At 47.7% G+C, this 121896-nt stretch overlaps 3 protein-coding genes across 3 annotated transcripts in view; 1 reads left to right on the top strand and 2 right to left on the bottom strand.

The window, feature by feature from the left end:
- Nucleotides 1-3304: 3304 nt before the first annotated feature.
- Nucleotides 3305-47815, bottom strand: LOC149372136 (vitamin D 25-hydroxylase-like). The gene is made up of 10 exons (XM_089585835.1): nt 47709-47815; nt 35342-35392; nt 20847-21082; nt 19997-20118; nt 15200-15306; nt 12703-13007; nt 10170-10285; nt 7653-7911; nt 7049-7239; nt 3305-6354 (listed from the first exon to the last, which is right to left on the bottom strand). Exons 1-10 carry the CDS (start codon nt 47709-47711, stop codon nt 6176-6178), a joined length of 1569 nt encoding a protein of 522 aa, XP_089441961.1. The 5' UTR covers nt 47712-47815; the 3' UTR covers nt 3305-6175.
- Nucleotides 47816-57099: 9284 nt separating this feature from the next.
- On the bottom strand, nt 57100-113765 carry LOC149372135 (sushi, von Willebrand factor type A, EGF and pentraxin domain-containing protein 1-like). Its single transcript, XM_089566512.1, has 34 exons — nt 113264-113765; nt 112364-112578; nt 109364-109528; nt 108057-108215; nt 107153-107383; nt 104592-104771; nt 103503-103596; nt 103066-103187; nt 100799-101062; nt 99007-99104; nt 98614-98758; nt 96432-96644; nt 94788-95167; nt 93856-94051; nt 91962-92120; nt 91484-91645; nt 89429-89590; nt 88323-88574; nt 86704-86858; nt 85067-85352; nt 83898-84162; nt 82354-82558; nt 81493-81643; nt 81324-81392; nt 81041-81175; nt 80507-80629; nt 77587-77624; nt 75796-75894; nt 75659-75710; nt 71976-72124; nt 70993-71328; nt 69691-69815; nt 68073-68260; nt 57100-57462 (listed from the first exon to the last, which is right to left on the bottom strand). The coding sequence occupies exons 1-34, from the start codon at nt 113689-113691 to the stop codon at nt 57233-57235; spliced, it is 6231 nt and encodes a 2076-aa protein (XP_089422638.1). The 5' UTR covers nt 113692-113765; the 3' UTR covers nt 57100-57232.
- A 3443-nt stretch (nt 113766-117208) lies between these two features.
- LOC149372134 (uncharacterized) overlaps nt 117209-121896 on the top strand; it is a 36068-nt gene continuing 31380 nt past the window's right edge. The window contains exons 1-3 of the mRNA XM_089581713.1: nt 117209-117347; nt 119790-119942; nt 121258-121355. Coding sequence (XP_089437839.1) covers nt 117281-117347; nt 119790-119942; nt 121258-121355 — 318 coding nt within the window. The 5' untranslated portion in view covers nt 117209-117280. The remainder of the gene's footprint in view (nt 117348-119789; nt 119943-121257; nt 121356-121896) is intronic.

Below are 121896 nucleotides of genomic sequence, written 5' to 3'. Positions count from 1 at the left end.
AAGGGCAACTGCCCCACTTTTTGAGAAGTACGCGATATTCAAGGGTTCAAATTGTGTAGTCTGTAGGCGAAGCATACCAAGTGTTTTTCCGCTAGCTTTAAAATAGTGGCATAATCGACCATTGAATTTTAAGCTTCTCAAAACAGTGAAGGCGTGCGGGAAAGCTCGTTGTGACGTCACGGAAAGTGAGATTTCAAATTTCTGCTGGCGTCCCAACCACACCCTTCCCTACCTTCCAGCATCACCTCCGACGCCGCGCCCGACTCGATGGCATCGAGTTCATGCCGAAGCGTGTACTATACAGACGTGAGTAAGCTTGTATCGGAGTGCTCGAGCGGTCCTCTGCACAGCAAACGCAACGAAGTTTCACAGCACCTACTGCGTTTCACGGCCAGCCCTCACGCTGAGCTACATTGAAATAAAGCAAGGAACGAACACACTGCCTTAACACGTCACTTGAGTGCTATGATTTGTTCCCCAGCAGAACACTCCATCGTTCTAAACAAGTCTCCTCACGAATATACATAAAGGGCGTTGCTTGCTTGACTGAAGTGATCGTAACATGTAACTCCTACTCGGGTTCAGCTGCCTGAATTGAAATCCAAGCACACGACGGTCGATAGCGAAACCATAGCGAACCATTCTAGCTTTCAGCGCTTTGAAATGATTTCGCGAAGCCCTGCTTGCCTTAACAGTAAACGCAGAGCCGTGCTTGCATTTTTCTGCCTTTCCCGTCGGGTAGGAACATTTAGCTCTGGCGATCGCGACACCGCTAAAAACGTTCCGGCGGGGGCAACGATCGTATGCGGTGCGGTTCAGCTTGCATGGCGGATGTTTGCCGACACAGGTCCACGATCTCCACTTTCTCATCATCGGTTCTGTGTATTACAACGACTATAGAAAGCGTTTAGCTAAACCTAGGCTCTAACCTTCAATGAAAAAAAAAAAAAAAAACGTGACTCAGTCGTGCAGTCAAGGAAACTTGTTTAGGCATCCAGGCTGATCACAGGTGGAGTCCTCTTTACGGCTGCCATCCTGTCTCGACTGCGGCCCCGCCTATAACTAGTGAAAGCCGCCAGTATACATGGTTTATGGGGGCTTAACGTCCCGAAGTGACTCAGGCTAGGAGGAACGCCGTAATGAAGGGCTCCAGGAATTCGGACCACCTGGGGTTCTTTAACGTACGCTGACATTGCACAGTACATGTGCCTGAAATTTTCCCTCCATCGGAATTCGACCGCCACGGCCAGGATCGAAGCATCGTCTTTCGGGTCAGCAGCCGAGCGCCAGCCATAATATATGACTACACCAAAGCCACATCACCTTTTGTTGTAAAGATAAAAACATACCCTTATGCTTTCCTTGGTTTCATTGTTTAGCAGGATGCGTTGTTGGGCAAGTTGGTTCATATTGATTTAGAAAGATGGGATGCGCACATGAGACAATCACAAGAAAGAGGACGGGACGGGCACACGTCCCGTCCTCTTTCTTGTGATTGTCTCATGTGCGCATCCCATCTTTCTAATTCATTGTTTGTTGGCTTGCTTCATGCTATGCCATGACGAGTACCTCATTTCCCTAGCCGCATCCCGTGGCGTGGCAAGAAATTTTGTTCGAGGGGGGTGGGGGGCTCATGTTGCAGCGTGGCCTCCTCATAGAATTTGTGGTGGGATCAAACGCAAGAATAATAACTGCATTGTCATTGACAATGCCATTGTGCAATATAGATAGCACTACGCACTGTCTAGACAAGTGAAATATATATATATATATATATATTTTAAATAAAAGAATGTATTAGTATGTCTGAAAAATCAAGGCAGACATACCTGATACGAATGCTTCCATGTTTTTGAGCATTTATTAAGTAAAGAAAATATCACACGAAGTCTAGAACTATGTCAGTCCGAAACCAGCAAAGCAATGCGTGCCGCTGATGTGAAAAACGCAAAGGTCATGAAATGAGCAAGTAGAGGACAAATAATTTAATGAATCTTTGTCGTTAAAGAACGTTTACATTTTTGCACAAGGAAAAATCTCAATGACGCTGTCCTTTGTTCCAGTGTACTACGTAGCAGCAGCCGTCACCTGCCGTGTGTTGCGAGTAACTGCACCGAAATTTTAGTCGCAACAGCGAGCACATGCATAAACGAGGAATTCTGCAAAATATACATTAGAAGTGCGAAGATAAAATGGATAATATTGCCTTCTGTGGCATGACGGCACAAATGAATCACTACAACGCTTCGTCTCATAGGGCCTCGCTGCGTGCATTGTCAACTTGTCGGATAGTGTATGGTCCGATGTACAGGATTAAAAAAAGTCAGTGCACCTTTGGCTCAAAAGTTTATAAGAATAATAAATTAATTTAAGTTCCCGATTTGAAACTGTAAAGCACGACTTTTGAAATGTCAGTGCAGTTTTCGCGTCAAAAGTTGATGGGAACTTTGTGCCCATTAAGTTTCGGAATTGAAATGCGTGGCTCCGTAGACCCCGCGGCCGCTGCCGCGAGATGCCCCGGCGAGACCGCTTGCCATCGATAGGCCCTTGAAAGTTTGTGCTAGGATGGGACTGCTTGCGTTACGTGACTCCAGGTGAGTGGGCGTTGCCACGAAATCCAATCCGAGTTAGCAATGTTCTCAATCTCAATCATTTTTATTCAAGACAATAATACAAAACTATTGTCTTGGGGTACGTGACAAAAGGCGGAAAAGTGCCTGGCGAGGTCACGCCACCCTGTGGCAAGCAGCGGTTTGACACTCATACAGAGTTTACAACAGTGTTAGGTCTTTGCAGAGAAATATCTGAGATGAAACTGTATCCCCCCATCCCCTTATTATATTTTTTTACAGCGGAAGAATATGTACAGGAACGGAATACAATAATAAGTGCACAACTTCTACTAGCAATGCATGTTTACAAAACACTCCCACACATAAAATACATGTACACTATCGAACTTGAAGCACATGAAACATAAATTGAAAACAAGAACAAAAACATGAAAACATGAAACACTAGTCCTTCTTTAAGAACAATCCCTTCATTGAGAACAATCTCCGCGCCAAAATGAATTTTCCAGTCTGAAAAATTCATTGTAGGTGACAAATTCCCGAATGACTTCCGACGTGGGCGGTTGTTTTGGTCAGCGGTGGGTGACAGTTCGAAAAAACTTCAGGGGGGGGGGGGGGGGGGCTGAAGCCCCATAAGCCCCCCTACGCCTGTCTGCTGCACAGAGCTTTGCCGTACAAACGCCATCGACACAGAATCACAAATTAAATAATATTTATTAGGTTTGGTTTGGTTTATGGGGTTTAACGTCCCAAAGCGGCTAAGGCTATGAGAGACGCCGTAGTGGAGGGCTCCGGAAATTTCAACCACCTGGGGTTCTTTAACGTGCACTGACATCGCACAGTACACGGGCCTCGAATTTCTCCTCCAAAGAAATTCAACCGCCGCGGCCGGGATCGAACCCGCGTCTTTCGGGACAGCAGCCGAGCACCATAGCCACTGAGCCACCGCGGCGGCTTATAATATTTATTAATTCGCGCCTTTCTCACACAAAGAGATTGACAGGAGAGCGTGCGACTTTCAGCCCTTTGGGGGTCATTCGGCGTGTAGATGGCTGCTCCGTGCAGCCACATATGCACAGATTATAGACTGCCACTAAAACAAGAAAAAGACTACGTGTAATTACGCACATTTATTGTGAGCCCTATAGCCCCAATAAAGGTTCCAGGAAGTGCAAGAAATTTTTCAACGAGGGGGTTTCTGAATTACCTGAAAAACGAGGAACACTGACATCGCAGAACCTCGTTACGCAGCGTGATAACCACCCTTGCAATGGGACGTGGTGATACGAAGCAATCAATGCGGACTATGTAGCTCCACGTCATATGCCATGCTCGCAGGCATGGCAATTCCGGACCCAATTCCTGACGCATTTTTGTGTGAGCTTCGAATGCATCACCTTTTTCTTTTTACTGTACAATATATCGAAAGGGAGGGTTAAGTTGTATTCACTAGGTCGCTCATTGTTGAACAGCGCTGCATTGCTGCAGGGGGAAAGCTTTACTTTTTGTTGCGAAAGGAACACTACGCTAATCGAACCATTTCGCGGAGCCGAGGAAAGGCCATACTGCGCATGCCGAGGAGCAGTGACGTCACACGGCACACAGCTGGCGCGCCACCGCCGTCGTTGCGCGCGTGACTCACAGGTGCCGCCGCCGCGCTCGCCAGTTGCGCATGCGCAGTAGCGGCGCATAGCTAGCGTGCCAAGGCCGCCGCCGCTGCCGCGCGCTCTCCATCACCTCTCTGTCCCTCTCCGATGTGCAGTAGCGGCGCACAGCTAGCGTGCCGGGGCCACCGGCACGTCAGCTGTGCGTAGTGACGTCACTTGCTGCTCGCGCATGCGCAGTATGACCCTGCAAGAGCGCGCGAAACGGCGAGACTGGACAATGTACCTCGAGCAACAATATGTGGCTACGCGCAGATGTTGTTTTCTCGATCCTCCAGGTTTAACCAGAGCTAAACCACAGCCAATTTTTTTAATTCGGAAGCAACGAGTGGGACGGTAGGTACATAAGGAAAATCAACGCTCGGCTGCACATCGGCAGGAGGGGGCAAGATATGAAAAAAAAAAGAAGAAGCGTGTCGCGCGCGTATAGGGTCATCACAGAGCAGTAAACGTTTAACGGGAGCACGAAAGCGTCCAACTTGCGTAATTATATTTCTCCGTGGGGTGCAATAAATTTTTACTGTCCCCGGCTGAAGTAAGCCACGCAGCTTTCGGGGTCGGCACTAGACGGTAATGCTCTTGAGAAAGAAGGCCAATCACAGCGCAGGCTCATTTGCGGCTGCCGCTTCGAATAGTATTGAATTTTTATTGTTATTTTTCTGGGCTGCTGCTGTGATCATTTTTTTTTTTACCCTGAACAGGAAATAAAGAAAAAAAAAGGCGCATGACAATACAGTAGCGGTGTGGAGTTGTTTTTGGTGAAACGTAGTCACGGCCACACAGCGTGGCTAAGGCTGAACCGTGTCTTGTCTTGGCCCTCCCACTCTCTGAGAGATACATGGTCTGTTCTGAAAGTAGTAGGACTCATTTTTTTAAACAAAATTTATTCAAGAGAATAGTACAAACGATTACAATTTTTCAAGGTAGCACCCTTCCGCACCTACACGCTGCTGCCAATGAGTTTTACAGTTTTCGTACGCCTCCAGGAACGCCTTGACCGGAATGCTGTTTAGCTCCCTCGTCACGGCCTGTTGAACCACCTCTACCGGTCCGTGATGTTACCCCTTGGGCGTCGATTTTATTCTCGGGAAGAGAAAAAAGTCTGGCGGGGCCAAGTCGAGGCTGTAGGGGGGCTGAGGCAGCGTTGCCGCCATGTGCTGGGTTAAAAATCAGGGTCCTCCTTCACATGATGAAGAAGATCCTACCGGTTGGCCTTTTGCTCCTCTGACAACACTCCCGGCACCAACTTCGCGCACGCTTTCCTAATGGGTAAGTTTTCTGTCACGATCTCAAAAACTTGAGTTTGAGGAATGCTCAAGTCATCAGCAATCATTCTGATACTCATTCTACGGTCACTGTTAAGTAAATGTTTCACTCGCTACACATTTTCGTTGGTCTTGCTGGTCGAAGGGCGTCTGGAGCGGTCGTCTTCCTCCACTCTTTCCTTACCTTCTCGGAACAGCTTTTGCCACTCAAAAAACATCTGATCTACCCATGGAAGCGTCACCGTAGGCCTCCTTAATCATGTTGTGAGTCTCTTTGCCCGTTTTACCAAGATTTACTCAAAATTTGATCGCGTATCGCTGATCCAGTAAACGCTCGGTGATTCTGCGTGACGAGACGTTTCGACAGGGGTTCACAGTACAAGCGACCTCCTCTCTTCAACGGCCGAGAGCCGACTGCCGATTTTACCCAGCATTCCCAATATCCCCCTTCAACGATCCTGCACGCGCAGACCACCTATCGTCCGCCCGTTCGCCCAGGAAAAAACCAGTCCTACTACTTTCAGAACAGACCCTGTATACTAGGTTCCGTTCCGAGATGTACTGAAAAATGGGAGGCGGTGGAGGCGTAAGATGCGACGAAGATATGTATGAGCCGCTTTTTTTTGGTGTGCAGTACAGTTCACTGTACTGTTCGCCGGCAATGCTAGCGTGGTCACCGCTTGAGAAAGCGCAGCTTCACACCAGCGAGATTGTTGGAGCGAGCACTTAGTGCGTCTATTTCTGCGAGGCTGTGACCTTCCTCGGGCAGGATGCGGAATTCGTGGAGCAGGTGGGTCACGTACAGGAAAATCTCGGTCAGGGCCAGTACCTCCCCGGGACAGCTCCTTTTGCCTGCAAGGAAAACGGACAGGGCAGGCATCTAAAGCATAGCAGGGACAAGCAACGCTCCCCCTGATACCCTCCCCCACCTTGTTAAAGCAATTTTCCCCAGTTGTTGATCGTGAAGGGAAAATTACCTCAAGGTTACAAGAATCAACATTTGCTGCTCTGTCAGGGAAGTTCCTCATTCCAATCCTGCGGATTTTCTCGGTGTCCTGCATTACGTGCTTTCGCTTCCTCATGTCGTTCCGTCGTCCAGCCGTTGTGCATGCACCAGTTGTACGACAAACATGACGTCACAATAACTCGCCGCGGTGGCGCAGCGGCTAAAGCGTTTTTCTACTAAGCACGAGGCCGCGAAATCGAATACCAGCCACAATGCGGCTGCCGGGACCGTGTGCTGCGTGATTATAGGGCACGTTAAAGAGCCCCAGGTGGCAGAAATTTGTGCCCTCCACTACGGCGTCTTTAACAACCGCGTTACAGCTCTAGGGCGTTAAAACTAACGTTCTCTCGTCACACAAGGGTTTTTCGGTACGCTGAATTGCAGCAAGAGGTCTTAAGAAGCGACGCCTGGCTTGTCGGAGAGTGGGTAGAGCAGAAACGCTACCGAGTCTTGTCCAATCTACGTGTAGTTGCAAATTCCATTACATTTTTTAAACGCAACAGGACTTCCGGACCAAAGCAGCCAATTTGGAGAGCTTACCCAGCGAAAAAGAAACCACGTTCTCAGGTCTCGACGTAGGCGCTGATCCGTCGGGTGCAATGAAGCGGTAAGGGTCAAACTTGGCGGGGTCCTTCCACGTTTTGAGATCCATGTGTACGGCCCACAGGTTCGCCAATACAGTGGTCTTCTTGGGAATGAACACGCCGTCGATGGTCACGTCCTCCGCAGCACTGCAACAATGGATACGCGAACTATGGCGTAGATGTCGACGCGGTCCATCGTCTGCTTGGACATTTCTTAATATTCGCAAGACCTCATTTACTCTTGCGTCGTGTTATCACAGCGCCGGAGATTATTTTCACTCGCGTGTGAACAGTTGTTGCCGAGTTCGGAGTTAGTGAAATGTCTCCGGCGTATGTGTTTGCCAGACCAGGGAAGAGAAAGCCACTTGATGCTCTGCGCTCAGCCGCAACACTGAGAGCATTTTTTTTGGTAGCGCGAATGCTCGAGAAAACGTCGCTGCTGCTACTTGCATATAACGGGACGCCGCATGAACCTGCGAAACTATACAAACTTTAAGTGATCGGCGTAAAAAAAATTGCTGAAGCAGCCCAGTCACCATCACGGCGCCTAAGTGGCTCACCCTCTGGGTATGCCCAAAGGCGTGACCGCCTTCCAGCGGAACACCTCCCATATGGTGGCCATGGTGAGGGGCAGGCGCGTGTGGTCTTCCCAGGCTGGTTTGCGGGCGCGGCCCACCACGGCGTCGATCTCGCGCTGCAGCTCGGTCTGCAGCGTGTCGGCCCGGGCGGCCAAGTTGAGCACGTGCCAGTGCAGGTACAACGTCAGGGCCGCCGTTCCACCAAGCAGGATATCGGTCACGTTGCCCACCAGACACGACACTGCACACCGATCCGAGAGCTTTGGCCTTCTTGAAATGTAACAGCGAATATTCTGTCTTAGTTGGCGGGTAAGTTGTATAATCATGAGCCAAACGAAGACACTAGCCCCTCCTCGCGTTTCGGACAGCCACTGTGTCGCTTATTTATTACAACGGATACTATTTTCGATAACTTAAGGAAACAGAGAAGGAACAAGCTGGCAAGACGCCTAAAGAGACGCAACGTCTGTATACTCTCTAGTGAGGAGATGGTTTGGTTTATAGGGTTTAACGTCCGAAAGCGACTCAGGCTATGAGAGATGCCGTAGTGAAGGGCTCCGGAAATTTCGACCATCTGGGGTTCTTTAACGTGCACTAACATTGCACAGTACACGGGCCTCTAGAATTTCTCCTCCATCGAAATTCAACCGCTGCGGCCGGGACCGAACCCGCGTTTTTCGAGTCAGCAGCCGAGCACCATAACCACTGAGCCACCGCGGCGGCGCCTAATGAGGAAATCTGAAAGAATGTAAAAGGGGTGCGAGAGATATAAGGCGCTACGGGACGAAACTCGGAATGCGTCAAGATATTTCAAACAAACTATAAAACCACGAAGTGCAGGACGAAGCGCGGTACCGGAAGAGAAAAATAAATTGTAGTACGCAGGCGTTGATGACACTGATTGCTTTGGTGCTTCCAGAATAATAAATCGGACAAAAAACTTATGCAGCGTTTAGGTTCAGTGCATATGTAGAGGCGCTGCCAAAATTAAATAGAAAGCAATATTAGCAAAAACTTAAATTTTATAGCCATCAATTTATAATCCTTGGAAAAATATGTACAGTTTAACCTTTGATTGCGTGGATTGCTGAGTATACCAATAAATCTCGACCATTACGCCTTGGATTGAAAGATTTTTTTTTTGTTCAAAATAGTTGCCTTTCATTTACTTCTGACGGCCGATGGGTTCGCAAATAGAGTTTTGATGGTGAGGGCATGCATTCTCTTGCTTTTGCTCAAGTTACACACTCTAAGTGCCCTTTTGACATTGAAAAATGAACAGGCGAAAATGCTTATGAACGAGAAACTTGAGATGCCAATAGTTAGATAAGTAGTAACCACAAGCGACCGACGTCGGGACGGGTGCAATCCCGCTGCGCTGTGCTGCGGTTCGCGAACACGCCGATAGCGACACTGCCGGGTCGTTTCGACGTTTGCAGCCAGGAGAGGTCGGCAGGAAGCAACCTTTGTTAACTGCCGTGGTGCCATTGTGCTGACTCAAGCGTTGACCGGCAGGAGCATGACTCTGCACATGACCTTTAATTTTAGGGCTGTAACCGTGAACAGTGATATCTCTATTCTTATTACTGTTTTATCGTGAGCAAGCCTTGTATAAAAAAATTAGAAAAAATAATTCTTCCCAGGCGATGACTGTCTAATGAGTGCGCCTTAGACGGAAGGGTAGGAACGGCCTCGAGGTAAAGCAACCGTCTTGGCTTTGGGAAGGTGGGTGGTTTCGGCTTCTACCGCTAGCCGGCTGCCCACTGGTTTCTTCCTAGGGGTACAAGTTATCCCCCGGCCCGGAGCTCGGCTTTCCAGGGTGGATGGCTTGGGAAAGGAGCCTGCGTCCTCAGTCTCGTCGAGCTTTAACAGGCACTTCTGATAAAAAGGTCTTTAACAGTCTTTACCGCACAAGGCGCATTTCTGCTGCGTGACGGCGGAACGAATCACCGACCAGTCAATGCAGCGATTTGGTACAAGAATATTTTCTTAAGCTTTTAAGCCTAAAAAGCCGAACACCACGCTAGGGGAAAGCTTGTACCCATTAGAAAACCGGTGGGCATCCGGTGACGCTGGGGATCGACCCAACACCTCCGGAATGCGAGGCTGTTGCTCAACCGGTGGCCTTGTGTCCTTGTGGCTATGCCAGTCTGCCCCTCCGGTGATTGGTCTTTCGTGCTAATCTTTTTGCTAACCACTCTAGAGTTTTGGTCAAAAGTTTTCGGGCCATATGGTCTCCTTTGAGCCGCGCAGCCTATAAAGTCTAGGGTAAGGGTTCTCGCCTTGGAGAAGTTTACTGCTAGGCACGGGCTTTGAATGCTTCATTACACGGCTCAAACGCAAACCTCGTGGCCTGGCAACTTTTTACAGGGCGCGCACATCTGCACCCCTACGCGAAAGGCAGTGAAGACGCAAAAAATTGGAAGCAGTCAGAAACCTTTGCGACTGTTAATCGACTTTTTAAAGCGTTTGAAGAGAGGTATTTCAAAGTTTTCTCACTTGTGAGAGAGCTGTCAGTGCCGGGTGCGTGCTTCTGCATCTCGCTGAGATATAAATCGATGAAGGATCGATGGCGGCTACCATTTTGGGTCTTCTGGGCGATTGTAACCTGCTCTCTGCAGTGGCATGTTGAAGACAAAAAAGAAAACGTAAGTGGTAGCTCTTCCGAATCCGCCTGTCTCGACGACTAATATATGTGTCTGATCTTGTGTTTCAGTTCCGCAGTGGCCGAATGCCCGTGCTTTTCACCTGCTGCAAGTTGCGCATAGTCTAGAACTTAAAATTGCCCCATGCTATAATGTAACTGACTGGCACCTGTTCGCTCCATGTAATTAAGAGCCATTTGTGAAAACTGGCGCCAAACTTCACAGATGTAGCACGTCTTGGCGCTGCACATCAGAGGTCGATGTAAAGCAAATGCTCCTTCCTTATAGTGATTCCAAAACTACAAAAATAAGGAGAGAGAGAGAAGGATGAACGGAAAGGCAAGGAGGTTAACTAGGTGACGCCCAGTATGCTACCCTACACGTGGGAAGGGGAACGGAGGGAGAGAAGGAAAGGGGAGATAGGAAAGGGCACTTTTCCACGTGTTCGTTGGCCATTACTTACAGGGCACACAGAGCACACACTGAAAGTTCACAACCTCGCGCTCAGTCCTGAGTCCTTCAAGAAATTGAAAAGTGTCTTCACAGCTGTCCTCTGCGATTGGAGGTTTCGTCCAAGGATCCAGAACTTTGGCTTCAGTAAGGGGCCGAGGATCTTTGCGGCGGAGTGTTGCAGCCAGGATGACAAGCTCGCGCTATTTGCAGCAGATAAGTAGGTAGAGCATTTCATTTTGTCTAGTGGCAATGCCAGTTCTCGCATAGGACATCGCAATATGGACTTTTAGCTCCAGCTATTGGAGCTTCCTGCTCATTAATGAATTTCCTGTCTTTTATAATAGCGGATAAGTATGAGCACCTGTAGATCTTTGACTTTCTCTTCTACACAGCTGTGTTTCTCCGTCCTTGCTTTGGTGCGAATGATTAGGGGAAGAAATTTCTCTTTGTCTCAGTCTGGTATGTTGCTGTGCTAATAATATGTGTGAATGATGTTAAAAAAATCTTCGAAACAGTTTGTTAGATGTTAAAGAAAACCATAAGAAAACATGGCCAGACGAAGTAAAAAGGTTCGAGGAACCGCAAAGTCCGAGATACATCTCAGGATTAAGTTAAACTGCGGTCACAGGCCAGGTCAAAAAATTAAAATGTCCTATCAGAACCCTTACGTATTCCGTCTTCGTATCCATGTGAGCAAGGAACCCTTGAAGGTTCTCAAGCGCCATTTTCATCTGGTTAGTCTGTAGTTTCTCTTATGGCCGCAAGTACAAACATGATTCTGAAACCTTGATAGGACAGCTTCTTGGCAATAAGCACGCAAACGTCAAACCACGAAGTGTTTCTTCGAGAACCTTCAGTGTATCGACGCTATTAAAGCTCTCCCCTTCTCTGTCGATCCACACACGATAAGTAACGGAGGCGTGAATGAAACCATTTAATGCAAGTCTCTTGATATCGCAATGTTCTGATAGGTCAACGGCACACTAGAAGCTGGGATCACCAGAAAGGCAGTGTTCATTTCAGATTTTAGATTCTATAATATGATCCAATATAAGGAAACAAATTGTTTGCCTGTAAAAGTCAGCATGGTCCTTGATTTTGTGGCGATCTTTAGTGTGCATATTTCTTTCTTTATTTTTTCATTATACAGTGGAAAAGGACCCAAGAAAAAAGCCATTCCTTGAACAAATAGAGTAATATGAACCAAAGATTGCACTTTTGGTTGCGCGTTTTCTTGTTAGTAATGATGCGTAAGACACTACTATACAAGTCCCCACTTGGTAATCGCCTGCGATTTCTTAATAATATACAATTGAATTTGTTCTCTCATTTTATTTAGGCTTCAGCAGCCCAGCGATGCCTGTGGCTTCACAGGTGAGTATACCTATATGTCACGTGAGGCATGAAAGACTGCTGTGTATCAAGGGTTTCTTCACTCGTTGTCACTCCGGCTCTTGAGGGAGGCCGGATTTAGGTTGCAGGGAATTATAACGACGAAGCAACGATTATACTTGTTTTTCTCATGTATCATGTGACTTTTGCTGACCTTTTAGGTCACAGCCATTGTAACTGAAACCGCTGTTAGGCTGTTCTAACTGAAACCGACACATCACAAGATAAAAAATGCTGTCAATTATTTAGCGGCGGCAGGTGAATTCCACTAAGTGTTCCATGTAAAAAAATGTCATACGCATCATTACAACGAGAAAAAAACACGCAACCAAAAGTTCGGTTCATATAATCCTTCAACATTCGTCAGTAAACAAGATTCAAACTTGCGCTTTGGAGTGAAATCTTTGGCTCATATTGCGCCATACTCTGAGTATCTTGTCGAATGGAAGACACAGAGCAGTAATGAAGACACACAGATCACTAAGAATGGAACCGTCGATTTGTCGGTACTCTATCTTCCACCCAGCTACGATTCGAGGTACCTGGAGAACTTGGTCACCTCCTCGCTGAAGCGTTGGACGTAGGCGCTGCGGCTGTCGGGCATCCAGCGCCCAGCCAGGCGCCTCAGCCACGTGGGCACAAACTCGACGGGCGCCGAGGCGCCAACCATGAAGAAGGCGTCCACCTGTCGGTCCATGGGCTTTCGCTGTGGGTCGTCCAGGTCGTAGCGCTGGCCGAACAAGTACAGCGCCACACAGTTGGCCACGCTTGCCGCCAGCAGGGGTCGCGCGGGCACCGGCGCATCGCCGCTTTCCGCCAGCTTGTCCACCAAGTGCTGCACCTCGGCCTGCGAAAGGTGCGGTCGACGATGAAGCACGGTCATGACATCTGCAGCCGTTCTGGTGCGTGCGGCGGGACCTGACAGCCCTACTTACAGCATGGTGCCATTCTTAATGTTACAGATTTAAGAGTAAAGAGCCGCATCCCTTTCCTGCAGTTAGACAGCACGTTGGCTGACATCCAACCAATGCGCCATCACTACAAGGTGATTCTCATGAGAAGAATAAAGGGGGGCTGGAAGGGGGCGGAGTGTTTGTGACTGCTTTCTTCAAGGAAGAAATTGTACATGGTAAGCCACATTGGTCCCCATGTTTTTTTTACTATTAAGCACGTAGGACCGTCCATCTACCTCCCTAGCTGTCCTCTTCAACACTTTCCAATAAATCCGTACGTGTTGGTTCTTCGCCATGGCTGAAGATATTTTAACATCGCGAAGTACGTCGACTCCGTGTAGGCCGCGAGAACTACAGTGGCAGAATCTGGAGTGTTTATCTCTTTACTTGAATACTACACCCGTACCTATGGGGCAATGCGTGCATTTAGTAATCGTTATGGGCAGTCAGTGGTGATGAGACAACAATGGGCAGCAGTGAAATGATCATGTACTTACGATTCATTAAAGAATATAACCACCCTGATGCTACATCGCTTGTAGAAACCCTAAAATAAAATAGTAAATTGCGGGATTTAAGGGGACACTGAGGAGAACTTAATCCAATAATTGTTCTCTGTTAAAGTTGATTCTTTGGATCTCACTGGAAATGTCAACACCTGTTCAGCGGCAACGAAGAGAAAACAACAATCATAGCTCAGAAAACCAAATGTAGAAATTTCTCCGCCATTATAATCAAACTCGCGGCGTCCGCACCGAGAAAGACTGGTCGCAGCGGTGTTGAAGTGAATGGCTGTGTAGAAAAACCTCTGGGATCCACGCCAAAAAATCCAGTGTCAACGCAGGCAGTTTACTTGCAACGTCTGCCGGTGATGGCGACACTTGTACTTTTTTTCTTGCTTTTTCTAGCTGATACAAGTTCCGGTTTAAATTAGAGTGGTCTCTTTGTCGTCAAAGTGCCGTAGCCTTTCGGTGCAGGCCAACTTCGATTTGTCCTCATTTTACCTCATAATGTCCCGAAGGGACACATGGGCTATGAGGGACGCTGTAGTGGAGGACACGGTATTAATTTAGACCACGACCGGCTTTATGAGATTAAGATCACTTGGAGTTCATATACACGCTCCAACATCGCACAGCTCACAGGTGTTTTTGCATTCCGCCTTCGTCGAAATTCGGTCACCGCAGCCGGGATTCACTCCCACGTCTATGGGATCGGCACGTGTATGCCAAAGACAATGAGCCACCGCGGCGGGTGTCTTACTAAAGATACAGTATGTTCTGGCAGTCAAAAAGTACGCTCAACGCAGCGGCTATTTCTCACATGTCTAGCTAGCACCAGGCTTTGAATTGAACGCGACCAATTCCTATACTATTCGGCACGGTTGAAAATTTGCAACCTACCTCAATGCCTATTAATTTGCTGCAGCGTTGCGTACGAGTGTAAACAATGGAAAACAGGCCTTCTTTCACCCAGGTTCGAAACAGGCCGCGATGGTCGCGTTTCGATGGAGGCGAAACGCAAAAGGCGCTGGCGTGCCGTGCGATGTCAGTGCACGTTAACTAACTTCAGGTGGTCGAAATTAATCCAGACGCCTGTACTACGGCACCAATTTCTTCCTTCCTTCTATCACTCCCTCCTTTACGCCTTCCCTTACGGCTCGGTTCAGGGGTCCACCGAGATGAGACATATACTGCGCCCTTTACTTTCTTCAAAATCCAATTTTCATTTTTTTTTCCATGAGCCTTTCTGGTGAAAGGTCGACTTCCTGCGTAATTCACTCACCATGCACACCGCCTATCCTAGCCAGCAACGCCGTGCACATATTTGTTTCGGGTCGGAATAAAAATGCTTGCGATACTGACACCTCTCTGCGCCCTTAACTGAAGCTTTAAAGCTCAATTTGAGCGGCAGCTGGGACATTTAAAGCCACTTGACTGACTAGACAAAAAGGCAGGGTTTGGTCAACGGTCGACTCTCACGAAATTAATGCTTTGCCTCAACAAACTCCGCCCTCAAGACGGCGCCCACGATGTCACAGACCCAGGGCCAAAGCGTGCGGTCCAATGAACCGGGGTTTGTGTACCTGCACTCGAGTACGCATCTCCTCCTTGCCAAATCCCAGCTCGGCCATCGCCTGCATGCACACTCGCCGGTTCTCCCTCCAGACCTTGCCATTTTGCGCGGATAAACCTGGAAGAAGCGAGCGAATCGCACTTGTAGCAAAAGATAACGAAACCAACCATTCGCACAGCCCAAGCTTCAATGGAAGCTTTCGAAACAGCTCATAAAAAGCGTGCCGAAAAAGGCCGAACCAGTCCTTTCAGATGCAGTACGCACTCGACTCTGGGCAGCTCTCCCCTACTTGCTAGCCGATAATTTGAAAAGGAAATTCTGCAAGGAACAACTACGTTTCATTTGTATATAGGTTTCTTTTGCACGGCACAGTCCCCGAGTAGCTGTCAGATGACGACATCTGCCTGCTGCTATCAACATTTAATTTTTCAATTTAGTTCTATTTTCTGGTTGGTTGCTTGTTATAACCATGTTCTACTTGCTTCTTTTTCCCACCCCAGTTATGTAACCCCCCTCACATAATACTCCAGTCGGAGCCCGTGAGGTATTTGAATAAATAAATAAATAAATAAATAAATAAATAAATAAATAAATAAATAAATAAATAAATAAATAAATAAATAAATAAATAAATAAATAAATAAATAAATAAATAAATAAATAAATAAATAAACATTATCATCTGCCAGGATGGACCGCTGTGCAAATGGATTTAATTTAAAACAGAATGCAGACGCCTGTCTGGATGGATGGTGCGCCGACAGGGCGGCCAAGAAGAGCATCACTTTATCTCGTTTGCTCACGAATCTTGAATTCGTTGCATACGTATCTCTGGACAGCATTGCTAAAAGTTTTAAACTTACTTGCAGAAATTTCGAATCCAATGGATGGAACAGAAGATGACTCTATCTATGAGGGTGGTGAGGAGACGGACCCGAGCGGCGGTGACATAAGTAGCGACGAAGAACTTTTCAGGTATCTGAAACTAGGCGCCAAATATAACGCCAAAATTTATGGTGCAGTAAAGTAATTTTCACGAAATATACGGGAAATTCAGCTGCAAAACGCCGCTTTAGCGTACGGGGAGCGTCATGCCGAAATCACTGAAAAAAGTGCGATCCTTAGTCGAGTGTATAGGGTGTATAACCGATCCCGGGTTTATCGAATTCCAAGTGGATAAAATTGAATCAAATCTCTATTTCCATCATGTACTCAACAGATGGGGACGAAGGTGAAAAAATTTCCACTAGGCGGCTTGATCAGTCCACATCCCCACGTAAAAAGCGGCGGTTATATATCAATAAACGAAAACAAAGAAAATAAACAGATAGAAACACTAAATCCGCGCAGAACAGCAGAAAACACGTCAGGCAGAAAAATGAACTCCAAAGTAGGTAAAATCATTGGCCTCTGTCCGTATACATGGCTTTCAATTTAGCGGTGGAAGAAATAAATAAGTACACATTCACTTTATTCCCAATTTTTCCTGGTACATAAAGAATGTGAGAGCGAGGACTAAAAGCCGCTAGTTAAGCAGCTTGACTAAGGCCCTTGCCCCCTTTGATGGCAGCGTAAAGCGGTTTCAAATCACACAAAAAATTACACACAATGTTTAGATTAGTTTCTGCAGAAGTTCTTGCAGTACAGCCCAAAATACGATCAAATAACATTCTATGCGCGTACACCACAAAGCATTATACTTAGTCAGCGCGCGCACGCACGCACGCGCACGCACGCGCACGCACGCGCACGCACGCGCACACGCGCACACGCGCACACACACACACGCGCACACACACACGCGCACACACACACACGCGCACACACACACACACGCGCACACACACGCGCACACACACACACGCGCACACGCGCACACACACGCACGCACGCGCACACACACACACACAGACACACACACGCACACGCGCGTACACACACACGCACGCACGCGCGCACACACGCACGCACACACGCACGCACACACACACACACGCACACACACGCACGCACACACACACACACACACACACACACACACACACACACACACACACACACACACACACACACATATATACATATATAAACTTTATTCACAATGCAAAAAAATTTATACAACATGTACATACTTCACAAATGAAATCTGAAACATGGACAAATGTATTTATACAGAAATGTTTCTTTAATTACAATATGGAATTCCAATCCTAAAAAATTTAACGAGTGCGGGTCTTGACGCTGTTCTTATGTACATGTCTGTGTCTTGAAGTGTGTTTTATAATACTGTCAAGCGATGTTCCAATCTACTAAAACCGTTATTTGTGCGCGAAAAGGGGACTAGCCAAATGCTTCTGTGTCTTATGTTGTAGGGAACATCTACAGTTCAAAATCAACTGGTTGTTAATTGTTTAAAAGTGATGGTAAGGAATAAAACGCGCGTTGCTCGGCTGAGTTCAGAGTGCACCAACTTTCGCGAGATCGTGAGGTAGTTCGATCTATCGATAATTCGATATATAAAATATGGCAGTAGATAAGCTTATCTGCAATCTCGAAGCAAGAATACGGCGCTCCTTCGCTAGCGGCACACTTCCTGCAGTGGCGTACTGCAAGATGTGCGCCGACGTACTGGCAGCGAGCCCAACGCTGTGTGACTTTAAAAGGAAGAAACAGCGCGAAGAAACACGGACACACGAAGAAACGACACACACACGACGCGGTGTGTCACTGTGTGTAGCTAGGCCTAATTGGCTTCGCATCTAAGTCGCAGTGGACGGTGGTTTGGAACCAGCCATCACCTATCATAACAGATTTAATCATGTTAGTGGTATGCTATAAACAGAATAATCTCTTATTAAAATGAAATTACAGTTGATTTGTTTGGTGCTTTCAGCAGCTTAGCGAATTAAACAGTCCCGGCGAGAACCGCCGCCAGCCTTCGGTCAGCTAGGATGGCCTCAACACACGACAAGCTATGCATTGAACGTCGGCTTCTTCGCATCACAGCAATGCTGCGTTGAAAGGAAGTACGACACACAGAAGGCTGTCCACAGCCACATCTTATATTCCCTTCGTCACGCGAGTTTACAGCGTTTTCATGTAGCTAGCGCTAACAGGCAACCGCTAACAGGTGTCCAAGGCTGCACTAGACTGCGCAAGGCTAGTCTAGTTTTTTTTTTATGGGGGGGGGGAGGAGGGGGGGGGGCACGAGCGCCTGTCAAGCTCATTTGAATTTTTTACTCTCGATGCTCCCTTTCATTGTTGAGTAAATAAGTCAACTTCAACTTCACTGCGCGGGAGTGCTCACGTAAGTGCCTTTAGGAGAGGCTCAACATGCTGGGGAGCGGCACGCCGTTCGATGTATGAAATGATCCGCTGAACGGGAGATCGATAAACACAAAAAATAGTGCTTCACTTTTGCATGGGATTTTCAAGGGGATCTTTCGATTGTTCAGTATAAACCATAATTCTATATATCCGGAACAGACTGCATACAAAGCGTCCTAAGCAACGTGTATATACGCTAACAACCGAGGGAACCAGTCACGCGCACACCGTGCACTTGGCTCTTTTCTCTATAACAAGTGTGGCTGTGAGGCGATGTTCGGTAACACGAGCATTACCACCAAAAAATGAAATTCATATCACTGACCACCTTGCGGAAGAATCTGCAACGTCACTTTAGGACAGCAGACTGTCCGCGTGTTGGAAGCATTCTTACGACTGAAGGAAAATACAAGGGAAATAGGAAAGTAGAATAAGACAACAAGGCTGCAAGAAACCGTACTATCAGCCCTGATATGTGCACCTGACACCAGGGAGCGCGGAGACTTCTGGGAGCGAGAATTGTTGAAGTTGGGTGCAAGGCCGCCCCTTGTCACTCATCCTTTGCCAGAGGATATGATACAATAGTCCGGTATTGCATGAATATAAAACTGTAGTTGGGACATTTCGCTGAATCCAGTTACTCCTTGCCGAATAGGCAGTCAGAAGCCAATAGATTACAACAAGTTTGGAGGAGATACAAAAATCTGCAGTGCGCGAAGGGACAGAATGGAAGATACGCCGGCGTAAACAATGTAAAAGGGACAATGAGGACAAACTGAAGTTGGTCTATATCAATATATTAGTGCATACAAATGAAAAAGATGCTGCTTTCGGTGAACTGGTGCTTTAATAAGCTGTACACGACCTAAAAATGAAATAAAGGAGGTGCCGCCTTCAACGGCCAATTTCGCAAGCAAGCTGCAGTGCTTTGATACAATCTTTTCGGCGTGGATCTCAGATGCTACGCTAATACGTCGTTCAAATCAAAACGATGATCACTGATTCCTTTTTAGTGCAGTCCCGGGTTTTGAACCAAGTACTGCGCAATTTTTCAAACGCGATTTTCTCACCAAAAATGCATTTGTTTTTCTGCCTAACAAATATCAGCTAAGCCAGAAAGGGGCATACGTAGAATCGATTTTTACCAAGAGCGAAAATTAGATGCAGTTGTCCCTATTGTATATTCATAATGTAGCACAGTGAATGCCTTAGTGAGCATGAGTAAAGAAAAAAGAAGAAAAAACAGAAAATGGCGTTAAAGCAGAATAGACAACGACGACTAAAGAAAAAAACCGTGTGAGTTTGCTAGCAACATTGAGCATGCACAGCTCAACCTATTAATATCAGTATATTTGATGCCTACTAATATAGTATAAGATCATAATGACTTTAGCTGTGGCAGCTGCCTTCAGCAAACATTTACCTGCACCTTCACCTTTACGTAACATAAGGAGCGACGATGGTAATCGGCGTGGCTTACCTTCTATCTCACTCTTGAGCGCCCACTTCCGAGAACGGTCCAGCAGCTCTTTCCTGGCGAAGAACTTCTTGATGGACTCGTAATCGTTGATTACCACCACCTTGACGCCAGCCAGGCTCATCCTGGCGAAGAGTGAGCAGACGCAGAGCTCTCAGGACACCGACGACCTCTTCAAAAGAGTAGTTTTCTTGGTACTGTATGTTTTCGCTCCCAGCGATGTTTCTTACCATCACGGGCGCATGTCGCTCGCGAATAAGGCGTTAAGAAAATTAGGGAGTTCCTTATTGAGCCATAGACGCAATAAAAAGCCGTTCTAAACGGATGGGGACTGATTATATACAGGAAAGTACTTCTTGAGTGTATAAGAAAGATAGCCTGCCTCACTATTTCACAGTATGAAGAAAGCCGTAGAAGAATAAGCGGAGCAACACGGGCGTAAAAAATTGGCAGCTCTGGTTAAACCTGGAGTATTGCGAAAGCAACGAGAAGTGAGAGGCGATGCAAAGCGCGCGGCAGCGGCGGCGGCCCCGGCACGCTAGCTATGCGCCGCTACTGCGCATGCGCAACTCGCGAGCGCGGCGGCGGCACCTCTGAGTCACCCGCGCAGCGACGGCGGCAGCGCGCCAGCTGTGTGCCGTGACGTCACTGATCCTCGCGCATGCGCAGTTATGGCCTTTCGTCAGCTCCGCGAAATGGCTCGCCGGCTCGCGTAGTGTTGCTTTCGCAACAAAATAACAGAATCAGCAGAGTGTCCTCCGTGTAGGGGCTAGGGGCTTCGAGGACACTATCTGCCCGTTCTGGACAAGTACGCACAGATGCGCGGGTGTGTATACAGTGATGGGATACTCACATGAAGATAGTTCCGTATTTCGCGGCCCACCGCGGACACTGGCCCAAGTGGAAGTTGCAGTTCACGGACAGTAGGTTTCCGAGCAGGGGCAGCCCTCGAGGGCCGGGGGGCAACGGCGGGTGGACCTTGCTGCTTCCGTCACCGTGGGACCACCACTTGAGCGCCAGCAGCGACGCCAGCACCACGGCGGCCAGCGACAGCAGTGCGCTGCACGAGAGGGCCACGACGCCCGACAACTGCGCAGCCGCCATTGGGCTGATCAGCAACGTCTGCTGGGTGCCCCAAATTACACGGCTACACTCTAAACACGAACTGCCCTGTGAGGGACTAAAAAGCGACGAAGGTGTCCTCCAGCGCACTACCTAATAGGGCAGGGTATGCTGCCCAAACCCTGGGGTACCGGGGAGGAGAGTGTTCGAACTTTGCGAAAAACATGTGCTTGTTCAGTGTCGAGTGACGGGTGAGAATGGCCGACGCTGAGTGAATGTCATCAGTTTTGTTTCTGCTTAGCTGCAGAGTCCGAGGAAGTAGCCGTTGCTCTAGCGGTGGCGGAGGGCTATAGAACCGGGCGGTCGCTAACAATACTCACGGACTCTCAAACAGCCTGCCGAAATTACATGAATGGCAGGATAGGTCATCACGCGCTCCGTATACTCTTCGCAGCGAGCGACAGAATTAAAAACCAGGAAGAACAGAACGACAAGATCCCATACAAAATTGTGTGGGTACCGGGGCACACGGGGGTGGCAGGAAACCAAGAGGCCGACAGGATATCTCGAGGATACATTACTTTCCAAGCATCCGACGAGACCGCGGAACTCGCGCCAGCACCCAGGGAATACTCGGCCATACTACAAAACGATAGAGGCAGAAGAATGCGATATCCCCCACCGCACAAATCTCCCAGCAGAGAGGAAGCTGTCACTTGGAGAGAATTACAAACAGGCTCTTTCCCAAACCTACATATACTGAACAAAATGCACCCTACGATACACGCGGACAAATGTCCCCTGGTGCGACGACAAACCTACTCTATTTCACATCACATGGGCCTGCCAAAACATAGACGTGGTCCCCAAAATACAAAACCCGAGTGCGGAGCAATGAGAGACTGCTGTCCAGCGACCGCTGTGAAGACCAACAAGGTCTGGTACAGCGAGCTCAACGGGCGGCAGTGCCCAGCGGAGCCCTGGACTGAGGGCGACCGACCATTAATTAGAGGCGGACGACTTCGACAAAGAAGGCTCCTGGGGGTAGAACCAAGACGTCTCTGAAGACGCCCCCAAACCGCTGGAATAAGCATTAGTGAAAATAAAGTTTTCCCTTCCTTCCTGCTTCATTCCTAAAACACGTCAAACACATTTCTACAGTCTTGGTTAACGCCGCGTGGTAGCTTTGTTACGGTGGTCTGCACTTTGCAGCATGCGCCAATCGGCGACGTCTGTCCGCCCTGATGCGTGACTCAGGATGAGTGGCTTACTAATGTAGGTACGTGATTTATGATACTGTAAATCACAACACAAAGTGAACAAGGGTTGAGCGGTAGCCTCGGTCCGCTAGCCAACTCTTCGATAGGAGCACCAGTCGGCTACAGAACGAAAGAAATGACGGGGGCGCTTAATTATCATTATGTTATGACGATGCGTTAGCATTAAGTCTCCTCGTTCCTTTTAATTGCTTTTTTTATACTTGTCTTCATAATTTTTTATATATGATTTTCACATATAAGAACTTTTCTTGTATGTATTATATTTTATGAGTCAGTATTAATTTTACAAAACAGAACTGGTACCGGCCACCTGCCACTCGAGGCAGTGACAAGTGCACACAACACTGCGCCGGACGGCGCCTTTTCTTCACGATGTGGTTCTAATGCTAACGCATCAAAAAGACAAGTCCTCTGGTAGAAACAGTGGCTAGCGGACTGAGGTTCCCCCTCAACCTTATTTTACTTTGTTTTGTGCTGTCAAGGATCCCATCTTACTGCTCTCTCTATCCGGGCACTGGGTACTGGGTGTCCCGATCATACCTGGACACCTGCCCTTGGTGCGGGGATCGTCCAACCCTTTATCACATAACACGCTTCTGCCAAATCATAACGGCAGTCCCTCACATACCAAACGCCATAACGGAGCAGTAAGAGTCAGTGCTGTTTGGCGATCACTTCGAGGATTCGACGTAGTCTGATCGACCATGCCTGTATCGCTGAAGCAGCTGCAGGGGCCCTTGACGACAGTCTCAACCCACCAAGCTCGCCAGGACCTCTATTGAATAGTGAAAATTATTCATTACTGTCATTCAGTTAGGCCTAAATATTTCCACGTTTGTGCTAGCCGTGCAGCAGCCAGGCGACCTCAGTAATGGATACTGCGGTATCTCATTCCTCGCTACCGTAATGACTACGAATCAGAGTCTTGAGCATGACCCCTACACCTATACTAACAAGCATAGGGTGACTGTCACTTGACGCTGAAATAACTAAGGCAATTATTTTTAGACATGCGACTGATTTATTGTGTGGGTTTGTATTTTCGAATATATCTGTCTTTGTTTAATTTTATATTACTCTTCATGTCTTGCGAGCCACCGGCTCAACAAAACAACCGTCGCATTAGTGACAACAAGAAATGGCAGGTATTGTCTATCGTAAATGTTACGCTGTCATGAGATGTGTATTTCAGTTGTCCACTTTTCCTTTCACTTTCCTTCTGTTCATTTGTTATCGAGGTTGTTTAACGTACGTCTTTGGTTATGCAAGCCCTGTCCCTGTGTTCACATTTATTACATTTATTTACATTTATAATTGTTCTAATTGGGTACTGCATAAATTGCTACTGTTCCTTAGAAGTGGAACCTCTCTATATTGAGTTGTGCTTTCTTTTGTGCTTCCTGAACTGAGCGTCAAAATTGCTGCTGTACATCAGGTGCATGAGCCTATACAAGTTGCAGTTAAGCACGTTTTTACCAAGGTGCCCATCAAAGGATTGTGTTAAGCATCTGCAAAAATAAAATTCAATTGCATTCAATGCAGTTCGGAAAGCAAGGTTGAGTTTTCTGGTGCAATTTTGCGACTTCCAGCTCTCTCTCTGATGCTCCTTTATCCTGGAGTTAAGACACAATGTACGAAGAAGCGCTCTTAGTAGTCTTTGTCATGAGCACCTAGTGATGTGACTTACAGTAAGGCCTTTTTTGGCCTAGAAAAATCCCGTAATTGACGATACATTAAAAGAAAGGTTGTCCTAGATTCAGGGCGGCATAAGTTTTCGTGGTTTTCTATGGTGATGCCATCGTTCCCTGTGCAGCGTATAGAAACATTCCTTGCGCCAGTGTGTTTCAGAAAAGCTGCCGTGCAGCTGAACTGTGACGGAGCAACCTAACAAGTTCTGTCAACTGTCACGTCTGTGGCAACACTTCCAAGGTCCTGGTGCAGGCGTGGGGTCGCACGACGACGCAGTGATGGATGCAACTTGTCGGGTTCTCCCCTGAAGCAATCAAGACGCTTACCCCATCGACATCTCAGGAGAGAATTAAGGCTGCTGCTTTGCCAGGAAAAACACTGGCCTAAGAGTTTTCGCGATATACAGCACGAACAGCTTCTTGCAGAAAGTAAAAAAAGATTTAAAAGGAAATAATTGATTTTATAGCGGGTGTTCTGCAAGAAATTCCGATCTTCACGGTCGTGCGACATGCGGTAGAATAAACTTGCATTGATAACAAGCCCAGACCCTCAGCGCGCGAAAATTTTTAATGTAGCAACATTACATGCAGAGTCGTTGTAACAGAAAGAGCCAGAAGGGAACGGGAGCCCCGGAGTGCCTCTGCAATACGTATACGTGTCAACGCGTTGCGACTGTCCGCAACATGTGTGGGATCATGTGCCGGCCTACATACAGGCGCTGAGGTGTAAAAGTAAACTCTGGAAGGGCATACGTGTGAACCTGATAAAAAAAATTTAAGAATAAAGATCATGCTTGCGCTCTGCGTATCATAACGTTGCAGCTGCGTGGCCCTAAAGTATAGTGGTGCGCGTGAATGATCAAAGTACTATGCGCGCCGGAGAACGCCTACGCCGTGTTGGAGCCTCAGTGGCACAGACGATGATCCCTTTTGTTAAATGGATCTGGTGTCCTTGGAGCGTTGCTTCCTTTCAATCGAATAAATAATGTCAATAAAAAAAGTGCCTGAGCCAGTACTTGTGCGTAGAGTAAGAAAAAAAATATGGCCCCACTATTTACAGGAGACTCCCTTACTGCTATGTGGGGCGAGTGTGTAGCAGCACTGCCCTCAAAAAGGCCCACATGCCCTCGTTAAAATTACTTTAGCAGCTGCAGACCGCAGAATTCCATGAAGTACGTCACACTCATGTTCAGTGATACAAAAAGTTGGCGCCAGTGAGTAAAGCTGAAGAAACGATAAACAATTCTTAGAGCTAAGCTTACCGGCTAAGCATGTATTCAGCAAAAGGTGGATGGAGTTAACGGCATTTCCAGCACGTAAGGTCGGCCTGGCGCATGAATGCAAAGAGGACGGCAGTGCTGGCATAAGCATATTTTACAGACCTTTTATGGATGCGACGACGATCCAACGTGACACACGAATGACTACTTGCTTTTGCTTTTATATTTCGCGCACGTTTAGCTATTTGGCATCTCCTCTTTTCAATCAATCAATCAATCAATCAATCAATCAATCAATCAATCAATCAATCAATCAATCAATCAATCAATCAATCAATCAACCAATCAACCAATCAATCAGCCAATTCCGCAAGAGAAACAAGAGAAAGAGGAGCGCTGGAAGAAAAGGTGGAAGTTTCCACTTGACGAGCTTCGAGCATGTTTGGATTCTTGGTTTTGGCCTGTTTGTTTCGAGCAGTTGAGCTTAGCTTAGCTTCTCTGTTTCGAACTCGTTTGGCCACTGGACTTCGCCGTTTTATAAGCCAGCACCAACGCTATCGGTGCCGGCTTGAATATTCAGCTCGGATATCAACCCTCTTCCGACTTTCCCGTCGGAATAGAGAATGTTCACTTCGGCCATTAGGGCGAATCTACGAACATCCCACGACAAGAACTTTACACGAACGTCCGTCGTGGACTCTTCTTCGCACCTCGTCAACGCACATTGTGCTCCGCGGCTGCGTCTTTTGAGCAAATGAAATGGCGCAGCAACTGTTTCATATCTCGCTGGACGCCATACGCACCCACAGCAGGCGTGGCAAGGAGGATATGGAGGAGATGAAAGACGCAAACAGAGCCGGGGGGGGGGGGGGGGGGGGTGGCGTCGATAATGTATCGTACATGATACGCATGCGCTGTGCGTGCCAGCCACATCCCGAACCGACCGCTGCCGTTGACGCGAACACGTGCCTACATCGACCTGCCCCTATAAAACCGAGCAGCTGCTATCAATAAACGTTTATTCTGTTCTTGCTTGACCTGGTCTTTACATGGTGTCAGAAGTGGGCCGACTGCCTGCCTCTCAAGCAGTGGCTTGAACAAGAAACGCAAGGGCGTCGCCTACAAGCCAGGAAAAATGGAACTACTCAAGCCGCCCGACCAGCTACTTCTGATCGGGAACATCGCAAAGAAGTGGGCGTTGTTTAAGCAGAAGTTCGAGCTCTTTTTGGAAGCAACAGCATCGACCAAGGAGCCAAGGACGGAAGCTGCTAAGACGGCGCTGCTGCTAAGTGTTGCCGGCGATGACGCTCTTGAGGTATTTAATAACTTCCCTTTTTCGGCGGAAGAAAGCAAGAATGACTATGCAACGGTTGTGAGCAAGTTTGAAGCGTACTGTCAGGAGCAGCAGAATGAGGTCTACGAGAGGTACGTGTGTCGCTCAAGGATTCAAGCGGAAGGCGAACCTTTTGAACAATTTCTGCGCGACCTGCGAAAGCTAGCCCAGAGTTGCAACTTCTCAACACTGAGCGACGCAATGATCCGTGACCAGATTGTGTTCGGCACAAATAATCCGAAACTACGTGAGAAACAGCTCAAAGTTAAAGACGCTGCTTAAAGGGATACTGAGGCGGTTTTCGAATCAGCTAACCTTCTAGGATTTAGAAGTACTGTCATTGCTGATCACGTCTGTGAAATTATTTTTTCGATTTTGGCTAAAACAGTGGCGCAATCACCAATTAAAAATGCGATGTTTAAATTTCCCGCGCCCCGCGCGAGCGCAGTAGAGGGGAACAGCGGAGAGGGAAACCTCGTCCATGTCGGCCAGCGTGACGTCATGTTGAGAAGCCGGGGATGCTTCGGCGCACCCGAGCGCGCTTTCAGCGCGCGTTGTTTCTCGTGCTGCATGCGTTGTTCCTCGTACTGCGTGTGTTGTGCCGACCTTGAGAATCAGATTCAACAGGTACTACTCTGCGTTCGTGTCCACGAACAACTACGGCTGCGACTGTGTCGTCTTCCACTGTTTTCCGCAAGATCACAAGCTCGCAGCGCAACCGCTCGCTGCTGTGACGAATTCAAGCCGACCAAAGCAAGCCTACTCTGCTCGAAACACTTTCGTAAGAGCGGCTGCAGGCTGAGCTTGTCCTAGTGTGATCTCTGGAGATTTCTGTCGAAAAGCCGCGGCTGAACCATGACACAGTTCCATTGATTTCCTCGTGCATAAGAGGCGTGTCACCATTCCGAAGAAGCGCCTCTTTTAAAAGTAGAAACATGCTCACTTAGCCCCTGAAGAAACCTTATCGAGGCTTAAGCATGCGTCGCTCTCCTCAGCTTAGGTGCGGCCAGACCACCTGAAACGTGCTCAGCAAGGCTCGGTTAGTGATTTTATACTCGGTTCGACGTGTCAAAGCAAGCAAGCAAGCGAGCAGAGCAAAGCACAATAAAGCAAAGCAAGCAAGCATCGAAGCTCTTCATATGCGGCATCTCGTTTAATCCTAGCTAAGCAATTAAAATGAAAGCGTTCGACGTTGATTTCGGAGGCAAATTTATGAGAGAAATGAATGCCAACCGAGTTTTTGCAAAAAAACACCGCAACCTTACTCGGTTTCTTCATCAAGTTGTGGCAGCGGGCGAGTTGCAGCTAGCTTGGCTTTTAAACACACATATAGTTGGCAACTACTTCACTGAACCTAAACTGCAAATCTAGGAATGGCGAACGTTTCCGAGGCAGCGATTAATATTTTCTGGCATCTGCTGAACGCGCCAGGAGTGAAGCGTATTTGTGCGCGTATTTGGCTTGGTTTCCAGCGCACCATGATCGCGTCACTATCTTGTGGTCACATGCCTCGCAGTGCTTGGCCACTGCGCTTCGCTAATTTTGACACCAACTTTGTGCTCCTTCATCGTTTCCTTGAAATACTTTCTTGCCCCAACCTGCAACGCCGGGTACTGAGAACAGGATTTTTTGTACACAGTGCTTTGGGCCTTTTCTTTAGGATGACGCTCTTCCGGGCGAGCCAGGAGGCGTCCGGTGGTGGTAATTGACTTGAGTATTGTTCGCACCCCTTCCTTTCCGAGAATACAAGCCGAGGTTGTGCTGGCACCTTTTACGCATGGTCTGCATCGCGTCTTTGACGCTGGCGTATGCTTGTGCTAGGCATGGAATTTTTTGCTTCTGTCTTTTTTGGTTTCAGGCGATACGTGGAATGAACAAACTGTAGTATCCTTTTCTTCGGTGGTCAGTAAAAAAAAAATACTCGCCGTATTCGCTTTTACAACGACAAGGAAAGCTGCGATCTGCCCTCAACGCAGCGCCGGATCTGCATCGGCAGCTTCTCCAGTCCTCAAAGTGACGTCACGACCTCTCGACCAATCACGGGCGGCGGCGCGCCGCGCTGCGTGCCCCGCGGCACAGGCCGCATATTTCGGCTAAAAAAGGCAATTCGCGCTTGTTTTTGCCTTATTTGGATGCGATATTTCAGAATACAGCATGAAAAACTATAGGATGCCGCTGCCAGCCCGATTTTCAGAAAAAGTGCTTCAGTCTCCCTTTAAAGCAGAACAGAGCTGCAAAGCTGCCGAAGTGTCGCTCACCAAAATGAGACCTGGGGTCAAATGGAAAGGCAAGTGGCGTCGGTAAAACGGCGTGAATGGTTAAAATGCAGTCGATGCAACCGATTGCACGAGCGGAACAAGTGTCCGGCGTTCGGGAAGACATGTTTTGCGTGCAAAAGGGCCAATCATTTCGCGACCTGCTGCCAGAAAGAGCCTGCAGTCAGTGCAGTCGTTCACGACGAGGACAACTTCGACATCCTCAATGTAAGGATGTGCACTGTCGAAAGGACAGCTGACTGGAATGTTGAAGCCAAAGTCTCGAACCAGAATGTTGTTTTGGAAGTAGACACTGGGTCCCAGGCAAACTTGCTGCCTTAGTCAGTCTTTCGCAAGTGCAAAGCTACGCCGTGCTTGACTCCAAGCGGCTCCGTTCTTCGGTCTTACAGTGGTGACGTAATTAAGCACTTCGGCGGGCGACCCTACCAGTGGTCATTAACGACAAGTCAGGTACCTTAACCTTCTTCATAGTGAAGAAAAGCAAAGAGGCGATACTTGGACTACATGCAACGGAGGCGCTGGGACTCGTAGTTCGTTCAGTCAATGCAGTGGATACGGAAGAGTCTGACAAAATACTGCAAGAATTCTCGCCGCTTTTTCAAGGTACCGGCTGTGTAGCCTGCCCATACCGGATGGTCCTGCGCGAAGACGCCATACCAGTGATACAGCCGGCGCGACGCGTCCCCTTGGCACTGCGAGAACCACTGCGAGAGGAGCTGCAGCGCATTGAAGAGGCCCATATCATTGAAAGGGTCAATGAACCAACAGAATTGGTGAGTCCGCTGGTCATTGTCAGGAAAAAGGATGGCAAACTTCTGGTCTGCATGGATCCTAGAAACATTAACGAATGCTTGAAGCGGGAGCACTATCAGATGCCTAAACGTGACGATATTAGAGAGTTTTAGCTGAGCGTTTTTACGGCCAGCGGCGCTGAGCGGCCCAGCGGATACACCAGCGGAGCGTCGAGCGAGAAAAGACTTTTAGCTCGGCGGGTCCGGAACCCGCCCGAGCGGAAAAGATCGGCGCGCTCTGTTGCGCCATCTCGTGGTCAGAATTGGAGCTAGCGTAATATGAATACGCGTCGCGCTTGTTTTTATTATGCTATAACTGCGGAATAAATGTAATTTTCTTTTGTTTTCTCTATATTAGTTTAAAATAGGGGTGTTTTGGATGCAGTAGAGGAATATTTGTGTTAGAAAAAATGTTTGCGACTGCGACGCTACGAAAATGAAGCCAAGTGCTAACCGCCAGGTCAGTTGTTCTTTCGCGCGCTTTTTTAGTTGCTTCTGCTCTGCTTATATCCGTTTCCAAGATGCCGAAAAGCATATTGCAAGATCCGCTACTCCTGTCGAGACTTAAATGGTCCGAGATAGAAGATCGCCGCGGTCGTAACCGACGAAACAGCGTTGCCAGCGGTCGTGCTGGCGGCCGCCATCTTGAATACCCATACACGCCCGCGCGCGCTTACGCACGCTCGCGCGCTCCGCTGAGGAAGGCCTCCCAGCGGGGCGCCGTAAACGCGCTCGCCGCCCCAGCGCACTGCGCATGCGCAGTGGCGTCCGCGCTCGTCCGCTCCGCTCCGCTCCGCTGGCCGTAAAAACGCTCAGCTAAAACTCTCTATTGAGGCAGAGCTGGCAGGCGCTAAATACTTATCGCGCTTAGATGCAAACTCTGGGTTTCATCAGATTCCATTGGATCAGGCCACATCAACCATTTTCACGTTCACGACAGCTTTTGGGCGTTATCGTTTTTTGAGACTGCCGTTTGGGATTGCGTCAGCGCCTGAAGTGTTTCAAAAAACGTTGAGCTCAATTTTTGATCGAGCACCAGGCGTGCGCGTGTATGTCGATGACGTCCTGATATGGGGTGCTACCCGGGAAGAACACGTCAAGCGCCTTCATAGAACGCTGGAACTAGCAAAGCAGGCTGGTTTGACGTTCAATGCAGTCAAATGCAAGTTCGCGTGCACCGAGGTTGAGTTCCTGGGCGACGTCATCAGCCAAGACGGGATAAAGCCGAATCTTTCAGCCGCCGCGGTGGCTCAATGGCTATGGTGCTCGGCTGCTGGCCCGAAAGACGTGGGTTCGATCCCGGCCGCGGCGGCTGAATTTCTTTGGAGGAGAAATTCGAGGCCCGTGTACTGTGCGATGTCAGTGCACGTTAAAGAACCCCAGGTGGTCGAAATTTCCGGAGCCCTCCACTACGGCGTCTCTCATAGCCTTAGTCGCTTTGGGACGTTAAACCCCATAAACCAAACCAAACCAAACCAAACCGAATCTTTCATTCAGTGCATCGATTGCTAAAATGCCTCAACCGGCTGATAAGACGGCGGTTCAGTGAATGCTTGGTGTGGCCAATTACTTTGGGAAGTATATCCCGCATCTTGCTGAAAAGACCAAGCTGTTACGAGGTCTTATCAAAAAAGAAACAGTCTTCGAGTGGACAGACAAGCATGCCGCTGAGTGGGAAGCGATTTGCGCACTTCTAAGCAACAGACCGGTGCTGGAAATTTTTGATCCAGCAAGAAAGACAAAACACAAAACTTAGCTCTAATGCCTCAAAAAATGGGCTAGGAGCTGCACTGTTGCAGCGACACGGAGATAGCTGGCGACCTGTCGCCTACGCATTACGCGTCATGGGTGAGACTGAGCAAAGGTACTCACAAATAGAGAAAGAAACAATGGGAATAACTTTTGGGTGTGAGACGGACCACCGCCCACTCCTAGCAATTGCGTCGAAAGGAATCTGCGATATGCCACCAAGGCTTCAACGGTTTTTCTTGAGCTTGTGCAAGTACGATTATTCCCTTCAATTCGTACCAGGGAAGGAGCTGCTGCTGGCCGATATGCTGTCAAGGGCGTCACCCAAGAAACCACTGGACATCACAGCCTCCCAAGACGAAGTAGAGGTTCATGCGGTTGGAGCGGTCACGGACGTGGTGAGCAGCAAAACACTAAATCGTCTTGTGGAGGCCACGGCAAACGATCCTGATCTACAGTCGGTTATACGGTACATAACAGCTGGCGGTAACCTGGGTGGCAGCATGAAACCATTTGCGGCCGAATTGTCCCTGATTGAAGGCATTGTGTTTAAAGGCATTACAGTAGTCATCCCAAAGTGTATGAGGGCGGAAATGCTTCAACGAATACATGAGGGACATTTGGGACTGAATAAGTGTAAAGCAAGAACTCGACAGCTAGTGTTCTGGCCCGGACTCAACTCCGATGTCGAAACAATGTTAAAAGGTTGTACTGTCTGCCGTAAATAGGCGTACCAACTACAACGCGAGCCATTTCTGATGCGCCCAACACCACATTATGCGTGGTACAGAGTCGGCGTCGACATCTTCCAGCACGGCGGTAGTTCCTACTTGTGCGTATATGATGCCCTATCGAACTTCCCAGAGGTTGAACGACTAAGCGACACAACAGCCCGCACTGTCATTGACAAATTGAGTGGGAGCTTTGCCCGCTACGGGATCCCTGTGGAAGTTTGCACCGACAAAGGTCCCAGTTCTCCTCTCACGAATTTGCCGTTTTTGCATCCAGGTACGAGTTCAAGCACATTACGTCGAGCCCTGCATTTCCACAGTCTAATGGACTTGCCGAGAAGGGTGTTCAAATCGTAAAGAAAATCCTGAAAAAAAAACGCAAGAGACACGGGAAGACTTCTGGCTTGGACTGCTTTCCTACCGTTCGACTCCGTTGGAGGACGGTCGTTCGCCGGGTGAGCTCCTGCAAGGCAGAAGACTGCGTACACGACTTCCCGACTTCAGCAAACAGCCAAAAACAAGTCTTCAAACGCAAGCCGCTGGACACCGGGGCAAAATCCCTACCGGCCCTCCGTAAAGAAGAAGAAATTAGGATTTGTCACAAACAGTGGACTCGCAAAGCGCAAGTACTGGGGCCGGTAGCGCCGCGGTCATACCGGGTGCTTACCGAAGATAACAAGCTGCTTCGCCGAAACCGCAAGCATCTAAATGCGACATTGGAACCCTTCGAGAGCAACGCACTCGGAAGTGACGAGTCCGAGAGTGAGTGCGAGCCCGTCGACGAGCAGGGGCCCAGTCCAAGAAGAGTAGCTGCGCCATCTACGGACGGACATTCTACACCAGCGGTGAGGCGGTCCTCCAGAAACAGGAGGCCGCCAAACAGGCTTTACTACGATCGCAACTTGAACCAAGTGAATTCGTGACGCATTCCCAAGAATCAATAAACAAGGGAAGATGTATCGTACATGATACGAATGCGCTGTGCGTGCCAGCCACATCCCGAACCGACCGCTGCCGTTGACGCGAACACGTGCCTACATCGACCTGCCCCAATAAAACCGAGCAGCTGCTATCGATAAACGTTCATTCTGTTCTTGCTTGACCTGGTCGTTGAAAACAAGCAGGTTCAAGTAAAAAAAAAATGGCAGTGGCTTAGCTCTGGTTAAGCCTGGATATACAAGCGAAAATCTGCAGTTGTGCTTTGTATGACGTCATGGCTATCGCAGCACCACGATAACGGTGTAGGCAAGCGCGTTATATAGCCCTCTTTCCGCATGCGTAGTAACTGTGGTAAACACGCGGCTGCAAGTAGCGTCGTACGAGGAAGCCGAGCGCGCTCCGATGCACACTCGGTAAACACGCGCAGAGCGCGCGAACGATGGCGAAGGTCGACCGGCGGACCACCTGCGCCTCTCCAGTGACGTCACGCGGCGAACTCGCGCATGTGCAGCTGTGGCTAAAATTGATCACGGCGCACGCCAGACCCGGTGTTGACTAGCCTAGTGAAGCTTTTCGCTCCAAAAAAAAAGAGGAAGAGGTGCCGCGGGTTGCTGATGCTCGGGCGGAGTGCTCCACTGCGGCACCTATTTCTCCCTTCCTTCTTTCACTCCCTCCTTAATCCTTTTCCTCATGGCGCGGTTCTGCGTTTTTTGAAACCTTCGTAGCTGCTTCCGGCTGATGTTTTTAGCACTTCAATCGGATAAGATGTCTTTCGTGTAACCTGCAGTGTCCTTGTTATAAGTGAGATTAAAATTGCGCGTAGTTGGCAAAACTAACTTCGGAGAAACGTGAACGGACGCTCAGAATAAACGGGAAGCTGCATTTTTAAAAACTCGTTTAAAGCTGCACTGAAGAGGAATCTGAACTCGTATTTTTACCGCTGAAACTCGTTCTATATGTTGCGAGCGTTCTTGGAAACTTCGAATTATTGCCCCGTGTGGCCGATTTCCCCGATTTAAATCGAATTAACGTCGGGCTCCTGCCTTTTTTTTTTAAAATTCCCCGCAAACGGTGGGAGGAGTCGACCAACCTTTCACCCAGTCCCGTGGTGGCTTGCCGCTCTGCCATCGGCGGAGTGATACATAGTGTTCAGCGAAAGCAGAGAGTCCACGCGTATTTTTATTTCCGTGGACCTAATTTGCAGCTATGCAGTCTCTGACTAGCCCTATTTATTCACGGAAACCTAAAACAAACAAAATAAAAGCGAAAGCAAAGTCTCCACGCGACTGCCTGAAAGGCACTCTATGCGTTGGTCGACTCCTCCCACCGTATGCGGGGAATTAAAAAAAAAACAAGAGGCGGGCGCCGGAAGTCAATTTGATTTAATTAGGGAAATCGGCCGCACAGGGCAATAAGTCGAAGTTTCTAAGAATGCTAGGGACGTGTAGATTGAGTTCCCGCGGCAAAAAGACGAGTTCAGATTCCTCTTCAGTCCACTTTTAAGCAACAGCCCGCGCATGTAGCGGTTCCAAGAGAAGAGCCCAGAGGCTTAGGAAGCTCGCCGCTGTGTGGAAGGCCCCTGCAAATGACGTAGTTTGCTTGTCTGGTGTACCATTGGGCTCCACCCGGCGTGGTGGCTCAGTGGTTAGCGCGCTCGGCTACTGAGCTGGGGCACCCGGGTTCGAACCTGACCGCGGCGGCCGTGTTTCGATGGGGGTGAAAGGCACCCGTGGCTTTCACTCGACGGGAGAGAACGAACGGAGGGAATGAGCCTGCGGTTAGTTTTGAGCAAGGTGTAATTTTAAGAGAGGAAACGTCGCACTAAGTGTCTAGCTTCACGGTGGACACCTCGATTGCAATAGCGTAACGCGTTACCGCCCCCGTTATACACTCCAAAAGGGCTTATATCAAGTAGCACACTGTCATTATTTTATTATAGCACCAACAGAACCAGTCTCATAAATTGTGCAAACATTCCAAGAACGAATACCTCTATCCCTTTTTTATTTCTATAATTTAAAGTGCTAGAGGAGCAATCAATTTTCTCAGCACATACTAATAATTTCCTCCAAAAGAAGCGTCATCGAAATTAGCGAGTTTTTCCTTATCACAAGAAAGTATTGGTTGAACCGTGGGGCATGTTTGTTTGCTTGTTTCAAAAAAAGAAATGAAACAAAACTGTGCGCGCACATTACCAGCTCACTGAACTTGCATGGGCTACATGCTTTTGGCGGTGTTTGAGTTCCGCGAAGACAGAAAGTTCCGAAGGTTGTACTCACAGGTTGTACCAGTGAAACCGTAGTTTCATAGAGCGCCGGCGTTACTTCTTCCTGTGTTATAAGAGAAAAGGAAAACCAGAATACGCAATTGTGCATGTTGTCCGAAGCAAGACATATGCTTCGGCGTGCATTAAAATGAACTAGCTCACCTCCAACTTCTTTGAGAGCACAGCCCTCGTAAGCGTTATATTACATTAACGAATAAAAACAGAGGGATACTGAAAACTCCCTGAGGACCATTCATCTGCTGATGAATGAGTGAAGAAATTTATTGGCAGATTACTTCGTTCTAATAAAAAAGTCCTGTTTAAAAAAAATGACGGAATCGCACCTTAATCTTTGTCGGTTTGTCGTAACGACAGGTTTTTCAGTAGTATAGAACTGTTTTTCTGTAGTTCTGTATTATTTCCTGTAGTACTTTTCTGTAACTCTGTCACTACCACAAAACGCAGCACTATACTTTAGAAACATTTGTTGTTACTGCAAGAATTTGGGCTGTTACTGCAAGCTTTTGGCCAAAAATACTATAAAAATTTTGACGTGATGGCAATTTTTTTTTTGTTTTTCGACTGGGAGGCGCTAGTTTTACTGAAGAGGAATTTTTGAGTTCAGAAGGCGCGACAATTCACCATGGATTGCCGTTTTCAGAAACGACTCCAGAGGCACTTCTATTCACTTCTTAACGGTGAGCGTGACGTCCTTGGTCTTGACTTCTTGAAATTGTGCAACATTAGAGTTTGCATTGTTGTCATGTAATACGATTCCGAGTAGGCTGGACGATCTTACCTTTAGTACCTGTTTGCTGAGTAGGGTGAGTTGTAACAGGGCGTTGGTTTTCTTTCGGTATTACGTTCCATTCACTGGGAGGAGTTCCGACTTTTCCGCTGAAGGTTGTTGGAGTCCGGCTTTGTGTAATTAAGTGATCCACTACCGTTTCTATGCCTTCCTGGGGGGTCGTTTCAACGACTCCGGGATATCCGATTTCGTACGACAGGATATTAGAGAGTTTTAGAATAGGGGGCCCCAAGGCTTGGGGGCCCCAAGGATACAGCGGGCCCCAGGGCTACGTGCGAGTGCGCCGGTGAGTTTTACAATAGGGGTCTCCCCTACGCAGCGGAGCCAGGCTTGCGTTCATCGATTGCTGCGCCACTATGGCAAACGAAAAAGATACTCCTAAAAAAGAGTTTAAAATATGCGTTCATTTCTTCGTCAGAAACTGTTATTATCGTAGACACACAATTTATGAGTAAAAATTATAAGTGTGTGTTTTTACTGAGTCGGGAAACTCCATTCGAACGTCCCACGAAGTCATCTCTACGGCGACCAAACAATGCGTACTCGCTAAGCCTAGCAGTTTTGTAAACAGAGAAGCAATCTGAAAATATGGCGCATTTCATCGCTAAAATTTTGTGGTGAGGGCACCATCAGACAAAGCGATAGCTTCGTGCGCCTTTCGTTTGCCATGAACTTAATACACAGAGTAGCGGCGACAACGAACCGGTGCTGAAGCGGGAGGCCCCGCTTCAACGGGCGCCTCCATGTTGCCTGAACGTAGAGCAGCGTTGGGGCACACGCTATTTCGGCGAAATAGCGTTTGCCGCTAACGTTAACCTAAGATGCAGGGCGAGGCTTGCGTTCTGCGCATGCGCACTTCAACGCCCCAAACTTCTTGGGGCCCCCAAAGCTTGGGGCCCCCTATTCTAAAACTCCCTAATAGGGAGTTTTAGAATAGGGGGCCCCAAGCTTTGGGGGCCCCAAGAAGTTTGGGGCGTCGAAGTGCGCATGCGCAGAACGCAAGCCCCGCCCTGCGTCTTGGGTTAACGTTAGCGGCGAACGCTATTTCGCCAAAATAGCGTGCGCCCCAACGCTGCTCTACGTTCAGGCAACATGGCGGCGCCCGTCGAAGCGGAGCCTCTCACTACACCACCGATTCGTTGTTGTCGCGGCGCTGTGCCCCACGTTCACGGCAAACGAAAGGCACACGAAGCTATCGCTTTGTCTGATGATGCCCTCACCACAAAGTTTTAGCAATAAAACACCCCAGATTTTCAGATTGCTTCTGTGTTTACATTGCTGCTAGGCTTAGCCAGTATACGTCTTTGACGTCAGAGAGCGCGCGAGGTTCAAACAGGCGTGAGCCCCAACGCCGCTCTACGTTCAGGCAACATGGCGGCGCCCGTCGAAGCGGGACCTCCCGCTTCACCACCGATTCGTTGTCGCCGCTACTCTCTGTTTAAATTAAGTTCACGGAAGAACGAAAGGCGCACGAAGCTATCGCTTTGTGTGATGATGCCCTCACCACAAAATTTTAGCGATGAAATGCCCTATATTTTCAGATTGCTTCCGTGTTTACAAAGCTGCTAGGCTTAGCGAGTACGCATCTGGTTGCCGTAGAGATGACTTCGTGGGGCTTTCGAATGGAGTTTCTCGCCTCAGTAAAAACACACACTTATAGTTTTTACTCTTAAATCGTATGTCTGCAATAATAACAGTGTCTGACGAAGAAATGAACGCATATTTTAAAATCTTTTTTAAGAGTATCTTTTTGGTTTGTCGTAGTGGCGCTGCAGTCGATAAACGCAAGCCCGGCCCCGCTGCGTAGGGGAGACCCCTATTCTAAAACTCACCGGCGCACTCGTACGTAGCGCTGGGGCCCGCTATTTCCTTGGGGCCCCCAAGCGTTGGGGCCCCCTATTCTAAAACTCCCTAATGTCATCGGCGTAGGAAGTGTGATGAAGGTTAGGGATTGTGTATAGCTGCCTTGATAGAGCTGTCGCGCATAGATTAAAGAAGACGGGAGATACTGGGTAGGAGGTAGATTACGCTACCTTGAATCGGGCTGTCCTACCTTTGAGGAAACTGCGTATGTAATTGTACGTGTTGGGGCCACATCCTGTGTCGGGAACGAACTTAATTATGGTATCGTGCGTGGCCACACATGACGACAAGGATATCGGTATGAGGTTGGTAAGTGTGGCTGCTTCTGCTGGTTTTGGGATCGTGGTAATCTGTGATGTTCTTCATTACCCTGGGAAGGAGCCTATGCTCCAGTGACTGTTTATGTGAGAGAGCAGCGTTTATATGTATGTGTCGGGCAGGTTGCGGAGAAAAGTGTATGAAAAAAACAACCACATGCCACCGGTGCGATCCGAACCCACGACCTCTGAATTTCGCGTACGTGTACCGGACGCAAAATTCGGAAGTCGTGGGATCGGATCCCACTGGCGGTATGTTTTTTTCTTCCGCTTTCTTAGCAATAATTATCTTTAATGATTAAATATTTACACTATGAATCTCCAATTGATATGCATCACAAATTGTAATAAAAAAAAAACATCCCTTATGCTCTTTGGTTGCAGTGACTGTTGGCTTCCGTCACCTACATACAGCCGTTATATTTCAAAGGAGGCTTAGGTTAAGACCATTTTCATAGCAAATTGACAAGGAAAGTTCCAAGACATCTTGAACAGACAGGGTTAACGCTGAATGTGCTAGTATAACGAAATATTAGGTGGCACGTATACTTTTTACAGGTGTAGCGGACGCAGTTTTGGAGCTGACGCATGTTCCAAGGCCTCTGGTAAACTGAGCTGAGGGACGCGAGTTCACCAGCCACTCGAAACAGATCCGAGGGTGAACATGAACACCATTCACCTTGAAAAGTGAATCTCTTGAATTCTACAGGCTGCGCGTTGAGTCATGATAGGAGGCGATATTCTTCCATGGGGTTAAGTCTTCAGCTCCCACATCCACACCGCTGTGTATTGGTGCACAGCTGTTGACGCCGCTTTTGCGCCTGTTCAGGTCGGCCACCCTAATGTCGCAATAGCTGCGTACTGTTTGCAGGCGTGTGTAGCAAATACGCTTTTGTGCGAAGACCGCTTATATAGATACCTCCACAATACAATTGGCCTCGTCGTGAAAACTAACCTACCAACCCTAAGCCGGTTTAAACACTGACATCAAAGCTAAGGAATACTGACCTCCAGAGAAAAATGTGAAACAATGTTCTATTGCTCCAATGTGTTGCATTTATCTTTTTATTCGAAACTGCCCTGATTCGGAACACATTTTTCTGCGCAAACATTCCAGAGTGGATGGGTAGGTCACCGCTCAGGATGCAGCGGCATTCGCATTTCCCATCCGCTGTTCATGGTCGCGCATTACAGTTACCCAATACGGTTAGCTCAACAGTGATTTTTGGGAGAAGAAACCGTCTACGTGTAGGTATTGTTCGCGCTATTGAAAATTCTTTCTCAGTCAGCCTTGTTGTGCTAGGGCGCTATGATTCCCAGGATAATTTATCGCCCCATCAAGGATCATCGTCCTTAATCAGTACTGCGAACATGTTCAAGGCTGTAGGCGGTGCACCACTAATCGTCCCTTCTTATCATTTATAGATTCCTCTAGCCGACACCCCGCGGTGTCTCAGTGTCTAGGGTAAACGGATGCTGGTCCCAAGGTCGCGGTATGGAATCCCGACCGCGGAGGCAGCACTTCGATGGTGATGAACTGAAAAACTTCATTTTGCTGAGCGATGTCAGTGGACGATAAAGATCCCCTTGTGGCTGAAGTTAATACGGAGCCCTTCATTATGGTGTTCCTCACATCCTATGTGCAGGTTAGCGAGGTCGAAACACAAGTATTATAACATGACCGTTCCAGTTGTAAGTTAGCTGTGGCTGGAAGAAGCTGGAGTTTCTAAAGAGGGCTTGCTATTGCCAACACAAAAGAATGTCCGCGTTAGAATTTGCTACCACAAGACTGGCATTTGCACATTTCGCACCAACGTATTCTCACTATGAAAAAAAAAAATAATCGTAAGTATATAAGTGATTGATTGGAAAAGAACCTAAAAATTTAGCACTTTACGATAAAATCGACCATCTTGGAGGGTATGTCAGAATGACGGAGCATGCGTAAAGCGTCATCCATGATGCAACATTGGGGTGAGGAGTAGGAAAGTCATCAAGTGCTCCCCCCCCCCCCCACTCCCCCTTAACGTATTCGTTGGATTCATTGAAGAGGCTGACCGGTATCGGGCATTTATCTTGTTTTGTTCTTATCATTAATCCAATTTCAAGATTCTCGAAAATATTTGTACACGGCCGTTCGCCTGACAACTATAAGCGACAGCAGTATATATGCAACGTTGGTGCTGCACTGAAGGGAAAAAAAATGTTTATTTCCATTGTTTGCACGCTTTACATACCCATTTTCATTATTTGGTTACCAAGTGATGGCTACGCATTATGCGGTTAGTGACGATATCGACAACAACAACACTGATAAAAATACTGAAATTATTTTTCATCATTTTATGAATTTTCAATTTGGAATCGAAAAGAAAGAAAAACACACAAAAAATGGCGACTGCCAGTGGATCTTGACCAAACTTTGAAGTCATGTTCTCTAGCTTATGAGCCTTGTATGCGAACATTAAGAAATTATTTTTTTTTCGGCCCCCTTAAACCAACTCATCCTCCAGAAAGCCCCTCACCGGTGGACGAGCAGTCGCAATGTTCAACCCGGGGAGTTTTACCCACCGCTAAAACGGTGCAGCGAACCAACATTCCCCAGCCGTCATTAGGGGCACATGTTGCCGTCGTTATAACAACCACACCGAAGCTGCAACGCCAACACTGTCTAAGCGGTCACTAGGTCTGCAGAGCTGGGCAGAACGCCGAGTCGTATTCATGCAGTAGAAACAAAATGCGGGCCACTATACAGGTTTTGGTTTGGGCATGCGGATGCGGTGCCGTGCGGCTGGTCCCTTGAACTATTTTAAAAGTAGGTCAGTAGGGCAGCAGGGATGACACGGGGCAATCTTTAATTGCTTAAACTCTGTAGAGGCGAGTTTTAGCTAGCTCCTTTGGCGTCGGCTGCTGCTTATTAAACACTTTAGCGTGAACTGTATGGACGAAACCTTACATCCTGAAATTATTGCTGCAGCACAACAATATATACTCGATTTTTGGCCATTCTCAAAGTAACTAGCCAACCTTCTCAAAGCTTCCTATCTGTCGGATCGATATTGGAGTTCGCAGCGAGCTCCTTCACGTACGTCTTACATTAACATACCCAACAATTCTGAAGAAAAGCATTTTTGGACGGGAACCGGTTCATGAACGCAAGTTTTTCTTATATTGTAAAATTTCTCAATAACAATCAATATATCCGCAGATCCCCCGTCGGCAGGCTTGAATTTTTTCGCTATTAACGTTCTTTGCTATCGTCAAAAGCGTTCGCCTTTGTTTAATATGGCAGCCTTAATTACTCGGTGCGAGTGATGGAAGCAGTTTAAAAGAAAGATTTTGATACATGTCGGAAGAACGGACCATCGACTTAAACATTCCTATAACAATACCTTGCAATATTTTAATATTCAAAAATTTTTGCAAAAGAATCTTGGACATGACCGCAATAGCAGAAGCATAACATGCTGCTGTTCCCACGACGAAAAACGATCAAAATGTGCAACGTAAGAACTCGCAAAAAAAAAAAAAAAAAAAACATGGAGAATAACGTGGCTTGCATCTTTTAAAACCCAGAAATTCTGTTGAGTACCCACTGCAGCCGTAACAAGTAATTAGCGTTTTTTTTGTTGCACCTCTTGCTAAAATATATCGAGTTTATTAATATGATTGTATCCCCCCCCCCCCTCACTTCTATGTAATACCCCCCTCTGGAGGGCCTTCAAAAGTCGACACTAGCGCCGTTAGCTCCAGTGGTGAAGCTCACGCCCAGTGGGATACTCTTAAGCAAAACAGAGAGATTGGGCCAAAGAGGGAAACGAATGCTTGAAATTGCCCGGTTTGGAGGTTGTTAGCATTATGAAGTTCAGTAGTAAAGTGGCTTTAGGTGTCATAAATGGCTGTCGAACACGCGACAGCCAGCACGCGAGCTTGTTTCGGGGGTAGTTATGCATTAGTCGTAAAATTGAAAAGATGCGAGCAAATACAGCGGGACCTCAAAAATTCTAGCAGGTTTAATTCCCACTTTAGCTTTATTCTAGATGGTGCCTTCTTCCCGTCAACGTCACTGCTACAAATTCATCCTCTCCTTAATTCGAAATCCGCAGAGTTCGAATATTTTGGTCCCCTTCAGATCCGAATGATTGAGAAGCGACTTTTCATGAACATAAAAAGTAAGCATGGAGAAAACAATATAGACGGACGGTGAAAAAGCGCATACGTCCTTGTCCCCTAAGTTTCAAGTGGCAGAGACGCAACGTTTAACGTTTCAGGAAAGTGGTTAGCGGCGGCTCCTAATGCGTGGCAACACTGGTGGCTCTCCGCAGGGGGCGCTTCAGTCCTCGCAAGGAAACACTGAACATGCCTGTCCCTTCCATTTCGGCTTAGGCCCGTTTCACATGCAGCGACAAGAAGGAATATATTCGGCGTAGTCAATGACGCCGTAATGCGATTTTCGGTCGGTGCTTTCACATGCAACGCGTACCCTGCGAGTCAAAAGCTTTATAGTAATCAATGATTGCTATATATAGGGGTTGTTTATATCTGCGCATTTATCTATCACCTGACTAATATTGTGAATATTGCCACCGTACGAACCAAACAGTGGCGCCGTACCGCGGCCGAACTGTTTTAGCTGGAACTTGCCATGCCTTGGGCATTCGAGGTGCTCGAAGACTGTCTTCTTCCTCGATCGAGCTCCCTGCTGTCTGGCATGCCGATCTCGTCTAATTAAACCTGGGCTGTGTTCTTCAACCGTTTGTCGGTGACATATTTGGTGGAGGTGCTAGGTGACCGCTACACTGTGGTCGCCACCGACTACCTCAGCTGGTACTGTGAAACTAAAGTTCTCCCTCGAGGTAGCGGTGACAAAATTGCGAACTTTTTCGTTCAAAACATTGTGCTTCGTCACGGTGCACCCATGGCCGTTGTAACTGACAGGGGAAGGGCGTTCACCTCGGCCCTTACGCAGGAGGTTATGCGCCTTAGCGGCACAATTCACCGCAAAACAACCGCCTACCACCCTCAAACGAACAGACTCAGCGAACGGCTCAACAAGACGATCGCCGACATAATTTCCATGTATGTTGATGCAGACCACCGGAACTGGGACGCCATACCCCCTTACGTCACATTCGCCTATAATACTGCTCTACAAGAAACGACGCGCTTCACTCCATTTCGTTTAGTGCATAGCCGCGAAGCCACAACCATGCTGGACGCAATGTTGCTTCCGACTAGTACTCCGTCATCTGTTATGGGTGCTGCTCATTTCGTTCGTCAAGCCGAGGCCGCCCGCCAACTCGCTCGACAGCGCATCCGGCACCAGCAAACCCACGACGCTCGCCGCTATAACCTCCGCCACAGAGCTGTTACCAGCCCGGCGAACAAGTCTGGGTTTGGAGCCCAGTCCGCATTTGTGGGCGCTCCGAAAAGATTATGCGCTGATATTTCGGCCCCTACGAGGTACTCCGCCAAGTCAGTGAGGTGAACTATGAAGTTCTTCCCCAAGGAACAGTTCGCTCCTCTAGACGGCCGACTTCCGAAGTCGTCCATGTTGCCCGAATGAAGCCGTACCACGCCCGCTAGCGCTTCAGGCATGTCTACACCCGCCGCCGGACACACGAGGCGTCTCTTTGTGTTTCTCATTGCTGCGGCACCGAGTCGGTGCACATCAGAGAGGGGGAGCAATGCCACCGTACGAAACAATCAGTGGCGCCGTACCGCGGCCGAACTGTTATAGCTAGAACTTGCCATGCCTTGGGCATTGGAGGTGCTCGAAGATCGTCTTCTTCCTCGATCGAGCTTCCTGCTGTCTGGCACTCTCATCTCGTGTGATTAAACCTGGGCTGTGTTCTTCAACCATTTGTCGGTGACAATATGGTCTATTGTCAAGTATCCTTTACGAAAGCCCGCCTTGTCATTCGGTTGATTGAAGTCTAAGGTTGTCCTGCTACTATTTGCGATTACCTTACTAAATACCTTGTAGGCAGCGGACAGTAAGCTGATCGGTCTAATTTTTCACGTCATTGACGTCTCCTTTCTAATTAAGATAATTTTAGCATTCTTCCAAGCTTCTGGTACGCTCGAGGTCACAAGACATTGGGTATACAGGGTGGCTAGTTTTTCTAGCAGAATCTCCCCTCTGTCTTTCAACAAATTTGCTGTTACCTGATCCCCACCACCTGCTTTCCCCTTTTCCATTGCTCCTAAGACTTTCTTGGCTTCCTCCTTCGTTACTGGCGGGATGTCCCGCTGCTGTGTGCTGCTGTCTCTCTCATTAACGTTCTGATTGCATTGGATACTGCATACATTTCTGTAGAAGTCTTCGGCAATTTGAACTATCTTAACCATATTGCTAATGACATTGCCCTCTTTGCTTCTTAACGCATAAGTCTGGTTTTTACCTATACGTAATTTCCTCTTCACCGCTTTTAGGCTACCTTCGTTCTTTAGAGCATGCTCGATTTTCTCCATGTTAAACTTCCTTATGTCGGCTGACTTGCGCTTATTTATTAACTTTGATAGCTCTGCTAGTTCTACTCTGTCTGTAGAGTTAGACGCCCTCATGCTTTGGCGTTTCTTAATTAGTTCTTTCGTCTCCTGAGATAGCTTGCCGTTATCCTGTCGAACCATCTTCCCGCCTACTTCTACAGCGCACTCCGTAACGACAGCTGCGAGATTATCGTTCATTGTTTAAACATTACAGTCGTCTTCCTCAGTTACAGCGGGATATCTGTTCTGCAACGAAATCCTGAATTTCTCTACTTTCCCTCTTACCGCTAACTCCGCTTCACTAGTTTCCTTCGTTTTCTCTTCAAATTTAATCTAATACAAGGCCTTAGCATTTTGTGCCGCTACAACGGACCTTTCCGAGTACCTCCACATTCTCTAAGATGCCAGGATGAGCGCACAGTATGCAGTCTATTTCAATTTTAGTCAGACCATTGGGGCTCTTCCACGTCCACTTCCTGTTTTCTCGTTTTCGGAAGAAGGTATTCATGATCCCTAAATTATTTATATCTGCCAACTCTACTAATAACTGTCCCCTGCTATTCCTAGAACCTATGTCATAGTCACCTACCGCCTGGTCTCCAGCCTGCTTCTTGCCTACCTTCGCATTGAAATCGCCCATCAGTACAGTGTACTGTGATTTTACTTCGTTGATTGTCGTTTCCACGTCTTCATAGAAGCTTTCAACTATCTGGTCATCATGACTTGATGTAAGCACGTAGGCCTGCGCCACCTTCAGCTTGTACCTCTTATGAAGCCTAATTACGATAGCAGCTGCCCTCTCGTTAATGCTATAAAACTTCTCTTTGATGCCAGCTAATATCATGATTGATGAAGAATCCCACACCTAGTTCTCGCCTCCGCTAATAAACGATATCACAGTACATGCCCGCCCTTTAGTACTGTATACGCCTCACCTGTCCTCCTAACCTCACTGAGCCCTATGGCATCCCATTTAAAACCCGCTAATTCCTCCAACAGCACTGCTAAGCTAGCCTCACTGGTTAAGGTTCTAGCGTTAAACGCTGCCAGGTTCAGTTTCAAATGGCGGCCTGTCCGAAGCCAATGATTCTTAGCACCCTCCGCTGCGTCACAGATCTGGCCGCTGCCTTAGTCAATTGCTCCGCAGCCGTTGGGGACTGAGGGCCGAGGGTTAATTGGTTTGTTCATAGGAGGTTGCGGCCAAGTACTACACCAGGGTGGCCAAGTTCTGTTCCGGTGAGGGAATGCGTTGTCAGTTCTGGTCACCGGGATAAGGCCACACCAAAGGCGTGGTTATGGAATTCCATGGACACGCGGAGTTTTTTTTTTTTTATACCCGGCGGAGAATTGCGTGGCACCGGGATTCGATCCCCGGTCCTCTTGAACTCGAGGCGGATGCTCTACCTCTACACCCTCGCTGCCATATACCATATGCGTCTGTACACGCGCGCGCGCGCAAAGAATGACTCCACGTGATGGTTTGACGTGCGCAAGGTAATACGTCAGTGCCGGCGAGGGAAATATCGCGTGGGCCGCAACAACACCCTCTATGGCCGCAACCGGCCCCTCCTTTCCCTTACGGCGCTTACTGCGCCATTTCCTTTCCGCAAAAATCACACAAAAAAACCGCCCGCGCGCAGAGAACTCTCGGCAGTCATGCACGGGCGCGGCACCCTACCTGAATTTTTTTATTTTGTACGTAGGGTATATTGCCACGCCACCCCTATCTTTTCTTTATATCGCTTCCTTCTTTCTTTCTCTCTTCATTGCCTTTTCCTGTCCTCTTATTCCCGCTAGCCACAGGTCGGGTGCTTCAGGTTTCGATGCGAGATGCCGCGGCTAGCAACACATCTTCGTTCTGTTTCTTTTTTAGAAATAAAACCACGAATAGTTATAAAGCTAGCCATTATAACAATTAGTATTATAAAATTATTATATAATTATATTCTATTATAATTATTAGTCGCGGCGGCTGAATTTCGATGAAGACGAAATTCTAGAGGCCCGTGTACTGTGCGAGGTCAGTGCACGATAAAGAACCCCAGGTGGTCGAAATTTCCGGAGCCCTTCACTACGGCATCCCTCATAGCCTGAGTTGCTTTGGGACGTCAAACTCAAATAAACCAAACCTATAATTATTAGTAATATCATTAGTATTATAATATATTATACTAATTATATGATTAGTAATGAGTATTGTTAGAATCATGTATCAAAATAATAATATAATATTCCTCCTATTTGAATTCTAGGGCATGCGATCAACTCCTCGGATGGATAATGAAAGATGACACGCAGAGGAATCCAAACTAAGGAAAAAAAAAGAAGATTGGTGGCTGTACTATGCGCACATGGTATGAACCATGGGTTAAATAACGTGGACGGCCGATACAAAATTGATGCCTTTTCGGCTCCGTGAAAACAACGTGGGCAGTGTAAGCAAGTGGACGCGCAAGTAAAAGCGAAAGGCTCAAAAAACAAGAAGAAGCGGTGATAAATCAGACATCCAACAAGCTTTGTACAGTTCTACCTTAGAGTCGTGTATAAGATATCTTGTTTCGTCGGGGCAGCGCTAAAACAGCTTAATTCCCGTTTCAGTGATTCATTCTCAGAGTTCGGTGTTCACTGCAGAAAAAGGGATTGCATTCCTCAGTTTTCTAATACCGTCATCCTCGGGAAGCATAACGATCAGCTAACACGGGCATTTTTAGAAGCTTTCTGTACACATACTAACGAAGACGTTTGCGTAAGTGATTCATCACTAACACTCACTGATGAAGACATTCACTGTTTATCCAGGAAAGCCATGCAAAAACGCTCTCTCGCACTTTTGCTGTCTCCTCTTTGTTGCGTCCTGGCGCAGAAAAAAAAAAATCGTGAAAAAAGTCTATGTAACTCACCATTTGATAGTTGCTGATGGAACGCTGAACCTTTGGCGTAATGAGTGCGTGTGTGAGCGCACGTAGAATTGACGAGGGCTCCGAGCGCTCGTAAAATGACTTCAGTGTACTCGGAGCTGACGCTGCAGTCAATGTAGCGCTAGAGTATCACATAAGCGGTTCACTATGGGGAAAGGAAAGCCACTGCTGATGAACAGGTGCGCAGAAGCACTCGCGACGTGAAGGGAATCCTCTTCGTGGCAGACCTTGTCACCGTTCCGTAACGCGTCCTTAGCCTGGAAAGGCGAAATCAAAACGCGAAACACACGCAGCGCACGACACATTTTCGTGCAGTGTCGTGTCGTGCTCCATAACAGCAGGTGCAGTGAGGTCGCGGCCGGTTAACAATCACGCGTGCCTGTCATATGTCCCGCGGCATGAACACGCCGTATAGGAACTATTAGTCAGTTTGACAAAAACGTAGCTGGTCAGTTCAATTTGAACGCCGGGTTTATTATTCAGAGGCCATCCTCCTGCGCCATCGTCCATGGCGGGTTTCTAAGCACTGTCGTCATCATTGTTATCGTCTTCGTCGTCGTTCTTGTCGTTCATCATCCTCTAATATCAATAAGGTGGATTGCTGAGGTAGTTTGTCACCATCTTCATCATCAGACTGACTACGCTCCCTGCAGGGCAAAGACCTCTCCCACGACTCTCCAATTAACTTGATCATTTGCCAGCTGCGGCCACCTTATCCCCGTAAACTTCTTAGTCTCATCCGCCCACCCAACTTTCTGCCGCCCCCTCTTACGCTTGCTTTCGCTTGGAATACACTCCGTTACCATTAAAGACCAGCGGTTATCTTGCCTTCGCATTATATGCCTTGCCTAAGCCCATTTCTTTCTATTGATTTCGACTAGGGTGTCATTAACCCGCGTTTCTTCCCTCACCCACTGAACAGACCTCCGGTCTCAGCGTTACGCCTATCATTTTTCTTTCCATAGCTTCCTACACTGTCGTTAATTTAAGCCGAACCCTTTTATTTAGCCTCCGCGTTTCTGCCCTGTAGGTGAGTACCGGTGAGGCAGTTGGTACAAGCTAGTTGGTACATTAATAATAATAAACTGCAGCAGAGAAGAAACAACGACAACGAAGGAACACACAGACAAGGACGGTGCTGCGTCGGCTAATGTCATGTCATGTCGACAGTATACACAGCGACGATATCTGAAGTATCTCTGCAGCTGCTCGTGTACTACGTCAGCTTCACCCATTTCCTGCCAGCGAGAGGCAGAGCGCTATATCTCCTCAATGACACCTGCGTTCTTCTTCAATGTCCAGTTTTTTTTTCCCCTCCCTTCCTTCCTGTGAAAATATTGATTGGACCGACACTTTAGCGGTCCTCTTCCGGAGAGTAATGCGAAGCCGCTGCGGCACCTACATGATACTTTGATACATGATAGTACATGATATTATTTTACTTTAGGGTGCTCGATCCTCCATCGTTGCAGGAATTTTGTCCGTTAGTTTCGGTTTCGTGACAATAGCGACCACCGTAGTGCCAGCAAGGACCACTTGTTTTCTTGCAGAGGTCTCGATAAACTTCTGATCTGATGAGTGGAGTGAAATGTGGGGCAACCAATGTCGAGCTGCGTAGCGAAATGGCCATGAATTTTTACCGACGTGTTTTACCATTGATGTCGGGAAGGATTATTAAAGAAAAGTCTGCGGTGGCAAGCTAGTCGTAGGTAGAAAACGAAAGGATCTGTATTTCAAATTGGTCGCACAGCAAAGACAATGCTGTGAATGCCAGCCGGATCTGTGGAGGTAGGATTTGAGCGGTGCAATCCTGCAGGGTGGTGGTGAAAACATTTATTCAGAAGGGACAGGAGGTATGTTTGGATCAGCCCGTAAGGGACCGATCCTTACAAACACTTGCGTTTACTTGCTAGGTCAGCTTGTATTATTATGAAATGTGTTGATCGGCGTTAGATGTGATCTTAAAATGCCGGAAGTGAACTAACCACAACAAAGATTGTGACAGTGTCGTAACAACTGTCTGAAGTGCTTTGACAGAGCATTCTCATTGTCACCATGGTCTCCCTGCTCAGTTTGATGAGGTGAATTCCTCTTTCTTTAACACATACCGCACGCTACACTAACTCGTTACCACTCTGTCGCCTCTCCGGCCAGCTGGAGCGCCGAAGAATTTCCTCGTTTGTTCGATCCGAACTGCCGGCTGCACCGGCAGCATAGAACAACAGCACTAAAAACTATTTCCAGCTGCAGAGCTGGCATCAATCGGCTCATGGCTTGAAAGAAAGCGCTGGAACCATGGATACATGCAATGCACTTCAACACTGGCTGGGAAATGAGGAACGTGGATGGCAGACTGAGTAAAACCATCCCGACACCACGTGTAGCCTCCTTTTGTTCTCAGGTGTTCTGCACTGAACAAAAACAAAAATGCCCGTCACTCTTGATTACATTCGGATCTCCCATTTAAAAACTCTGGAATGCAGCACGATCTATCACGCCACTCACATTACGCGCGAAAGTTTCGCGTGATGCACAGGCGCGCTTTTCCTCCTCGCTCGATGGTACCTCTTTCCCGAGAGAACGCCCAGCGCACACGCCGCAGCTGAAACATGCCCCCCCCCCCCCCCCCCCCCCCACACACACACACACGAAAAAAAGAAAGGAAACGGAGCAGGAGTCTGCCGAAAAATTGCGCCACTTCGATCAGGGCGCTGGTAATGCGCACATCAAAACACCTGTGAGATGGATGTGCCACGTGTACCCATGTTTCATACACATGCGCATCCGCCGCTAGAGCCCGCCACTCGCGCTCTCGCATGCTGTGTTCTTCCTGTAAGGCACCTGCACCTCATTTTTTTTTTACCTTGCTCGCGCCGCTTAGATTGAATTTGTTGTCCAGTCTACAGTCATCATTAGGCGTGTGCCCAGAGGTGTTTGGTTTTCTTCTGAAAAAAAAAAAAATGACCCGTGTATTTCCAAAGGTAAAACAACACGTAGTGATGATTGACGACGACTGTAAAATAAATGTTGAACTCGTGGCAAAGTTGATGGATCGCCTGTCTTTGAGTCAGAGGTTGATGGTTCCATTGATGTCGGAAGTGAACAATGAATAGTTTCCGTTGAAGTGTATTACTACGAAAGAACTAACCGGATCGGTCAATCCCGAGCAAGATCTTAGGATGTTTGTATGCATGCGTTGTTTGTGAGTTTGCGCCAATCGAAAATAATAAATTAAAATTAACCAGATAAATGTGCAGAACTGGGAGACGAACCCACGGCGGCACGAACAGATGAGCTTCGCAGATCGCTGCGCGAAGGCACTAGGCAAACCTCCCGCTCACACATAGAGGTATCCAGCTTCTTGCTGTTGACGGGGAGCTGATACCATATGACGTGCTGTTTCTTCTTGGCTTTCATGTGATCTGGAGATCTCCAATGGCAGTCAGAAATTGTGATCCCGGTGTCCGTCCTGTGTGCAGATACTTTTTTGAGAATGTATGTAAGCTCCGTGACATCCTCAGGAGCGAAGGTTTCTGTGATGAAGTCATTAAAGTTATGGATGTGCACATTAAAATGAAAGTACATAAATTTTGATGTCCTGCCATTCGACACGGTTGGGGTGTTTCTGTACTTGTCACAGCAGGCAATAAAGAAGAAAAAAATAAAAAGGCTATCGCTGCAGCCGCGCACGCCTCGTGTTAAACTGGAACACACTTTCGTGCTGTGCGTTGCACATCATCTTCTTCGTCCACTAATACTGTTATGGAACTAATTTTCGCACTTTGAGCTACGTGGTGGAAGTGACAGATTGGTTTGGTTTATTGGGGTTTAACGTCCCAAAGCAACTAAGGCTATGAGGAACGCCGTAGTGAAGGGCTCCGGAAATTTCGACCACCTGGGGTTCTTTAACGTGCACTGACATCGCACAGCACACGGGCCTCTAGAATTTCGCCTTCATCGAAATTCAGCCGCCGCGGCCACCGGGATCGAACCCGTGTCTTTCCGTAGTGACAGGGAGAGGTGCGCTGCATGTGTTGGAGACATGGTATGGTTGGAGAGGGCAACGTTGTGGCAGAAACATGGCCCTAGAGCAATGCGCGTTGGCGTTGACAACATTGTTGCAGAAACGCGGCACTGGAGCAACCTGAACCGCGCCTTTAGGGAAGAGATAAAAGAGGGAGCGAACGAAGAAATATGTAGTGGAGGGCTCCGGAATAATTTCGACCACCTGGGAATCTTCTACGTACGGGCACGTACGGGCGCCTTCTGCGTTTCGCTTACATCGAAACGCGGCCGCCGCGGTCGGGTTCGAACCCGGGTACACCGGCTGAGTAGACGAGCGCCTAACCGCGGAGCCACCGCGGTGGGTATTGAACAGCTTTTGCATTTTTCGGTGAAAAAATTTTTGCGCCGGTCGCTGAACTTCGTGAAAATTACCGAACAAGCATGCGCCTGGAATTCTAAATGATATATTATGTCAGCTTAGTATCCCATCTATAGTAGTGCAACGGAAAGGTAAAAATTCATTATATAAAGTTACATAAATTAATCAGTTTAGGGCAGGCTACTGAGGTTCATATTTGTCTATTCTGAACCGGCCTTCAATGTCTCCGTTTAGCTACGCAACCTGAAACGACTGACCAGCTCAAATATAATTCTCGTTTAACGCCTAGAGGAGAAGTTATCGGTCTCAACCGCTTGAACGCACGACATTACTGATAACATAAGTAATGAAAAATTAATACAAGATTTTGCAAGTGAAATGGCACAGAATATAAAAGAATCGATATGCTTCCCTCGCAAGTGATGCCTGTGGCATTTTGTTATTATTAATTTCGTTTCCATTTTTTTTTTTGCAGTAGTTGTGTACTAATGGTCTGTCATTGTATAACTCGAGTATTTTTCGTGTCTGTGCACTAAATGCATTTTGTTTCTTAGAAAGAAATTAGGCCTCGTCGAACAGCTAACCTTTTGCTGAGGTGTACCTCACACTCGGTCACAAACGTTGACGAGACGTGACAGCCATGAAAAAAAAAAAATTCGAGGCCTCAGTGAACGACCTGGAATTAGATTTGCACAGAAGGGGGTCGCACGAGGAACTGAGCTCTGCACCGTTTCTTTTATTAAGTTCAGTTGTGGAGGCGGAGTCTATCTTTTTCAGGCACCAAGGCGCGGTGAGCTTTTGTGGCCTGGTGTACCAAAGAAAACTAACACTTCACACCTTTTGTTTCGATTTTGATTGCAGCAGTTTCGAAGCTTAAAGCAGCGTCACAGCACAAAAAAAGCACGAGTATGAGTGCAAGCATCCTTGCACTCATACGCAGTCACGCAGTCGCAGAAGAGTTTCTTAACTATTTGAGGTACATGGGACGCATATGTTCCCGGAATCAAAACCGGTTCAACTAAAACGTACCCCGTGCGTAAGCGTATCTCTTGCGCAATTGACTCTGTTATGTGTGCTTTAACCGAACATCACGTTGCGGTCCGTAAAACGGGCACCGACACCGCTCGAAACGAGGCAGTTTTGAGACCGGAGCGCAGCGATTTCCGCCCGATAAAGTAAGTGCATCTTTTTTATATTAGTTGTGTGACAGGGATGACAGGAATAGGTTTTTTACGCTATGTAGTTACCAAGAAAACAAGAGAATGGTTGCGTTAGCTCATATCAGACTTTAGTAGCAGAAAAACTGGCTGGGAACATATTGGGTAGCCCAAGGGAAGTTCGGTTCTGCTTTGAAATCGTGGGCGTGAGCGAAGTTACTGCCCTTCCGCCTTCACTTATGTGACTTGAGAAAAATTAACGGTACTTTTTTTCGCTTGCTGTGAGTCTGCGATCTATCCTTGTTACTTTTTCTGACCGCTGCTTACTGCCTCGCATGGTGGTGGCAGGAAAATCGCGCATATTTTAGTGTCGGAGGAAGTGAGACTAGAATCTTTCTCACCGACGAAACCAGTAGCACTACATTACACCTTGACGATGAAGCTTTGGACTTCTTGGAGGAATACATGGCTAATGTTGGAGCAGAGACTGACACTGAGCACCTAGACAAGCAGGGGACTTGTTATCCCCCGAGTGAACGAATCAGGTGATCTCGATCGAAAGCGTCCAGCTTTACTCTAATGCACGGGATGAACGCTACAAAGAAAATTATATGAAAAAAGTCTAAATTAACAAATGAAGCTGGAGTAAAGCACGGATTACTGCAGTGCGTACCAGGCCAAGCTAAAGGTAGCGTCATCACGCCAACTGCCATTTTTTCTTCATTGCTGAACCTCAATACGTTCATTTCTGACGAACTCACAAAAGAACGCATCCATTACATACAATAAAACAATGGTTTTCGCAACAACGAACGAAGAAATGCAACCTTTTTTTTAGAAGCAAACTTCGTCATATTCCTGTTGTCGACATGGGGATGAACAACGTCCATATCTGCTGCAATAAGCGGCAAGCTAAAATTACTACAATGCAAGCTCTCACCTCGATGGAATTTCGACGGACCACGGTGCTTTCTCTTATCTCCAGCTTTTTTAGCCGGAAATGATGCACGACGAGCCTTGTGCACACGCATTGACGCGTCGCGACGTTGCTTTGGGAGTTGCTTTGGGACGTTAAACCCACATAAACCAAACCAAACCGTTGACGAAGCCCGTAGCCACGGCACAACAAATGCACGATGGATACTCCCGCAAGCGCTGCGCGAATGCCGCAAAGTGGATGGTCGAAAACTGCGACTTCAATTATTGGACAGTTTCTAGAGTGCACGTGGGCCTTGCGGCGGCAAGGAAGAATTTTCTAGAATTTCACAGAGCGAGGTTGGCTGCCTTGAGGTACGGGCGCACCAAAAGTAAAACGGAGTATTCGAGCGGTCACCAACCTGGCCAAAACTGCATGCCAGCGCACTCTATCAGCAGATGCCAAGCAAAGAGCAAGGGTGCGTCGCCACATCCCGCTGACACACCTCGATGATCTCGTGCCCGCTTTATCGTCGGGTCGGGTGAAGCCGCACCGACTGCTCGCCAAGAGCGCTTTCAGTGCTTCGTCAGGAATGGCACCGTTTTCAATCAGCGTGACCATCGTGGTTCGCGCTTTGCTTGGCGACGAGTTTGCTGCGCAAATGAGCATAGGCGCTTCTGCGTCGGTTTAACAAGTGTGGTCAAAATTTTGCTTTGCCTAAAGGGAACGAGTGAAAAAAAGAATAGCATGCATATATTGGCTCCGTTGACTTTGTGATACAAATAGATGATCAACAGCACAGCAAACGATGTAATTGAAGACCATTTGCTTCAACACAAATTAGCTTTCATACACTGGAGAAAACAAAGTTAAACAAATTTTCAGAGAAAATAAGGTTGTCTCTGCTTGAGTCATCCTCGATCGGTTATGTTTTGAGCATCTATTTATATCATAAAGACAACGCAGCCAATCCAAATTTTTACCGCACTTTTCAAACCGATGCACTAGCTTTTATGCTCCATAGCGCAACGAACTCGCCAACAAGTGAAGCCCAAATCACGGCGGTCACGCAGACTGAAAATGGTGCCATTCCTGACGAAGCAGAAATAAGGCCAGCGTTTCTGCCCAATGCGGGCAAACAATAAACCCTTGCTTGAAGCATCGCAAGCACTTCTGGCGAGTAGTAATGGTAGCAGCGCGACTTCGCTGGTGCCGGCGATAAAGCGAGCATAGATTATCGAGATGCGTCAGCCGGATATGCCGACGCCCTTTTTCTCTCTACTGCGCATCTGCTGATAGGCGCGCTGGCATGCAGTTTTTCCCAGTTCGGCCACCGCTCGCGTGCTCCGCTTTACTTTTTTTGCAACTGTACATACATAGGGGTACATGTGTCGCATCCTATATATTTTTTCTTTGAATACCAATTCACATTTTCTCATTTTTTTTTGTTGTTTTGGAGGCCATATTAAACGAAAAATATTCTTGTATTGGTTTTCCCATTAATCATTTTCTACCTGCAGGGTGACTGAGGCCCGCCGCGGTGGCCCAGTGTTTATGGTGCTTGGCTGCTAACCCGAAAGACGCGGGTTCGATCCCGACCACAGCGGCCGAATTTAGATGGAGGCGAAATTCTAGAGGCCCGTGTACTGTGTGATGTCAGTGCACGTTAATGAACCCCAGGTCGACGAAATTTCCGGAGCCCTCCACTACGGCGTCCTTCATAGCTTGAGTCGCTTTGGGACGTTAAACTGCCATAAACCAAACCAAGTTTTTCCAAGCTGTGGTTTCGCTATCCATTTCTGCAAAGCCTGTGCTCAGCGTCACTTCACAACACACTAAGCACCAGGTGTGCGTATACAGTCGACCTTAAGGCGTGGCAGCTAAAGAATCTCAGAAAACAGTGACGTTTAGCATCGTGTTTCCCACCGCGATGGTGCGTTGTGCAAGTTTTTGTGCCGCTCTCGAGACGCTTCCCACTTTACTGCGGTTACGATGGGAAACTCTCGTAATGGGACAGTGAGGACACTTTGAAGTTTGCCTGCATCGATAGAGTCCGGCATTTTAGCGACAAAGAGACCACTGGCATCAAAAGCTGAGCTTTTATTAGCTGAAAAAAAAAAGAAACGAAACACAATTGTCGCCATCTCTGGACGACTTTACAAGTAAAATGCATGCGCCAATATCGATTTAATCGTGGATCCCAGAGGCTATGTTTCAAAGCCATTGACTTCAAAACGGAGGCAATCCGTCCTTTTCGGTAAGGACATCACGAATTCGAATCGATTGGCGGGAAGATTTTTAAATTCAATTTTCTCGATGATCAATCGGTATTTTGGGGCCGGAAAAACATCAACACTTCTAGAAAAAGCCAATGAATTCATATTTAATTTTTGGCATAGAACAATAACTTCATGGAGTTATCCGCAGGACCCTTTAAGTTATTAAGCTTTGAACTCGGAACGATGGTTATCGATGGCAAAGGATGGCAAAGGATGTGGCATGACCGCATTAAACAGCCAAATACCCGTACTGTACAAAAATGTGCACACTTAAGTTCGTGTGAAAGATATTTGCGTTTAAAACAATGACGATTACAGTAGGCCTGAAACCATGTAAGAAAAAAAATATATTTTTCGACCTGTGTTTGCGTACTTTTCTTGTTTTGTCCATGTTGCTACTGCGTTCTTGGAAGTTATTTTTCTCCGATAAACGAACATGCAGTGATATCCATGATTAGCTATTGAATACGCATTAATGCGCAGAAAAACACCTGGGGAAAACTCTATTGTCTTTAATTATGCAGCGCTAAACCTTTTCTTTCTTTTTTTTTTTCCGCGAAGATCAAACGTTTAAGCTCAGCTTCGTCCGCGAAATGCTTACAAAGAGAAGACAGTTCACGTGTGAAGAGGACAAGGCTTGTAGGAGTAGATAGTTTATTCCTCATTAAAACAAAAACCACGCGATGTGATGAGAATTGCCTCAGGGAAAGCGTTAGCGTAATAATGTAGATGACAATAAAAGAAGAGAACAAAGGAGCTATGAAATTGCGTTAAGTCTTGTTTGGCTCTCGGCTTGTCTTAATCCAGAACTGTCGCACAGACTTAGCCGGGCACTGGTTCTTTTCAATGCACTTTCCGTCGTGCCAAATCTGATGGCCGGGGCAGTAGCAGCCTGGCACACAGGGCGTCGCGTCGTCGCTCTCCGCCTTGAGAGGTGAGCACCGAGGGACTTCGGCCGGGCCGCACGTCTGGAATTCCAGTCCCGTCGGGCAGGTCATCTCTGCGCGAGTGTAGAAGAGAAAAGGGCATTTCGACGATTAATACGGCATGAAAAACTCTCCTGCCTCGGCAGTCCGACCCCATCCTTGAGAAAATCACACATAAAGGGCCTGTCACACTAGGCCAACAGTCGGCCAATTCGGTCTGCCAAAACCGTGTCGTCGTGATGACTGCTTCTATGTCACACTGCGCCGACTAAAACAGTCGGCCGAGTATCGGCGTCGGCGCCAGGTCTCCCACAAACGGGAACTGGCTGATGGTCCGCCAACTCCCATGTCACCCTAGCGAGACACGAGACCTACCGCAGACTCGGCCACTTCACGTTCTCACTCGTTTTCTTGTGGCACTGCTGTTCCTTTCCTTCATTATTTTATTCTATTCTTATTTCCTGCTCTGAGAAATTCATGGGTCGGGAACCTTTATTTTTTCACTCTTTTAAATAAATTTCTCCGTAGTAAAACACTCCTTAACAGTCGTGGTTATGAACCTAGATTGAGTGCCGCCCGGTACTGAGCGGCACTGATTGCTGGGTCAGAAAGGTATGGCTCGAAAAATAAATCTAGGCGCTCTCGGGTAAACAAAAAGGGAGAGGTTATTTAAAACTAAAAATTAAAAAGATAAGAACCAGACTATGAACCAAGAGGATTCGAACAGGGATCGAAATCCTATTACTATACCCACAACGCCAAGCTGGACACAGTGACTCACTGCCTTCAGAAGTGCTCAGCTGAAATGTGACACTCGCGGCAGAAGTAAAGCAGGCGTCATATGTTTGATAACTTGCCGGCACGCTGCACCGGTCGCCGCTTGCGAACTGCAGCCCCATTGCAAGCAGGATCACACGGAGCGGCAAGCATCGATGCGCCGCTCGACTCGAGCTCAAAGCCTACGCTTTGCCACCGCACAGCAGTGACTGACCGCTGCTTGGCTTGGCGCAAGTTGAGTTCGCTCCAGAAAAGACAAAAGAGCCATATTATCAGAAAGACTGTCTACTATACTCGAGCAGCGACGACGCATGCCTGCGCAACCAGCAAAAAGTTGGCAGTGGCCAACTTTGCCAGGATATACGTAGCGTAAGCAGTGACGTCACGTGGCTCTGCGCCGGCGGCAGCGGCGAGCGCGCGCGGCGAGGCGCGCCAACTGTGCACAGTGACGTCACTCGCTCCTCGCGCATGCGCAGTATGGTCCACGGAGGGAGCACGCGAAACGGCGAGACTGTGGCCAATATAGCTCACGCTACAAAAGCTTTCGGGAACGGTGCCGCCCGCGGTAGCGCCGGACGACGCTGCCTGGCTGCCCTGGTCGTCGCATCGAAGGCGCAGCGGACGCCGCTTCTGAAGTCGCCTGCGCTAAAATAGAAGGTCCAATCTTAATATCGCTTTGCCGCCAACAGCATGATCTCACAATAAACTAAAGATAGGGTCAATTTCCACGACGCCTTCGGCAGCGGAGCTATACCGCAGCGGGCGCCGGGCGAGCCGGATCGCAACGGTGGCAGCTGCGAGGCGATTCCGGCTAGAAATTTGCTCGTGTCAGTTATTACTTCTACCAGCAACTCGGTATCAATCAACGGTCCTCAAAAATGATATAATTTTCACATTCCTCTATACCAGCGTTTATGATCTGCGTCAAAAGCAATCTTAAGCTGATTTTTATGACGCCGGTGGACGGGATCCAGGCTGGCCGGCCGACCAGTAGGCTCGGTCTACTTCACGTTCACACCAGAAAAGACAAACCAGCCATGCTATCAGAAATGCTGCCTGCTGTATTCGAGCAACAACAGCATGAGTGTGCAAGAGCCGAGCTTTCGGCAACGACGCCGCCTGCGGTAGCGCCGGTCGGCGAACTACCGGCTGCCCTGATCGTCTTAAGCCTAGTTGGTTTCGCATCGATGCCGCAGCTGAAAGTGCTTCGGAACTAGCCAGCGCCGTAATAAAGGAACTACTCTAGTCACCCCTTGACTGCGAACCCGTCCCATAATGATAAAGCTATGCTCGATTTCCGCGGCTCCTTCAGCAGCGGATCTAGCAGACACCAGGCGAGCCGCAAGAAGCAGCAGCAGCAAGCGGCTATAGGATGAAATTTGCTTGTATCGTAGTTATAACCTCTACCAACACCTCGGTATTAGCCAACGATCCTCACAAATGATACATTTTGACACTCATCTATCCCAGAGCTCAATTGTCATGAACGTAAACAAACAATACTATAGCGGAAACGAGTTCGTGTTTGGTGAATGTTTTAGCTCGGCGGCCGATCTCGCGAAGACCCGGTCGCCGATGGTCAGCAGACTGGTTTTGTCGGCGTCGCGGGCGTCAAAGCATGCCACACTGCGCAGACATCTGGTCCTCGGTCACGTTGGTGTCGTCGTCGGCCTAGTGTGACAGCTTGGTCTGCCACAGACACGGTCTGCCGACTGGTCGGCCGATCGTCGGTGTCGTCGTCGGGCCTGCGTCGGCGTCGTGTCGGGCGAGTGTAATAGGCCCTTAACCATCGATTAAGACTTGTTTATCGCCTCCATCGATAAAAACACGAATGCTGGGCGCAGCTCTTAGCGGGCTGCACCGGCAACCAAGACCATTGTACAGTACGAGGCGAGAAGAAAAGAATGTACACATTGAAGATGTAGAACAGTCGAGAACAACACAAATCACGGCTATAACATGAAGTGAAACAAACTGAACGCACTTTGTTTCCTCCCAAAATTTTTGCACCTTAACCATTAAAAAAACCGTCAAAGAGAACAAAGTAGCAATATGCAGCTTTGTGAGTAAGCAGAGTTTGTCCTAAATACACAAATGCAATAGTAGGACACAAGAACAAACAAAAATAACAGCCATCTCCCGTGACAACAAGTATAGCGGCGAGAGGATTCTGAAGTGAGCGAGTTGGAGTGGCTTCATAGTTTTTCATTCAGCGTAAAGAGGCGAGGACAACAAAAGGAAAATACCCACATGAGACCAGCAGTAGGACGTCATAGACAGCTGAGTCGCGCCTGAGTTTCTCCGCCTCCTGTCTGCAAGCGGTAACTAGGTCTTTGGTTTTATCTGCCTGAAACTGTGACGGCCCATTTTCGTCATTCAAGGTACGCCAGCAAAAGTCTTTGCTACGCGAACAGGTGTGTGCGACATACGCCATGAGCAAGGGGCGGCTTTCGCCGAATGCATGTTGGCCTAGCAGCAGAACTTGCCTCCGCCCAAGGCGTGTAAATTTACAAGAAAGAAAACTGTCCAGAAAAATATACATGAACGAACGAGACCAGATACGGTAGATTGGAAAAGTGAACAAATAGAATAGAAAATGCGTGCGTATAGTAGCTTGCACCTGCAGCATCTGACGTTTCGGAATACTGCCGCACCTCGTTATAACGAAACAGTTTATAACGAAATATTGGATACAAGGATACAAGGAATGACGATTCCCCTTGGAAGCTCAGTCAACACGGGCTGTAACGAAGCTACGGCTATGACAAAGTAATCGCTGTACCCCTTCAACTTTGTTATAACGAGGTTCCACTGCTGTAAAAGCATTCCCTCTAGACTATTCTAATCTCAACCCAGTTCGTTGGCGCTGCTTACTGCATGCTCTCAGTTATTCCTGTAAAAAACTGACCTCAGCGCTTACCGCCTCCTCTCGAACATGTAGCTTATACGATGAGATTTTTAAATTGAATGCACTTGATTAGCATGTTGTTGATCGTTTTGTCACGACTGTTCACGAGAAAGGTAGCCATCATTCAGTTCTGTTCTTCGCAATACTGCACAAGCGTGGCTCATCCTACTGCTCACCAACATGTAACTTAGTGTGCCTAAAGGGTTTATACAGCCAATGCTTCCTCCGCTCCCAGGTTCTATGGTGTGTCTAGAGTCGACACACAAAAATTTAGGTCCTTGCGCAAACCACAGGTGAGCACAGTAGAGCTCTCTCAACCAAAATGGTGTCTGCAGCAAACAGGGCTCTGTAATTCCATCCTGAAAGCGCTGCTGGCGAGCTTCTCTATTCCTGTGTATTTTACTGCGTGATGCCGCTTGACTCTATCAGCGTCATCTGTCGAGTTCATTTTACGCTGCAGGACTGCGGCCTTTCTCACTTATCCCCCATTATCCATCTCCTGCGCCTGCCGCGTGGCCACGTTATTCTGGCGAACCACCTAAGCTGATCCCTCAATTTGACTCTCAACCGCCTCAAATTAGGTGTGATGTCTGTTGTCATTAACTGTCGCAACCTATTTATTAACGTTTGCCAGTTCTGCGCACAACATTTTCAATCTTAATTTCCGCTAGAATAACCTCAACTAGCGCTTACCCTCTAATACAGGCTGCCCACAATTCATCTCTTGACGTTGCACCGATCACTCCAGTTCCCATCGCTCTGTATACGCAGTCCTTTACCCTTTTTCTATCCTTTTTTTTTGTTAGCCCTCACGTTTTGATCCAGCTGGAACAAAACTGACACTTTACACAACGCTTTTCACATGAAAATGGGGCCACTAGAATAACAGCGCCCACTGCTGCATGATAGTAACAAAGCAAAAAAACAAAGAAAAGAAATAAACCAAAACACTTCCCCGGAAACAAAAAAAAAAAGAGCCGAATGAGGGCAATCACACTGGAACGATGTGACGTGCACTCACATTCAATTAAACGCATACCATGCGGACGCTGATTTTAGAAGCGAACGACGCGAAAAAAACACGGGGATCATAGAAAGGCAACACACCACTAGCGCTGTTCACGCATAAAAGCAACGCCAAGCAAACTCTCCCGACCTACCAGCCTCACTAAGCGGACATTCTTGATGTACTGCGCTGCTCGTGTACTATAGAAAAAAAACGCTGATCGGGTAAAGAGCTTGGTCGCATTAAAGATTGACAAAGAGGAATGCTAAGTCAGGCTAAACTGGTAGGTTAGCATCATGTAATAGCAAATACGTAATTTTCCCCGGAAACAGCGCTTTTATCAACCAGAAAAATTGCTAAAAGCGAGGTACACGTGGCGCCTCCACTTGAAGATTCGTGCAGCGACGACGGATGACATAACCTTGAGCTTTCTAGAGGAGCGCTATATCACCGTCCCCATGGGCAATTACCGTCTAAATACGAGGAAATCAGCCCGGCGGCAATAGACGACAATGCTAAGAGTCTCGTAATTAAACCAGCGCGAAACGGACGATGGAGAAAAAGGTTAGTCGCAAACATGAGCGCTGAATCTTTCGCTTCGCATTCTGCGCACCAAGATTGCGTGTAGCCGTAGTGCACAGCAAGTTCTGAAACCCAAGCTCTCAACGGCATACACGCTGTTGGGCTTGCTAGGTTGATGGTGAAGCGGTTTCGTTCGCGCTTCGACCATCGAATCGGCGACTCTGTGCAGGAGCCTGCTCCAGGAGTGCTAGGAAGACTCCCAGGGATAGATGAATGTAGGGAATGACCAATTCCGCATATGTGGACATCAACACATTATCGTTATCCGAACAACTGCCACCCGGGAACACTGGATCTCAACGCCCTGGGTACCGAAGGGAAAACGGAATTGCTAGCGCACCTGATTCTCATTTGGCCGAACTACGCGAATCGACCATCATTTTTTTTTTTTTTTAGGATGCGCTCATGGCGACAGGAGCATGCATGTACTTCGTTAACGTGTGAAGCGCGATGCATACGCATGGTGTTTCATGTTTTCTGCCCAATGGAAAGGCTTTTTTTTATAGCTGCAGAAATATATATGAGTAGTAAAACATCCATGCACTGTCACCTCTCATTTGGCTCATTAATGAAAAAAGGTTCCCAGCACGGAGTCATGCACGCAGTATACGTGAGGCACGTTATTTATGCCTTCGGCAAGGTGGCCAATTAATGCCTCAATGCCAGGCGTACACAGTGCAGTGCAAGATGTGATTTTAATCCCAAAGATGGCGCGGTCCGAGAAGCAGGGTAATTTGCGTTGAGAATGGTCAAAAAGCGAGTTCCCACTGCCGCTTATGCAACAAGCATTTCAAAGAGCAAGATTTCTTGCATTGAGTTGCCTGTACAGAGAATAGTGCGTACCCAGTGCGACCTCGGCTCTGAGCCGCAAAGAAGACGTTTCAAACGGCCACGAGCTCGTGAGGTGGGCTCGGTCTGCGCTGCTAGCTGTGAATACGACCGACGACGAAACTCCGGGATGGATTGAGTTTTGCAAAATAACTTCCGATGCAATAAGCGCTCACAGCGGGTCTTCTAAAGCAAGGACGAATAGAAATGCTTGATAACAGTGATCAAACCAGTGAAGTATGCAAGGTGACGCCGACCCCAGAAGTTTGTTGACCACGGCGATCACGACAAAGCATTAATACGCACACAGCGTAGGCTCGCAGCCAGAAATCCAACGCCGTCATTTGTACTTGTATTGGTTGGATACGTAGTCCATCCTCTAAACATCGGGTAACGTATAAAAAAATATATATATATATATTTTTTTAAATGAAGCAGCATTCACAGGTCCTAGCTCGCCTGAACAAGTCTGGAGTGAGAGAGGGTCAGAAATTTAAGAAATTGTATGGACGTAGGCAGGCTATATATATATAAAAAAAAGCTACAGTGGATGTGCGTAGTTATGCCAAATGCCAGTTAGTTTCGTTAGCACTTCAGTTTTCCCTTCGCTTCCAGCGTTCAGATCCAGTATTCACAGATGGCAGTTGTTAGGATAGCAATAATGGGTAAATGCCCATATATGCAAAAATGGTCATTCTTTGTTTTACTTACCCCTGCCACCTAAAGGACCCCCCAGAGCATGCTGCCCATAATTTGTTGGTCAGAGAGACTTAAGTCACAGAAAAGGGCTCAGCGGCTGACTGGAACATGCAGTGAACTAAAAATCCAAGAGAGAATAAACTTCAACGCATACCTCAGAATTTCGCGCTATTTGTACATGCTTGCTGAACTTCTCGATTAAAGAAAAAAAATCATTTGCAGCCGCCATGCTTTTCATAAAATCTCTTGTAAGCTGCTCATTACGTGAAGGGATCTTGGACAGCACGTAATAAGTGTAAGTAAGGATACGCGTATTTTGCCGTCGCAGCTTCGTCGGCGGACAAGCCAGGCCGCGAGCGGATGAGAGAAAATAGGTGCCGCGGGAGTGTATGTGAACATATCCTTGTTGGGCAAAATGATGGCCAAACCCTACCAGATTGTTCACTCTACCAGATTGTTCACTCATTATGATTTGTCTTCTTCTGTAGTACATAGATTTGCGCATGACGTCACTATGCTGTCACTTGCGACATCACTGAGCACGGACCGCACATCGTGGTGCGTTGCAGTGGCGCGTTTCAGTGACATCACTGCACGCTGACCAATCCGCGCGGCGCGGTGTTACGACAGCGCCGAAGAACTGTGTCCGAGAATATTTTCGAATACATGCGCGAAACGCAGGGTGTCGCTGCAGCAGACACCCTCTGTAAGCGATTGCGCCCGCGATCAGTGACGAATCATCGCGCTTTCCTCTGCGCTTCTTGTTTCTGGAGACTCCGAAAAAAAAAACATGCATTCTGAAGAGGCTGTCCTGTTCTTCGCAACCGCTTCTTTCTCTTCCAAGCTCACTTGGAGGAAGAGAAGGAGAAGGAACAACTTTATTTTAAGAAAACAATCAAACGTCCCCAAGGGTGGACTGCTACTTGTCCAAGAGTCCACGGGCCTAGGCTTGACGGAGAGTTCTCTCCACTAGCCATGTTTGGACAGCTGGTTGAGCAGCTCGCATAGCGGCCTCCCATGAGGAAGGGGATAGGTAGGGTATGGGGGAACTGCCATAGGTTGGAGGCATTCCAGCGGTTAGTGCATGAGGGTGGCCTTGGCCGCTCCACATGTTGAGCAAAGTGGGAGTTTCACGAGTTCTGAGTTTAGCGGGGAGCATTTAAGGTTCCTATATTGGCCAGGCTCACTTGGAAACCTGTCCTCCTACCTACGAGACCAAGCGTGCAGTAAGTGCTAAGCGTGGCCGTACATGTAATCTACGACGATATATCGCGGTCGCGCTCATCACAACGTATAGCATAAAGTATCGCATTCAACATAACCGGAAACGAGTCAGCAGTAAACCAGATGAGGTTTGCTAGTTATAGAAAATCAAGGGCTCTGAACATACGCAGACATTCACAGTACCTCTGCTGGTCGTCTACTAATAGTACAACTTTGCAGCAGGTGGCGGTGGCAATTTTTAATGAACTAAAGGAGAGTTTGCAGGCCAAAAATGGCCCTTTACATAGGTGGAGTCCTTAGTCCGGGACCCCGCTGGACGAGGCCGCTACTCGCGCCCGTTGGACTAGAGCCTTTTGAGACTCCAACCCCGAGGAGTTGAGCAGGGCTGCCTCCCATGCTTCTCGGGAAGGGGAAGGATTGGGTCGAAGGGAAGGATTCTTCTGACAGGCCCAAACCATGTGGAAGGTATCGGATACTTCCCCACAATGAGGGCAGCGCCCATCAATTTTGGGATCGAAATGTTTCGCTATTGCAGGACACAACAGAGTGCTGGTCTGCAGGCGTCTCAGAGTTCGCTCATCGGCTTTACTCAGGCCCTTAGCAGGGACCGGGAACAGCCGATGGCGTTCGCAATAGTCGTCCAGAATTCCCCTGAACCGCAGAAGCGGTTGCACAATCTCTGAGCCGGAAGAGCCTGGTAAGCTCTTCCGGAGGTAAGCGCTCGGGCAGCCGCGTCCGAAGCCTCATTACCTCTAACGCCCTGATGGCCCGGAGTCCAAACTATGCGTTTGGGCGAAGGGTCCGATTCCCTCACTGCGCGCTTTAATATACCGTACGCTAAAGGTGAAACCTCGCCAGTCATGTAGTGTTGACAGGCTCGACGTAAATCTGTCACGATTACCTTCGAATTCGAGTCCGAGGCAGCAAGCGCAATGGGTACTTCCTCGGCCGACGCTGAATTTCGAGCTCGAAATGAGAGGCCGTTAACACATTGGTCCTGGTGAACTACTGTGGCCGTGTAGAATCCAGTGGGCGACAGCCCTGCCACGTCAATATAGTATACACCCTGTTTGGATCCGTGTTGGTGTTCGAGGGCCCGAGCGCGCGCCTCTCGTCTGCCTTCGTGTGTATACGTGTCCATGTTGCGCGGGAGAGGAGGGACCCAGAGCTTGTGACACCATAGCTCCGGAATCCGACACGTCTCCTCTGGAGTGCACTCATGTTGGATGTGCAAGCGGTCTAGCAGGCGGAGCCCGGATGCCGTCTGCTAGAGTCGCGTATATTGGTTCACGAGTTGGGCCTCCCGTAACTCCTGGGAGGAGTTGATCACCCCCAACACCGACAACTTAGCATTGGAGGTGGCCACTGGGAGGCCCAGTGCTCGCTTTGTAGCCTTTCTAACGATGGCGTCGATTCTTATTTCTTGTTGTTTCGTAGTGCGAAGATAGGGAACGGAGTAGATGATCTTGTTGGTCACAAAGGCATGGACGAACCGAAGCGCGTCCCTGCCTCGCAACCCGCCGAGCTTGGTAGAAACACGATGGATCATGCGTCCGACCTGTTCGCCTGCACGCTTGAGTTTGGCAATAGTAGATTCCGGGCTGAGCCTGTCATGGATGAACAGGCCTAGTATACGGAGCTCCTCGACCTCTATGACAGGACTTCCCGTCAGAGAGATTTGCAAACTCGTGTTGTCTTGAGGATTGGATCTGATGCGCAGAAGTTCCGATTTTGCGGGAGCACATTGGAGACCACAGCCGATAGCGTAGCTATCGATTATGGTGGCGGCCCGCTGAAGGCAGTTCTCTATTTCACCAAGCCTCACTTCGGTAGTCCGAACTGTTATGTCATCCGCGTAGAGTGCGTGATGGATGCCTCCCACCCGGGCCAATTGGTGGGGAAGCTGCATCATGGCAATGTTGAAAAGAAGCGGAGACAAGACCGCCCCTCGGGGTGTTCCCCGTGTACCCATCGTGTATGGTCCGTATTCGTCGTCCTCAATCTTGAGGAAGGCCTGACGCTTCGAGAGAAAGTCTCGTACATACGTGAATGCCTTGCGCCCACAATCGGTGGTACTCAAGTTAGCCAAGATGCTGCCATAACGAACGTTGTCAAAGACCCCCTTAAGATCGAGGGCAAGGATGGCTTTGTCGTTGTGGCGCATGACAGAGGTCGTATTATGTAGCGATGTAACTGGAGAAGGACGTCCAGCGCAGACATATGTGGTCGGAACCCGAACATAGTGTCTGCAAAGAGGCCCTTGGTCTCTATGTGTAGAGAGAGGCGATCCCTAACCATCGTCTCCATAAGCTTGCCCGCACAAGAGGTTAGTGAGATGGGCCTCAGGTTGTCGGTATTCATTGTCTTGCCTGGCTTAGGGATGAAAGAGACCAAGGAGGTCTTCCATTCGGGAGGGAGTGGACGCCCGTCCCAAATCTGGTTAATGTACTCTAGCAGGTGGAGGTAGGCCGAATGGGGGAGGTTCGCCAACAGATTGACTATTATGCGATCCCGACCCGGAGCCGTACCTGCTTGGCTCGAACTGCTTTGTGAACTGAGCTCCTACTATACCTTGAGCGTCGAAGCTCATATTCAAGCGAAGGTACGAAACTAGGCAAGGCAATTTCAAAGGTGAATGTTTGCCAGGACAGAATACTCACCGCACGATTTACCGGGCAGCTGGTTGAATGTGATGTTGAGCTGCTCGCAGGCCAGCCTGAGAGCAGCGAATGAGTCGCAGTAGCAGTAGCCGATACCGCGGCAGGAGCACATCTGCTGGACGCAGCTATCGAAGAAACGCTGCGGGTGCTTGAGGCGCGTCAAACAGGGCTTCAACGTGTGGCTGTTCCTTTTGTAAAAGCACCGGGAGGAAAATGACGAGGGTTAAGATCATCGTAACAGACAAGTGTTGAAGAAGAACGATATTTACTTATTTATTCATAATACGCTGTAGCCCGGGGGTCAAGCAGAATGGGCAAGATTACAAGAACAGCTAATGAGAAAGCAAAATCTTTGAAATGAATAAAAACATTGGTCACAAAAAATATAACATGCACATTAAGAACAGTGAGGCAGTCAGGGATCAGAAGTAAGTGAGGGTGAGAAAGGTGAAATAAGCGAGGATGGTAACAAAAAAAAGGGGGAATATATATTTTTAGTGCATGAACATTTATTCAGAGCTCAATTACGCTGGACTAGGCCCTGTTAAGGGTCTATTGACACTTAACAAAGACAAATAGAAAGGGAGAGAACAGCAGTGTTCCTAAAATATAGCAACACAAAAAAGTAAGTCAGAGCAATCAGAGCACTACAGCTTCGGCCTCGGGGAAGCTCATTGACCAATGGTACACGCATACGGTCAGAAATCTAAAAAAAGCGGGCACACGTTTTCCGAAAAACTGTAGAATAATTCGGAGAACAAGACTGTATGATGTTTGCCAAACTATTACAGAACTCCTATGAATGAAGGAGTTCCGCGGAAAGCTGTCTTTCAGCTCTCATGGTCTACGATTAATTTTTAGGGATACTGGATTGGTTGTGTGGTAATCGGGAGATATGAATTGTAGAGATGTCACCTGACTTCCGCACCCTCGCAACTTAATATGATCGTGACACGGCCCAATTTTTATATTTCTTGACAAAGGCGCACATATGCGCTGTTTTGTGGTCGTCGTTACGTCGACAGCTTGGCATCGACAACGTCCGGTCTGCAATAGTTCGCTCTCCTTTTTCCTTTTTCTTGGAAAGACAGCAGTACCAGTATCTGTACTAGCTATACATGTTGCCGCCCTGTCACATAATGAGAAATTAGTTGGTTTCTGGTTTCTGGGGTTTAACGTCCCAAAGCGACTAAGGCTATGAGAGACGCCGTAGTGGAGGGCTCCGGAAATTTGGACCACCTGGGGTTCTTTAACGTGCACTGACATCGCACAGTACACGGGCCTCTAGAATTTCTCCTCCAAAGAAATTCTAGCCGCCGCGGCCGGGATCGAACCCGCGTCTTTCGGGACAGCAGCCGAGCACCGTAACCGCTGAGCCACCGCGGCGGCATAATGAGAAATTAGCTGCCACATAACAACTATGTTTAGGATATAAATGTCGACGATGAAGCTTATATACTGAAATACTGCTCAACAGAAAATAGTAGTTGCTCCTCGCAGCTGCACGAACGTTACGCACACGGCAAACGGCTTTCACTTTTATATGCATGCACAAAATTAAGAGAGGCGGCGAAATCTTCAGCGTTTCATTCCTAAGGCGCAAGATCTTAGCTCTTACCAGATCATTTTGCACATCATTATTGCATTCTTGGCAATGGTATGAGGCAGGTTGCTGCAAGAGGCTGCCATGTGGTTCCTGCCCTTCGGCTTTCGGGGCCAAAGCCTCCAGCTTGCAAGGAACTCCTGCGAACGGAATGTCAGAAGTTCGAGCCCACGACACGGGTACTTTGCCTCCCCAGATACAGAAACCAGTCACCAAAACCGTGGGTGTCGTTGATATTTCACTAGTTGCAACTTTGCTTGAGCGAGACTTACCAAAACAGTTCGCACAGAAATTGAGGGTACAGAAATGAAAGCAATCGAGCGCAAAGATAGTCACGAAACACGGTGTTGGCGGCAGAGGTACCTGTTACTGACAGAACGGCCCACGGGTCTCATTAAAGCGACAGTTTAAAGTCGTGACATCACGTTAGAGGTTGTTCCAGATGCTGATATTGGATAGGAAGACTTTTAATGCCCAACAGGTAGCTAGAGGGCTACCCACCTAGACGATGGGCGAAAGTTCTTGGCTCTTGGTGGCGGCTGAAGGCTGTACTAGTGCGTAGATTTCAAGCAACTAAATCATTTAAAGGACAAGACTGAAAGAGCGGAAGGCACGTGGATAGAAAATAAAAAAATGGCAGTGGTTTAGCTCTGGTTAAACCTGGTTGTGTTGCGACAGCAACGGCTGCCTGGCTACGCTTAGGATTCGCTTGTGGTTAGGCGTTTAGGCGTTTAAGCTAAGCTTTATTGTTTATACACGGAGAAGTGAGCTCCGGTGACGGCGGCGCCATCTCGCGAAGTGCGGCGGCGGCAGCTGCTGCGGTTGCTAGGCGACGGCTCAAGGTCATTCGTGGAGTCGCCTCCACGGTGAAAGCGCGGCCACGCTGAAGAGGCGAAACGGTGGGCGTAGGGTTGCTTTCGCAACAAAAGTAGAAGCAGAAACGAAAGCGAAATGAATGAGGCGACGGAGGGAAGGAGACAAGCTGAGGAAAGAAACGGCAAGGAAAGGCAAGGCAAAGAGAGGCAAGTTAAGGAAAGGCGGAGCAAGGAAAAGTAAAGCAAAGAATGGAAACGAAAAGGCAAAATAAGGCAAGGAAAGGAACAAAAGGCAATCTAAGGCAAGGAAAGTAAAGCAAAGGTAAGTAAATACTGAGTAGGGCAAAGGCAAGACAAGAAAAAAGAAGGTAAAGTAGGGAAAAGAAAGACAGAGTAAGGAAAGGCAAGGAAGAAAAAGACAGAGTAAGGCAAAGTATAAGGCATGAAAAGAAAATAAAAGAAAAATTAAGCAAGGCAAAGAAATGGAAGGAATAACGCTGGCCTCAGTTGTCTTGGCACTGATGTGGTGCCTGGTGGTGAGATCGTCCAGGACGCGGCCGTTGGCGTTTCCGCACAGGCCGCACGTCTTGCCCGCCAGGCCGTCGGGTAGGGATGCAACCACGGTGGCGTTGCTGTGCACCGTGACGACGAGGCCGTGGTGGGTGCGCAGCCGAACTGCGTCGCCGCCTTCGGGCACATCGAGGCTCAGGATGCCATCCTCCCGGTGCGGCAATTGCACGTCCCGGCCGTCAACCACCGTACGCCCGTTCGAGTACAGCGTGGCGGTCAGGCAGTGGATGTACACGCGAACGATGGCCTGCATCGGAGGCCACCGGACCTGGGGAAAGTGCAGTGAATGGCTAGTAAACCATGTGGCTGCTGTGTACTGCAAAGATCACCGCATATCAAGAGAGTGTTTAGTGTGTCTGCTTATGTTTTCACGAGAAAACGCCGAGGAAGCACCGACAAAACATACTAAAACCACTGCCGGTGAGAATTACCTCGCACGAATAGGAACAGACAACAGATCAATAAAGCCACATCAGCTCATTATTTTCCGCGTATATATCTTATGCCACTACTTTTCTTATCTTATGAATTACTTTTTTGTAATTATTCAGGTTCTTTTAGGTGCTTGTAACTGAACACTGAAATAAGTTGCATTTCAGATGGAGTAATTCTAATCGTAATCGGCTGCGACTTTTCGATACCGTTTACAAGGCTGTGTGTACAACACACACGTACGCACACACATGTGCGCACACGCACGCACGCGCACACGCACACACACATGCGCACGCGCTCACACGCACGCGCGCACGCATAGCACGCACACGCGTGCACACGTATTAACTAATAACCTAAGCCGAGGTCTTGTTGCTCGGAGTCGCTGGCCTTTTGTCACCGTTGACAGGAAATTGAAGCAGTGATACAATTTCGCTGCGTCCCACTCTGCGGCACAACTTTTAGGATGCCAGAACTAACCTTGCGTTTTTCGTAGCTGACGTAGCCGTAGAAGTTACCATAGTAGCAGTCTTCGAACATGGTGTACTCGCTCGTCGGACTCAGAGTGAACGAGAGGCCGTCGAATGTGGTCAGCGTCTTGTTCCTGAGCAACGTGCATCTTGGTGGCTCTGAAAGGTAGAAGTTTATTATGAGTGGATCTCATGTATCGATAATATTTAACTGCAAAACTGAACCGGTTATTGTCATCTAGAGCATTTTGCGACACACAAAAAAATTGGCTGTGGTTTAACTCTGGTAGAGCTAAAGGAATGCGAAAGCACGTTGTTTCTTCCTCGCCTCCGTCTGTCTTCTTGCTCTCTGCTTAGCTTTATCCATAGCGAGACTGTTGAGCCCAACGTTACTAGAACGTTGGTTGAGCCGTTGCTGTTGCGACTGAGAGAAGGATGAAAAGGAAATTGCACGGGCCTGCCTACTGGCTCGAGCCGAGCCACCACCGCTGCCACGTCCAGATAGAGGAGAGTTAAAAGATCAGAGGAAAGAGAAAAAGAGCCGAAGCGCCCCGGTATATATAGACAAGCGTCATGTTTGTAAACAAAGGTGGCGCTGCGGTCGGGAGCGACACGGGGTGTAGGCAAAAACGTAGCATGCCTACCCTGCGCCAAGCGATGCTGCCTTCGAAACCAACTCGCGTGCGCGCATATTTCAAAGTGTGCGCGTCGCTTGTGGTTAGAAACATTTCTGTCGGAGACCGGAGAGCAGTTCAGCACTTTTTCGACCTGTTCGCCAGACGGAATTATCTGGCGAAGCGCTGCATAGGCTTCCTTCTGCGCTCCTATGTTTGGCAGCAACGGCGCGGCTACGGCGGTCGACTAGGTTGACTTATTAAATGAAACCGAGAAAGCACGAGGTATACAGGTCTGCAATCACAACATTTGGGGCGATACAGCATACCAGATCGCTAAGTGCAAGAAGGACGACGGGAGGCAGCTTTTTCCCATGACGAACCTTTGTGATGTGCCTGCTCTCGTCTAGCCACTTCAGTGCGGAGAACGCCGAACACTACTGGACACTGAAGCAATGCAGTTACTTTAAATGAGCCATGCAAATGCGATCTTCACTGGTAATGTCTAAAGAAATGCTTTTTTATTCGCTTGGCTTTAAGAGAGGTGCACAGGCGAATGGATAGAAGTTTACCTCGAGCTACACCGAAGTTACGTTTGCTCTGCAGAGCTAAATATTTGAAGTCATTCTGATTGAAGGCCTTATTCTGCTTGGTAACTGGTTCTGGTCTGGTATTCGCTGTTTTCGCCAGGTTCTCATTGACCAGTAATTGTAAAATTCAGGTAAAATGGGAAATAACACTGCATGATTTTGCCGATACCTTAGCGACGTCTAATCGTATTCTAGGATAGGTGGTTGAAAAAACGTACAAGTTGAAGCTCGTGGAAGCGAAAATAGAGAAAAAACTACGCGTCGTATATTCCTACTACCGGACTACAGTGCTGCTTCAAGCGTCGCGCTTAGTGGCCCGATGAATGCTGAAGGCGACTGGCAGCATTTTTTTTTTTTCATAGCGTGAAAAGATGCCCGGGACGTAGTACGGGTGATTTTCGCCGTCCCGATTTCTAATAATGAGGCCCCGACAGAACGCGACCAAGCTGCAGGCGTTGATTCTTGCACTGTTCGCCGCGCGACTGAAGAACAGACATGTGGGTTAAGAGACGCAAACTATTATATTTCGATGCAGAAATGCTATACTAGCCGCGCAGCCGATCCGTCGCCGAATTTTTCCCGCTCCACGGCCGCTGCGCATCGCTTTGGCCCAAATCTAAATGCGATAAACTTGTGGAAACTTGTGCCGCTGCCTTTCTTCAGCATTGCGGTTCAACCACCCGCACCACAGCTCGCCGGAATATTGCAAAATGCGTTCAAAAACGCTCAAGCGTGGCATACTCAAGGCACACAGTACCGGCTTTTGCCTACACAACGAAAGTCACTGCTGACTCCAGCGCCGCCGCATCTCCGTGACGTCACGGCCCTCCTCGCCCGGAGCGAGCGCTGGCGAGAGGTAGAGTTTCTGTATATGCTACCAAAGGTAGCAGAGTTGCGCGTCTGTTTTCCCTTCCCTCGCCGCTCCGAACGCCATTCGCCGAGAGGCGGTCACATGATTTTCGTGACGTCGTGTGTTCTACACTCCGCGGAGAAGTTGACTTCACAGGTGCAGCGCCGAGTGAGCCCTTGTCAGCTCGACGCCTCATGTGAGCCCGCGCTGTCGGCTACATTCATTTGTTTTCCGTGCACACCTGTGGCGTCAGGTTTGGCAGTGAAGTGGCAGTGACGGAGGGAGGAGCTAGCGCCCTCTATCGCCCTGCTAGGCGATGGCGAGGGGGGCGGAGCGAGCGCGCGCTGTTGCGTTGCTGGGCAACGGCGCGCCAGGTGGCTCAAGATCAGTGTAGCTACGGCGCGACGGTGGCCACCCGAGGTCTCGCTTCGGCTGTCGGAGTGTTGCTTTCGCAACAAAAACGAGCTAGCTGTTCTGAACACCGTTTTCGTAAGTTTGTGAACTTAGCAGTATATCTGTCTGTTGCCAATTTCCTCAACTTCCGGTGTGATGACTGGCACGGCTCTGTTCGGAGGGTTGAAGCGAAGCCTGAAAGTTCAAGCAGTACTGCAACTATCCGCTTCTCTGAGAGACTGGAATCGACTCCCAATGACGGCGTTTGTATCTGTAATCTGCAGAGGTACTTACTGTGGCGGTATCTTAATATTTAGGTTTCGCTTGTGAATACATTACAGACGGGCTTTATTTCTGTGCTGGCAGCGTTTAGTTTTTCCTTAAATACCTTCCCAAGACTCTCCACCTCCGATTACTTTCCAGTGCCAATAGCCTATTTAACGTTAAAATGCCGAATTACTGCCATCGCCCACTGTCACCTGCTCTCTGTGGGTTTCCATGCGACATGCTGCAAATATACGAGAATACTAACGACATAGCGTTCGGACCTTTGACGTTTCTTCATTATTAAGTGAGAGCTTTTATAAAACGTTGCATTTAACTTCGGATTTTATAGTTTTTACTATAACTGAAGATTTTATAGTTTATAGATTTCGCCAGTAGACATTTGCTTTGCGTGCTGAATAGATCCTACATTATCACTGTTAAGGTTTCACAATTTCTGTCACAATCGACGCATTCTAAACGAAAAGAGCAAAACGCTGGGGCAGCGTGAGAGTATCGAGCGTTAGCAATATCGAACGAATATTCCGTCATCAGCCACCTACGCTATATCCAGTACAAATTTTTCGTTATATCCGGATATCTACATTTTTAATTCCAACGTATACAGCGCAGAAACACAAATCGTTTTTCACCACTTCGAATGTCCTATGTCAATTAGTTTGGCCTTAATGGACGCTTGAAATTTCAAGAAGTCACGGTTTAGGGAACCAAAGGCTGCCGTTGCGAATACCTATAATGCGCTACTATTTGATTCGAAAGTAATCTTATGCTTCGTAACTCGCTGAATCGTTTGATACCACTCCGAACATTCTACGTCTATTACGTTGTCCACAATGTGTGTAGCAATCGTACCACCCACTGTCCTCACTTGAATGACCTTCTGTTGCATACTAACGCGACCTTGAGTAATGCGAGCATCTGAGCGAACGCCCTAAAAATCAGGCCAGAAGAGCGCACGTACCGTTGACGCAGGACGGGCAGCACTGAGCAGGCTTCTTGGAGAGGACCTCGCCCTAGCGGGATTAGTGCACAGTGAGCCAAGCGCTGGACTCAAAACAAGGGAGCATCACGCAAGAGCGGAAAGATAAAAACACTCACGCTCTGGCACGTAACCGATGGGCAGACGATGGGAGAGCAGTTGACCACTCCGCTTTTGCAGCTACAGAGTTCGCAGTCACGCTCCCACGAATCTCCGTCCTGTGCACAAGAAGTGGCATTAATTCCCACCATTGTTTTTGTTTGGTCGTATATTGCGAATCCCACTGTGGACTCTGTCGCTCATTGCGTTGTGTTAGCCTTTAGCGTTGGTACACAATAGGCGCACCTTCCGGCAGCAATTATGAGCATGCACGTTTAATGCCACCGTATTCAGCGAATAAACGCAGCGAAGCTACTGAGCATGGGATGCAGCAGTTGCGCATGTGTGTTCTTAATGGACGTTGTAGTGCATTTCACTCATTGCTGAGAGTGCAGATGATGGGACAGCAGTCGACCACTCCGCTGTTAGAACTCCAGAGTTCGCTACTCACACACTGCCTCTCCCTCCAGACACCTCCCCAGAGGCTGCAGAGGAAGCCGCCATTGCACTTGCTATTACCCGCACGGAAGTCCGGTACATTTTAAGTGACTCTAAAACGGCGATTCTAAATTTTGCTCGAGGCCGATTCCATGTCCCTGCTTTTGGCATACTGGACTCGCCCGATGCACCTCCACCCTGCCAAGTGGAGCTGATATGGGTGCCTGCGCACTCCGGAAATCCCGGAAACGAAGCCGCCAACCTTTTAGCCCGAGGTTCTTTAAACCGGGCTCAGGTGGTCTCGGATCGGGGATTCACGAAGGAGCGCATGCACTCATTCAGCGAGCTTACGTTTGCCTACAGAGCCTCACGACAGCTCTACCCCCCGCCCCTACCCTCCCTAGATAACAAAAAGCAACACTCTGGCGCAGACTACAGGCACACTCTCTCCCCTCACCCCTAGCACACTATCATCCCTCCTTCCCCAATCCGGCATGCGCCCTATGCCCAGAACCATTCGCCTCTTCCCTCCACATCCTTTCACTCTGCCCGGCGTACCCTCCCCCGCGGGACCTAGAGAACCTCAAGACCTGGAAGGACTGGGAGCCCCTGCTGCGCTCGGACGACCCGGCCGTGCAGACCATCGCCACTGGCCGGGCTGCCAGTGTTATGGACCTTAGGAACATAAACACTTGAGTGCAGTGGGGTCGTGCGGGGACCCTGGGGCGTGCCCCGAATTCCTTGTACAATAAAGTTTTTTCTCTCTCTCTAACCATTCATCATAGCTCCATAGACTCCTTATTTATCTATAAAATGCTGATTAAAAAAAGACACCTGGAGACGCTGCTGACCTGAGCCAAGAATCAAACGAAATATTATCGGAACGTGTAATGTCTGGCGTGCCATCAGTTGACAACCTGAGGTTTTGTGCGCAGTGTACTAGGCAAGTATGCCTGTTCCTGTAAACGTGCTTTCTGAAACATTGTTGTTATAGTCTCTTAATATATATATCTGCTTTGCAACATTTTTAGTCCTAGATACCACCTTTTTTTTCAAGTAGTTTAGGCTGCGCTAACATGGCAGGCTACTCTGATGTCATGATTGGCATCACCTGCCACTGTGATAGTACAGAAAATAGAGTGAGCCACCCTGAAAACAAATTTCTGGAAGAAAAAATGGTATTGAATCCTGCGAGAACTGCGCTTAAAATGACCTAGCGGTACTGAATACAACTCTGAAGAAAATATCTTTATTAGTGCCTTTTCTGGCATCGCTTTACGGCAACGAGTTGTGAAACATGGGAAACTATAAGCCATCGTACTATCTTTGAGTGTTAGTACATGTACTGGAACTTTAAGGAAATGCATACTTACAAGGTACGTCGCCGGACCGACGGTGCAGTAACTCGTGTCTGGAATGGCATTGGGTAGGAAGAAAGAAATGCTTTAGTGAAATGCTGGAGGAAATGGCCCACGGTCGGATCGAGTTAATACGTGCACCAGCCCTGAGCCTTAAAGGGACGCCCATAGACCACGACTATTCAGATGCGGCGCCTGTACGTATATAGCGGGTGCCCGCATTACCGGAGGTGTGGTAGAGGAGAAGTGAGGACAAAAAAAATGATTTCTAGCAGAGGACCTCGTCATCCCCGGCGTTTCGGTAGTACCGTAGTCTATGCTTGGTTTGAAAACCGCGAAAACATTCGAGCGTGTGAACAGCTTCCTTGTAGTAAGCGCTGAAGAGCTGAGCAACTTCGGGGCGAGCGAAAACACAGGCCTCTAGTACCCGAGGTAGGTCGAGGCGGGTAACCGGGCTTAATTTAAGGGACCCCAGATTTCGGCTCCTGCAGGGTACCCTGTCACGGAGGGTCATAGACCTCCGCGAACGTTCCCTGGTATGGACGTACTCTTGGAGGCTGAGGTAGGCGAAGAACGTGTGCTTGCCGTCTACAGAGGCCTGGAAGGGAGTTTGACTTTATTTCGATTATTCATCGTTTCCCGCGTTATCCGCATTCTCAACTTAGCTCCCATGATTAATTTCCAGGATCCCATTTCTCCTTTCCAACCTTTATCCCTTCGAGGTACACCCCATGGGAGGGCAGGGTAGTCTCCATGGGCCCGCTCCCCCGGCCGTGAGTTCGCTTTATTAAAGTAGCTTCCTCGCTAATATTTCATTTTTCCCATCTTCGAATATGCGCAAGGACCTATTCACTTATATTTATTATTAAGTTAAATCTGTTACGCGGCAGTGGTGCAATAGGGGGCTTATTCGTTTGCAGCCTTTTTAGACAGCCGCAACCTAGTGAATCTACATACCAGTGTATACATTCGTATGTAGATTCGCTATAGGATGTGGGATATACAAATATCCCTCGCCGCCCCGCGCTGAGTCACGCGACGAAGCGCCGCCGCCGGGCGTGGGGAGAGGGGGGCCACGCGGCCACTCTTCTCACCCCCAGCTTGGACGTGACGTCACGCCTACGCTCTGGCGTCTTAGGAACGGGGTGAACGACCCCTCTTGGTTGCAACCAGTTGCTCAAGAGGGAGGTAATGTCGTAGGGGTTAAAAGGAGAGCTCACGCGGGAACAAAGGCTGTCTAGTCTCTCCTCTCGCTGTGGTGACTGCCCGATTGCCCCGCCGACCCCGTCTCCTGCCCGCGCCTCCCTGGATTATTCAACGCCGGTCGACGACGACCTGGTAAGCTGCTGAACCATATATTATCGGATAGAACATTCTTCCGCAGTGTGTTTTGCCTTGCGCTAGGTTAATAAACGGTTTCCTAGCGTACTCTGTTCGTTGCTTACTTCGTCCGAACCCGCCGTGGCTGTGACTTTGCTCCACGGGTTGGGGACACGAGAACGCCCGCGCATAGCTGACACGGAAGCTCGCCTTCCCGGCCGGCTGCTCGCGGGTGACCCCATAAGGTCGGGACACAGTGCACACGTATAACCTTTGTATAGAAAATATAAGACTCGACGTTTCGGTTCTTCCTCCGGTTCAGTTCGTTTTATGTCGCCATCGTTTCGAACGTCGCGAGGCTGAGGGTAACAGCCATCCTGACCATACCGAGGCTTAGGAGCTCCAGGGTTGTTGTTACAATAGCCCTTCATACTCGATGTATGTCTTCGCCAAACAGTGTGAATAGGCCTCCTTGCAGTGTCCAATTCTTTAGGCACATGGTGCCAGTCGTTTAAAAGTTCGGTCAATTTACACGAAGGATTCGAACTGCCCTTCAAACACGCATGTCGACTCAGGGATGTGGCCTTGCAAGAACGAAGGGAATGAACTAATAATTGAATTTTTCATAGTATATTGCAAGTTTTGGTGGATACCCGGCTCATACTAGGTTTTTATCTAGAAGGCCCGATAAGGCTTTATTTTAAAATGCATAAGTAAACAGAGGGATCGAGTTGCTGTTGTAATGGAGCTTTTTTTGATGACAAGAAAAGCCAGCATGCCACCTTTGGGAGTCGCAGGCCTGTATGTTACGGAGCGGCGATTATACATACGTTATTCGCTACGCAATTAATTACTTTGTAGGTGGCAAAGCTGGTCTTCTCCGACGAGCAGGGTGCATGCAATGGCGAATTATTAGCAGAACGGGCACGACACAAGACTTTTTATTTCTCTCGTCCGCCCCCTGTCCCTGTTTCTCAGCTTTTTTATTACCGATTCCTCCTTCCCTTTTATTCAGCACTCCGGCCGTCCGACCACCAGCGTGATCAACACCCCTTGTGGTCTCTCAGCAGCGCCGTTCGTCTGCGTGAGACCGCTAAAAGAACGACGCTGAATTCTCGTTTTGTATCACGCCGCTGCGTTGGCTTGTGAACGCAGGCTGTGCTCAGGGTGAGAACGGCGGGACCCAGCAGAACAACGAGACCTCTTTAGCAAGTTGTTGCGGACGTACGCGAACGATTACTAGATGCTTTGCAGATTTGCCCCTCGGGTCATCATTTGCTGTACAGGTTATATAACGCTATGACGTTATTTGTTACAAATAGTTGAATGATCCGTGTTTTTTGTGGCACGTTAAAGCAAGTGGGCTTACGCGCTAAAAACTTCCGACAGAGACAGAAATTTCTGCCAGCGAATGCGAACAGTAAATTGCAAAACAATGATGTCTTTCAGCAGCTTGACCTCGCCATAACCCTTCTTGCTTTCTTCCAAAGTCGCATACAAGCAGCTCCCTGCCGGCAATTTTTTGTAATCGTTTTTATTGTTTAACATGTTGTTTTCATTACAGAAGAACTTTCTTAATAGCGATCGAAAAAATGAAACTGAAAACAACTCTCACCAAGACAGGTGACACCATCGTCACTCAGAAACATTCCTTGTGGACAATCACATTTGTAGGAGCCAGGCTCGTTCACGCATATGTCTGAGCAGTTGTGCCGTCCGGTCAAGCATTCGTCCACATCTGCAAGTTGGAAGGAACAGATCATACGAATAAAAATCCATGTAGTTGGCTCGTGAAGATTTCAGGATGAAGAGGCAACACACGAAGGGATCTGTGAAACGGGAACGAAAGCACTTATTGTCCGCTCTTTGTCTTTCTATATCCAACAAAATGAAAAGAGGCAGATATCTATAAAAAAAGGGGTCGTGCTGGGTTTGATAATGATTCGCTCAACCAAGCTCGCAGTCATCACTGTCGCAGAGGCTTGAAAAGCATTTTTCGCTAGCGGGTAGTTGCCCGATCCGCTCAGGTCCTCTAGGGATGCGAGGGGGGAGGGTAGGTCTCACACACACGCACGCACACACCACGGCCTCTTCGTCAAATGTGGACTTACTGCTAACCCAGTAAAAGGACAAGACCGGGCTCCCTCACCGTATTGGCAGTATCTGCCTTCATATGAGTCACCGCACTGGCACTCAGAAGATCCATCGTCGTTTTCGACGCACGCCTGGCCGTTCTGACATGGAAACATGCTGCATGCAGATACCCGTTTGGAACAGCGAGCACCTGCAAGAGAACAGCTTTCGATTAGAAGAAATAGGACTGCAGAATCGGTCACCAATAATTTGTGAAGTGCTTTCTGTAAATATCTGCTAAGTCTCTGTCATTACATTTTCAAAATTTTGACTAGAGGAGTAGATCGATCGGAACCTACGGATTTCGAAAGAATTAGAGGCGTCGTGGCACAAGACGTCGTCCTGCTGGTCCTTGCTAGCCGTGGAGCCTGAATGATTCATGAGAGAAATGAACATTATAAAAAGATGGACAAATGGGATCGAAGATGGCTTCGCCAGCAAGAAAAGAAGACGCACCGTAGCGCATACCTGTGCATGGCTCTGCTATGCCTTCGGAGACAACGCCTTTGCTGGCATGCTGGTGAAGTTCGGGCCATGACATGACATTCCCAGCTAGACCGCACTCCTCTGACAGGCGCTGGATTTCGGCAGACGACATAGCGTAGTCCCACAAGTTCATCTGCGAATATATAGCGACGTGCGTCAAATGTACGAGTTAAGTACCTTGATTTCATAGCTTCTTTTCTGAATGACGTGAATATAGAAGAGAATCAATTGCAGTTGTACAGCTAAGCAACTTGTGTGCCAACAGAACAGGAAAAGGCAAAGGAAACTGGTAACGAGGTCTTCACTCTTCATCAAGCCCGCAGCAGCCGCGTAAAGCTTAAACGAACTGTTCATTGGTTGTCGCTAACGGGTAGCAAGGCTTCGGCTCTAAATTTCTTTTAAGCTCCATCTGAAGCCTACTCTCACAGTGTTCTTTATTTCATATTTATAATATGTTTTCAGTTGGTGGGTTCGGTTGTTCTGATAACTAACATCTTTACTAACATCTATCGGTTTTAATCGCTGTCCAGAATACCATGCTTGCGCTGGAGGGCGGTCGTACTTAAGCCTGGCCCAGCTTACACCGTACCCGCGTTCAGTGCATTCGGCTGTTTCTTAAAATCTTCATTACTAGCTGTGAAAAACTTCACAAACACGAATGGTCGACTGCCATCATGCTGCGCGCTTCGCTGTCTATCCATCTTCTTGTTTTGCCGCACTTTCGCCGTCCTTCGGTTACAAAGTACACGAGAAGGCAGTAATCTGCTCACTTTCTCTGTCTTGCCTCTCACACTACAATCGCTGTTGATGAAATCACTTTGTAATGAGTGTAGGCGCGTTCACCTCCGCCACGTGCCCCGAGTAGGCCTCGATTCCACTAAAGGCGCTGCCCAGGTCGTCCTGGTCCTGGCCCACGACCAGCACGCCGGGTAAGAGGTACTCCCCGGCCGCCCGGTTTCCCCGCATCTTCTCCTGCTGGTCCCAGTAGAAAACCCACTGTCCGTCCGTGCTGTCCCACGTGACTGCGCAGCTGTGCCACTGGCCGTCGCTGCGAGACACAATTGCCAAACACGGCAAGTCAGTGCAAGGCATCTAAGAACACTTCTTGAGAAACAGCTGCGCGCACTGTCACTAACGAGGATGCAAAATTCTTAGGGTCGACATGACCTTAATTTTCCTCATATCTTGAGGCACACGCTAACACTTGACACCCTGGCAGCCAGCGAGAGTTCTGAAAGTTTTTATAATGCTATGTCTTTGTATATGTTATTGCCGCTATCACTAAACATCCTGCGCTTTGCTTTAACTCGATAGCGTTAAAGGTGCACTAAAGAGGATTCTAAGCTCGCCTTTTTACCACGGGAAATCGATCTACGCGCTCCAAGGATTCTAAGAAACTGAGAATCAATGTCCTGTGCGGCTGATTTTCCTATTCAGTCGAATTAAACGTCCCGGCACCTGCCTTTTCTTTTTTTAACTCACCTTCGAAAGTAGGAGTCAACCAAAGTGCGGAGTCCCTTTCAGCCAGTCGTGTGGAGACTTCGCTTTTACTTTTATTTTAGTTTTTTTTAAAATTGTTTCTGTGAATAAGTAGTCTCAGTCGCAGAAAACATAAAAAACACGAATAAAAATACTTTGCTTTACGTATCATTCTGCCGATGTCAGAGCTGCAAGCCGCCACCGGGCTGGCTGCAAGGAACTCCTCGCGTGGGTTGACTCCTCCTACCTTCGGAGGTGCGCTAAAAAAAAAAAAAAAAGAAATGCGGGAGCCGGGACGTTTAATTCGATTTAATAGGGAAATCGACCGCACAAGCGAATAATTCGCAGTTTCTAAGAATGCTTGGAGCGTGCACATCCAGTTCCCGCGGTAAAAAGTGGAGCTCAGAATCCTTTTTAGTGCATCTTTAAGGATCCGGTTCCGCACAAAATCCGGCTTCGTCGTCGTCCGTGTCGACGTCTTCGGCGTTGTCAGTGAAAACTCCCCGGAGGAGAAACCAGTTGGGCCCCCCGGGTCACGTGACCTTGGGGCGTCATCACAACCTGCCCACCGGATTGTGAGCAAACTTCGCACCGTGGAAGGTGGCAGTTAAATTAGTAATTTGTCGGAAGAGTCGCACAAGCCCCACAGGTGGCAGCACCTGCCACCGCTTAACCGCTGCACCACGGCGCCAGGAGGAGTGCGAGAAATCCCAGGCGTCTATAAGTTGGAAGTCGAGAAAGACCAATTCCGCATATGTGGGCATTAATTTACCAATTGCGCTGACGCGTCATACCCTGAAGGCGGAGCTAAGTGTACCCTCCACTTTTTGTCTTTATCACGTACGCAAATGAATGGAGGAAACCGGACTGCGTAGAACCACGACAAATGAGTTCTTAGCGTTCCTCACTTGGCCACTGTCTTTGTGTCGAAGCTCTCGCCGAAGACGTAGAGCAGCAGGTTGTTGGGGTCGGAGATGGTGAGCGCGTTGTCCTGAAGTTGCGTCGTGCGTGGATCGAGGAACGCGTAGGACACCACCGTGCCGCGTTCCTTGCTCTGGGTGGTCTTCATGAGGAAGGACAGCGTAAAGGCCCGCAGGAAGCGGTTCAGCGAGACCTTGGCGAAGTTGAGGACGGAGGCATTCGGGAAGTTCAGCGAAAACTCCGATGAACGCACTGAACAGAGATAAACAAGACACTGCGGTGAGGTAACATTTTCTTTGTTTTCTATTTTTGATTTACTCTAATGTCCAGACGTGCGATTTTTTTTTCAAGAAGTGACAAAAGCCGAGCCAGCAAGGTTTTCGCACTGTTGCAAAGGGGATCAACTTTAGAAGGCACCAAATATGACCAGTCGTGGCACTTTGGGAACCTATTTAAATGTTAAGCCCGTGTTGTCAATGTTACTGTACCATTGCGCACATGCTAACTGTAGTTGCTACCAAATACAATCATGCAAAAGCATGTCTGTAGAAGCATGTACATCTCGAATGATGTCGGGCGCACAACCTGAATTTCGTTATTAGGGCTGTATACGCTCAATACCGCGGTTATGCCACGGAAATTATACCAATCCCGCCAATCTCTTACGCGGATATTTACAAAATATTTACGTCTCTGCAGGAAGGTACTCCCGGAACCCGCCAAGGGTCCTGACAAAACCGAGGAGTGCCACATTAGACGGCTCTAACCCGGGTTTTTCTTACCGCCGTCCTATAACACGTGGACCCGACATTCGCGGGCAGATGGAAATTCTGCGGGCAGTATACTGACCTATACCACATGGTGTGGGCCTGCCAGTATAATACACATATAGCAGTTATAAGCAGTTATAAGGAGGGCTAGGACGCGGCCCTGTCCAGCTCGGACCTGTAGGCCCAGCGGGCCCTGGTCCGAGCACGGGCAGCGGCGGCGGCCAATGGCGTCCCGGAATAGGGACTGCTACCCAGCGAAACGACCATCCCTACCTTCCTTTCCCAGTTCAGTACAGAGTTGCAATAAAAGTTTTCTCCTCGTTCTCCTACCAACAATAACGCTTCTCGCGAGTTCCAGGAACGCATGGAATGAGCACTTGTCTCACCGGCTGCGCACGTGGGCCCTTCGTAGAGGCCGTGGCAGCGGCACGTGAACGAGGCGGGCCCGTCCACGCAGGTGCCTCCGTTGAGGCACGGCTGGGAGGCGCAGTCGTCCACGTCCCTCTCGCACCGGTCGCCTTCGAATCCCGGCGCGCAGGCGCACTCGAACGCGTCGCCGTCCTTCTTGAGGCACGTTCCGCTGTTCTCGCAGGGGTTGGGCGAGCACGCGCTCTGCACCAGCTCGCACTTCTTGCCCGTGTATCCCTTCGGGCAGCAGCAGCGGAAGCCGTGCTGCGGGTGTCAGCAAGATGTCAGGGACCAATGAAATAGTTACGTCAGTAAAGGGAGTACTGCGTACAAGGAAAAAGGTGGGGGGATCATGAAACCCTGAAAACTATGCATGTTGACAGATTTGCCTGTCTGGTTGGGTTGGATGACTTATAGTGAGGTCTGCAGTATCTCCAACCAAAACCTTTATTTAAAACCCAACGTTTCGGAGCCGGCTGGGTTCGTTCTTCAGGGGTGACTGGAGGAGCAGCTACCGTCTTTAAGTATGCGTGTAGGGAAGCAGGAGGTCGAAAGGAGGAAAAAAAATCCAGCATGCTCGTATTTAAAGTATATCCTTTTTTAGATTCGGACGTGTTGAGCCTTCGAGCCTTCATCAAAAGTATTCAACAATGTCAAACTCAGCGGTAATACAGTCCTCCTGCTGGGAAGTACGGCAGGCTTTGTTAAAAACAGGGATGTGAATGAAGTGAAAAAAAGAAGAGCAACAGTTATAAAAGAAACAATCATAAAGAAAGAAACAAAAATTCTTGAAAGGTAGAATGCACAAAGAAACTCATCGTGAGGGCTCATTGTGCATTTTTCAATCCGGATGGCTCAACACTGAAGAGGTGCTAAAGCGGAAGAAAAGGAAGACACACGAGACGAACACATTTCCCATGTCTCTCCTTTTGGTATGATCGTCCTTTACGAGGTTCTGAAGTTTCTACTGAGATAACGTTTCCTTGGCTTTACTTCTTTGATTGCCAAGAGGTGCCGACTACACCAGCTACCGACGTTACCATGATAAGTAGTGCGTCGTTGTCCAAGACCCCAGCGTTCACCTATTGTCCATATAGGCCTAAGTCAGTAGGAACACGTAGGCTGCAGTGTGGGCAATCTCGAAAATGTGCCTTCTGTCATGACTTGATGTAGATGAACTGCGGACTATTTTCACTTTTATGTGCTAACCAGCTGTCTCCTCTTGAAATTTGTGGTGAATTCGTCTTCATTCTCGCAGAAAACGGCGCAAGAACCAAAGAAAAAAAATAGAGGCCAGATACAACCATGGAGTTGCAAATTAGTTCGTGCGTGTGCACTCCATCCTCTTATTCATATTTGTATCGCCCAGATTTTCGCAATCATGATTTTCAATATTTTTGATCTTCGGCTATGCGTGCGAAGCATGACCAACTGGCATTGAACGGGCACACATAATGAGGCATTTACCAGGTTTAGAAACGCCGACTGCGCCCTCGAAACGGGGCCATAGGGTCATCTTTCTTGTCCTGACGAAATGTCACGCGACATGCTAGCTTTAGGGAATAGGCGCATACGGAAGGAACGCCGTAAAAAAAACAAAAAAAAATCCGCCTACCGCAAGGCTTTCGAAGCAAGAGCCCCCGTTGAGGCAGGGCATTGTGGCGCAGTCGTGGAAAGTCGCCTCGCATCGCTTGCCAGTGAATCCCTTGGCGCACTTGCAGGCGAAGCGGTTGACGCCGTCGATGCATGTTGCCCCGTTGAGGCACGGGCCTGAAATTTCCACCATGGCACGCACATTACGGCATTCTCACAGCTGGATTAGTTGTACATTAACTTCTTTCTTTTTGAGATAACTAATATAGACATTAGGACTTCAAGGCAGAAAAAAATTAACGGAAAATATAAACAAAAGACAGCATGAGTAATAGGTGCTAAGATACGAGCAATACCATCATAGTGCGCACAACAAGACTTATTCATATGTGATCATTACACGTCAAAGGTTGTTGCTGTTATACCTATATTGGAGAACAGGGCAAGAAAAGTTAGGCTGCTGATGAAGTGGTGCCCGAAATTTGGTTAGAATTACATACGGATTGTTATTTAGTCAAGCTTTTGTAAAACAAAACAGTCGCTTCACTTCAAACAAAGAGCCTTCAATGCAAGCTGGTTCGTGAAATGATTAACACATTCATGACGCTACACATGACTATTACTGCCAGTGGTTTGCCACTGATGAACACAGATGATACAAACAACAGCTGAAGCATATGAATAACCGCGCGGATTCGTGGCTTAGGGGAAGTGAACTGTGCATCACGGTCTGGGTTAAAGTCTGGGGCTCGAATTGGATTGCCGAAGTTTGCCTTCGCCGGAGTATGGAGTCCAGGATACACTGGCCATAGCACCAAAGAATTATATTTGTACGTATGTACAGTTGAACCTCGTTATAACGAAGTTAAAGGGGCCCGACGATTACTTCGCTATAGCCGTACCTTCGTTATAACATAGTTGGCCGAGCTTCCAAGAGGAATAGTCATTCCTTCGTTTTATGCAATACTTCGTTATAACGAGGTTCTATAGGCGTCTATCATTTTGCTGCGGAATATAACAGTCGGATGGATGTAGACAATGAAAACGCGAAACAAAGGGAGCAGGTTTATTTAATAAATCTTGCGCTTTAACAAACATCGAACACGCTTGTTTCTAAACTAGTTGGTTCGACCTGACGGAAAGGAACAGTGCAGAGACAGGGCGATAGACAGTCTACACGGGTGACGACAAGCAGGGAAGGTTTATTCGAAGGCACGCACACAATATTTAGTATTGAGGAAACATATCAGCTCAGTCAATGTCAGCCACAGTGCAGAAAGGGCTCATAAAAGCTGTAAAACTCTCAAAACTGATAAATTTGAGCGTGATGCGCGGTTTTAAAGCTTTAGGATGAGTAACAGCGGTAAACTAGAACTACAAAGTGCAAAGAGAACAATGGGCAGTTAATCTTTTGATTCGACAATGCGGTAAAAAGGATCAAAAACAAAACAAAAGCAAAAGAGGTGGCCAAAATCTAAGTAAACATACGGTCTATCTTTACTGTCCTCTCTCCGTGCTGCTCCTTTCCATCATGCGTGTTTGAGACCATCGAAGAGCAACCACTCATACACTACGCAGCTGCTAAGTTTGACGGATTCGACCGGAAGCGAGCCTTTGGAAAGAAACGCGAGGGGTCCTCACCGGATGCGCAGTCGTCCTCATCGATCTCGCATGTGCTTCCCACGTAGCCGGGCGGGCAACGGCACGAGAATGAGTCCAGACCGTCGACACAGGTGCCCCCGTTCTGACAGAGGCCAGGCGCGCAGTCGTCCGCGTTCTCCGTGCAGTTCTTGCCGCTCAGACCCGCAGGACACTCGCACCGGTAACCGCGAGGCTCGTCTATGCAAGTGGCTCCGCTGGCACAGGGGTTGAGCCTGCTGCATTGGTCCGGAGCTGAAACCGAACAGAGATGGCGGTTACGTCTAGTACAGGACAAATCCTCTCCTGATGCTCATCATTTATGCCAGTGTACCAAACTATGGGGGAGTTAATAATAATATCGCGTCAGCAAAAAGTGTCCGCATATTTGCCCTCACGATTACGTCGTTCTCTTAAGATAAATATGTGAAAGTGCAACTGCGACACGTAATGTGTGGTAAAATGTTGCCGTGGGAAAAATTTGGTCGATGAGATGTAATACTTCCTTAATTAAACGCGAAAAAACGCGAAAAAATACACCTAGACGTCAAAATATCTGTGGACGTCGATATAGTACATGGACGTCAGAACAGCCACGGACGTCGATATAGTATGTGAACGTTTTGCTTCCCAGTAATGTGCGTTGTTGGGCTAGTTGGTTCATTCTCAGAATTTTTTTTTTTTGCGCACACAAAGACGACACAAGCAGACAAGGGAGACAGGACGGAACTTCCGGAAAAGTACACGACATTTATACGAAAAAAAAAGTGGATAATCATCGATGCCACGTGCAAGCCAAATACCCGGGAAAAGGACATAGGAAGGGCACAAGTGACTCACCTCTTATCTAATTTATCTAAAAAGGCAAAACCTTTGTCATACATTGTAACAAAGTTTGCGCTCCATCCTGTCTCCCTTGTCTTATTGTGTCGTCTTTGTGTGCGCAAAAAAGAATTCTGACTTTAGCTTTCGCATTGCTCCAATGCGGGCCGCCGCAGTGATCTCAAAGCTTTTGACGATTAAAAGGAAAGGAGTCATACTACACCTAAAAAAAAAACAGAACTACTCGAAATCATGATATTATTAATATTCATCCAACGTTTACTTGCCTATGCAGTCAACTTCACTAGTAGATCCCGTGGCTTGAGTGCTGAGCCCAGCATCGCACTGGGTGCAGGATGTTTGGTTGCTTGCGGGCTGGTACTGGCCGAGGGGGCAAGCATCGCAGGGCATCAGGCCGTTCCACGAGTAGGTGCCGGGTTCGCACACACCTGGAGGAAAATGTGACGATGGACAGGTCCATGACCATGTTTGACAGAAATACGAAAGCAGATTAAAAAGCGCAGGTGACTGCAATCATTTTCGTGTGAGTAAAGAAGCAGAAGTATTATATACAGCGATACTTTAGGAGGGGACCTTCTCAGGGCCCTCTTCTTTCGCTGTGCTGCATCAAGTGTCTCTGCAGGGAGCATTACACTGTTTAACTTACGCATTATAACGAAATACAAGGTTGCAGGACTGTGTCCTTAACTTTTGTCAGCACAGGACGTCATCAAAGCACTGTTCAGATATTCTAGAGCAAAAGACCTGAGCGTCCGCATGCAATGACACGGTGGACATTTTTTTGCTTTAGTTGGCCACAACGGACCCACGGCATGGCCTAGTCACATGCACATGGGGAACTTAATCTTCTATCGCTCTCTTTTTGCTGTCTTCTTCCCTTTACCGACTTTTCAATTTTTAGGGTAACCAACAGGTTTAATCTACTTGTCAATGCCAATGGCAGTCACCGTCGCCTTGGTACGCGTGTGCAGTGATTTTAATCCAGAGATTCTAATCTGTCTTTTGCACTGCAGTCTCCACTCATTGGCCAGCTACCTAGATCACTGTAAATGATCTAGGTAGCTGGTCCATGTGTGTCTTAGAGTACATTCTCTCCCGAGGGGAGAGGCCAAGGGAGAATAGGGGGAGCAAAGTGGCGTACTCAAGCGCAGCCGTCGTCACATCTTCGACCAGTAGACGGGTGAAAAATCTCAGAGTTTGGTTTCGACGAATGATGCCTCCTATCACCCGCGTAAGTAACTCGACAACAATACAGCCCTCGCTCGGCTCGAGTCGGGCTACCATATGAACTGCGTTTTAAAAATGCAACGAAGACACTGCAAAATGCGGCTAGTTTATATGTGTGACGAACGGAACTTGCCTAAGCATGCCCCTAATATGCCTGGAGAGCACGTGACATGAAAACGCAGTAGCAAGGGTCACCGCCCGCTCTCAGATGACTGAACATGCGTCGACATTGGACGCCGGAGTGCAAGGCGAGAGTGAGGAACGCCCCTGCGTACATGACTCACCGCACACCGGAGATGACCCTGAATGTCGAGGAGCGGGAGGGGAAGAAGACCAAGGGGCATAAAGTGCGAGCACCAAGCCCCTGGAGCAGCTCGCCGCCCACTGCAACTCTGGTCCAGTTAGTCGGGTACAAGCCGTAGGAAAAATCCGACAGCTGTTCCCACTTTCGTCACAGATGACGTATCAGTGACGAGACTGAACTACTTCTTGCACTCCTGAGCATCTTCCTACCGGCAATCGTCGCCTCTCCTAGCAGCCCCCCCAAGCCGGCCGTCTCCTTAATTCAGGGCTGAGCATCGCATGGTTCGAGCCAGCTCCGGGTAAGACTCCAGCCGGCTGATTCGTCACACCTAATCCCGTGGGCGAGTCGCACCGTCACCAGTCACTGCTTAAACTAATAATCAAACCAGTTTTCTCAGTCGCCGAGTGTTGTGTCACAAATCCCCTCAACTCTGTTTGAGCCCTCTAAAACGTTGAAAGCGTGAAGTTACCCTAATCAGGGCCATCACACGTCCCCCCTTCAAACGGCGTGTGCCACCGCCATCTTTCACGCGCTTTCATTTTCATGCAACCATTTTGCACTGCTGAAACTCAAGATCAAGCGCAATAAGTGACATATTCTTGCTTGACGGGGAGCCAGAAAAAAAGGGTAACCTTCATTTATCTCCGCAGACATGTTTCTACCGAGTTAAACAAGGGACTCCACAGACTGGCACTGGACGACAGTAGTAGGTGACCTCACTTGCAAGGCTTGTTTCACTCGAACGCAGCTCCAGAACAACAACTACGGTATTCCGCATTTAACCACGTACCTTTGCAGGATTCTGGTGAGTCTGCACCCAAGCGTCCCGTCGACAGCCCGGTGGCGCACTTCTTGCAGGACGACTGGCCACTTTCGTCCTGGTAGGAATCATGGGCGCACGCCGTGCACGGCGCTTTCCCGGTCGTGGACCACGTGCCGGGCTTGCAACGCTCTGTTCGCAAAGATAAACACCGGGAGCATAATAACGTGAGAGTGGCTATTTCCAATTTGTGAGAATTTACGGCTCCCATTCGTCGGTTATCTCTATGCCTGAAAGAGTATCTGTTGCAAGGAATGAGAATAATTAGCTTTTCTTTTTAACGGAAGGACGGAGTAGGTTATCGGAGAAAAGAGACTCCTGATAGATATTGCACGGGACAGCCCACAGAGGGCGCAGTGACTGAAAAGCGAAATCTGCAAGGGAACGTTTTACGGGAATCGAAACGGCAGTGCCCAACTCCTTGAAGCAGCCTCGGCCTTGAGCTTACCTCGGCATTCGGACTCGGAGCTTGCTTTCTCCGCCAGCGTGGTCTTGTTGGCCGGGCAGGGAATGCACGAGTCCACCGCTTCTCGGTCCGAGTAGGTTCCAATCGGGCAAGGCAGGCAGGTTGTCTCGTTGCCGTAGAAGGTCCCCAACGGACAGTTCACTGGAAAAGAAAGGCGGAGCACGTGTAACATGTGACATGTTCGGACGAAATGCCTTTTTATGCGTGACATATAGCAGAGAGCGTGACATATATGCATATTGCAGAGAGCTCCAAATTTTCGTGAAGTAAGCTATTCACAATTTTTACGACCTAGTGGGGGCGCCACAACTGACCCAATACGGCGGCGTTACGGAAGCCTGCTGCTGGGGTCAGCCCATATAGAGTCGCACTTGTAAAATTTCACAAGTTTGCGCTTGTTCGCCGGTGGCGGCGACCTCGTTTGAGCCACACAGTCTCATGTATTGAATGGAAGGCTGCTATGATAGTGTTAAGGCGGAGGCTTGGGCAAGTTGGCATATCGTATGTAAGTAAAACAGCGCTAGACTCGGGACGAAGGAAGCGCCTTGTGCTGTGTTGTTCTTCCTTCGTCCCGTGTCTAGCGCTGTTTTACTTGCTATGATAGAGTTCCTTCCGTATTTTTCTGTTCGATTCTTGCATCTGTTTGATTCTAGCGACCGCGAGTGCATGGCCGGTGCAATCGAAGCGTAAAAAGAATTGGAAGTAAATGGAATTCGGATGATATCATATCACTCACCAACAAAACACTTTATAATCATACCTCCTTGCCGTATAAAGGCCTGCCACTCCAGAGGCAGTCGTGCACAAAACCTTTCGTATTTAAAAAGTGCCTGTTAGTCAGGTGGGCTCAGCGATATTTCCTAAAGAATGCCTCGTATCTACACAGGTCCCTCTAGACCAGGCGAATCCTCCTTTTTGAAATGTAGTCTGGGTCCCTGATCGGAACTGTGCTGCCGTGGTCCTGCGTTTCACTAGAGCGCGGAAACCGACTGTTCCCATGCTCCCTCCGTACTGCTGGCATTAGAAAACACGCTCAATGGAACTTTGACGCTGGCCGACGTCATCAGCTTGCAAACGCCCGTGTAACAGCGCTTGTAAGGTATATTTATACAAAGCCCTGACAATGACGTCTGAATGTGTCGGTGAATCACTCATGCAACGGTGGAAACTACGCTTCTCCACACGCCTATCCTTCTTGGGTTAGTAAGTAGCGCAGCCGCAGTGTGGCGTCGATTTCCAGAAAATCAGCTACGGGAAAGTAAGCCGCCTCTCTCACGTGATGAGTTAGGAAAGGAGCGGAGCGAGCCTGTGTGGAAGAGTTTCTTTGTGTGGCAGGGGGAGAATGAGAACACCTGCAAAGAGCGCGCAGGTTGCTCGGGTAACCTCTGCGATGTGTGTTCTTTGGCGGTTGTGAAGGGGTCCCCTACGCAGGAAGGAAATGTGTTGCTCTTTCAAGCTTGATGCGCATAAAAAAAAAGCAGTATTAAACAAGGGGTTTGCAAAATGAGTGCCCGATCATTTAGCCCGGCAGTTTCTACTTCCGTCTTCACAGAAGAGCATAATGCTCGCAAAACTACAGAACACTGAAGTCGCAATGCTAAGTAACCACTGCTTCAGCCAGCTCAAGGTGGTAGTTAAGTAGTTTTAAACACTTTAAAAGTGATGACACACATCGCTTAGCAACAGGAACAATTGCCTCCAGTCACTGACTACGGGAACTTTTTATGGATAAATTTATCCGCCTTATATTTTCTATTTCATTCCAATAAACTGATCCTGATTCTGAAGACAACCGTCGCAAAGAAACGGGATTGAGTAAGTACTTATTTGCACCACCAGGATGATTTGCAACCTGTCAGCAGACATTAAAGCTTACCGCACAATAGGTCGTTGGAAACCTGTCCTCTGTCGCAAACGGATTTTATAGAATGGGTTGTTTCGACGAAGGAAGCCTCAGGCAGTATTTCAGCCACTGTGCTGTTGGCCGCTTCAAGACTTGCTTCCTCCACTGCCTGAGTGATCGCTGTCGCCTCGACTGCACTTGGGTGTACAAGGCTGGTGTTCTTGCAGTCCTAAGGAAAAATTTAATATGATAAGTTGCTTAGAACAAACCGTTCATACACGCCACTCTTAACAACGGTCCACGATTCACTTCTCATCACGAGTAGCTGGCCAAATTTCTATGGAATCGTGGACATTTGATACGGCGTGAAACCCGCTTTGCAGACTGCAAAACTGCACTGGCCTAAATTGATTGGAACCTTGCTTCAAGTGAACACATTACTGTCTCACTTAGTAACATTTTTGGACAAGGTGTTTAAAGTGCACATGAACAAAGGTTGCTGTGAGTGTGCACGTAATACCAATGATATGCGTACCAAGTCTCTCGACCCAAAGTTGCTCCTCTTATTAATTCTGTTTACTACCGCGACAGTCCACAGGCTGCATTTCACTGACCTCGTGTCTAGCACTGACTGATTTGACTCGGTTAACTGTCCCATTGAGTAAAGTGAACGGAACTGAGTTAAAATTAAACCTGAGCTGAGAACGTTAAGCTTAGGTACTTAAAGTTCAGTGTACTTATGATGGAGTTAAAGACGCACAGAAAGCGCCAGTCTAACCCGATCTGAAGTGATCCGAGGTTAGCTAAGCTTACATGAACTTGACAGAGAGGTTGGTCTGTCGATGGGCCGACCACCTCGTGCAGCAACAGGTCGACTCGACAAAGCCCGACTTCTCATATGATATCACAAATATGCCCTGCAGCGCGCATGTACGCATGCGACAAACGGACCCCCGAGTTCTCACACTGCAACTGTCGATCAGCTGCGTCGCGTTAAAGTCCTCTCCCAGCGGAATCCTAAAGGAGATGCTCAAGCTGAAGTCGTTCTCGTCGTCCTCGTCCTCGGCGGCCTGCCTCCTGACGAAGCGGCGGCGCCCACTGAGGTCTCTGCGGTGCACCCTGGGCGTTACAGCCAATGGCTTCTTCTCCTCGCAGTCGATGGCCACGTTGTCCACCGTGCAGCCCCGAGAGGCTTCGCACATACCAGGATATCGGGACAGCCGCTTCTTTATCTTCTCGAAAAACTTCTTCCTCAGCTCTGCCTTGCGTTCTTCGGTTATATTACAGGAGTTGGTGGCGAACGTGAAGTCCACGGTCAAGTCTGTCTTCTTGCTCTTTGACGAGACTGGAGGAAGGAAAGAAAAACATTCAGAAAGAACAAAACATTCAGCAGTTGTAGTCATTGGAAAGTAAATGCATGTGCGTTCGACTTTCAGGGGGTATGAAGCGCAAGAATGCGATAGAATTTATGAGGATAGTCACGCACAGCTCAGGCGGGTGACAAGTAAAACCGTCAAGCCATCAAGCCGTTGCCGAAAGCGCTCACGAATTGTACGTACAGGCGAACTGTGCTACCTTTTTTAAAGGATGTCCTTCACTGTTTCCTTCACTATACTAGATTTAGTTCCGTATTTCTTAATAATCCAATTTAATTTTCCCAACATTTGGTACTCTCCCATTGTTCGCTGCTCCCAGTGACGTATAGGCCGTTGGAGAAGGCGTCATGCTGGTCGTGGCAGAAACACACTCGTTGTGCCACTTATACGCATAAGCGCGTCCCGCGTCTTTTACGCACTGACGGACCGGCACCGACGCAGCCGAACCATGGTGCAGGACGACGCGTTTGACACGCATGACGAACTTTTTCGGCGCTAATCGAGACTCGCCAAAGTAACTGGTCGCCGGTTGTCCGAAGAACCGGCGAAGTGTGGTCAGTGTGACTCTGCCGGACCAGATGCGGTGCCTGGAGACTGACCGCGGCAAAGCTGAGACCGGACGTGCCGCGTCTGTGATTGGCTGTTTGAGGTGATTTGCTGATTTGCTGATTGGCTGATTGGCTGTTTGCTGTTTGGCTCTTTGCTACCTGCTGTTTCTTTAGTCGCGATTCACGTCACGGCCGAATGAAGTGGATCCTTACAAATATGGCCCGTGTTGAACTCGTTACCATTTTGCGCCTTAGCGCCCTCCCTTTTGTTTTTGTTGCGCTGGGCCCGCATGGTAGTCGTGAAAAAAAAAGACGCACCTATGGAAGCGGTTTTCTTAAATACTGCACAGTGTATCATTGTTGCAGCATAAGCCGTTCATAGACAAATGGTCAGAAGATTCAAAGCAGCAAGCTGTGTCCTACTACATTCCGTATCCCCCAAAGTTGGCTTGAATGAGGACGAAAATGTGCTGTGAGAAGCCATCGTACCCTGGCTGTGCACCAGGCTCACAAACACTACACAAATATTTAAAAGCAAAATGAAACAAATAAAGAAAGAAATCTGGTAAACTATCGCTGCTTCTCGTTCAAGGTTCTTCTAACTGACGTTAGGGAATAAATAATCAAGGCACTTCAGCCACTGTGAGCATGCGTGGTTCATCATTAAAACAGGATTTCATCTTACCTGCGCAGTCTGGCCAAGGGAACTTAAATCTCCCTCTCGAGAAAGTGCTCCACTGTCCACCTTTAGGGGTCTGTTTGCAGCGGTAGAGAGGTTCGGGCTTAAAAACAAAGTCATAGCCCTTGTCACAGTAGACGCTGCAGAATTGCCGATCGGTCTCCGAGTCGCACGTAACAAATCCGTTCTTGGGTGGAGCAACGTAAGGGCACGGGTAAGCTGCAGATACAAAAATAAATGAGAGCACTGAATGAAAAATAAAAAAGAAACTAATTTGGTAAATAGTAAAATGCATAAACTGTTCTTCTAGCAAGAATAAAAGAGCACTTCATAGTCCACTGCGTTATTGAAAGCTGGGACTACGCTCGTCCTGTCTGCTTCTTTTCTGTGTCCTGTTTCCTGCGTAGTTTTGTGTCTTCAGTATGTCTTACCAACTAGCCTCTCATCACACACTTCTAAAATCCAAGGAATTGACGTTAAGACAATCATTTTATTTTCGTGTAATAAGTGAAAATTTTCGCATTTGAAAGCTTTCTGCGCTAGAACGAAGTATAGAAAGGGAAGTTCCACCCGTGATCAAGCTATGCACTGGCCGTTATGCTGAACGCAAATGTGCTTAAGATAAGATAAGAATTTATTGGGTACATATTGGTTACATAAATTCAGTATACAGGCGAGGGTCCCAAAGTCAAGCGACTGTCACGGGATCCCCGGTAGATTAATACTAACTTGAGTAAAAAAAAAACAAGCAGCATCACAGACAGGTACAATTACCAGTAATAACAACGGGAATTTAAATAAGGAATATTTGTATAATGGAAATGAAATAGAAGATTAGCAGGGCGAAAAACGCAGACAAGCAAGACAAGAATAACAAAGCACTATAAATAATATTCTGCTTCGATTCATGCTAGAGGGAGAATGCACCCATGTCAGAGTGGCCGCCATCTTGGCGTACATGGAGCACGGTCAAAGGCAGCACGCGTGGCTTGTCCCCGCCTGCTCCGGCCTTCACCCTTGATGATGAGCGCTGCGTAACAAAATGGCGCCGTGCCTTCACGGGCGCCTACGTAGTTATGCGCGCAACCATACATTCTGGATGTAAGGCCTCCTACAATGGATGTCCTGAAGGGCCATGCTGTGTTGTGTAATGTCCTCTGAGATGTGTGGGTGTGAGATGTGTCTCATCGTGTAATTCCGTGTTATAGCAGATTTCTTTTTTTCTGGTTGTTTCTTTTGATGCTGAAGCTTTTGTGAATATTCTTTCAGTATTATTGTGATGAGTGTGCAGTTTTATTGCGAAAGCAATACTGCGCCAGGTGTCGCCTCTTCGCGGTGCCGCAGCCTACCCTTCACAGTCGGTGGTCGGTCATGTGACTACTGACGTCATGCCAGAGCGAGAGATGGGGCACTAAGTCGGCTCTGCAGCGCGCCGCAGCTAGAACTTCGCGGCCGGTCGACCACCTGCGACCGAACAAAGGCGCGTCTAGCTAATACCGCGTCTTCGTTCACTCCCATCTTCGTCCCTTCCCTTAGGCGAGGTTCGGGTGTCCACCGAGATATGCCAGAGAGATACATTTCCTTCCCTCAAAAACCAATTTACCGTCGAATAAGGCGTAGAGCGGAACGAGCGATGGCGTTCTGTGGACTCCCTGGCAGCGTTGCAAGACGCTGTCACGTTCCACTCTTAGAGGCGAAGCTTAACATCTTAACCACACATCAGTGACACAAGCACCAACACTGAGCAAGAGCCACTACTTCATTGATCATCGGAGTGTCTTCATTGGACTACAGAAAGAAGTATCTCCTAAAAATGATGGGCTACAGAAAGAAGTATCTGAGAATGAATAAAAGTTTCGAAACGTCTAAATATGGCCTTTCATTTCGTCGCTGCACACGAACATTAGCAATGTGCACCACCCATAAGCGAAACGCATAGCTTAGCCAAGGGGGCATTGCTTTCGCAATTACCTAGGCTTAACCAAAGCTAAGCCCCAGCAATTTTTTACTGTTCGCCTGTGTCGATACAATCGTCGTTGACTGCTGTCTTGTACTATGGTCCTTGGGGCCATCGTCAAGTTGCCGAGTGCAACTTTTAGTCCAGGGGACCATTCAATGTTGTCTTTGCAACCATTCTGAAAAATAAACAAACTGAATTGAAAAAAAAGTTACATGCGCATCCCCCTACGTTTGACGATGACCTCGAAGGAGCAGCTCGCTGTGTTGTCGGCTGCGTCCGTTGCCTGGTAGGTGACGGTGCTCGGGGGACCCCAGCTGAAGGCGCTGCCTGGTTCTCTGTCGGCGACGATCTTCAGTTCTCCGGGGCCGTGATCCTGGACCGAGTTAACAGTAATGGCACAGTTCGCAGCGGGGCGTGATTCTGCCGGTTACCATGATGCTGAAGGCCCTCGCGCATAGTTAAGACATCCATCCAGTTATGTCATTAGGTCGGTATTTGTGACCATATGTAAAGACTAAAATAAATTTCTTATAATTTACACCTCACTTTAAAGTCGTTGAAAGTCCGGAACCTTTCTTGAGAAAATGAAAGACACATGTATCAGGAAGTTGAACTACTTGCCACAAATTTCGGTTCCTCCCACGTGACGTTCAAGTTCGGCTTCTCGTGGTGGATGATTATGTCGTCAGGACAAAACGCAACTGCCGGTTCATCAATATCTAAGGTGAAAGGAAAAGAAAAAAATGCCGGAAAATGAATTCACTGATTGGTTGGAGGGAAGTGTCGTCACCAGACCGGAGCGCGCCCATCGGCTGGAGGGCAGTGACGTCACTGTGAGTAAAGGCATTAACAGCTGCTAACGCTATCGCAATGCAAATGAACAACGGAATTAGGTGCCCCTGTGATTTTTTTTCTCTCCTAACACTGCGGCTGGGCTCGCTGCTGTTAGCGCTTCCAACAAATAACACTATTAAAATTTACCTAACCAAAGCATAAACCGAGCCACTGATTTTTGCTATCGTAATATTACATACCAGGCCTCCACGTAGGTGCTCTCTATGCAATAAGAGGGGTGAAGTTTGAACTATGAAATAAGAAGTTCGAAGAAATTGTGGCGCTGAATTAGTAGGAAATATTTGGCTTTAAATTTCGAATATTAGACAGAGATGCAGGTGCTTCTCGCTGAAACGCACTCCGTTTTTCAGCGCGTTCAACCCTGGCATCGCAACATAACTCGTCTTAAGTTGCCAGATATTCTTTTCATCGAAAATACAAAGAATGCCCGGCGGATTCGTGCATCGTCGCCACGAATATCCTGTTCGGTGCCTAAAAGCTGTCCCCGTTTCTTCTTGGTTGCGTAATGGTCCCGCGCACCTAGTTTCGCTGCTCCGGAATGCTAGGGCCGCCTCCACCCACGCATGCTATGTTGAAAGTGATAAATGGCGGAATAGAAAGGCGGCAGCCCTGATTCACTCTCGCGGTAAGAATCAGGACTCCACCTTCATTAAACAATTAGGGCGAGGCTATATTGCATTCTCCCAAAGCTGGAAATTTATCACAAGAAGACGCTTAGGAACCATCACGAACATCAACTGCTTAACTACATGTTTTCTTAATTGATTTTCTCAAGTTCCTTCGAAAGGGAACCAGTACCACTCCTGCAACGCCTCTTTAAAAGGTGATAGCAGGAATTATCAAATTAATGTTTAAAAATTCGCGCTAATACCTCCCGAGGCATCGTTCCAGCCAGTATTGAATGGCTAGGGGTATTACATTGCAGTAGGACTAAAATTTTGATGGCTGCACCCTATTTCCTGAGAGCAGGTTTCATTATAAGAACGCGTCTCAGTTGCAGCTAATCTTCACCAAGCTGTGGCCTCACTCGGTACTTCAAGCGACATGGCACAATTGGCTCGTTAACGAAAGAAGTAACAAGTTCGTATAAACTATCTAGCTTTAATGCAATTTCGACATACTACTGGTAACCGGTAAAGCGGCAACGAAGACTATCCGCCGTACTAAGTGCCATGTTTCAATTCCACTGTGACTAAAGGTCAAAATACCCAGTATGGGGCACGCAGAGCTGGTTCAATATAATGACTTTTAATTTCTACATTTTTTTTTCTGCATGAACACTGTATGCTACGAGCCGCGTACTGATCCACAGAGGCGAACAGGAAACAACCGATAAATAAGGCAAGCAATAATTTACGAGAACCTCTTTCGTTTCTGCATCGTTTATTGTACAATGTATCACATACTAGCCACTTTTTGTAGGTTTCTTTACCCCGTTTTCCAGCTGTCTTATTCTGGCCAACTTCACTATTTCCCGCTTTCAGGCTTAAGTTCTATTTTCTCACGACAACACGGGCAAACACATTCCGAGTTTCAAGCAGAGAAGCTCATCTCTCACCTTCTACGAACACCTTGAAAACACATGGTTCTGATACGAGGCCATCGGCGTCCTTGGCAACGTACTGAACGTCGTGTTCCCCTATCGCAAACGGGTGCGGCAAGGACTTGATCTCTGGTGGATATACTAGCTCCACTGTGGCTGAGTTGGAATTGTCGGTGGCGGTTGGTTCTTGCCATGACACATTTTCGGCGAACGGACTGCCGGGATCATTCGGGACCGCCAAGTCCCTTGGGCAGCCCACGATGACAGGCTTCTCAGCGTCTGAAACATGGGTTGAGCTACGTTGTGTTATACTTTTCTCATAGTTGATGGACCCCAAAGTAGATCGTATGAAAACGTATTCGCTCACCAACGTTGTTTTTGGAAAGTAAAGGTTCGTGCCGCAGGAAATAATTATTTATGTTTTGGTGATTACTTGAAAGAAATGTAATACAGCAATTGAATTTAGCAAGAAACATGAAAAAAAAACTATAATATGCAAAACATTTTTCGATCTGGCAATGAAATGCGTCAGCGATGTCAGGAATGACACGACTGAGCTGTTTCGATAGTTTGGCCTCTGAATCGCTTGCGCGCGAGCTGCAAGTCCAATTCGGCGCCATGAAACTATAGGGTGGATTCTACTTTCGACATGGAGCGAAACCGGTGATTTTGCCTAATCTTTTACAGCGTAGATTATCTCATCAGAGCCAACCGTTTCACGTCGGTCGGCATGAGAGTGCCCACGCCGCCTTTTTTTTCCCGATGAGAACCAAGGCGGTCTATGACCGGATGGGTCGGCGGGCAGCACGTTCAAAGCTCCTTAGTAACGCCCTCCCCCCCTTGCCCCCCTCCCCCCCGCACCCTCTGAGGGCGGCGAGCCCAACAATCGCCAAGCAACATCCAACGCGCAACTATGATGGATTACTTCAACGTGAGCATAATGAATTGCCTCTTAACTCTAATCACACCCCAATACTTAAGCTTTACTTTTATCTGCTAATAATCACTAATAGATACTCGACAATACACCATATTCACACTTTCAATCAGGCGATAGACAAATGCGCAGAATATACACAACCGCTATATAGAGTCTTCATTGACTGCGAGAAAGCATTTGACTCTGCGGAAACCTCGACAGTCATCCAATCATCGCGGAATTAGGGTTTAGCATACCGAGCAATTACGGACAAAAGCATTTTGAGCAGGAAACCTTTTATGAACTCAATTTTTTCATATATTGTAAGATTTCACTGCAATAATCAATACAACTGCAGATCACCCGACAGCAGCCTCGCATTTTTTGTCTATTAACGTTTTTGCTATCGTAAAAAGCGTTCCCCATTAATTTTCTTTGGGAGTCTTAACTGTCCGATGCGATCGGTGAACACACTTTAAAAGAGAGATTTTCCTATATGTCAGAATAATGTACCATTGCCTTCAATATTCCCATCAGAGCATCTTGCAATTTTTCAATTTTCAAAATTTTTGTCCGAAATTGTTGGACATGAGCAGTACTCTCATGTGAAAATATTGGGAGATATTTATCACGATTGCACAGCTACCATAGTCCCCCATAAAGTCAGTAATAAAATTCCAATAAGGAAGGGCGTCAGCAAGACAGGGAGACACGATCTCGGCAGTGCTGTTCACCGCCTGTTTACAGGAGGTGCTCCGACGCTTGGATTGGCAACAGTTGGGTATAAGAGTTAATGGACATTGGTTTTGGTTTATGGAGGTTTAACGTTCCAAAGTAACTCAGGCTATGAGGGAAGCCGTAGTAAAGGGCTCCGGAAATTCCGACCACCTGGTGTTCTTTAACGTGCACTGACATCGCACAGTACACGGGCCTCTAGCTTTTCACCTCCGTCGAAATGCGACCGCCGCGGCCGAGATCGAACCTGTATACCTCAGTAATTTAAGATTCGCTGATGACATTGCCTTGCTGAGTCACTCAGGAGGTGAACTGCTAAGCATGATCAATTACTTAGACAGACAGAGCAGAATGGTGGGTCTAAAAGTTAATATGCAGAAAACCAAATTAATGTTCAACAGTCTCACATAAAACAGCAGCTCACAATTGGTAGAGAGGTGCTAGGAGAGGAGCTGGAAGCGGCATTTTACCAATATCCCTCAAGAAAAAAGTGTACAACAGCTGTATCTTATCGGTACTCTCTTCGATTCCTGATTTCTTTGGTACTAGCCAGAGGCAGACCTTCGAAAGCTACCTAAAAAGATGCTGTCGCTCTTACCCTCAAAATCGTAAGGCTGATGCGACTTACCTATGCACCTTATGCTCTGCTTTTCGTTCAGCCATGTCCCGTTTTCTAGGCACTTTCGCACCCCGTCGACAGGTCTCTTCGTATTCGCGTCGGCCAAGGACCAGCCTGCTATGCATTGGTACCTAGAAGCAAGAGGCGGAGTTTGCCTACTGCAAAAGCACTTCCGCTTGAAAAGGACGCACAGAGAGGTCAAGTTCCTGACGCTTGCTTCTGATGAGCCGTTTTAGCAGCACTTGCGTTTCGAAGCTCGCACTCACCTCCGCGTCAACAACAACAACAACAACAAAAAAGCGCCACGAATGGCCATTTATATCCATTACAAAAAATTCTGAACGCCTTAGCAGTCTCTAGTTCGCATTCACACATGATAAAGGAACGATATAGAAGCAGAAAAAAAATTCAGCTTATATTTAAGAGACGTCTTGCAATGTACTTACTGGCAAACAGAGTCGTAATTCGACGGCTTATTCTTGCAGCGACCAGGGCTGACGTGAAGCTTGTTGTTTACTTTCAAGGCTGGACACTTAACGACTGTGAATAAAAAAGAGACATTCGACCAGATCAAAGCGTGTCAGGCACCTTAGTTGAGGAAAATACTATTTTGAGTCACCTATAAAAATGCAATAATTTTGTTGCAAGAGAAAGTCGAGTATCTGTGAAGGTGAAAATTGTTGGGAAAAGGAGTTACTTCAGTCTGGTATGCAGACAACATTCAGTGGCTGGAATGATAGTTTTCCTTAGCGTGGGAATCCTCACGTGTGACTGCATCAATGAGAGTTATTGTTTTCTGATCATTTCTAAAGCTTAATTAGTAGCGCAGACCTCCATACAAGTATCCGTTTCATCATATTTCTTCGCTTGCAGTTGGGGCTCATGGTCCGCTTTTGTGTGTTTGTGCTTGAATTATGCTTGAATTTATGTCGATGCGAGATTCGATGTCTCTTTTATTGCTAATATGAGACAGATTTGCTATGAGCCTGAAAGGAATATGTGTCCAGGCTGCTAATTACGCGAATGGGATCGTGTTAGCAATCGGATGAGTAGACTGAGTGCAAACACGTGTGTGCATGAAATAGCGGTGAAGAAGAAAATCCACTGCTCGCGGCTTTACTGCCCAGCCAAAATGCTCAAAGGTGAACTATCAGAAGCTATAAGTAAAAGCGGGAAGAAGTGGGATTGGTTGGATGGGAAATTAAATAAAAATAAATATGTGTGATGATAACCTCCGGATTATTCTGAATAGGGAAAGCTGTTTAACGTATACAGCAATTGCACAGCTTGATTAGTTGGTGCGTTCAGCCCACAATTGCTTCGGAGCCGGGAACTGCGGCGTCCCGACGCACTCGGTTTGTATACATACCGCAAGATTCCTTGCAGTGGTGTCTAGCTGTGAATGGCATGATGGTTCTTGAGTGACTCAGTCTATTGAGAAAGTGCGTCCTGAAGCTCACTCCTCACAGTAGTCTTGTTCCGCCTTACAAAGGAAGCAGGAAGAGGGAAACAAAACACGAAATGAAGTTGCGCACCTTCGCAGGTGGGCATTTTGCCTTTCCATTCGCCGTCGACGGCGCATGTCAGCAGGGGGTCGCCGATGATGTTGTAGCCCAGGTTGCAGACCGCCTTGCAAGTGGTGCCGAACTCCAGGGTGGCACTCGAACAGCTTAGGCTGCCGTTGCCGGGAGACTGAAGAGCCGGACAACGCACCTCTGCAGTGAGCGATGGCCAATAAGTGAAGCCCGGAAAGACGCGTACAGCCTTCAAGGAGGACTGTACCAGCGCAAGAAAAAACTTAGTATAAACATGACACAAAGATGGCATCATTACTGCACTCTCTTAGTGTCTCACCCTTTTTCTCACTGTTTAATCTGACGCTGCTCTTAAACAATGCATCTCATCCAAAAGCTACTATTCGGCAGCCTTGTGACGCTAGGCTCGAGATTTGCGTTAAAGGCTAATTTTTTTAAGCGCAATTATCTTCGCACTTACGGAACATGATCAAGTGTAGCGAAGCAGGATAGAGATAGGCCTATAATTACTGATGAGATTTTATCCCCTTTCTTGAATCTAGTCACGACTGTAGTTTTCTTTAGCCTTGAAGAAATACACTAGTTTCATAAATTAAGTTCTATGTGCGGCAACATCAGCAATGGCATCTGTAGTTTCGTATTTATAATCGAGTTTTGGATTTTTGCAGGTAACGAGGGTGCTAGGAAGAATTAATTATCAGAACGAGTAGGGCAGTCAGGGTAGGTCAAAGAAGAAGCTGCAACGGGAGAGGAAAAGAAATCGTTGAAAGAATTGGCAATCTCGAGAGGGCTATAAATAGGTATTCCGTCGTGAATGATAGTTGATACGGATGATAGTTTATATGATAGTTTATGATGATAGTTTATATTTATGAACTGGTGCTCCGATTGAGAAAAGAGTTAATGAAGCGCCATTGTTTGTTGGAATTAGAGCCGGAGATAAATATTTCATTTTGATACTTCCTTTTTATGGCATTTTTTTTAACAGTTCTGTCAAGATGGAGCAATAATTTTTATAATCTTGATGTAGACGAATGTTAAATGGTTGTTTTTTTAGTCTTCCTGTTTAAATTTTCGTTCTTTCTTGGGCTCTTAAGAAGGGCTTTAATAACCCACGGGTTGTTAGGCGACGAATAGTTCGTATCGCACAGAAAAACTGATTGACAGGAAGCCAAGCAATTAGTAATTATAGATAGCAGTGTGCTACACACTAGCTAAGCATCAGTCAACGAAGTTACTATCGACCAATCTATAGAAGATATCACATTTAGGAGGTTTGTACCATTAAAAAGATATTCATGGTAAAACTGTACACTGTGCCACAAGGACTGTTTTGAAAAGTGAGGGCTACTTGTTAATGATCACTAACATCAATCCTAATGCTGATGGCCGATGGAGGATAGAGAAATTCGTTTAATGCATGTTCAATGAGAGAGCCGGATTCGATTGGAATACAAGGAGTTGGAAGCTCAATTAATGTTTCAAGGCAGCTGATTTACTGATCCCTCTGTGAATTAACGTCAAGTAAATTTATATTTATACCGCCAATAATAACTAAGGCCTTTTTTTGGATACGACATCAAGTACGGTTTGTACAGCTACACAAAAGACAGGAATATCAAAACTGGGCTATTTTTATATACAACCGAATGCAGCATTTCAAATTGCACATCAAGAAAGTTTGGTTTGGTTTGGTTAATTGGGGTTTAACGTCCCAAAGCGACTTATGCTATGAGGGACGCCGTAGTGAAGGGCTCCGGAAATTTCGACCACCTGGGGTTCTTTAACGTGCACTGACATCGCACAGTACACGGGCCTCTAGAATTTCGCCTCCATAGAAATTCAGCCGCCGCAGCCGGGATCGAACCCGCGTATTTCGGGTCAGCAGCCGAGCGCCGTAACCACTGAGCCATCACGGCGGGGCCCACATGAATAAAGAGTCGTCGCTCGCATTTGTAATGCAGCAAATACAGATGCAGTTTGTTTACTTTACAATTTAAATGAAGAAAACGTGACTTCGGCGACGGTACTACGCGCAGCGACACCATTTTGTCATATGCAATGCGGAAAAGCCAACTCAACGAGGAGCGTTACTTTTGGCGCTCCATATTTCGAATGACAATGCTGCCTTATAAAATTAAAAAGACTAGGCTCGCCTTCGATGTTATCGGTCTGGCATGAAGACTTCCCAACCTCTCTAAAATAGAAGCATGCTTGCTCAATGAAGGCGCCAATGTGTTTATCACAACATAAAAATGCTACACCGAAGAGCTCTGTAGTGTACAATGCTGCGCACCCCTCCGTGGAAATGCAGGTGCCAATGGGCTGCAAGAGCTCATTACATCTAGATCTAAATAAAAGTCTGACACATTCATTACACCCTATATTGGGTCATAGTGAGACACGGCTAAAGACGCTGCTTAAGGTTCTCTTGCAGGCTTCAGTGATCACTGGTTGAAGAAGAACCTTCGTTACTATTCGTTTCTTTTTCTTCGGCGAAAGTTTCTACTTAGCTTGGATGGGTGAAAGGGCTTCGCGAGCATTTGCCATTGAGAACTCACTCTCGCAGAAGAACTCCGAGCCGGACCAGGTCTTGTCTGCCTGGCAGACACGCGGTGTTGGGGCCTTGCGGTTCCAGGGTTCGTGACCGGCTGCCAGCTGTACCCTGTCGCATTGGTAAGGGCAGTGACCCTTCTTGCAGAGGAAGTTGCACTCGTCGCCGAAGCTGTTCCCGCAGACTTGCGGGAGCGTGCTTCCGCCAGTGGGGCTCGACAAGGGGGCGCACTTGATGCCTGGAGAAGAGGACAGGTGTTCACGCCACTCCTAGGCCACTGCGATACCTTACGTGGACTTCGGAAAACTTCGAGAGGAAAGTGCTTTATAACTTTTTAGAACAATAGCTGCGTAAAGGACTTTCCTGGCTGTGAAAACTGCGCCACCGCAAGTCGAAGCTGAAAACACCCGCTCTAATCTAGTGGCCAAACAAGATGCTGCCAGGCTGGACTCAGCCAAACGGACAGTGCCCGGAACGTATTATCTTCAGAGGGAGACACGTGTGAACGTGAGGTCCGTGTGGTCCGGGTGATGCACTCATAAAGGCGGGGATGAGGATAGTCATTTATTCGCCTCAGGGGATGGCGAAAAGTCCAATATTTTTCTTCTTACTCATAAGGTTTTTATCATCAGTGCGCGCACCGAGTGTGTTTCCTGCGCAGAGTATTAACAAAAAAAAAAAAAGAGGAGGACAAGCCCAGCTGTTTAATTCCAGCCGTTATGATTATCTTCATCATTACCGGGACGTTCGGTAAAGAAGAAAGACATCTCCGAGTGTTTACTTGCGTGCGCATAGTACGAGACTTAGGTAGGCGCGGGACTAACCAGAAAGCAGCAGTAAGGGAGGAAATGACAGTTTTAACAAGAATGAAAGAGGCAAAAAAAAACAGGCAATTGCTTAGAAATACTCACGGACGCACGGCTTCTTAGCCCCGGGGTCGCCTTCGTAGCCCGGTTCACATGAACACTGGGCCTCGCTCGTGGCGCCCTCTCTGTCGGTCGTCGAATTGGCGGGACAGGGCTTGCAGTTGCGGTCGCTGGCCACGTCCTTGTACGTGCCGCGGGGACAACCTGCGAGGGTTCAGTTTAGCCTCACTGTTGAGGTCTGCAGATGTCGAGGCCTCCGCTAGCAGCACTCCTCGTGTTCCGACGCCCGGCATTTCATCATTTCCCTACCATGCGACAAGTCGAAAACGCTGAACTATAAGAAAAATTATTACCGGAGCTCTTTCTTTTTTCAATAATAGGACCTTGGGCGTTCATAAAAATTAAAGAATTTAAACCCTGTCCTTGCGTACACAGTTAACAGCAAACGGGTAGAAGCACGTAGAAGGCGCGCTAGTCGACTCAGGCTAGCATTGTAACAATACGTAGGCTATAAGAACGGTTATTATTACAAGCGCTCCGACAGGCTCTGCAAACAGTGCACAAAGCCCGCTGGCTTAAGTAAAATACCCAAGAATTACAAGTAAGGAAAGTTAGCATGTGTGTTTGCTCATTTCGCGACATGACAGAATGCCTCTAAAAAGACGCGGTGTCAAGGAAGTAACAACAAAAGATGCAGTTCAGTGTGTTTGTCTCCCTTATTTTTTATGCTGTCGTCTCGGTCTGTTTAGACACAGTGTGGTACCAATTAGGCAGAGTCAGTTGTTGTTCGTCATATCCATTTCGTCCATCCTCTTACGCGGCTTTATGCAAAGTTCTCGGAAGAGCGTCCTTGGTATACCCTCCATTTCTGCGATCAGACGTATAGGCAAGCGCCTTCCGCAGTCCGGCGTCAAAAGTTGCGACTGCTTTCAGCCAGCGTATACTCGCACTGCTAGCACAACGATCCGCCACACTTGCTCTCTTCGGCAGAATTCGCATGACGCGCAAATTCGTTGCACTGGCAGCACGCGAATGCAGCGGGAGTCCTATGCACTCTAAACATAAAGGAGTAAAAAGGGAGTAAAGTTGTCCTCTAGCGGACACCTTTTTGTAAAAGGGAGTGCGCTAGAGGACAACTTACTCCCTTTTTACACCCATATAGGTGTATTCGTGTTCAGAGTGTACACTCTAAACAGAAAGGAGTAAAAATGGAGTACGGTACACACGCCACTGTTAACAGCGGTCCACGATTCGCTTGTCATCACAAGTACCGTAAGGAGAGTGCGCAAGAGGACAGCTTACTCGCTTTTTACTCCCGTATAGGAGTATTCCTGTTTGTAGTGTATACTCACGGTGGCAGTTCCCCAACGTGCCGTCGCCTTCGTAGCCCGCCTTGCAGGCGCATCTGTGCGTGCCTCCAGGGGACGTGCAGGCACAGATGGCGTTGCTGTCGCACTCGCCTGTCGCCCGGAGACACTCGCTGGCGGCCACCGCATCCCATTGGAGCTCGTGGATGTCTGCGCATGCGAAAAGCGCCGTTGCGGACGAGGAACTCGAAATGATCATGAATACAAGCCAATCATACAATAGAAAGGCGGCGTGCTAGTTACAATCGACGAAATGACCCTGACGCAACAGTCTAAAGCTTCTGACTCTGCCTACACCACTGTAGCACAAGCTTGTATCCGACGGTTAAGGACGAAGCCGCCAGAATACTTCCCTCCAAAGGAGCCATTTCGAAACGGCAGTATTCTTTGGCCTGCGATGACAGACATTTTCCATTAACTTAACATGCTTTTCACTTGGAAGCCGCGGGATACAGAAAGTAGATTGAGGTTGGAAGTAACCTCGCCCGCTCCACTAAAGTACATACAGTTTAATTCTACCATACAGGAGAGGATCAGGACTATTAAAGGTAATTGACTTTTAGTTCAATGTAATTCACCGCCAAATCCAGCGGCCAGAAATTACAATGGCCTTTATTTAAGTGCAGATAACAAGAAAAAAAAATAAAGAGAGGCACTACCAGGCCCCTGTGTAACGGTAGCCAATTATATAAGGCTCTCGCGCGACGTTTCCTTTACGCGCAGCAACGATGGTCACATGTGTGCAAGTCATCACCGGTATTTTTTCGAGTAATTTTAGCGTTTGAACTCTCGAGACGTTCCACTGAGGGCAATCGTCTTTAAACGCTGCCTACGCAGCAGCTGTTGTGCGAACACTGGTAAAGGGATGGAATTAAGAGAATGGGAGGAACGCGGGGTTGGCTCCAGCAAGGGTTCAATGACGGTGCTGCGTTCCTTTAACCATCCTCATTCTGAAGCTCCAGACTAGGGCTATTCGTAATGTTTTCCACCTCCCCCGCTGCCGTCATACACCACATGGCATTGAAGACCTCCCCTACTAATTCAGAAAAAAAAAAAAAATCTTCCTCCCTGCTCTGCATTCTGCTGTTCGTCGAAAAGGCACCTCACGTCTGGAAGCTGGACCACAAATATCATTTTTTTTTCCATTTGTTCCCTGCTTGTGTCTGCAAGCTATAGATCTCGCAATTAGACCGGCCGAAAGCGAAGCTGGTATTTCATTCTTTCTTCGGCGCTTTTTTCTCTCTATCATCCTTTTTTTATCCTTAAAGTACAATTCCGAAAAGCCTATTCTAGCTTCTGGGCCTTCAACGAATGCAGCGCGCGGCTGGTTACTGACCTCTCGCGGAGGCTAGTCGCACAAACAGCCGTGACACTATCGCGACCCTGTGCAAAGCGTGCGTTGCGAGAGCTTCTCCTGTTACACTGCAGTGAATTCACAGCGGCAACGGCCCGAGCCTCGTTTTCCGTGCCTAGCACGTCGGGGCTGGCCCCAACTATAAACGTCTATCTTTGCAATACACAAAGTTTTGACGAAAAACACGACGCAGACACAGAGAAACGAAGAATTCACAGGGCGAAGTAGCTTATTCTTTGCTTGTCATAAAACATAAACCGCTTCTCGGCGGTTGTAATGTGTTTATGTTTGCGCTGGTAAGCATGCGCATGTCCATTTGCTGGGGTTCATCCGAAATAGGCGTCTCACTTAGCTTATGTGCTTGTCACGCATACAGCAGCTGATAGTTAAGTGTAACCCTGTGAACTCTTCGCTTCTCTGTGTCCGCGTCGTGTTTTTCCTCAACACTCCAAGCATTCTGAAAACAGTATATTGGCTTGAATACTAACTTTGTTCTCGCGTGATAACTGATAACCGATGCTCGTTAAGGGTAACAGACTGGAATCCAAGATGAGGCGAGTGTAATAGAGGGCGGCAGTAAGTTAGATGGGAAAGAAGTTTGAGGAGATAAGTTGTCCGCAGATGGCACAGGATCTGGTTAACTGGAGAGATTAAGAGATTAAGAGCGGCCTTTTCCCTGCTGTGGGCGTAGGCGGGCTGCTGCTGCTGCTGCTGCTGCTGATGATTATGATGAAGATAACTTTTGTTGAACGTAACAGCAAATACGCTAACATAGAGTACATGTTAGGGGAACGAAGTGAAAATTCTAAGCATGTAGACATTACATAATGAGTTGAATTAAAAGAAAACAGGAGGGACAAAAAGAAACGACGGAAGCACTGAGAAATTTTCGTTAATTGCCGCTAGAACTGGCATGCTTTGAAACATCATCGAAGGTAATTTGAGATTATGAGCTAGACGAAGAGGTAACAAACGCCTTCGTAAATGAAATAGATGAAAACGTAACAAATATAAATTGAACTTTCTTAAAACGTGGTCGGCGTCCTTTAGTTACGTATGAAAGTGATGACCCCGGTCAGGAGGTGATTTCAAAACGTAGAATTGTTTCATGTCTTAGTGTCCACAACAAGAAGCGAAATAAATACTGCGATTAAAGTTAATATGTACCTTAATACGTTAACATGGAAATAACTCGTAAATTTACGCGTGTATGTAAACTACGAAATAACTGGCGCTAAGAAGAATTCTGCCCAGAGTCCAGTGGTAATGGAAAGAGAGTGATATCAATCCTATGCAGCGATGTAAACATTTCATGCGTGCGATGCCTCCTTATAAAACGGTGATTTTTTTTAAGAATTTATTTTTCAACTTACCTGGTTTGTCCTTCAGTATGTGCGAAAAATTTTGCTTTCATTGGTGTTCGGTTCAAATGCGGCAAGAGCGCTAAACGCATTCGACAACAGTACCTGGACAAAATGAGCCGACGCTGTACTCGAATCTGATTTGTAAACCTGGAGCGTCATTACGTATAGGATGCGTCCGGTTGTATACGTCATAGTTTAGAAGCTTGTATTCGAGAATTTTCCGGCCGTCTGAGACCACAGGTAACGCCAAAAGTGATTTTTGCTTACCATTGCGAAGATCGCTGTTCACTTGTTTGATGTAGGCGAAGTCTCGCAGCATGTAGATGTGGCTTTGCGACGTCGCCACGGCTTCCAGCTCGTCGCGGTTGATGCTGGCGACTCCCACCGCGAAAATGATGATACCGTGAGACTTGAGGACGCTTGCAATGTAGTTGGGCTCGGAGCCGCTGTTTGCCTGCCCGTCCGATATGAGCACGATTATTCTGAAAAGCACCAAGAGACGAAAACATCAAGCAAACTGTTAGCGTGTCCTTCTATGAAAAGGTAGAAATAAATAACCAGAGAGCCGCTGCACCGCTCGACACATTGCGCATATTTTTATATTTCTCTCCTTTACTGCGTGCTGAATTTGCTGTGTTGATTGGGAGCGTGGTGTGCCACATGAAGGTTTTTGCTAGGAAGTAAAGGGTTATTAGAAACTACCTTCGAAACAGGTCAAACTGCCTTTGGTTATCATCGACAAGATTAAAAAAGCCCTTCACGTACATTACTGGCTCGTGATTAGCCAGCGCGATGGTTACCGCCTGGTTGGCAATTATGAATGGTGAGCTGACGGATGAACCCCGCGATGATCGCAGAGTGCCATTCCAGTGGCTGGCGGTATTTGTCAACCTACAGGCGTTGGTCGATCACTGAAAAATTTCGCGCAGTGACGTATAGAACCTATTCGTCAGTTTAGCCCGTGGCCAGTCGGAGGAAGACTATAACGGGCAGGAGGAGCGAGTTCGGTACCTACACTCGCAACGCAAGACGTTTTGACGTCAGAAAACTACAGTATCACCTTCATTCCGACGCCGGCTAATCGGCGTCATGCCAGAAATTTCAGCTATTTACTTGTTAATCTTACGCAGTTAACGTATGATAGGCCCTGTATTGTCAGTCGATTACCTGTTGGCGCCAGGTCGAGCGTTTCGGAGCAGCTGGTTCGCGTACTCCAACGCCTGCCTTGTGGCCGTGCCGCCCGTACGGTAGGGGATTCTGTTCACTTGCTCCACGAAGGCGCACATGGTGCCGCCGTCGGCGATCTGGTCAATGTGCTTATAGTTGTCGCTGGCGAAGGTGATCACCGTGAGCCGCGAGTAGTCCTGAGACACCACCAGCAGACGGGACATCAACTCGGTAAAGGTCAGCTCCGCCGGGAAGTTATCTGCTCCAATGCTCCCAGACTCGTCCAGCACGAACACGATGTCGTTCTTCTGATTCGCGTACTGCTCCAGCGTGCTGACGAATGTCTGCAAATCTGGAGTGAGCGTCAGACATTTCCCGCCTTTAGGAACGACCAGCAACAGGAGGCATAGCGCCAGTAGGAGCCGCATCGTGGTCCGCTATGTTTGACGGACGAGACCGACTCTCGAGTCCCTTTGCCGCGTCTGGCGGCGGTGCAGCGTCTCTTATAACCGCCGACGGCCGCCGCACCTCCTAGTCCGAGGAGTTCGGTGCAGTACGCTTGGAGCTCTGAAGCTGCTCACTCTGTATCGGGATAGGCGAACGTAGCTAGCCGCCGCCTGATTACGCCGTCGTCAGGCTCTAATCTTTTCGTTCTGTCTACTGCTAACGAGCTCGAAAGAATCCCCTGTGGCTTCAAGTCAGGCTGTTCACTACGCAGATAAGAGAACTCATGCTAGTGGGTGGGTGACGCCATGTTTAGCTGACTCCATAACCATACGGAGGAACTAAGACACGTGGACTCTGTCGGTCTGTGATGTACGGAATTTCGAGGAGACGTCGCATCAGCCGCTCCCGCCTTGTCCGAGATTAGCCGGTCAGAGGAAGTTCGTGGGCCTGCTTGCGACACGGCTTGCAATCGCCCTTGCCGTGTGCTCGGACACACGCAGCCTGCGTTGCTCGAAAGTTTCGTTTTTCTAAAGGTTTTTCCAGCGTTACACTAGGATAATGAACGTTTGGTACGGTTTTTACGCATAGTGTAGGCGCGCGTTTTTCCATGTTTTCTTCTATGTTCCTCCCTCTTCTTTGCTTGCGACCGCGTGCGGTCTTAATTTACAAAAATTTAAAAGTGTTATTACAACTTTCAAGGTCGAATATAAATTCTATATAGGAATATCGATCTCAAGAAACCAGAAGAGACCAGACTCAATGAAGCTGTTTACCAAACATAAAAATAGTAGGCGCTGATCATAAGCAGACATTGTTGGCAATCACTGTGGCAGAAATTCCATGATCTTCAATGTGGTGTGAATATCTGCGTTGCCGAAAAATCTGCCGCATTAAGAGGCGCCGTTGTTATTACCTGGAAGAACCAGATAAAGTTTATGTATACGCCCCCCCCCCCCCCCCCTTCATTAAACACAGCGGAATTGAAATCGCTAGGATGAAGCACGGATATGGAGTCCAACAATTTCGAGAAATACTTAAGTGTTTCAGTATTTCTTGGTGATCGTTCTAAAACTGAACATTGCATCAGCCCCCTTAGTCACATAAACTATAGGACGCAAAGTAGTGAAAAAAGTTTAATTTCATCACTGCCTCTGCACACAGCCTAGAATCGATACATTGAACTTAATTTACACTGTTCAAACCGGCCGCACCGTTTGTGTCTGGAGTAATGCACTCAGGATGTAAAGAAGTTTAAACGTTGTGCCAAAATAAGGGCGCGTGTACATTGAAGTTGTGCGTGTGTAAACAGCCACTGTGGCAGTGGCAAATCTCTAGAATTTGACAGTACTGAAATGAATAATATGCACAAATCAGCTATATAAACGCTTTGGGAGGTGTGGCTTGAAAGACAGAAAGAAAGAAAGAAGGAAAGAAGGAAAGAAAGAAAGAAAGAAAGAAAGAAGGAAAGGAAGAAAGAAGGAAGGAAAGAAAGGAAGGAAGAGAGAAAGGAAGAAAGAAAGAAAGTAAGAGAGAAAGAAAGGTAGGAAGGAAGGAAGGAAGGAAGGAAGGAAGGAAGAAGGAAAGAAAGAAAGAATGAAAGAAAGAAAACGAGAAAGAAAGGAAGAAAGAAGGAAAGAAAGAAGGAAAGAAAGGAAGGAAGAAAGGAAGAAAGAAAGAAGGAAAGAAAGAAGGAAAGAAAGGAAGGAAGAAAGTAAGAAAGGAAGAAAGAAAGAAAGAAAGAAAGAAAGAAAGAAGGAAATAAATAAAGAAAGAAAGAAAGAAAGAAAGAAAGAGAGAAAGAAAGAAATAAAGAGAGAAAGAAGGAAGGAAGGAAAGAAAGAAAGAAAGGAAGAGAGAAAGGAAGAAAGAAAGGAAGGAAGGAGGAAAGAAGGAAAGAATGAAAGAAAAAGAGAAAGAAAGGAAGAAAGAAGGAAAGAAAGAAAGAAGGAAAGAAAGGAAGGAAGAAAGGAAGAAAGGAAGAAAGGAAGAAAGGAAGAAGGAAGGAAAGAAAGAAAGAAGAAAGAAAGAAAGAACGAAGGAAATAAAGAAAGAAAGAAAGAAAGCAAGAAAGCAAGAAAGAAACAAAGAAAGGAAGAAAGAAAGGAAGAAAGGAAGAAAGAAAGAAAGAAGGAAAGAAAGAAAGAAGGAAAGAAAGGAAGGAAGAAAGGAGGAAAGGAAGAAAGAAAGAAAGAAAGGAAGGAAGAAAGAAAGAAAGAAAGAAAGAAAGAAAGAAATGAAGAAAGAAAGGAAGAAAGAAAGAAAGAAAGAAAGAAGGAGAGAAAGAAGGAAAGAAAGAAAGAAGGAGAGAAAGAAGGAAAGAAAGAAAGAAAGAAAGAAAGAAGGAAAGGAAGAAGGAAAGAAAGAAAGAAAGAAAGAAAGAAAGAAAGAAAGAAAGAAAGAAAGAAAGAAAGAAAGAAAGAAAGAAAGAAAGAAAGAAAGAAAGAAAGAAAGAAAGAAAGAAAGGAAGAAAGAAAGAAAGAAAGAAAGAAAGAAAGAAAGAAAGAAAGAAAGAAAGAAAGAAAGAAAGAAAGAAAGAAAGAAAGAAAGAAAGAAAGCTTTGTGGGCAATCGATGGGTTGTTTACAGAAAGCATCCTTCGGTGCTAAATTGAATGCGGAAAAATACTACTTGAAACCAATGCTATTTTTTTTCTGTTTCATGATTTCCTCTCGGTGTTTTCTAGATGAATCCTAGACTATTATCAACATTCAACAGGTAATTTACTCTGTCCAGCAAGAGCCTAATTTGAATTTTCGTGTATTGTTACGCTTCCTTTGAAGTAGCTTTAAAACCAGAAAAATATTCACAATTTCCTTTCGAAGGGAAAGAAAAACGTTAACATGCAGTGGTGTCAACGCGGAGAGGGATGAGTGGGGAGGTTGATATAAGCTTCCTAATATCCTACAGCTATTTACGTCCTGCGGAGTCGGAAACTTGGCATTGGCACTTTCTCTGTGTATAAAGAAGCACAGTTTGCTTGATAACACACCTCATATATGGGTTAAAAGGAAACCTACATTAAGTTTTCTTCCAATACTGTTTAGTTCTGGCGTGCGTAGTTACAATGTTTGCTTCACACTCATGACGAAAATTAGCTGGCCTTCAAACGCTGCGGCTGCAGGCAGCCAAGCAAGCCCAAAGGCGAAGAGAGATTTTCTTGTTCATAATTCTGGCAATTAACTTTTTTTTTTATTTCAGTAAGCGTGCCTAATTTTGTCGCGAAACTATGGCGCACGTCATCTTGCCGGTCGGCGTTTGTCACCTAAGTGAGGGCACAGTTGTGAATAAAGTTTAGTTAGCAAGCCTATTGCGACAAGTTGAGCCGGGCGCGACATTTCTTCGTCCTCAAGACGGAACTCGGGGGAAGCAAGGACCAGCGGCGATAAGCGACACTGGAGCCGTCAGCCGTCCCGATAACGAGCGCCAAATGAGCAGCTCGGTTCCACGGTTTGCGTCCATTTATCGCAAAAAAAAAAAAAAAGACGTGATGCCTGCGGTGAAGCTACAAGTAGTCACAGTCAAAACCGCTTGCGCTGACCTGTGTGCAGCTCTACATGCAAAAGCCTGAGTGATGAAGCCGAAGCCAGGGACAAAAGTGTTCGCGGGACTGCTGATACTGCTCACTTCGCTGCTTTGCGGTCAGTGATACCTTCAACAGCACTTCGTGGTCTTTTCATATGGTTTACTGTGACAGTGGGACTCGTTGAGATAATAAGTTTTTGCGGAGTACTGGGCGTTGTGCTTAAGGGCGTCTTTTCGCGAATTCGAATCAGCTTATAAAGCAGAATGGGATACATTTTCGTCATTAAAGCTCTGTTTAGTAAGAATAACATATTATGGGATGAATAAGTACTCATGAAACAGTGCTCCTGAAGCAGACTTCCTGAAATTGTTCCCCAAGTTCTGAGGCTCGACAGATATTGGAACAGCATTTCTATAACAAAAATATTCCTCCCCTAACTGACTCCTTAACAAAGAGGGTGCACTGTGTGCAGAATTTTGTATTCAGCCTTTATTCACTTCACATGGTTTGTTTGGAATGAATAAGGGGGCTTTTGGATCCACTGAATGAATACAGAAGGCCGTAGTGATTTTAATCGGCGATTACACCTCCATTTCAAACGCTAGCTCGAAAGGACTTGGCATGTTTTACCTACAAGTATCACACATTCGGCTTCTTTCATCTGGTCAATTTTAAAGCCTCTGCATTTGCCCTTTAATTTAAGGACTATAGACACGCAAATTTATGCCTGCGAGTTTTCATCTGCCAGTTTCAGCTATTATATTGTCGATGAAACGGATAACGCATCAACATGAAACTCAGTTATAATTTATTTAGTGGTATTGGGGGAATACCAAGAGGTGGTCCATTTTTAATCATTCATTACGCATCATTTGAAACAAGAAAACACGCAAGCAAAAATTTGATGTCAATACTCGTTTAACTAGGCCTTCTCGAGAACAATGGTAAAGCGAGGACAGCGGATGAATCGGCCACAAAACCATTCTTTTTTCAAATTTCACGGGTCACCCTTAGCTCTCAAGACATGGCTTCGCGCCTAATGGAAGTTTGTGCCGTGTTGAGTGAATTGCCGCCTGTTCGAGCAAACAGAGACCATTTTCATAGCATTGTGTTGTGTCGCGATGCTGTGCCCTTCGGTGACATACCTCGGCGTACTCTTATAGAAGACATTGAGATCATGCCACATAAAGTTTCTGCCTTTCATAACTCCAGGATTCCGGGTGATATTTTTGTGCTCATGAGACTGTTTAATCTGTTTAATCTGTGGAAGACCCGTGTGATGGATCGACACGTGAACCGCCACGTTGAGCAAAGTCTCTCTGTAGAGAGCAGTGCTCTTTGTTGCGGCGGGTACGTCCTCCTGACCGCTTGCCCTTTCTTGACGCACACGTGTTCCTCCCTGAATTCCGATATGCGTGCGGAGTGATAGCTTGAAGATGGCGTGAGAACAAGTGATGGATTCTGAGAATGCGGCATGATTAACTAAGGCTTCATCAGAGTCAGTGCTGTTGTTGCTCGTTCATGTAATAACGATAAAAGAGAAGGCCGCAGCGATGGCTGAGGGGTCAAAGGCACTAGGAGACGAAGCATTCCCGTTTGAGGCGCCGATGGCTCGAATCTCGCTAGCGAATGAAGTTTTCGTCCCTGGATACCGTTCGGACGCAATGTTTCGGAGTATTTCGGATAAATTCGCCCTCATGTTCGGCTTCATGTTCGCCATGGCATTCGTTCGATGTTCGCCTGAATTTGCCGAAAATGGGAGCAAAAAGCATTTATTGCCGAATATGTGCCACTGTATTACGAGATATCAGTCTTACATATTCATTTGCGCGATGAGACCGCAGTGGTATTATGGCGAAAGCCTTTAATGGCTCACACTGTCGTCCGTTAGCAGAGGGTGTCACACCTTTGGCAACGTGTCAACTCGGGAACTAAAAAAAAGATAGGAGGAAACGATTAGTTGATTCAGATAGAGGAGGAAAAAATGAACCTAGAAGCCACAATGATGACTACAGTGTGATTAGCTAATTAAAGTCAAAACTGTGTCGAAATAACGCACACGTCGATATAGCGACGGGAACGGTGGGACGTCACATCTACCGGAAGTTGTCACGGCATAGTAAAAATTGTCGCAGAATGGTCGGAAAAACGCCGGATTTGTGTCGAATTAGGTGGAAAATGTGTAATTAAGCGTAATTAACACTTAAGATCTCCGAAAGATGTATAATTTGGGTATCGACATAGCCAAGGGAATGGTGCGACGTTACATCCACCGGAAGTCGTCACGGCATAGTGTGCTCGGCTTTCGCCTCTCGACACTTTAGTTGCCAAAGTGTCCTCGAAATTTTTCCTAGTCTGCAGGAGAAGGAGCGGTGTTCTCTAATCTTTTTACGTCGGCCTTTTTTCGAAACACATTAACCTCTAAGAACGCGACCCATAGAGATCCACATGCACACAGCAAATCAATGAAAAACCCTTATTGGGAAGCAGAGGGAAAAGTCGCGATGACGTTGGACATGGACGAAAAGCCACTTACTTCCTAGTATGCCGATTTCAGGCGGACAAAAAGTCTTCGCCTGCAGCTTGGCAGAAGCAGACGTGCTGGGCGAAGAAGACGTCGACAGATGCGGAAAACTTTGCTACTTTAGCAGACAGGGAAAGTCTTGCAGCTGCAGACCCGGCTACATCCTCGACGGATCAAGATGTAGAGGTAAGACAACGCGTCCCCAAAAGTGCGATTATCAGCCTTGGCCCTTTCGCTATACACCATCGCTCAGTATACGTAGTAGCAGTTGTTTAACACCCTCAGCAGGCTACATGTGGCGAGGATTTCCGTGACGCGCACAGATATCCTAACTATGCATACCAACTCGTCTACCAATACACAGACAAAAAAAACTCATATTGCCTACAAGAACTGGAGGGGACACTTAAGCTCCGCCTTGGGGGCATGACACGACAACGTTAATGAGTTAACGCCCATATATGCGGAATTGTCCAATCTCCAGTTTGGCATTAGGACTCCAGGTCCCCGGGATCCCTAATGCCACTCCTCGTGCTATGGTGCTGCGGTTAAGGGAAGCGCCACTGCCGTGAGGTGGCAGGTTGTCACCCAACTTCCCGCACCTTTAGCGTGAAGTTCCCAGACACCCTTAGAGCGTGTGGGGGTAGCGCTCTCGGACTCAAAGCAGATGCCCTCGACTCAGCGTGGCAAGCTCAGCCGAGCCCAGCTACCAAGTGACAAGAGGTATTTGGTCGTTTGGTGCCTAGATTCCGCCGGTCGCAAGCCAGAGAATGGGTCAGAGCCACAGGTTCCCAAACAAAACAAAGTTTATACAGTAAAGAGACGATAGAGGAGATTTCACAGTCACTCGTACGAGCACATAAAAAGGGATTTGCAATACAACGCAACTCGTGCAAAGTAACACCAGAGAGGGATTACAATACCAAAGAAATAATGCAGTGCAATATTCAGGAGTACAACTTACTCCCTGTCTCGGTGAAAAGCTCTTTCTAACCCTGGTCAAATGGATTGCGCCGTTAGCAGACCCACGGAGACTAATGCGCTTGGTTCGCCCAACAAAGACGCTCACGAGTAAGCCTTGGATTATGTACTGAATACATTGGTAACACAGATCACGAACTCACTCGCATTTGCCTTTGGCCCCGCCGCGGTGGCTCAGTGGTTACGGCGCTCGGCTTCTGACCCGAAAGACGCGGGTTCGATCCCGGCCGCAGCGGCTGAATTTCGATGAAGGCGAAATTGTAGAGGCCCGTGTAGTGTGCAATATCAGTGCACGTTAAAGAACCCCAGGTGGTCAAAATTTCCGGAGCCCTTCGCTACGGCATCCCTCATTGCCTGAGTCGCTTCGGGACGTTAAACCCCAATAAACCAATAAACCAATCACTCGCATTTGCTTTACATCGCTTATTCCTAATGGCAATAAGGCGTTTGGCTTAAGGCGCGTCCAGGCGCCGACAAGTTGACAAGAAATGGCATCTTAAGCTTGGTCTTCTTTTCCCAGATGCTTTGGAACCAGTGGCAACGTTCTGTCCGGACGATATTGTAATCCGCCATGAGATGCTGACAGTGAACGTCACGTGGGAAGAACCAACGTTTGTGGTAAGTGGTGGTTCAGTTTCTCCATGTGTGTCAGTCTGTCGCTGCAGAGTGTCGTTGCAAATGTGAGCAACCTTCCGCGTTTGATGCAGTTCCGATAAAGAGAGATACGCTTGCGCTTGGAGCCTAAGCCGATGCAGTGACGCAACATAAGATGACGTGTTTCTGAAGGCTATTGTGAAGCGAACAGCGCGCAATGACATAAAACATTGCAACCAAGCGAGACAACACACGCTGCCCCTGTTATTTTGCTCTGCTGCCTTGACGATGGGAGGTTGGCAACTGGCCTGCTCCGTACTCCATACAAATCAGAGATATGAATAGGATGCTGACGCATGCTTTGGACTGATTTATTGTAGAAGAAAGGCATTTTTCCGCGGTATAGGTTATATTAATTGGGAAGAGCAAAGTTTTCATGATTTCGAGGTTTCTCTGAAAAAAAAAAGAGCACAACAACAACAGTAACACGGAAATTTGAGCTAGTTGGTTCATGTTCGAAACTTTTACCAGCGCTGCAACAGGGGTCAGGGCACGATTCAGAGAC

This window comes from Amblyomma mixtum, chromosome 1 (genome assembly GCF_055824585.1).
Source record: "Amblyomma mixtum isolate Tamu chromosome 1, ASM5582458v1, whole genome shotgun sequence".
Classification (NCBI taxonomy): Eukaryota; Metazoa; Arthropoda; class Arachnida; order Ixodida; family Ixodidae; genus Amblyomma; species Amblyomma mixtum.
The sequence above is the reverse complement of the archived record's forward strand: the minus strand, read 5'-3'. Positions and strand labels throughout refer to the sequence as shown.

Excerpts from the sequence above, each read along its gene's own strand:
- LOC149372136 (XM_089585835.1), bottom strand. Across the intron at positions 20,119-20,846 it reads AAATACGGAACTATCTTCAT|GATGAGCCTGGCTGGCGTCA; the intron begins GTGAGTATCCCA and ends ACTCTTCGCCAG. Across the intron at positions 15,307-19,996 it reads GCTCAAGAGTGAGATAGAAG|GTTTATCCGCGCAAAATGGC; the intron begins GTAAGCCACGCC and ends CGCTTCTTCCAG.
- LOC149372135 (XM_089566512.1), bottom strand. The coding sequence starts at position 113,691 with ATGCGGCTCCTACTGGCGCTATGCCTCCTGTTGCTGGTCGTTCCTAAA. Across the intron at positions 80,630-81,040 it reads AGGCAGATACTGCCAATACG|ATGTGGACGAATGCTTGACC; the intron begins GTGAGGGAGCCC and ends TCCAACTTGCAG. Across the intron at positions 77,625-80,506 it reads CGATGGTGTCACCTGTCTTG|ACACGAGTTACTGCACCGTC; the intron begins GTGAGAGTTGTT and ends ATGCCATTCCAG.